At 45.6% G+C, this 144,179-nt stretch overlaps 1 protein-coding gene across 1 annotated transcript; it reads left to right on the top strand.

Moving 5' to 3' along the window:
* The first annotated feature begins 27,982 nt into the window (after nt 1–27,982).
* GAP43 (growth associated protein 43) lies at nt 27,983–116,044 on the top strand. Its single transcript, XM_075263302.1, has 3 exons — nt 27,983–28,271; nt 81,327–81,861; nt 115,129–116,044. Exons 1-3 carry the CDS (start codon nt 28,242–28,244, stop codon nt 115,215–115,217), a joined length of 654 nt encoding a protein of 217 aa, XP_075119403.1. The 5' UTR covers nt 27,983–28,241; the 3' UTR covers nt 115,218–116,044.
* The last annotated feature ends 28,135 nt before the right edge of the window (nt 116,045–144,179 follow it).

Raw genomic sequence — 144,179 nt, 5'->3', positions numbered from 1 at the left:
TGTAGAGAGGGCGACACACCTGAGCCATCTGTCCATGGGATTTAGGAAGGAGGCAATTGCATGGGGCCACAGAGATCAGGAGGGCCCCTCACTACCCAAATACTGACCATCGGTCGTGCTAATGCTGCGCAGTATAGTGTGGGGTCAATAAGAGCTAGTGTACTGGAGACACTAAGGGTGCAGACACAACCTTGCTTGGAACCCCAAAAATTCCAAATCTGCCCCTGAGGAAAGATTCACCTGGTGACTCAAAATTTGTACCAGCGCCCCTCCACCAACAAGTACCATTAGGGCCCTGGTGTGGCTGGTACTACTGTACCCTCTATAGCTTTAAATGGACCCATGAGGTGTGACATTTGGCCGCAGCCCCCTGTGTGTCTGAGCCCGGCCGCTCCATCCTGCAGATCCCCGAGGACAGGTGTAAGACAACAAAGGCTTTAACCAGCCACAGTCAGGGTGTGCGGCCATAATCCCCTTACCTTCCACCACACGAGGTTTTCTGAAAGGAAGGGCGTCCGCCTTAATCTTTATTATTGTTGTAGTGAAGCTTCGTCCTGCAGAGGCGACATAATAAGGGGATAGGAGCTCCCAAATATGAGAAGATTTAAAGGTGAAGATCTGGAAAATCTATTCAGGGGAAAATCTGATAGAAATGAATGTTCTGTCCTCTTATGTATACAGAGAAGGAAGATATACAATGCACTGACTAGAGCCCCTTGTAAAAGTACTCACCCCCTGTAAGACAGACACATAGGTATCCTGTACTGTGACATCACTGTGTGTATTATCTCTGTACTGTGACATCACTGTGTGTATTATCTCTGTACTGTGACATCACTGTGTGTATTATCCCTATACTGTGACATCACTGTGTGTATTATCCTGTACTGTGACATCACTGTGTGTATTATCTCTGTACTGTGACATCACTGTGTGTATTATCTCTGTACTGTGACATCACTGTGTGTATTATCCCTGTACTGTGACATCACTGTGTGTATTATCTCTGTACTGTGACATCACTGTGTGTATTATCTCTGTACTGTGACATCACTGTGTGTATTATCCCTGTACTGTGACATCACTGTGTGTATTATCTCTGTACTGTGACATCACTGTGTGTATTATTCTGTACTGTGACATCACTGTGTGTATTATCTCTGTACTGTGACATCACTGTGTGTATTATCCCTGTACTGTGACATCACTGTGTGTATTATCTCTGTACTGTGACATCACTGTGTGTATTATCCTGTACTGTGACATCACTGTGTGTATTATCTCTGTACTGTGACATCACTGTGTGTATTATCCTGTACTGTGACATCACTGTGTGTATTATCTCTGTACTGTGACATCACTGTGTGTATTATCTCTGTACTGTGACATCACTGTGTGTATTATCTCTGTACTGTGACATCACTGTGTGTATTATCCCTGTACTGTGACATCACTGTGTGTATTATCCCTGTACTGTGACATCACTGTGTGTATTATCCCTGTACTGTGACATCACTGTGTGTATTATCCCTGTACTGTGACATCACTGTGTGTATTATCCCTGTACTGTGACATCACTGTGTGTATTATCTCTGTACTGTGACATCACTGTGTGTATTATCTCTGTACTGTGACATCACTGTGTGTATTATCCTGTACTGTGACATCACTGTGTGTATTATCCTGTACTGTGACATCACTGTGTGTATTATCTCTGTACTGTGACATCACTGTGTGTATTATCTCTGTACTGTGACGTCACTGTGTGTATTATCCCTGTACTGTGACATCACTGTGTGTATTATCTCTGTACTGTGACATCACTGTGTGTATTATCCCTGTACTGTGACATCACTGTGTGTATTATCTCTGTACTGTGACATCACTGTGTGTATTATCTCTGTACTGTGACATCACTGTGTGTATTATCCCTGTACTGTGACATCACTGTGTGTATTATCTCTGTACTGTGACATCACTGTGTGTATTATCTCTGTACTGTGACATCACTGTGTGTATTATCTCTGTACTGTGACATCACTGTGTGTATTATCTCTGTACTGTGACATCACTGTGTGTATTATCCCTGTACTGTGACATCACTGTGTGTATTATCTCTGTACTGTGACATCACTGTGTGTATTATCCCTGTACTGTGACATCACTGTGTGTATTATCTCTGTACTGTGACATCACTGTGTGTATTATCTCTGTACTGTGACATCACTGTGTGTATTATCTCTGTACTGTGACATCACTGTGTGTATTATCTCTGTACTGTGACATCACTGTGTGTATTATCCCTGTACTGTGACATCACTGTGTGTATTATCCCTGTACTGTGACATCACTGTGTGTATTATCCCTGTACTGTGACATCACTGTGTGTATTATCCCTGTACTGTGACATCACTGTGTGTATTATCCCTGTACTGTGACATCACTGTGTGTATTATCTCTGTACTGTGACATCACTGTGTGTATTATCTCTGTACTGTGACATCACTGTGTGTATTATCCCTGTACTGTGACATCACTGTGTGTATTATCTCTGTACTGTGACATCACTGTGTGTATTATCTCTGTACTGTGACATCACTGTGTGTATTATCCTGTACTGTGACATCACTTTGTGTATTATCTCTGTACTGTGACATCACTGTGTGTATTATCTCTGTACTGTGACATCACTGTGTGTATTATCCTGTACTGTGACATCACTGTGTGTATTATCCCTGTACTGTGACATCACTGTGTGTATTATCCTGTACTGTGACATCACTGTGTGTATTATCCCTGTACTGTGACATCACTGTGTGTATTATCCCTGTACTGTGACATCACTGTGTGTATTATCCCTGTACTGTGACATCACTGTGTGTATTATCTCTGTACTGTGACATCACTGTGTGTATTATCCCTGTACTGTGACATCACTGTGTGTATTATCTCTGTACTGTGACATCACTGTGTGTATTATCTCTGTACTGTGACATCACTGTGTGTATTATCCTGTACTGTGACATCACTTTGTGTATTATCTCTGTACTGTGACATCACTGTGTGTATTATCTCTGTACTGTGACATCACTGTGTGTATTATCTCTGTACTGTGACATCACTGTGTGTATTATCCCTGTACTGTGACATCACTGTGTTTATTATCTCTGTACTGTGACATCACTGTGTGTATTATCCCTGTACTGTGGCATCACTGTGTGTATTATCCTGTACTGTGACATCACTGTGTGTATTATCTCTGTACTGTGACATCACTGTGTGTATTATCCTGTACTGTGACATCACTTTGTGTATTATCTCTGTACTGTGACATCACTGTGTGTATTATCTATGTACTGTGACATCACTGTGTGTATTATCCCTGTACTGTGACATCACTGTGTGTATTATCTCTGTACTGTGACATCACTGTGTGTATTATCCTGTACTGTGACATCACTTTGTGTATTATCTCTGTACTGTGACATCACTGTGTGTATTATCTATGTACTGTGACATCACTGTGTGTATTATCCTGTACTGTGACATCACTGTGTGTATTATCTCTGTACTGTGACATCACTGTGTGTATTATCTCTGTACTGTGACATCACTGTGTATTACCCCTGTACTGTGACATCACTGTGTGTATTATCTCTGTACTGTGACATCACTGTGTGTATTATCTCTGTACTGTGACATCACTGTGTGTATTATCTCTGTACTGTGACATCACTGTGTGTATTATCTCTGTACTGTGACATCACTGTGTGTATTATCCTGTACTGTGACATCATTGTGTGTATTATCCTGTACTGTGACATCACTGTGTGTATTATCCTGTACTGTGACATCACTGTGTGTATTATCTCTGTACTGTGACATCACTGTGTGTATTATCTCTGTACTGTGGCATCACTGTGTGTATTATCTCTGTATGGTGACATCACTGTGTGTATTATCCCTGTACTGTGACATCACTGTGTGTATTATCTCTGTACTGTGACATCACTGTGTGTATTATCTCTGTACTGTGACATCACTGTGTGTATTATCTCTGTACTGTGACATCACTGTGTGTATTATCCTGTACTGTGACATCACTGTGTGTATTATCTCTGTACTGTGACATCACTGTGTGTATTATCATTGTACTGTGACATCACTGTGTGTATTATCATTGTACTGTGACATCACTGTGTGTATTATCTCTGTACTGTGACATCACTGTGTGTATTATCTCTGTACTGTGACATCACTGTGTGTATTATCATTGTACTGTGACATCACTGTGTGTATTATCTCTGTACTGTGACATCACTGTGTGTATTATCTCTGTACTGTGACATCACTGTGTGTATTATCATTGTACTGTGACATCACTGTGTGTATTATCATTGTACTGTGACATCACTGTGTGTATTATCTCTGTACTGTGACATCACTGTGTGTATTATCATTGTACTGTGACATCACTGTGTGAATTATCCTGTACTGTGAGATCATCTCTTTATATCCATCATATATTACAGTGACTACAGACAGTTGATTTAGTAAAGACTTTACGCACAGGGCAGGCGATTGTGTATATATATATATATATATACACTCACCGGCCACTTTATTAGGTACACCATGCTAGTAACGGGTTGGACCCCCTTTTGCCTTCAGAACTGCCTCAATTCTTCGTGGCATAGATTCAACAAGGTGCTGGAAGCATTCCTCAGAGATTTTGGTCCATATTGACATGATGGCATCACACAGTTGCCGCAGATTTGTCGGCTGCACATCCATGATGCGAATCTCCCGTTCCACCACATCCCAAAGATGCTCCTCTATTGGATTGAGATCTGGTGACTGTGGAGGCCATTGGAGTACAGTGAACTCATTGTCATGTTCAAGAAACCAGTCTGAGATGATTCCAGCTTTATGACATGGCATTGCATTATCCTGCTGAAAGTAGCCATCAGATGTTGGGTACATTGTGGTCATAAAGGGATGGACATGGTCAGCAACAATACTCAGGTAGGCTTTGGCGTTGCAACGATGCTCAATTGGTACCAAGGGGCCCAAAGAGTGCCAAGAAAATATTCCCCACACCATGACACCACCACCACCAGCCTGAACCGTTGATACAAGGCAGGATGGATCCATGCTTTCATGTTGTTGACGCCAAATTCTGACCCTACCATCCGAATGTCGCAGCAGAAATCGAGACTCATCAGACCAGGCAACGTTTTTCGAATCTTCAATTGTCCAATTTCGATGAGCTTGTGCAAATTGTAGCCTCAGTTTCCTGTTCTTAGCTGAAAGGAGTGGCACCCGGTGTGGTCTTCTGCTGCTGTAGCCCATCTGTAGCCTCAAAGTTGGACGTACTGTGCGGCGTTCAGAGATGCTCTTCTGGCTACCTTGGTTGTAACGGGTGGCTATTTGAGTCACTGTTGCCTTTCTATCAGCTGGAACCAGTCTGGCCATTCTCCTCTGACCTCTGGCATCAACAACGCATTTCCGCCCCCCACAGAACTGCCGCTCACTGGATGTTTTTTCTTTTTCGGACCATTCTCTGTAAACCCTAGAGATGGTTGTGCGTGAAAATCCCAGTAGATCAGCAGTTTCTGAAATACTCAGACCAGCCCTTCTGGCACCAACAACCATGCCACGTTCAAAGGCACTCAAATCACCTTTCTTCCCCATACTGATGCTCGGTTTGAACTGCAGGAGATTGTCTTGACCATGTCTACATGCCTAAATGCACTGAGTTGCAGCCATGTGATTGGCTGATTAGAAATTAAGTGTTAACGAGCAGTTGGACAGGTGTACCTAATAAAGTGGCCGGTGAGTGTATATATATATATATATATATATATATATATATATATATATATATTTTTTTTTTTTTCTCCTATTTTGCAGTAATTTACATTATTCACACGCCCTACTTTCCTTATAGGCGTCTTTATTCCCCCGGCTCCTGGTCACATGTCATCGCGCCCCTCTTCGCTTTCTTCCTCTCCGTTAATCAGTTGTTACATTGTGTCTTCTGCTCGACATGTTTCTCTTAAGCCGCCCCCTGTGGACCACATTGATGTCTGCGCAGCGAGAGGCGGCTCAATATTCTGGGACATAATGAACAGTTTCCTACAGGAGAAGCCCAGTGTGTCCCAGTGTCTGGCAGGTGGTTTGTGCGGCGCAGACGCTGATCTGGATAAGCGGCTGCCTGGCCTGATCTTCTCCTTTCATGTGTAAACCCAGAAAACACATTAATGTGGATTTATATAAGTTTCTGTTTTTCAGAGGTCATGGAATGGATGAGGAATCACAGAGTATATGAGAAAGTTGCAGAAGCCTCAGAAAATGACATTTTTCATGTTTCTACTTTAATCTGAAAACATTGCAGTTCTCACTCCGACCACTAGAGCACACAATAGCCTCATGTTATGTGTCGGTCTTATTCTGGCTTGGCTGTGTAGATTGGGACATGTGAGCAGAGCCATCTCATTATCATATGGGGGGTTAATGACAGGGGGTCCCTCCATATATTCCATAGTAATCCCCCCCCCCTCATTTTATTCTCTTCTACCTACACTATAAGCAATGACTATTATCATCAACCTCAAGTCTTATATTTGATATGGCCCTCCAGCTTTGATATATCATTGCCCTGTATCTGGTCCTGGCATGTGACCCCCTCACTAATACGGTATGTACTCAAGTATAAATACAGTCATACCCATCACAGAGCTTCTTCAGCCATCAAAATTCTCTTCCAACTATCATAGGGACCCTCTAACTATCACAGGAGCCATAGAAACTGGCATTGGGCCCCTTCCACAATCACTGAGCTCCTCCAGGTATTGGTAGACCCTTATCACTGTCAGAGGGTCCTACCAGCTATCATAAACTCCTCCAAGTACCATCAAACCCCTACAAGTATCATAGATCACTTCTAACTACCATAGGGCCCCACCAATTGTCCTAGATCCCCTCCAGCTATCACAGGGCCCCTCCAACTAGCTTCTGTAATAAAGCCTCACTGACTATCACCAGTGCTCTCCAATGATCACAGATTTGTTCCAACTATCAAAGGAGCCCTTGAAACTAACATTGTGCCCTTCCAATGATTCCAGAGTTCCCCCAGCTATCATTAGACCCCTCCAACTATTGTAGGACCACTCCATCTATCATAGATTTCCTCTCGTGATGACAAGACCCTTCCAACTATCATAAAGCCCCCAACTATCCTAAGGAAAATCCCACTGTCACTGAGCCTCCCACTATCACAGTGCACCTCCAATATCACAGGACCCCTGATTATCCTAAGGACCATCTAACTACATTGAAAAAAAGGAAATTGGCTTTAGCTCACCATACTTGGTTGAGGATTAGGAATCCTCAGGGTGCACAACTGAGCCTCTGGTAGGAATCTTCAGTGTGCACGACTGAGCCTCCGGAGGAATCTTCAGGGTGCAAGACTGAGCCTCAGGAGGAATCTTCAGGGTGCACGACTGAGCCTCCGAAGGAATCTTCAGGGTGCATGACTGAGTCTCTGGTAGGAATCTTCAGGGTGCATGACTGAGCCTCCAGAGGAATCTTCAGGGTGCACGACTGAACCTCCAGAGGAATCTTCAGGGTGCACGACTGAGCCTCTGGTAGGAATATTCAGGGTGCACAACTGAGCCTCCGGAGGAATCTTCAGGGTGCATGACTGAGCCTTCAGAGGAATCTTCACGGTACACGACTGAGCCTCCGGAGGAATCTTTAGAGTACACGACTGAGCCTCCGCAGGAATCTTCAGGGTGTACGACTGAGCCTCCAGAGGAATCTTCAGGGTGCAAGACTGAGCCTCTGGTAGGAATCTTCAGGGTGCATGACTGAGTCTCTGGTAGGAATCTTCAGGGTGCATGACTGAGCCTCCAGAGGAATCTTCAGGGTGCACGACTGAGCCGCCAGAGGAATCTTCAGGGTGCACGACTGAGCCTCTGGTAGGAATATTCAGGGTGCACAACTGAGCCTCCGGAGGAATCTTCAGGGTGCATGACTGAGCCTTCAGAGGAATCTTCACGGTACACGACTGAGCCTCCGGAGGAATCTTTAGAGTACACGACTGAGCCTCCGGAGGAATCTTCAGGGTGTACGACTGAGCCTCCAGAGGAATCTTCAGGGTGCAAGACTGAGCCTCTGGTAGGAATCTTCACGGTGCACGACTGAGCCTCTGGAGGAATCTTCAGGGTGCATGACTGAGCCTCCGGAGGAATCTTCAGGGTGCATGACTGAGCCTCCAGAGGAATCTTCAGGGTGCACGACTGAGCCTCTGGTAGGAATCTTCAGGGTGCACGGCTGAGCCTCTGGTAGGAATATTCAGTGTGCACGACTGAGCCTCCAGAGGAATCTTCAGGGTTCATGACTGAGCCTTCAGAGGAATCTTCCCTGTGCACGACTGAGCCTCCGGAGGAATCTTCAGGGTGCACGACTGAGCCTCCGGAGGAATCTTCAGGGTGCACGACTGAACCTCCGGAGGAATCTTAAGGGTGCATGACTGAGCCTCCAGAGGAATGTTCAGGGTGCACGACTGAGCCTCCGGAGGAATCTTCAGGGTGCATGACTGAGCCTCTGGAGGAATCTTCAGGGTGCATGACTGAGCCTCCGGAGGAATCTTCAGGGTGCATGGAGGAATTTCAGTGTGATGCGGACTTCTCTTCAGTATTTTGTCCCTCTAACTACCACAGACCCTCCCACAACTACCTTTGTACCCCCAGCTAACCTAGAGCTCCTTAAACTACCAAAGTGCAAGACCGACTATCACCCCCCCCCCCCTTCCTTTATCATAGTAATATATTATTTTGTATTTTAGGGGCACAGGGCCATGTTCGGACTTGATCCTTTTTACTCAGTTATTTCGGTATTATCTTTTTCACTATGATACCCCCCCCCATTGTCCTGTGAATGCTTTATATATCAGTCGGTGTGCAGGTATACACCAGGGAATGGCTGCTGATGCAAGTCCTTGGACGCGGTATAGGTGCCCCATAGGTGCGCCCGCACTTTAATAAGTGGCTCGGTAACCTGAGTCACGCCGGGCGCTGAGACGTGACCGCCATGTGGATAGATTTGTTTTCCTTCGGTAATTGAAACAATTGACAAATCAATAAGATTGAGCGTCCACATCCTCCGAGCGTCTTCTATGTGCAATGTTCTCTCCTCTGATCTATGCCGCGGAATCGCTGTTCACAAACTTGTATCTTATAACTACCGAAAGTTCAAGGAGGTTATGGGATTAGAAGAACATGGCGGCTTCCTTCTAGAGTCCACAGGCCACATCGGGAGGGCGAGGAGTCATCTTGTGTTACAATTGACTTTACTTATGTCCCAACTTCAATAGGAGCAAAGTGTGATACACTTTTAGTGGTCAGGAGACAGTAGAATACCCCCTCAGTGTTTCCAAACAGTATAATGCTCCCCTTGTGGCCCCCACACTTTATAATAACCCACTTGTGGACCCCAACAGTGTAATGTTACCCTGTGACCCCCACACAGTATAATGTCCCCCAAACAGTACATTGTCTCTCCTGTGATGACACATCCGTTTCTGGTCGAACAAGTTTGGTACAGGACCGGAAATGATATTATTACACCGTGGGGTCTCTTCAAAACCCAGAGTCTAATCAGTGAAGGTCCAGGGGAGGTGTAAAAATAAACATTCATAGCCACCTTCATTTTTTGGGCCTCCTCACGGCGTCTCTTTGGGGCCAACACAAACCTCAACTGTGACCCAGGGCGCATGATGTCACCTGGAGAGTGGTGAAGGCTGCAAAGGAGCCCAAAAGAGGTGACGTAAGGTGAGTATGAATGTATTTTAGGCTTTACACCTCCCTTGGACCTCCACCTATTCTATTCTGGGGTCTGAAGAGTGTCATCACTTACAGCAATGTATATCACAACAGCCATTTTGGTTTTTTCGAAATGAATCCCCAATGTTTTGGTTTTGTTAAAAACTCAAAAATTTGGCATCTTCAGGTCAAACTCGCTTGTGATGAATCAGTTCGCTCTTCTTTAGCCTCGTGTACCCCAAGTCATGTACCCAAAATGGATGGTAGATGATAGAAGAAATATCTAAAGATGAGCAAACTGGTTCAGGTCCAAACAGAATGGACCAGAACCCAAAACTTTGGGATGTTCATCACCCGTAAAAGTGTAACTGCTATATATATATATATATATATATATATATATATATATATATATATATATATATATTAGGTGTAGTGCCAGGGGGCTGTTATAATGTTATACTCGCCTCTCCCTCCCAGCCTCAGGGTCCTTATCTGACTTGGGCTATGTAAGCGTCATGGCATTCATGCGCCCCATGTGACCACTGAGGCCCAATCACAGACCTCAGCAGTGACTACAGAGGGCATGACATCACCCAGGAGGCCAGAAGAGGATCCGAGGATGCCCAGGAGAGGTGAGGGAAGGTGAGAATGAACCATTATGTTATTTTTTGTATGTGGTATTGTAGCTAATCCTCTTACTTAATGGACGTTACCTGCAATACCACATACAACCCATTGGAGGATGCTTGGCTAATCTTATACAATGTGGCTCCTTTAAGGAGGAATTTCATTTTAGAACCTTCTTCCAGGATCCTCATCATTTGGACACATCCCTATATAGGCAGCCCCTCCTGTAACGTAAGACGTGGCGCTGATGGCTAGAACGCTCTCTGCCAGCTCTGATGTAGCACGAAGGCCTGAGCCATAAAGATAATTCAGAAATAATATTTATAAGGCGCGCTGCGAATGAGGGGTCACGGCTAATCAATTACCTCCTCATTAGGAAGAGTCTACAGAGGTTTGGTGCCGCGCTGCTCCTCTCGCTGTCGCTCTGTCACTACAAGCCACAGCTGCCTGTCACCTGCACAATGCCCCCGCAATGAATGGGCCGGTAATGCCTCCCCCAATGCTTTATAAATGGATAGAATGGCTACACAGGGAACACATGTTCCATCCAATGTGATGGGTGGCCGCCCATCATGGCCCGGGCATCCCTTGACTGTACGTACTGTCAAATGGCTACACCCGGAATAAGTCACTCCGTAATCCTGCCAAAAATGTGTAACTAAATAATATAAAAAAACCTCCAAAAATATTGAGTTGATATTGGGCACGTGACTCCCATCTTCATATTACCCCATCGCGCCATACAATACATTACCATAATCTAGGATATACTGGCCATGACCCAACCAAACCCAACTGGTCCGATATACCATGTGGGCGATTTAGTATAATTTAAAGAGATTCTACCATTAAAACTAATTTTTTTTCTAGTTCACACGTTAGAATAGCCTTAAGAAAGGATAGTCTTCTCCTAACTTTAGAAGTCATCTCCGGCCCGCCGTTCGGTTAAAAACCCAGTTATTGTCCGTATGCAAATGTGTTCTCTCGCAGCACTGGGGGTGGGCCCCAGCGCTCAAACAGCACTTGGGACGTACCCAATGCTGCGAGAGAACTCTCCAGTGACGCCTCCATCTTCTTCAGCAACCGCCTCATCACTCGTCTTCTTCCAGCTGGGGTCACACTTCGACGCCTGCACAGTCGGCTCTGCCATCAAGCCGCAGGCAGAGCTGAGTGAACAGGCCAGTGGCCATTTTTTGGAGGCCACTTACGCGCGCATGCGCAGTACACTCTGTCCTCCATAGAACTACAGGAGTGTACTGCACATGCACGCGGCCTCCAAAAAATGGCCGCCGGCCTGTGCACTCAGCTCTGCCTGTGGCCTGATGGCAGGGCCGACTGCGCAGACGTAGAAGTGTGACCCAAGGTGGAAGAAGACGATTGAAGAGGCGGTTGCTGAAGAAGATGGAGTCGTTGCTGGAGAGAGTTCTCTTGCAGCATTGAGAACGCCCCCAGTGCTGTTTGAGCGCTGGGGCCCACCCCCAGTGCTGCGAGAGAACACATTTGCATACCGACAAGAACTGGGTTTTTAACCGAACGGCGGGCCGGAGCCGACTTCTAAAGGTAGGAAAAGAATAACCTTTCTTAAGGCTATTCCGCCGTGTGAACTAGAAAAAAAAAATAGCTTTAATGGTAGAATCCCTTTAAGTAATTATGTTAAAGGGGTTGTCTACTTTGGAAGTTGTGTTTTTTACATCTGGCCCCTGAAGATAAGATGGCCACACATGGACCCACAGTGATCAACTGTCTCTGCTGTGGCCATAAATTGTGCCCAACTTTTTGGGGCAGGGGATATTCACAGTTAACCTCCTAGTACTTGATAGCAAAAAACAGTTGAATGGGATCAAAGAGGCCCCTGATAGCCCCATTTAACCACTTAAGTGCTGCAACTAGTAGCAAACTGTCACATTCGTGTCTATGCCTAGACCCAGAATCTGAACTACAGATTGCACCGCTAAGGGAACAGGAGTAGGAGACTTTCCCTGGCACTATGGTGGCTAGCTAGGCCCTGCCTGCGGGTGGTGGTCGGCTGTTCCCAAGCTAGCCTTGGCCCCGACAACTCCTGGCTCTCTAACACGTAGGCCTAGCCGACAGATAGGGCGAGAGCTACAAGAGAGTTAGAGACTGGGGATACTAAAGTAGTCACCCCTACAGAAACCAAGGTGCAGCTGCAGACAAAACAATCAGGATGGGATGTGCTGGACAACAGACACGCAGCACAACACAATACACAACAAGAGAATGAGGAGAGGGACAGGGGAGAGGTGAGGAAAGGGTTAACACAGGACTGGGGCAAAATAAACTGGAACCCAAAACCTCCCAAATAACCAGATAGTGCCAGGCAAACAGGACTGAGGACAGGGAAGAGTGGAAGTGTGGAGGGACAAACCAGACTTACACACAAGGTAACACTCACACCACTTCCTAGTCAGTTGTAATACTTCCAAACCACTCTTCCTCACTGAGCCACAAATTCTAGGTGGTAACAACACAAACCGACAACAAGTGCAGCCAGCCTCCTCCTAATAAAGGCCCCAGAATCATCCCATAGGATAATGGTAACAACCAACACCTGAGGCTCAATCCAAAGAACCTCAAGTATATTCTGAAGGCCAAAGCTAAATGCACAAACAGATGGTCTAATGGTAAGGAAACCACCAGAAGACAACCGGATACCAAACCCCACCAGAAACACACAATTTTTATACAAATCTTCAGGTCGTGACACAAACATAACATGTAAGGAGCTTAACAAATAGAAGAGATCCATCAGGCTCCGTGTGCCCCAGTGTCCTGTGCCTTTTAGGGTATGGGATACTATAGTGTTGCCCCCTAAAGGAAAAAATTAAATTAAATTAAATTCAAATTTAATAAATCCTCAAAAAACTAATTTAAAAAATAACAGATGTAGCAAAGTCTGATAAGAAGAAAAGCCATCAAGACAATCCAATTACAGTTTGTTACAATTGTTTATCAAACTAGCTAAGTGTCAAGTTAAACTCTGCTAGGTCTCTACCCGCGTTGTCATTAGAAAAAATCTTTCCCTTTACTAATAAAACATTTTCAAAAACATTCAATACGTTATTTTTATCCTGAAATGACACCAATTAAAACTATAATCCGTCCGGTAACAATACAGTAACATTAGAAAAGCAACAAAGTTACAGAACTGTAGACTGGTTGTGTTATATTGTTCTGATCCTCCGTCCTGTAGACTGGTTGTGTTATATTGTTCTGATCCTCCGCCCTGTAGATCATTTGTGTTATATTGTTCTGATCCTCCATCCTGTAGACTGGTTGTGTTATATTGTTCTGATCCTCCGCCCTGTAGACTGGTTGTGTTATATTGTTCTGATCCTCCATCCTGTAGATCATTTGTGTTATATTGTTCTGATCCTCCGCCCTGTAGATCATTTGTGTTATATTGTTCTGATCCTCCATCCTGTAGACTGGTTGTGTTATATTGTTCTGATCCTCCGTCCTGTAGACTGGTTGTGTTATATTGTTCTGATCCTCCGCCCTGTAGATCATTTGTGTTATATTGTTCTGATCCTCCATCCTGTAGACTGGTTGTGTTATATTGTTCTGATCCTCCGTCCTGTAGACTGGTTGTGTTATATTGTTCTGATCCTCCATCCTGTAGACTGGTTGTGTTATATTGTTCTGATCCTCCGCCCTGTAGATCATTTGTGTTATATTGTTCTGATCCTCCATCCTGTAGACTGGTTGTGTTATATTGTTCTGATCCTCCGTCCTGTAGACTGGTTGTGTGATATTGTTCTGATCCTCCGCCCTGTAGACTGGTTGTGTGATATTGTTCTGATCCTCCGCCCTGTAGATCAGTTGTGTTATATTGTTCTGATCCTCCATCCTGTAGACTTGTTGTGTTATATTGTTCTGATCCTCCGCTCTGTAGACTGGTTGTGTTATATTGTTCTGATCCTCCACCCTCTAGATCATTTGTGTTATATTGTTCTGATCCTCCATCCTGTAGACTTGTTGTGTCATATTGTTCTGATCCTCCGTCCTGTAGACTGGTTGTGTTATATTGTTCTGATCCTCCGTCCTGTAGACTGGTTGTGTTATATTGTTCTTATCCTCCGCTCTGTAGATCAGTTGTGTTATATTGTAGTGATCCACCAGATTGTTTCAGACAACTTAGTCTAATTTAATAGATCAAGTAATTCTGTATTAAAATATAATGCACTTTATTTAAAAAAATTTACTGAATTCTGCCTGATAAAACTCTCTAATATTCCTGCCACTAGGTGTCTCCCTTCTTGCTCATTTGCTGTTCACACCCTGTTACTAGGGTATGTCCGTCATTAGAAACCCACAGGCTCATTACAGGGTCACAGGAAGTAGATGGGGACGGGCAGGTGTCTCTACATGTCCACATACAGCTTTCCTGCCTGTACACTGCAGAGAGGCATCTGCAGCATCTCGCACTGAGTGTAAGGAGAGTCTATCTACTTCTGACTAACTGCTTGTGTTACTGCTGCTGAGATGTTAGTCATACACAGTAAGCAGCTTTCCTGATTGTACTTACATTTCAATTATCTATTTCAGGGATCTTTTTAGCTGCATCACAACCTGGATTTGCAGTCCAGTGTCTCCTATTTTATTGTCACTTGAGCTTTTCCTGACTATTTGTTTGCAATTTTACGATAGGACACCATGTATGAAGGCTTATACTGCTGGAGAGCAGACACTTTATAAAATAGCGAGCTAGTTATTTATTAAAAAATACAAGTGACTTTTTCTATTAATTATAGGCAATATTAATAATATTAATAATAATATTAATAATAATAATAATTACTATTATCATTATATATTTTATATCACAGTTTTCACTATACAATCATCATATTCCAATATCCTGATATGCCCATCATCCTATCACCACCCCAGTTGTATAACTCCCTGGTGGTGCTGTCATATCCAGTCACTCCATAGAAATGTCCTCGTCATAATAAGTTCTTATGGTAGTTTGAGGTATAAATGTCTCAATATGGCTGCCGGCCAGTCAATCAAAACTGACTGCAATGAGAGAGCTGAATCATTACCCCCGGGGCCATGATTAAATAATACTGCCCTTTAATGAGACTGACAGTGACTGAGACTATCACAGAAACAGAAACAACCACATTCATCATCCATCTTCACTACACAATAACTGAGATATCCTTCATCTATATGTACGACACAGTGAATTGGAGCTTTGGGGATGTGCACAGGGTGTCTGAGGTTTATGCTTCCAGATATAATATAATAGGTATAAGTATAATATCCTGAAAGTTACATCCTGTATTATACTCCAGAGCTGCCCTCACTGTTCTGCTGGTGCAGTCACTGTGTACGTATATTACATTACTTATCCTGTATTATACTCCAGAGCTGCGCTCACTATTCTGCTGGTACAGTCACTGTGTACATACATTACATTACTCATCCTGTATTATACCCCAGAGCTGCGCTCACTATTCTGCTGGTACAGTCACTGTGTACATACATTACATTACTTATCCTGTATTATACTCCAGAGCTGCGCTCACTATTCTGCTGGTGCAGTCACTATGTACATACATTACATTACTTATCCTGTATTATACTCCAGAGCTGCGCTCACTATTCTGCTGGTACAGTCACTGTGTACATACATTACATTACTTATCCTGTATTATACTCCAGAGCTGCGCTCACTATTCTGCTGGTACAGTCACTGTGTACATACATTACATTACTTATCCTGTATTATACTCCAGAGCTGCGCTCACTATTCTGCTGGTACAGTCACTGTGTACATACATTACATTAATTATCCTATATTATACTCCAGAGCTGCGCTCACTATTCTGCTGGTGCAGTCACTGTGTACATACATTACATTACTTATCCTGTATTATACTCCAGAGCTGCGCTCACTATTCTGCTGGTACAGTCACTGTGTACATACATTACATTACTTATCCTGTATTATACTCCAGAGCTGCGCTCACTATTCTGCTGGTGCAGTCACTGTGTACATACATTACATTACTTATCCTGTATTATACTCCAGAGCTGCGCTCACTATTCTGCTGGTACAGTCACTGTGTACATACATTAGATTACTTATCCTGTATTATACTCCAGAGCTGCGCTCACTATTCTGCTGGTACAGTCACTGTGTACATACATTACATTGCTTATCCTGTATTATACTCCAGAGCTGCGCTCACTATTCTGCTGGTACAGTCACTGTGTACATACATTACATTACTTATCCTGTATTATACTCCAGAGCTGCGCTCACTATTCTGCTGGTACAGTCACTGTGTACATACATTACATTACTTATCCTGTATTATACTCCAGAGCTGCGCTCACTATTCTGCTGGTACAGTCACTGTGTACATACATTACATTACTTATCCTGTATTATACCCCAGAGCTGCGCTCACTATTCTGCTGGTACAGTCACTGTGTACATACATTACATTACTTATCCTGTATTATACCCCAGAGCTGCGCTCACTATTCTGCTGGTACAGTCACTGTGTACATACATTACATTACTTATCCTGTATTATACTCCAGAGCTGCGCTCACTATTCTGCTGGTGCAGTCACTGTGTACATACATTACATTACTTATCCTGTATTATACTCCAGAGCTGCGCTCACTATTCTGCTGGTACAGTCACTGTGTACATACATTACATTGCTTATCCTGTATTATACTCCAGAGCTGCGCTCACTATTCTGCTGGTACAGTCACTGTGTACATACATTACATTACTTATCCTGTATTATACTCCAGAGCTGCGCTCACTATTCTGCTGGTACAGTCACTGTGTACATACATTACATTACTTATCCTGTATTATACTCCAGAGCTGCGCTCACTATTCTGCTGGTACAGTCACTGTGTACATACATTACATTACTTATCCTGTATTATACTCCAGAGCTGCGCTCACTATTCTGCTGGTACAGTCACTGTGTACATACATTACATTACTTATCCTGTATTATACCCCAGAGCTGCGCTCACTATTCTGCTGGTACAGTCACTGTGTACATACATTACATTACTTATCCTGTATTATACTCCAGAGCTGCGCTCACTATTCTGCTGGTGCAGTCACTGTGTACATACATTACATTACTTATCCTGTATTATACTCCAGAGCTGCGCTCACTATTCTGCTGGTACAGTCACTGTGTACATACATTACATTGCTTATCCTGTATTATACTCCAGAGCTGCGCTCACTATTCTGCTGGTACAGTCACTGTGTACATACATTACATTACTTATCCTGTATTATACTCCAGAGCTGCGCTCACTATTCTGCTGGTACAGTCACTGTGTACATACATTACATTACTTATCCTGTATTATACTCCAGAGCTGCGCTCACTATTCTGCTGGTACAGTCACTGTGTACATACATTACATTACTTATCCTGTATTATACCCCAGAGCTGCGCTCACTATTCTGCTGGTACAGTCACTGTGTACATACATTACATTACTTATCCTGTATTATACCCCAGAGCTGCGCTCACTATTCTGCTGGTACAGTCACTGTGTACATACATTACATTACTTATCCTGTATTATACTCCAGAGCTGCGCTCACTATTCTGCTGGTGCAGTCACTGTGTACATACATTACATTACTTATCCTGTATTATACTCCAGAGCTGCGCTCACTATTCTGCTGGTACAGTCACTGTGTACATACATTACATTTCTTATCCTGTATTATACTCCAGAGCTGCGCTCACTATTCTGCTGGTGCAGTCACTGTGTACATACATTACATTACTTATCCTGTATTATACTCCAGAGCTGCGCTCACTATTCTGCTGGTACAGTCACTGTGTACATACATTACATTACTTATCCTGTATTATACTCCAGAGCTGCACTCACTATTCTGCTGGTACAGTCACTGTGTACATACATTACATTACTTATCCTGTATTATACTCCAGAGCTGCGCTCACTATTCTGCTGGTACAGTCACTGTGTACATACATTACATTACTTGTCCTGTATTATACTCCAGAGCTGAGGGACAGGATGTTCCTGAAACACGTCACTATATAGACTGGTTAACCTCTAACTGTTACTATGTAACTATGTTAAATGATCGAATAAAAGTTAAATTTTGATCTACCGCGATAATTTGTCTACTATCATCCTGGATGGAGCTGGTTACCACGTTTTATCTGAAGCTTCCCAAGTAGATTCCTATACATTGAGAACAGAAATCTTATATATATCTTATATCTCATTCCCCTATAGCAGTCACATTCCAGCTTCTTCAGGCGATGACACAGATGATGTGATTGGTTTCCATTATTAGTTATCTACACTTTATTTATATGAAATTAGAAAATCCGTGTGACGGCGCCATCTGTAAGAACTGTATGGAAAAGCGCTGAGGGCGGAGCTGTAATTCATAATATAGATATGTACATATGTGGTGTTAATTTCTTTGACTTCCACATCACAGCCAGATAGACCCCAGGAGAGAATCACACATTGTTATTCCAAGGCAAAATATTGTCAACATGAGATACTATCTATCTATCTATCTATCTATCTATCTATCTATCTATCTATCTGTCTGTCTGTCTGTCTGTCTGTCTGTCTATCTATCTCCTATCTATCTATCTATCTATCTATCTGTCTGTCTGTCTGTCTGTCTGTCTGTCTATCTATCTCCTATCTATCTATCTATCTATCTATCTATCTATCTATCTATCTATCTGTCTGTCTGTCTGTCTGTCTGTCTGTCTATCTATCTCCTATCTATCTATCTATCTATCTATCTATCTATCTCCTATCTATCTATCTATCTATCTATCTATCTATCTATCTATCTATCTCCTATCTATCTATCTATCTATCTATCTATCTATCTATCTCCTATCTATCTATCTATCTATCTCCTATCTATCTATCTATCTATCTATCTATCTATCTATCATCTATCTATCTATCTATCTATCTATCTATCTATCTATTTATCTCCTATCTATCTATCTATCTATCTATCTATCTATCTCCTATCTATCTATCTATCTATCTATCTATCTATCTATCTCCTATCTATCTATCTATCTATCTATCTATCTATCTATCATCTATCTATCTATCTATCTATCTATTTATCATCTATCTATCTATCTATCTATCTATCTATCTATCTATCTCCTATCTATCTATCTATCTATCTATCTATCTATCTATCTATCTCCTATCTATCTATCTATCTATCTATCTATCTATCTCCTATCTATCTATCTATCTATCTATCTATCTATCTATCTCCTATCTATCTATCTATCTATCTATCTATCTCCTATCTATCTATCTATCTATCTATCTATCTATCTATCATCTATCTATCTATCTATCTATCTATCTCCTATCTATCTATCTATCTATCTATCTATCTATCTATCTATCTCCTATCTATCTATCTATCTATCTCCTATCTATCTATCTATCTATCTATTTATCTCCTATCTATCTATCTATCTATCTATCTCCTATCTATCTATCTATCTATCTATCTATCTATCTATCTATCTCCTATCTATCTATCTATCTATCTATCTATCTATCTATCTCCTATCTATCTATTTATCTCCTATCTATCTATCTATCTATCTATCTATCTATCTCCTATCTATCTATCTATTTATCTCCTATCTATCTATCTATCTATCTATCTTCTATCTATCAATCATATTGTTTTATTTTTTTATTTTTTATTTTTATTTATGGTAGAGTTGGAAGGGACCTCAAGGGCCATCGGGTCCAACCCCCTGCGAGTGCAGGTTTTCCTAAATCATCCCAGCTATATGTTTCTCCAGATTCCGCTTGCAGATTTCCATTGATGGAGCGCCCACCACCTCCCGTGGCAGCCTATTCCACTCTCTCACTCCCCTCACTGTCAGAAAGTTTTTCCTAATGTCTAATCTGTATCTCTTTCCCTTTAGTTTCATCCCATTGCTTCTTGTCCTTCCTTGTGCTAATGAGAATAGGGGAGATCCCTCTGCACTGTGACTACCTTTCAGATATTTGTAGACTGCTATTAAATCTCCCCTCAGCCTTCTCTTCTGCAAACTAAACAATCCCAGTTCTTTTAGCCGCTCCTCATAGGACATGGTTTGCAGACCTTCCACCATTTTGGTTGCTCTTCTCTGGACTTGCTCCAATATATCGATGTCTTTCTTGAATTGAGGCGCCCAGAACTGTACACAGTATTCCAGGTGTGGTCTGACCAGGGAAGAGTACAGCGGAATAATGACCTCTCTTCATCTAGATTCAATGCTTGTCTTAATACATCCCAGAATTTTATTCGCCTTTTTTGCAGCAGCACCGCACTGTTGGCTCATGTTGAATTTGTGATCTACTATTATGCCCAAGTCCTTTTCCCCTATGCTATCACTTAGTTCTATTCCTCCCATACTATATATGTTTTTTACATTTCTGTTACCCAGATGTAGAACTTTGCATTTCTCCCTGTTAAATCCCATTTTGTTGGCCTCCGCCCATTGTTCCAGTGTGTCTAAGTCCTTTTGAATACACTCTCTCTCCTCTCTAGTGTTGGCTATTCCTCCTATCTTCGTATCATCTGCAAATGTTATGAGTTCCCCAATAATTCCATCGTCCAGATCATTTATAAAGATATTAAAAAGTACTGAGCCCAGAACAGAGCCCTGCGGCACCCCGCTTTTGACTTTCTTCCAGTTGGATGTGTAGCCATTTAGTATTACTCGTTGTGCCCGATCATTAAGCCAGTTGTGAATCCACCTAACTGATTTTTTGTCAAAGCCATACTTAATAGAGATGAGCGAACAGTGTTCTATCGAACACATGTTCGATCGGATATCAGGGTGTTCGCCATGTTCGAATCGAATCGAACACCACGTGGTAAAGTGCGCCAAAATTCGATTCCCCTCCCACCTTCCCTGGCGCCTTTTTTGCACCAATAACAGCGCAGGGGAGGTGGGACAGGAACTACGACACTGGGGGCATTGAAAAAAATTGGAAAAAGTCATTGGCTGCCGAAATCAGGTGACCTCCATTTTAGACGAATAGTGGATTTCAAATCCGGGTCATATGAGAATGTGAACTTTGTGACTATGAGACAGGGATAGCTGTACAGGCAGGGATAGCTAGGGATAACCTTTATTTAGGGGGAATGTTATTAAAAATAACTTTTTGGGGCTCTATCGGGTGTGTAATTGTGATTTTTGTGAGATAAACTTTTTCCCATAGGGATGCATTGGCCAGCGCTGATTGGCCGAATTCCGTACTCTGGCCAATCAGTGCTGGCCAATGCATTCTATTAGCTTGATGAAGCAGAGTGTGCACAAGGGTTCAAGCGCACCCTCGGCTCTGATGTAGCAGAGCCGAGGCTGCACAAGGGTTCAAGCGCACCCTCGGCTCTGATGTAGGAGAGCCGAGGGTGCACTTGAACCCTTGTGCACCCTCAGCTCTGCTACATCAGAGCCGAGGGTGCGCTTGAACCCTTGTGCACACTCTGCTTCATCAAGCTAATAGAATGCATTGGCCAGCGCTGATTGGCCAGAGTACGGAACTCGACCAATCAGCGCTGGCTCTGCTGGAGGAGGCGGAGTCTAAGATCGCTCCACACCAGTCTCCATTCAGGTCCGACCTTAGACTCCGCCTCCTCTGGCAGAGCCAGCGCTGATTGGCCGAAGGCTGGCCAATGCATTCCTATGCGAATGCAGAGACTTAGCAGTGCTGAGTCAGTTTTGCTCAACTACACATCTGATGCACACTCGGCACTGCTACATCAGATGTAGCAATCTGATGTAGCAGAGCCGAGGGTGCACTAGAACCCCTGTGCAAACTCAGTTCACGCTAATAGAATGCATTGGCCAGCGCTGATTGGCCAATGCATTCTATTAGCCCGATGAAGTAGAGCTGAATGTGTGTGCTAAGCACACACATTCAGCACTGCTTCATCACGCCAATACAATGCATTAGCCAGTGCTGATTGGCCAGAGTACGGAATTCGGCCAATCAGCGCTGGCTCTGCTGGAGGAGGCGGAGTCTAAGGTCGGACCTGAATGGAGACTGGTGTGGAGCGATCTTAGACTCCGCCTCCTCCAGCAGAGCCAGCGCTGATTGGTCGAGTTCCGTACTCTGGCCAATCAGCGCTGGCCATTGCATTCTATTAGCCCGATGAAGTAGAGCTGAATGTGTGTGCTTAGCACACACATTCAGCTCTACTTCATCAGGCTAATAGAATACATTGGCCAATCAGCGCTGGCCAATGCATTCTATTAGCTTGATGAAGCAGAGTGTGCACAAGGGTTCAAGCGCACCCTCGGCTCTGATGTAGCAGAGCCGAGGCTGCACAAGGGTTCAAGTGCACCCTCGGCTCTCCTACATCAGAGCCGAGGGTGCGCTTGAACCCTTGTGCAGCCTCGGCTCTGCTACATCAGAGCCGAGGGTGCGCTTGAATCCTTGTGCACACTCTGCTTCATCAAGCTAATAGAATGCATTGGCCAGCACTGATTGGCCAGAGTACGGAATTCGGCCAATCAGCGCTGGCCAATGCATTCTATTAGCCCGATGAAGTAGAGCTGAATGTGTGTGCTAAGCACACACATTCAGCACTGCTTCATCACGCCAATACAATGCATTAGCCAGTGCTGATTGGCCAGAGTACGGAATTCGGCCAATCAGCGCTGGCTCTGCTGGAGGAGGCGGAGTCTAAGATCGCTCCACACCAGTCTCCATTCAGGTCCGACCTTAGACTCCGCCTCCTCCAGCAGAGCCAGCGCTGATTGGCCGAATTCCGTACTCTGGCCAATCAGCACTGGCTAATGCATTGTATTGGCTTGATGAAGCAGTGCTGAATGTGTGTGCTTAGCACACACATTCAGCTCTACTTCATCGGGCTAATAGAATGCATTGGCCAATCAGCGCTGGCCAATGCATTCTATTAGCGTGAACTGAGTTTGCACAGGGGTTCTAGTGCACCCTCGGCTCTGCTACATCAGATTGCTACATCTGATGTAGCAGTGCCGAGTGTGCATCAGATGTGTAGTTGAGCAAAACTGACTCAGCACTGCTAAGTCTGCATTCGCATAGGAATGCATTGGCCAGCCTTCGGCCAATCAGCGCTGGCTCTGCCGGAGGAGGCGGGGTCTAAGGTCGGACCTGAATGGAGACTGGTGTGGAGCGATCTTAGACTCCGCCTCCTCCAGCAGAGCCAGCGCTGATTGGCCGAATTCCGTACTCTGGCCAATCAGCACTGGCTAATGCATTGTATTGGCTTGATGAAGCAGTGCTGAATGTGTGTGCTTAGCACACACATTCAGCTCTACTTCATCGGGCTAATAGAATGCATTGGCCAGCGCTGATTGGCCGAATTCCGTACTCTGGCCAATCAGCACTGGCTAATGCATTGTATTGGCGTGATGAAGCAGTGCTGAATGTGTGTGCTTAGCACACACATTCAGCTCTACTTCATCGGGCTAATAGAATGCATTGGCCAATCAGCGCTGGCCAATGCATTCTATTAGCGTGAACTGAGTTTGCACAGGGGTTCTAGTGCACCCTCGGCTCTGCTACATCAGATTGCTACATCTGATGTAGCAGTGCCGAGTGTGCATCAGATGTGTAGTTGAGCAAAACTGGCTCAGCACTGCTAAGTCTGCATTCGCATAGGAATGCATTGGCCAGCCTTCGGCCAATCAGCGCTGGCTCTGCCGGAGGAGGCGGAGTCTAAGGTCGGACCTGAATGGAGACTGGTGTGGAGCGATCTTAGACTCCGCCTCCTCCAGCAGAGCCAGCGCTGATTGGTCGAGTTCCGTACTCTGGCCAATCAGCGCTGGCCAATGCATTTCTATGGGGAAAAGTTAGCTTGCGAAAATCGCAAACTGACAGGGATTTCCATGAAATAAAGTGACTTTTATGCCCCCAGACATGCTTCCCCTGCTGTCCCAGTGTCATTCCAGGGTGTTGGTATCATTTCCTGGGGTGTCATAGTGGACTTGGTGACCCTCCAGACACGAATTTGGGTTTCCCCCTTAACGAGTTTATGTTCCCCATAGACTATAATGGGGTTCGAAACCCATTCGAACACTCGAACAGTGAGCGGCTGTTCGAATCGAATTTCGAACCTCGAACATTTTAGTGTTCGCTCATCTCTAATACTTAATCATTTTTTCAATAAGAAGGTTATGTGATACTTTATCAAATGCCTTACTGAAGTCAAGATATACTATGTCCACGGCATTCCCTTGGTCCAACCATTCAGTGATTTTGTTGTAGAAGGAAATCAGGTTAGTCTGACAGGATTTATTGTATCTATCTATCTATCTATCTATCTATCTATCTATCTATCTATCTATCTATCTCCTATCTATCTATCTATCTATCTCTTATCTATCTCCTATCTATCTATCTATCTATCTATCTATCTATCTCCTATCTATCTATCTATCTATCTATCAATCAATCAATCATATTGTATCTATCTATCTATCTATCTATCTATCTATCTATCTATCTCCTATCTATCTATCTATCTATCTATCTATCTCCTATCTATCTATCTATCTATCTATCTATCTATCTATCTATCTATCATATTCTATCTATCTATCTATCTATCTATCTATCTATCTATCAATCATATTGTATCTATCTATCTCCTATCTATCTATCTATCTATCTATCTATCTATCTATCTATCTATCATATTCTATCTATCTATCTATCTATCTATCTATCTATCTATCAATCATATTGTATCTATCTATCTCCTATCTATCTATCTATCTATCTATCTATCTATCTATCTATCTATCTATCTACAGGGCCAGAAATATTTGGACAGTGACACAAGTTTTGTTATTTTAGCTGTTTACTAAAACATGTTCAGAAATACAATTATATATATAATATGGGCTGAAAGTGCACACTCCCAGCTGCAATATGAGAGTTTCCACATCCAAATCGGAGAAAGGGTTTAGGAATCATAGCTCTGTAATGCATAGCCTCCTCTTTTTCAAGGGACCAAAAGTAATTGGACAATGGACTCTAAGGGCTGCAATTAACTCTGAAGGCGTCTCCCTCGTAAACCTGTAATCAATGAAGTAGTTAAAAGGTCTGGGGTTGATTCCAGGTGTGTGGTTTTGCATTTGGAAGCTGTTGCTGTGACCAGACAACATGCGGTCAAAAGAACTCTCAAATGAGGTGAAGCAGAACATCCTGAGGCTGAAAAAAAGAAAACATCCATCAGAGAGATAGCAGACATGCTTGCAGTAGCAAAATCAACAGTCGGGTACATTCTAAGAAAAAAGGAATTGACTGGTGAGCTTGGGAACTCAAAAAGGCCTGGGCGTCCACGGATGACAACAGTGGTGGATGATCGCCGCATACTTTCTTTGGTCAAGAAGAACCCGTTCACAACATCAACTGAAGTCCAGAACACTCTCAGTGAAGTAGGTGTATCTGTCTCTAAGTCAACAGTAAAGAGAAGACTCCATGAAAGTAAATACAAAGGGTTCACATCTAGATGCAAACCATTCATCAATTCCAAAAATAGACAGGCCAGAGTTAAATTTGCTGAAAAACACCTCAAGAAGCCAGCTCAGTTCTGGAAAAGTATTCTATGGACAGATGAGACAAAGATCAACCTGTACCAGAGTGATGGGAAGAAAAAAGTTTGAAGAAGAAAGGGAACGGCACATGATCCGAGGCACAGCACATCCTCTGTAAAACATGGTGGAGGCAACGTGATGGCATGGGCATGCATGGCTTTCAATGGCACTGGGTCACTTGTGTTTATTGATGACATAACAGCAGACAAGAGTAGCCGGATGAATTCTGAAGTGTACCGGGATATACTTTCAGCCCAGATTCAGCCAAATGCTGCCAAGTTGATCGGACGGCGCTTCATAGTACAGATGGACAATGACCCCAAGCATCCAGCCAAAGCTACCCAGGAGTTCATGAGTGCAAAAAAGTGGAACATTCTGCAATGGCCAAGTCAATCACCAGATCTTAACCCAATTGAGCATGCATTTCACTTGCTCAAATCCAGACTTAAGGCGGAAAGACCCACAAACAAGCAAGACCTGAAGGCTGCGGCTGTAAAGGCCTGGCAAAGCATTAAGAAGGAGGAAACCCAGCGTTTGGTGATGTCCATGGGTTCCAGACTTAAGGCAGTGATTGCCTCCAAAGGGTTCGCAACAAAATATTGAAAATAAAAATATTTTGTTTGGGTTATGTTTATTTGTCCAATTACTTTTGAGCTCCTAAAATGTGGAGTGTTTGTAAAGAAATGTGTACAATTCCTACATTTACTATCAGATATTTTTGTTCAACCCTTCAAATTAAACGTTACAATCTGCACTGGAATTCTGTTGTAGAGGTTTCATTTCAAAACCAATGTGGTGGCATGCAGAGCCCAACTCGCGAAAATTGTGTCACTGTCCAAATATTTCTGGCCCTAACTGTATCTATCTATCTATCATATTCTATCTATCTATCTATCTATCTATCTATCTATCTATCTATCTCCTATCTATCTATCTATCTATCTATTTATCTCCTATCTATTTATCTATCTATCTCCTATCTATCTATCTATCTATCTCCTATCTATCTATCTATCTATCTATCTATCTATCTATTTATCTCCTATCTATCTATCTATCTCCTATCTATCTATCTATCTCCTATCTATCTATCTATCTCCTATCTATCTATCTATCTATCTATCTATCTATCTATCTATCTATCTATATATCTCTCTCTCTCCTATCTATCTATCTATCTATCACCTATCTATCTATCTATCTATCTATCTATCTATCTATCTATCTATCTCCTATCTATCTATCTCCTATCTATCTATCTATCTATCTATCTATCTCCTATCTATCTATCTATCTATCTCCTATCTATCTATCTATCTATCTAGCTATCTATCTCCTATCTATCTATCTCCTATCTATCTATCTCCTATCTATCTATCTCCTATCTATCTATCTATCTATCTATCTATCTATCTATCTATCTATCTCCTTTCCTCTATGACTGTCTCCATCCCTCTCGCCTCCTATAACCAGTTGATTATGATGTGAGGGGTGAGTCCACATGACACGTATCCCCTTGGGGTGAGTACAGACATATCTTTGCCTCCTGTGATGTCATACTCGATGATCTCACCACTGGTCCTCATCACCTGAACAATGGAAGCTGTGGTCTGGGGTCTGCGTACAGAACACACCCAGCCCTGCTCCCCTCTGCCTGGAGACGTATAGTACTATGGGGGGGGGGGGGGGTAGTATATGACATAAGCACATAAAGAGATGGAGGCTGGAGGTATAAAATGCCCCCTCTGCTGCTCCTGCACAGGGAAAGTCGTGGGTAATTGGGTACAGATTGTAGGTGTTTAAATATTCATGATGGGGGATTGGGAGGAGGCGGCTGACAAGGATGAGGAGGGGTGGGAAAAGGAGAGACGGAGGAGGCGAGCAGTCATTGAGAGCCAGTGAACAAGTCTGCTGAAGATCCAGGGAGAGAGAGACTGGGCGTGCATGCATGTGATGAGAGCAAAGGACCAGACCCTCCAGTCTCTGCGAACCCCCCTACTGCTGTATGTGTGAGAGCGTGTGCCTGTCTATGTGTGTGTGAGCGAGGGGGCCACGAAGGAAAAGAGCCAGAGAGGAAGAAAAGAAGGAGACAGGAAGGAAAGAGGAGAGTAGACCAACAAATTCAACCATGCTGTGCTGTATGAGAAGAACAAAACAGGTAAATCTCCTCAATCTATGCATGGAGGCGAGAAACCAGGGTGGCGGAGGCGCTGGTGGGTCATAGTCCCCCAGCCTCGTATCAGTAGCCAAGCATCTTATTGCCCCAGGTGTGGGCGACACCTTGCCGTACGTGGTTGACCATGATGGAGTCTTCTCTAGGTAGATCCTCCGTCCACACCTGGTATAAGGGGCTGCGGTGTCTATGGGGGGTCTTTTTTTCTATGTGATACATTGTAACGCTGCGTGTCTGATGGAGGGATCATTGTGCAGGGTCTTAGAGGCATGTGGCGGAGGATTAAACCTGTTGTCTTATCTCCGAGAACAATGAGGTTGATGCTCAAACAATTATCTGAGGGGCATTAGCCGGAAAAAAAGAGGATTTTAATGGTTTTACCCTCGAAATCGCAATTCTTGCCTGTGGAAGAGCTGGGAGATGTCGAGGACCCCGCCCCTAGCACATTCCGGGAGACCTGTTAGCAGCCAGGGTGGGGGACGCGCCGTACAGGTGACCGTCTCCCAATACATTGCCAAAAATTCATGACAAGTGTGAAATGTTACATTGTTAACTAGGATTCTGCTGTGATGTGTAACAAGTGGGGTGACTGTGTGATCGGTCTACACCCCAGAAATGAAGCCTTATCTCCACCTCAGAGGGGTGTCACCATATTGACCATGATGATCAATGTTCTACCTAATGGTCAGCGCCGCTGATACAATGTATCGATGTGACATATATTCTTCATAAAGACGTTGATTGTGATTGACAGGTCTGAATTGTGAGCTAGACCGCTCTATGCAACACCACCGATAATTACGACAGGGGTTTTAATGACATGTACATGTGGGATTTAATTCCCCAAATGCTCCGCAGGGTTATATTTGACATTTTCCATGGCTTCCATCCATCCCTGGTGGATACAGAGGGGTTAAAGGTGTGGCAGGCAACGTGTATCACTTGTAGAATAGGGAGTGAAGACCATGGTAGGGTGGGGTTAGCGAGAACCAGGGGGAAGGGGGGCTGTGATAGAGGGGGTGGGGGGGGGTGAAAAACTGAGCCGGCTTTTATGGTGCACGGAATGCTGAAATGTTCCTGTCATTTAATGAGCTGAGCACACATCAAGGCTCAGGTCTATAATTACCGAGACGCTGGAGGTGCTCATTGTGTCTATGGCTTTGGAGATGGGAAGTGCTTTCTATAGGTATCGCAGATAAGACAGACAGGTAAATTGCCGGTTCTTCAGACATAAACACTACAATATACTTCATCTTGTGCTGCTATATGGAGCCGGAGTCTGTATCTTGTAATATTCTAGGGTTTGCATGTGCATTAAGACCTATCAGTCAGTAGCTGGTGGAATTGGGTGGCCCGCCACCATCGATGATCTCCAAGTCTCAGATGATAATTGCTTCTTGTGATCTCAGAAATTAAAATTCAGCGGCTTCAATATCCCACTGGGACTGAAGACGTAAGTTGCCGGCTCCCAGTCCTGCACCTGTAACAGTGTACACCCCTTCCTCGCCTTTATTGACCATACAAATGAATTGTCCATTTGTAATATTGCTCGATACTCAAGTGTGGTCAATAAATTCTCCACCATCCTTTACCAGGATTGGTCGTGGTCAATATATTCTCCGCCATCCTCACTATGATTGGTCTGTAGAAGGTTTTGCAAAGTATAAGGTGTTGGAGGCTCCTGTAGGATGATGCCACACCTATTTCTGCAGCCACAATGGGGTTCTCCTGCTTCTCATCCATGCTGCACTTGTAGGAGGTGCCGGCACGGTGACACTTTATTGTTCCATTTGTGCCGTGTCTATCAACATGTTGCAATGTAAATCCTATTACCCGAAGCGTCATCCCTTCTAAGCTGTAAGCCATTTACAAGTGCAAGGTATTATGGTGACCTGAACGATTAGGAGAGATTTACGCTACAAATGGATGGAGGCCACCTAAGCTGCTCGAATAATTTGGAAGAACCATTGGCAGAGTCAAGAACTGGAAAGACCGATTGGACATTTTGTGCCAGGATGGATGGAATATTCCAAAATCATGCTCATGGGTTTTTGAGTTGACCGAGAGCCTCAAAGTCAATGAATGGATTGGCCCCGGGGGCGGCTTCCAATCCTTGAGTTAAATAAGTGAGGACAGAGCCAGACGGAGGCGAGATGATAGATGAAAGTAGTGGAAATGGCTTCAGACGGTGGAAAAAAAAAATCTTCCTGCTCATTTGGGATTCGGGGAGAACTTGATTACCTCCTCCATGCTCCAGATGAATTCTCCATTACTGGCAACGACGTAGAGGAGAGAAGGATTAAAGGCTTTAAGGGATGGCAGGACGCGGTGAGGATGTTCTACACATCACGATTTGCTGGTGGAGGTCCTCGGAGCAAGACATTTGACTTTTCTTTTCTTCTTGCCTCAGTCATAAACCCTTAACTCAACGTCAGATGAAATGGGTCACCGTCAACTGGTGGTGCCACGTGATGGATGAAGATGCCTTTTAGCTCTTAATATATTCCTACCTCGTGCTCCTGTCTGGTTGAGCTGCCAGGAGACCAGAAGATGCAACGTGACCGTGGGATTTCCGGATATGTCTTTCGGATCTTGGAGACGTGAAGAGTCTGCAGTCAGTCGTGAAATTTTGATGGAAAGGTCAACGGTTAGGAGACGACTGACAGGGCTAATGCTCATCTTTCCAACCTTCCATGTACTTCATAGGCTACTGTATGTTACTAATGAGAACAAGGACCAACGTGGACCACACAGGGAACCCGAGCAAGAACATTGTATGGGCCCATCCTCTCCAATCACCGCCCCGCACCTTCCCTCTTGTTATAATTCATCTCAGCTATGAAAGTCGTTGATTGATTCTGGTGGATGCTTTTGTAATGGTCTTGGATCCCCCATATAATGACATAGAGATGAAGCAGAGCTGACTTGCTCATGTGATAAGATGGTGATGTGCCAATAATTGCTGATATCATCAGATTTTATGCACTAAAGGAATAGTTCAATGATGATACCGTTCTGCTGCCTTGGTGGTCATGTAGTGGTGCGGAACGTTTTCTTACAAGCCCTTATAGTTGGTTGCTTTGCCTCAGAATGGCAGAAGAGTTGCAAGGAGTAACTCGAGTTCCAGATCAAAATTTTAGTATTGCAGTCACAGAGCATGCCCAGCAGTGTGATGACTATGGATCCGAGGTGGTGGTGGGGTCAACAGGACCTCCATTACTAGATGTCCACTGGTCGTTGACTATTACATAGGACTGCAGGGGGCCAATATTTACCTACCACGAGATTTAGATGAGTGTCAGGGTGACAGAGACTCTGCTACATCTCTCCATAGAGTGCTAGCAGTATACAAACATGGCAGAGATGACTTTGACATGAGTTAGCCATTTGACATGATGTGCACCAAGATTGCAGCAATGCAAAAACATGACTTATCCCTTTAAGGATACATGCACTGCTAGATCTACTGATGATATTTGCAGTTTATGTTAGACATAAAGGTGCATTACCATACACAACCTGAGGATAGGGGTGGTGCTGTTTTTGTATAATTGTAGCCATATTGTCTGATCCTAGAAATCCCCTTTTAAAAAAAAAATTATATCTCATTTCAATCTCACCTAACTGGATTTTTAGATGAATTTAAAGCAGTCACAGAGATTATACTTAAAGGGATTGTCCAGGGTAGAAAACCATCATCATCCTAAAAGGGAATTCTGATTTCATAGAGGGGGTTTCTGTATTTAGGATCCACACCTTTGGCCATAGTGAAGGTTATAACTAAGAGGGTCTCTGGAGGATCTGTGCTGTCCTCTACTACACAGACTAACCATGGATGTGAATGGACACTGTGTAGTACCTCATCTGCCCAGTGGTGGCGGTGCAGGAGAATTAATCCCTCACTGCCAGGTTCCCCCACAGATTACAGCCAACCACAGGGGTGCCAGCAGAGGACACTGTAATCTGCTTATTCTCAAGTGACCTTTGTAAAAAGCAGAGAGACCCTTTAGTTAAAAAAATCTTGGGAGTCTCAGCAATCAAGAGCGAGGGTCCCAAGTCCGTCCATGGGAAGGGTCACACACAATCTATAGCAGGGGTAGGGAACGTACGGCTCTCCAGCTGTTGCAAAACTACAACTCCCAGCATGCATACTGGCTCTGCTGTTCTGGGAACTCCCATGGAAGTGAATGGAGCATGCTGGGAGTTGTAGTTTCACAGCAGCTGGAGAGTCGAAGGTTCCCTACCCCTGATCTATAGGATTCTATGAGACGTCAGATGTAGTGCTGCACAGTCTGATAGAGATGAATGGAGCAGGCGTGTGCATGTCTGAACCCCCAGGGGGCGCCGAGGAGTAGGACCCCCACCAGGACCCCTGAGGGCTGTGGATATAGATGACTATTATTCTTCTCCCTTATCATTCCTGCACATTAAAGGTGAATATTTTTGAAAATCCAGGCAAAAATGATCTTCAGATGTTCCATAGACAATCCGCAGATGCAGCTGAGACCACCGCAGCGCTGCAGACGTCTTATATCCCCCTCTCCATAGACCTCCAGGCCCCTCTATAGAGCTCAGAGACTTCACACTCAGAAGATTGATTTTGAGACATTTGCAGATTTGGGTGACTTTTCCTTTACAATGTCATGTTATAGATTATTGGGGCTTATTCTTATAACGGCTGAGGCTCCGAGTGAGAGATATTCCCCTTATGTGTATTGGGCCCTAGAAATGCAGAATAATTCCATGGAAACGTCTATCTATCTATCTATCTATCTATCTATCTATCTCCTATCTATCTATCTATCTATCTATCTATCTATCTATCTCCTATCTATCTATCTATCTATCTATCTATCTATCTATCTATCTATCTCCTATCTATCTATCTATCTATCTATCTATCTCCTATCTATCTATCTATCTATCTATCTATCTATCTATCTATCTATCTCCTATCTATCTATCTATCTATCTATCTATCTATCTATCTATCTATCTCCTATCTATCTATCTATCTATCTCCTATCTATCTATCTATCTATCTATCTATCTATCTATCTATCTATCTATCTATCTATCTATCTATCTATCTCCTATCTATATCTATCTCCTATCTATCTATCTATCTATCTATCTATCTATCTATCTATCTATCTATCTATCTATCTCCTATCTATCTATCTATCTATCTATCTCAGATTTATCTATCTAGTTGTAAGTTAATGTGAACCTCAAATTTTCCAGTGGAGAAAAAGTTCATAAGATTCTGACATGTTCACCCCTAATGGTAACTCAGTGTCTAGTGCTGTATTCTCAGTGGTTAACATACATAGTAGATATATCACTATTTAGCACAGTTGGTGGCTCAGTGGTTATCATGGTTGGCTCAGTGGATAGCACTGTTGATAGGTTAGTGGTTAGCAGGGCTGCCATCAGGAATTTTGGGGCCCCATACAGCCTAAGTGTCTGCCCCCCCCCCCCCCCCCGCTGCCGCCATTTTAAAACTACTTTATTTTGCGACATACCAATTCTGTATTACATTTCCCTTTATTTAGCAGCATTACAAGGCTTAATCAGATTCTATTTGCAGGTACAATCTGCTACGTGTGACAGCGCCTATAGAGACACAACACCATCTATAAGAGCCTCCTAATAAATCCTCACATTGCGTTTTTGGCCTCCCTTGCCGGGATACGTTGGTAACCAGTCAGAATCAGCTGTCAACTTATCCCTGCACGGAGAACTGGCCATTAAAAAAAAAGGGGGGGGCCTGCAGTTCTCCGTGCAGGGATAAGTGGGTAGCTGATTGTGAATGGTTACCAATGTATCCCAGCAAGGGAGGCCAAAAACGCAATGTGAACACTCCTTTAAAGTGAAAGTCCCACCCCCAAACAGGCTGCTATGCTAGTACATCATTATTAATACAAAGCACACATACCTTTGGAGGTCTTGTGTGCTTTGTAGTTCTCCAGCTAAAAACTTATATATTATATATTATTGCCCCAGTTCCCTCTCCGCAGTGCCGCACACCTGATGCCCCAACAATCCCCCTCCTCCCCCCCCCCATCCACCTTCTAACATCTTTTCACTACCCCCTGTACCCATACCTCCCAACTTTTGAAGAACCAAAAGAGAGGCAAATTTAGCCCCACCCACCGTTATGTTGACTCCACCCATTCTCATTAATTTTTCATGTGCCCGCACACAGTATAATCCTCCTACAGTCACCCGTAAATTATATGTCCCCCCCTCTCTCTCTCCCCCAGCTTCATATACACCCTTCATCTGCACCCAGTTTCATGTCTCCCACCCAATCTCTGCCCCAGATTCATGTCTGCCTATCCATTTCTGCCCCCAATTTCATGTTTCCCCCCTCCATCTCTGCCCCCAGTTTCATGTCCCCTCCATCTCTACCCCCAGATTCATGCCCTCCATCTCTGCCCCCATATTCATGTCCCCTCCATCTCTGCCCCCATATTCATGTCCCCTCCATCTCTGCCCCCATATTCATGTCCCCTCCATCTCTGCCCCCATATTCATGTCCCCTCCATCTCTGCCCCCATATTCATGTCCCCTCCATCTCTGCCCCCATATTCATGTCCCTCCATCTCTGCCCCCATTGTCATGCCGTCCTCTCCATCTCTGCCCCCATATTCATGTCCCCTCCATCTCTGCCCCCATATTCATGTCCCCTCCATCTCTGCCCCCATTGTCATGCTGTCCTCTCCATCTCAGCCCCCATATTCATGTACCCCTCCATCTCTGCCCCATATTCATGTCCCTCCATCTCTGCCCCCATTGTCATGTCGTCCTCTCCATCTCTGCCCCCATATTCATGTCCCCTCCATCTCTGCCCCAATTGTCATGACGTCCTCTCCATCTCTGCCCCCATATTCATGTCCCCTCCATCTCTGCCCCAATTGTCATGCCGTCCTCTCCATCTCTGCCCCCATTGTCATGCCGTCCTCTCTCTGCCCCCAGTTTCACGTTCCACATTGCACTGACTGACTTACCTTCTCCTTCGTTCCCTCACAGCTCTCTGCGCGCCTCTCTCTCTCACTGGCGCACAGTTATAGACGCGATGTGACGTCATCACATCGCGTCTACAAGCCAGTAGCGGAGGCGGCGAAGCGAGGAGCTGACACAGGTCAGCTCCTCGCTTCAGCCGCATATGTGACAGCGAGAGAGGTGCGCAGCGGCGAAGCAAGGAGCTGACCTGTGTCAGCTCCTCGCTCCGCCGCCGGCTACTGGCTTTTAGACGCGATGTGATCACCTGTGTCAGCTCCTTGCTTCAGCCGCGTATGTCTTCAACTCAGATCTGCGTCCTCTGGATGCAGATCTGAGTTAAAATAGGACATACACAATGACTGCTATGGGCGCCAGGGGGCCGGCACACGGTGGCGGGCCAAAACCGGGCCCCCCCATTTTTCAATTTGGCCGGGCCCCTGACGCCAGTACCAGTAGTACTGGCCTATCGGCGGCCCTGGTGGTTAGTACAGTTTTAGTGATGACAATCTCTGTACAACGCTGCGGAATTTGTTGGTGATATATAAACAAAAATCATTGATAATCCAGAGATAATAATGAGGGAAGTTTCCTAATAGAGAAGAATCTACTAATAGAAGAAAATCACATTTCACTTCTCATTCTCTAAATCCCTTTGAATACAAATCTGCAGATTTCTTGGTTACTAGAGATGAGCGAGTAATATTCGATCGAGGAGTTATTGGATATAATACTGCGGTATTCAAAATACTCGTACTCGTTCGAATACTACTCGCTATTCGCAGTAAAGATTTGATTCAGAACCAGCATTGATTGGCCGAATGCTGTACAGTGTACAGCCAATCAACGCTGGTTCTGCTGGAGGCTGGTCTGTGACAATGGAGACTGCTGTGGTCTGATCTTAGACTCCGCCTCCTCACAGACGAGCCTCCGGCAGAACCAGCGTTGATTGGCCGAATGTTGTACACTGCATAGCATTCAGCCAATCAACGCTGATCAATGCATTCCTATGAGAAAAGGTCAACTCCCACAGAACCGCAAGCTGCCAGCTCTCCCGACTAGCAAGGAAGAGCCTGCTGCAGAACCAGCGTTGATTTGCCGAATGCTATACACTGTACACTGTATACACTGTATAGCCAATCAATGCTGGTTCTGCAGGACGAGTAAGTTCACATTAGCGGAAGGAGTCCGCAGGAGGACCCCCCGAATGGAATATCAGCGCAACTACAAGCACTGTGCAGTTAAAGTCCTTTCTTTCTTTCTTACTTTCTTATGGTAGAGTTGGAAGGGACCTCAAGGGCCATCGGGTCCAACCCCCTGCGAGTGCAGGTCTTCCTAAATCATCCCAGCTATATGTTTATCCAGATTCCGCTTGAAGATTTCCATTGATGGAGCGCATGAACGTGCATGAAACCCCAAAAGTGCATGAACCCGTTATAGTCTATGGGGTCTGTGTGCTTTACCTGCACAGCGCTCCTCCTAAACACTCTCCTCCTGCTACTCGCAGACTTGGTGACTCTCCATTAGTTGAATAGTGGTTTCCCGTGAAACGAGCATTTTTTTTTTTTTTTTTTAATGTAGATTGTGAGCCCCACATACTGTAGGGCCCACAAGGTACATTTTCCCCTATCAGTATGTCTTTGGAATATGGGATGGAAATCCATGCAAACACGGGGAGAACATACAAACTCCTTGCAGATGGTTTTTTGCCCTTGGTGGGATTTGAACACCAGGACTCCAGCACTGCAAGACAGCAGTGCTAACCACTGAGCCACCGTGTGGCCCCTGTTGAAATGAGCATTTTTTCCATAGACTATAATGGGATTTGATATTCGATCGAGTAGTCCAGTATTGAGGCTCTACTCGAAACGAATATTTCACTACCCGCTCATCTCTACTAGAGAGCGATCCTCTAGTTCTCATAAATCCACAGGTTAAGTAACAGCTTTGAATGTGACTGGAGGATAAAGATCTAAATCCTCATTGGTTAGTATTAACAGATCACCCGGTTACCTGATCCTGTGATCTGCTGTAATCTGACAGTAAGTGTTAAATTTCCCTGCAGCGCCACCACAGGTGAAGTGAAGTATTACACAGCGTCCATTGAAATCAATCTGCTGTCCATGTAATGTATGGACGTGCTGGGTCCTCCAGAGGGGGAGACGCTCTCTATATCTCTATAGCTAGACCCTTGGGGGCCACCAGATTAACCCTTGATGTTCACTAACTAGTGCCCTTCTATAGGACGCCCCCGGTAGGTGTTGCCGAGTGCAGAGTCTAGGACTGAAGCTTTCCCATGACATAGAGCTGATCTGACACATGTTCTGCCAGCGCCGAGGCCGCGAGTCAGGACGTAGAGCGGCATCATTAGCGACAAAGGCTTTTAACGCTTCTTCCTTTCGGCTGACTCCGGCGCTAATTGTGGACGTTAATTGCTGTGTTTTGTGGAAAACATCAATAACCTGAAACACAAGCATAATACCACACAACACACTCCGAGCAGTGATGTAGCAGAGCTGAACTGGTTAACTCTACACATCCTGCATTTCAGGTAATAGCCCATCGTCTACCCACCATATAAGAAAGATGGACGTTTGATGTCATACTGCACTTGTACATTACACTTAAATGGGGATTCCGGTCACAACAAGTTACCCCCACAAAATGGGGCAACTTTAGTGGGGTCTGACTGCTCCATCACACCAAACACTCCTGTTGCGATCAGACCCCCATCGATCAGCGAGGTAGGGGGTAACTTGTTGTAACCAGAATGCCCCATTAATTTGACACCCTTAATAGATGTGAGTGTATGAGTCCTGTGGTATGGCCTTGTAGGGTACGATTAGGAAATAGAGCGGTAGATCCTCAGGGGAGTAACATGAGGGTCCCAATCCAAAATCTATAACCAGGCCAACCTACCACGTCCCACTTACAATACTAGCTAATGCATGATATTTGGCATAGTAAGAATTCCTACACCCCTAGGCCCTTGGTGGGGACCCAAGAGCTAAACTTACAATCCTGAAGGAGGAGGGAAAAATTGCTACTTTAGTATATCTGATACCTGCCCCTGCATACAGGGGGTGCTGGACCTGAAAGGTGACCTATGTTGCCCCTTACAGCCATTGGTGGTGCACCTTGTTTTTTTATGATGGAAAGAGCCATCCTCACAAAATTGCTGCCTTGGCACCCCCTATACATGTTCCCCAATGTAAAGGATGGCTCTCGACCTGCACAGCAAATTGGGAACCCATTACTTTCCAAGGGTGACCTATGATGCCCCCCATAGATATACACCTGCTGGACGACCTTGCTATTTTTGATGGAAAGAGCCATCGTCACACTCTTGATGGAGGAGGGTAGGATTGCTATCATGGTATCCCTATACCTGTGCCTCTCTTGAATTTTACAACACAGTGGGCACCCGTTGATTTTCAAGGGCAACCTTCGATACCCCCTAAAGATTTGCTATTTTTGCAATCTTACAATTGTGATGGAGGAGGGAAAAATCTCTACCTTGGTACCCCCCATACCCGTGCCCTTGCATGGCGTTTAGCAAATAACCTACACAACACAATGGACACTCATTGATTTTCCAGGGGGACCTATGATGCCCCCTAGAGGTAGGCACTTGGTAGTGGACCTTGCTATTTTTTGTGGAAACAGCTAACTTTACACTCTTGGTAGAGTGGGGCAATTTTTCTACCTTTGTACCCCCTATACCTGTGCCCCAACCTGCAATGTGGCTCTTGACCTGCACAACACAATGAGCAGCCATTGATTTCCAGGGGTGACCCAGGATGCTTTGCTTTCTAGAAGCAATTGGCACAATCTTTGCAATATAAGACTAGGGCATCTGCCACCCAACGTTGCAGCCAAGACTCTGTGCCCTGTGTTGAGTCAAACACTATAAAACCCCCTTTTCTCTGCAGCAGCCAATATGTCCCATTTACAATCAGTGATGCAGTACCAGATGCAGCCATGGAGTAGAGTGGCGCTGTTCTAATCCTGGTCAATACCATCTCTTTGCATCATTTGTGTGCCCTTTGTTGCTTTATATATAGGGCTATGAATCAGGTGCACCAGATCAATTACCCAAAAGGGAAGCGCCGGTGACAGCTGGATGTTTTGGAAATATCTATCACCTCTTTTCCATGGAGGCTTTCAGAACATTCCTCTAGAGGATTCTCTGCGGCTCTTGTGTTGGAGATTAAAGGAACATTAGATGGCGGGGACGAGAGGCGCTCCATTCCTCCTTCTCTTTTTGTATGTGATGAATAAATATGAGCGTGGGACATGGTCCTTTGATGCTTTCTTCCGCTCCTGGCATTAACATTTCAGTAGAAGTCAGCAGAAAATCTGGAGCAAGTTTGCATATAACACGCGATAATCCCCCAACAGCTGACGTGGGATGTGTTACCCGCCGTCCGTGCAGAGTCCACGCCGAGATCTGGGACGCTTAACTTACTCTTGTGTATGAAGATGGTATAAAGGAAAGTGGCAGCAAATAGTTAATATTTATATAGAGATCAGGCTTAAAGGGATTGTCCATGACTACCAAAAATGGTCTGCTTTTTGCAACAACAAAATCTCTCTCATGTGAATAGTATGGCTGTGTAGTCTGGAGCGCCCCCTATAGCAGTAGTATGGCTGTGTAGTCTGGAGCGCCCCCTATAGCAGTAGTATGGCTGTGTAGTCTGGAGCGCCCCCTATAGCAGTAGTATGGCTGTGTAGTCTGGAGCGCCCCCTATAGCAGTAGTATGGCTGTGTAGTCTGGAGCGCCCCCTATAGCAGTAGTATGGCTGTGTAGTCTGGAGCGCCCCCTATAGCAGTAGTATGGCTGTGTAGTCTGGAGCGCCCCCTATAGCAGTAGTATGGCTGTGTAGTCTGGAGCCCCCTATAGCAGTAGTATGGCTGTGTAGTCTGGAGCGCCCCCTATAACAGTAGTATGGCTGTGTAGTCTGGAGCACCCCCTATAGCAGTAGTATGGCTGTGTAGTCTGGAGCGCCCCCTATAGCAGTAGTATGGCTGTGTAGTCTGGAGCGCCCCCTATAACAGTAGCATGGCTGTGTAGTCTGGAGCGCCCCCTATAGCAGTAGTATGGCTGTGTAGTCTGGAGCGCCCCCTATAGCAGTATTATGGCTGTGTAGTCTGGAGCCCCCTATAGCAGTAGTATTGCTGTGTAGTCTGGAGCGCCCCCTATAACAGCATACCTTCCAACTTTTGAAGAACCGAAAGAGGGACAAAATGTGCGGCGCGCGTTTAGCCCCACCCACTTTTGTGTTGACTCCGCCCACTCGTTAATTTTTCATGTGCCCGCACACAGTATAATCCTCCTACAGTCACCCGTAAATTATATGTCCCCCCTCTATCTCTCCCCCAGTTTCATATACACCCTTCATCTGCCCCCAGTTTCATGTCCCTCTTCCATCTCTGCCCCCAGATTCATGTCCCTCCATCTCTGCCACCAGATTCATGTCCCTCCATCTCTGCCCCCAGATTCATGTCCCTCCATCTCTGCCCCCAGATTCATGTCCCTCCATCTCTGCCCCCAGATTCATGTCCCTCCATCTCTGCCCCCAGATTCATGTCCTCTCCATCTCTGCCCCCAGATTCATGTCCCTCCATCTCTGCCCCCAGATTCATGTCCCTCCATCTCTGCCCCCAGATTCATGTCCTCTCCATCTCTGCCCCCAGATTCATGTCCCCACATCTCTGCCCCCAGATTCATGTCCCACATCTCTGCCCCCAGATTCCTGTCCCTCCATCTCTGCCCCCAGATTCATGTCCCTCCATCTCTGCCCCAGATTCATGTCCCTCCATCTCTGCCCTCAGATTCATGTCCCTCCATCTCTACCCCCAGATTCATGTCCTCTCCATCTCTGCCCCCAGATTCATGTCCCCACATCTCTGCCCCCAGATTCATGTCCCACATCTCTGCCCCCAGATTCATGTCCCACATCTCTGCCCCCAGATTCATGTCCCTCCATCTCTGCCCCCAGATTCATGTCCCTCCATCTCTGCCCCCAGATTCATGTCCCTTCCATCTCTGCCCCCAGATTCATGTCCCTCCATCTCTGCCCTCAGATTCATGTCCCACATCTCTGCCCCCAGATTCATGTCCCTCCATCTCTGCCCCAGATTCATGTCCCCTCCATCTCTGCCCCCAGATTCATGTCCCACATCTCTGCCCCCAGATTCATGTCCCCCATCTCTGCCCCCAGATTCATGTCCCTCCATCTCTGCCCCCAGATTCATGTCCCTTCCATCTCTGCCCCCAGATTCATGTCCCTCCATCTCTGCCCTCAGATTCATGTCCCACATCTCTGCCCCCAGATTCATGTCCCTCCATCTCTGCCCCAGATTCATGTCCCCTCCATCTCTGCCCCCAGATTCATGTCCCACATCTCTGCCCCCAGATTCATGTCCCACATCTCTGCCCCCAGATTCATGTCCCCCATCTCTGCCCCCAGATTCATGTCCCCCATCTCTGCCCTCAGATTCATGTCCTCTCCATCTCTGCCCCCAGATTCATGTCCCCCATCTCTGCCCCAATGTCATGCCGTCCTCTCCTTCATCTGCCCCCAGATTCACGTTCCACCTCCACATTAAACTTACCTTCTCCTCCGCTCCCTCGCCGCCTCTCTCGCTGACACATGCAGCTGAAGCAAGGAGCTGACACAGGTCAGCTCCTCGCTTCGCCGCTGCCCGCCTCTCTCCCTGACACACGCGGCTGAAGCTGCTCGCATGCTCGCTTCGCCGCTGCGTCTCTCTCTCTCGCTGACACATGCGGCTGAAGCGAGGAGCTGACCTGTGTCAGCTCCTCGCTTCGCTGCTGCCGCCGGCTCCTAGCGTGTACATCGCGTCTACAAGCCAGGAGCCGGCGGCAGCAGCGAAGCGAGGAGCTGACACAGGTCAGCTCCTCGCTTCAGCCGCATGTGTCAGCGAGAGAGAGACGCAGCGGCGAAGCGAGCATGCGAGCAGCTTCAGCCGCATGTGTCAGGGAGAGAGGCGGGCAGCGGCGAAGCGAGGAGCTGACCTGTGTCAGCTCCTTCCTTCAGCCGCATGTGTGTTCAACTCAGATCTGCGTCCTCTGGACGCAGATCTGAGTTGAAATCGGGACATACCTCCCTCCAACCGGGACCGCGGGACATGTCACCCAAATCGTGACTGTCCCGCGGAAATCGGGACGGTTGGGAGGTATGTAACAGTAGTATGGCTGTGTAGTCTGGAGGGCCCCCTATAACAGTAGTCTGGCTGTGTAGTCTGGAGCGCCCCCTATAACAGTAGTATGGCTGTGTAGTCTGGAGCGCCCCCTATAACAGTAGTATGGCTGTGTAGTCTGGAGGGCCCCCTATAACAGTAGTCTGGCTGTGTAGTCTGGAGCGCCCCCTATAACAGTAGTATGGCTGTGTAGTCTGTAGCGCCCCCTATAGCAGTAGTATGGCTGTGTAGTCTGGAGCCCCCTATAGCAGTAGTATGGCTGTGTAGTCTGGAGCGCCCCCTATAACAGTAGCATGGCTGTGTAGTCTGGAGCGCCCCCTATAGCAGTAGTATGGCTGTGTAGTCTGGAGCGCCCCCTATAGCAGTAGTATGGCTGTGTAGTCTGTAGCGCCCCCTATAGCAGTAGTATAGCTGTGTAGTCTGGAGCGTCCCCTATAGCAGTAGTATGGCTGTGTAGTCTGGAGCCCCCTATAGCAGTAGTATGGCTGTGTAGTCTGGAGCGCCCCCTATAGCAGTAGTATGGCTGTGTACTCTGGAGCGCCCCCTATAACAGTAGCATGGCTGTGTAGTCTGGAGCGCCCCCTATAGCAGTAGTATGGCTGTGTAGTCTGGAGCGCCCCCTATAACAGTAGCATGGCTGTGTAGTCTGGAGCACCCCCTATAGCAGTAGTATGGCTGTGTAGTCTGGAGCCCCCTATAGCAGTAGTATGGCTGTGTAGTCTGGAGCCCCCTATAGCAGTAGTATGGCTGTGTAGTCTGGAGTCCCCTATAGCAGTAGTATGGCTGTGTAGTCTGGAGCGCCCCCTATAGCAGTAGTATGGCTGTGTAGTCTGGAGCGCCCCCTATAACAGTAGCATGGCTGTGTAGTCTGGAGCGCCCCCTATAGCAGTAGTATGGCTGTGTAGTCTGGAGCCCCCTATAGCAGTAGTATGGCTGTGTAGTCTGGAGCGCCCCCTATAACAGTAGCATGGCTGTGTAGTCTGGAGCGCCCCCTATAGCAGTAGTATGGCTGTGTAGTCTGGAGCCCCCTATAGCAGTAGTATGGCTGTGTAGTCTGGAGCGCCCCCTATAGCAGTAGTATGGCTGTGTAGTCTGGAGCCCCCTATAGCAGTAGTATGGCTGTGTAGTCTGGAGCGCCCCCTATAGCAGTAGTATGGCTGTGTAGTCTGGAGCCTCCTATAGCAGTAGTATAGCTGTGTAGTCTGGAGCCCCCTATAGCAGTAGTATGGCTGTGTAGTCTGGAGCACCCCCTATAGCAGTAGAATGGCTGTGTAGTCTGGAGCCCCCTATAGCAGTAGTATGGCTGTGTAGTCTGGAGCCCCCTATAGCAGTAGTATGGCTGTGTAGTCTGAAGCGCCCCCTATAGCAGTAGTATGGCTGTGTAGTCTGTAGCGCCCCCTATAGCAGTAGTATGGCTGTGTAGTCTGGAGCGCCCCCTATAGCAGTAGTATGGCTGTGTAGTCTGTAGCGCCCCCTATAGCAGTAGTATGGCTGTGTAGTCTGGAGCGCCCCCTATAGCAGTAGTATGGCTGTGTAGTCTGTAGCGCCCCCTATAGCAGTAGTATGGCTGTGTAGTCTGGAGCGCCCCCTATAGCAGTAGTATAGCTGTGTAGTCTGGAGCCCCCTATAGCAGTAGTATGGCTGTGTAGTCTGGAGCGCCCCCTATAGCAGTAGTATGGCTGTGTAGTCTGGAGCGCCCCCTATAGCAGTAGTATAGCTGTGTAGTCTGGAGCCCCCTATAGCAGTAGTATAGCTGTGTAGTCTGAAGCGCCCCCTATAGCAGTAGTATGGCTGTGTAGTCTGTAGCGCCCCCTATAGCAGTAGTATGGCTGTGTAGTCTGGAGCGCCCCCTATAGCAGTAGTATGGCTGTGTAGTCTGTAGCGCCCCCTATAGCAGTAGTATGGCTGTGTAGTCTGGAGCGCCCCCTATAGCAGTAGTATGGCTGTGTAGTCCGGAGCCCCCTATAGCAGTAGTATGGCTGTGTAGTCTGGAGCCCCCTATAGCAGTAGTATGGCCGTGTAGTCTGGAGCGCCCCCTATAGCAGTAGTATGGCTGTGTAGTCTGGAGCACCCCCTATAGCAGTAGTATGGCTGTGTAGTCTGGAGCCCCCTATAGCAGTAGTATGGCTGTGTAGTCTGGAGCGCCTCCTATAGCAGTAGTATGGCTGTGTAGTCTGGAGCGCCCCCTATAGCAGTAGTCTGGCTGTGTAGTCTGGAGCGCCCCCTATAGCAGTAGTATGGATGTGTAGTCTGGAGCGCCCCTATAGCAGTAGTATGGCTGTGTAGTCTGGAGCGCCCCCTATAGCAGTAGTATGGCTGTGTAGTCTGGAGCGCCCCCTATAACAGTAGCATGGCTGTGTAGTCTGGAGCGCCCCCTATAGCAGTAGTATGGCTGTGTAGTCTGGAGCGCCCCCTATAACAGTAGCATGGCTGTGTAGTCTGGAGCACCCCCTATAGCAGTAGTATGGCTGTGTAGTCTGGAACCCCCTATAGCAGTAGTATGGCTGTGTAGTCTGGAGCCCCCTATAGCAGTAGTATGGCTGTGTAGTCTGGAGCGCCCCCTATAGCAGTAGTATGGCTGTGTAGTCTGGAGCGCCCCCTATAACAGTAGCATGGCTGTGTAGTCTGGAGCGCCCCCTATAGCAGTAGTATGGCTGTGTAGTCTGGAGCCCCCTATAGCAGTAGTATGGCTGTGTAGTCTGGAGCGCCCCCTATAGCAGTAGTATAGCTGTGTAGTCTGGAGCCCCCTATAGCAGTAGTATGGCTGTGTAGTCTGGAGCACCCCCTATAGCAGTAGTATGGCTGTGTAGTCTGGAGCCCCTTATAGCAGTAGTATGGCTGTGTAGTCTGGAGCCCCCTATAGCAGTAGTATGGCTGTGTAGTCTGAAGCGCCCCCTATAGCAGTAGTATGGCTGTGTAGTCTGTAGCGCCCCCTATAGCAGTAGTATGGCTGTGTAGTCTGGAGCGCCCCCTATAGCAGTAGTATGGCTGTGTAGTCTGTAGCGCCCCCTATAGCAGTAGTATGGCTGTGTAGTCTGGAGCGCCCCCTATAGCAGTAGTATGGCTGTGTAGTCTGGAGCGCCCCCTATAGCAGTAGTATGGCTGTGTAGTCTGTAGCGCCCCCTATAGCAGTAGTATGGCTGTGTAGTCTGGAGCGCCCCCTATAGCAGTAGTATAGCTGTGTAGTCTGGAGCCCCCTATAGCAGTAGTATAGCTGTGTAGTCTGAAGCGCCCCCTATAGCAGTAGTATGGCTGTGTAGTCTGAAGCGCCCCCTATAGCAGTAGTATGGCTGTGTAGTCTGTAGCGCCCCCTATAGCAGTAGTATGGCTGTGTAGTCTGGAGCGCCCCCTATAGCAGTAGTATGGCTGTGTAGTCTGTAGCGCCCCCTATAGCAGTAGTATGGCTGTGTAGTCTGGAGCGCCCCCTATAGCAGTAGTCTGGCTGTGTAGTCTGGAGGGCCCCCTATAGCAGTAGTATGGCTGTGTAGTCCGGAGCCCCCTATAGCAGTAGTATGGCTGTGTAGTCTGGAGCCCCCTATAGCAGTAGTATGGCCGTGTAGTCTGGAGCGCCCCCTATAGCAGTAGTATGGCTGTGTAGTCTGGAGCACCCCCTATAGCAGTAGTATGGCTGTGTAGTCTGGAGCCCCCTATAGCAGTAGTATGGCTGTGTAGTCTGGAGCGCCTCCTATAGCAGTAGTATGGCTGTGTAGTCTGGAGCGCCCCCTATAGCAGTAGTCTGGCTGTGTAGTCTGGAGCGCCCCCTATAGCAGTAGTATGGATGTGTAGTCTGGAGCGCCCCCTATAGCAGTAGTATGGCTGTGTAGTCTGGAGCGCCCCCTATAGCAGTAGTATGGCTGTGTAGTCTGGAGCCCCCTATAGCAGTAGTATGGCTGTGTAGTCTGGAGCGCCCCCTATAGCAGTAGTATAGCTGTGTAGTCTGGAGCCCCCTATAGCAGGAGTATGGCTGTGTAGTCTGGAGCCCCCTATAGCAGTAGTATGGCTGTGTAGTCTGGAGCCCCCTATAGCAGTAGTATGGCTGTGTAGTCTGGAGCGCCCCCTATAACAGTAGCATGGCTGTGTAGTCTGGAGCGCCCCCTATAGCAGTAGTATGGCTGTGTAGTCTGGAGCCCCCTATAGCAGTAGTATGGCTGTGTAGTCTGGAGCGCCCCCTATAGCAGTAGTATGGCTGTGTAGTCTGGAGCCCCCTATAGCAGTAGTATGGCTGTGTAGTCTGGAGCGCCCCCTATAGCAGTAGTATGGCTGTGTAGTCTGGAGCCTCCTATAGCAGTAGTATAGCTGTGTAGTCTGGAGCCCCCTATAGCAGTAGTATGGCTGTGTAGTCTGGAGCACCCCCTATAGCAGTAGAATGGCTGTGTAGTCTGGAGCCCCCTATAGCAGTAGTATGGCTGTGTAGTCTGGAGCCCCCTATAGCAGTAGTATGGCTGTGTAGTCTGAAGCGCCCCCTATAGCAGTAGTATGGCTGTGTAGTCTGTAGCGCCCCCTATAGCAGTAGTATGGCTGTGTAGTCTGGAGCGCCCCCTATAGCAGTAGTATGGCTGTGTAGTCTGTAGCGCCCCCTATAGCAGTAGTATGGCTGTGTAGTCTGGAGCGCCCCCTATAGCAGTAGTATGGCTGTGTAGTCTGTAGCGCCCCCTATAGCAGTAGTATGGCTGTGTAGTCTGGAGCGCCCCCTATAGCAGTAGTATAGCTGTGTAGTCTGGAGCCCCCTATAGCAGTAGTATAGCTGTGTAGTCTGAAGCGCCCCCTATAGCAGTAGTATGGCTGTGTAGTCTGAAGCGCCCCCTATAGCAGTAGTATGGCTGTGTAGTCTGTAGCGCCCCCTATAGCAGTAGTATGGCTGTGTAGTCTGGAGCGCCCCCTATAGCAGTAGTATGGCTGTGTAGTCTGTAGCGCCCCCTATAGCAGTAGTATGGCTGTGTAGTCTGGAGCGCCCCCTATAGCAGTAGTATGGCTGTGTAGTCCGGAGCCCCCTATAGCAGTAGTATGGCTGTGTAGTCTGGAGCCCCCTATAGCAGTAGTATGGCCGTGTAGTCTGGAGCGCCCCCTATAGCAGTAGTATGGCTGTGTAGTCTGGAGCACCCCCTATAGCAGTAGTATGGCTGTGTAGTCTGGAGCCCCCTATAGCAGTAGTATGGCTGTGTAGTCTGGAGCGCCTCCTATAGCAGTAGTATGGCTGTGTAGTCTGGAGCGCCCCCTATAGCAGTAGTCTGGCTGTGTAGTCTGGAGCGCCCCCTATAGCAGTAGTATGGATGTGTAGTCTGGAGCGCCCCCTATAGCAGTAGTATGGCTGTGTAGTCTGGAGCGCCCCCTATAGCAGTAGTATGGCTGTGTAGTCTGGAGCGCCCCCTATAACAGTAGCATGGCTGTGTAGTCTGGAGCGCCCCCTATAGCAGTAGTATGGCTGTGTAGTCTGGAGCGCCCCCTATAACAGTAGCATGGCTGTGTAGTCTGGAGCACCCCCTATAGCAGTAGTATGGCTGTGTAGTCTGGAGCCCCCTATAGCAGTAGTATGGCTGTGTAGTCTGGAGCCCCCTATAGCAGTAGTATGGCTGTGTAGTCTGGAGCGCCCCCTATAGCAGTAGTATGGCTGTGTAGTCTGGAGCGCCCCCTATAACAGTAGCATGGCTGTGTAGTCTGGAGCGCCCCCTATAGCAGTAGTATGGCTGTGTAGTCTGGAGCCCCCTATAGCAGTAGTATGGCTGTGTAGTCTGGAGCGCCCCCTATAGCAGTAGTATAGCTGTGTAGTCTGGAGCCCCCTATAGCAGTAGTATGGCTGTGTAGTCTGGAGCACCCCCTATAGCAGTAGTATGGCTGTGTAGTCTGGAGCCCCTTATAGCAGTAGTATGGCTGTGTAGTCTGGAGCCCCCTATAGCAGTAGTATGGCTGTGTAGTCTGAAGCGCCCCCTATAGCAGTAGTATGGCTGTGTAGTCTGTAGCGCCCCCTATAGCAGTAGTATGGCTGTGTAGTCTGGAGCGCCCCCTATAGCAGTAGTATGCCTGTGTAGTCTGTAGCGCCCCCTATAGCAGTAGTATGGCTGTGTAGTCTGGAGCGCCCCCTATAGCAGTAGTATGGCTGTGTAGTCTGGAGCGCCCCCTATAGCAGTAGTATGGCTGTGTAGTCTGTAGCGCCCCCTATAGCAGTAGTATGGCTGTGTAGTCTGGAGCGCCCCCTATAGCAGTAGTATAGCTGTGTAGTCTGGAGCCCCCTATAGCAGTAGTATAGCTGTGTAGTCTGAAGCGCCCCCTATAGCAGTAGTATGGCTGTGTTTTCTGAAGCGCCCCCTATAGCAGTAGTATGGCTGTGTAGTCTGTAGCGCCCCCTATAGCAGTAGTATGGCTGTGTAGTCTGGAGCGCCCCCTATAGCAGTAGTATGGCTGTGTAGTCTGTAGCGCCCCCTATAGCAGTAGTATGGCTGTGTAGTCTGGAGCGCCCCCTATAGCAGTAGTCTGGCTGTGTAGTCTGGAGGGCCCCCTATAGCAGTAGTATGGCTGTGTAGTCCGGAGCCCCCTATAGCAGTAGTATGGCTGTGTAGTCTGGAGCCCCCTATAGCAGTAGTATGGCCGTGTAGTCTGGAGCGCCCCCTATAGCAGTAGTATGGCTGTGTAGTCTGGAGCACCCCCTATAGCAGTAGTATGGCTGTGTAGTCTGGAGCCCCCTATAGCAGTAGTATGGCTGTGTAGTCTGGAGCGCCTCCTATAGCAGTAGTATGGCTGTGTAGTCTGGAGCGCCCCCTATAGCAGTAGTCTGGCTGTGTAGTCTGGAGCGCCCCCTATAGCAGTAGTATGGATGTGTAGTCTGGAGCGCCCCCTATAGCAGTAGTATGGCTGTGTAGTCTGGAGCGCCCCCTATAGCAGTAGTATGGCTGTGTAGTCTGGAGCCCCCTATAGCAGTAGTATGGCTGTGTAGTCTGGAGCGCCCCCTATAGCAGTAGTATAGCTGTGTAGTCTGGAGCCCCCTATAGCAGGAGTATGGCTGTGTAGTCTGGAGCCCCCTATAGCAGTAGTATGGCTGTGTAGTCTGGAGCACCCCCTATAGCAGTACTATGGCTGTGTAGTCTGGAGCGCCTCCTATAGCAGTAGTATGGCTGTGTAGTCTGGAGCACCCCCTATAGCAGTAGTATGGCTGTGTAGTCTGGAGCCCCCTATAGCAGTAGTATTGCTGTGTAGTCTGGAGCGCCCCCTATAACAGTAGTATGGCTGTGTAGTCTGGAGGGCCCCCTATAACAGTAGTATGGCTGTGTAGTCTGGAGCGCCCCCTATAGCAGTAGTATAGCTGTGTAGTCTGGAGTGTCCCCTATAGCAGTAGTATGGCTGTGTAGTCTGGAGCGCCCCCTATAGCAGTAGTATGGCTGTGTAGTCTGGAGTCTCCTATAGCAGTAGTATGGCTGTGTAGTCTGGAGCGCCCCCTATAGCAGTAGTATGGCTGTGTAGTCTGGAGCGCCCCTATAGCAGTAGTATGGCTGTGTTGTCTGGAGCGCCCCCTATAGCAGTAGTATGGCTGTGTAGTCTGCAGCGCCCCCTATAGCAGTAGTATGGCTGTGTAGTCTGGAGCGCCCCCTATAGCAGTAGTATGGCTGTGTAGTCTGGAGCGCCCCCTATAGCAGTAGTATGGCTGTGTAGTCTGGAGCGCCCCTTATAGCAGTAGTATAGCTGTGTAGTCTGGAGCCTCCTATAGCAGTAGTATGGCTGTGTAGTCTGGAGAGCCCCCTATAGCAGTAGTATAGCTGTGTAGTCTGCAGCGCCCCCTATAGCAGTAGTATGGCTGTGTAGTCTGGAGCGCCCCCTATAGCAGTAGTATAGCTGTGTAGTCTGAAGCGCCCCCTATAGCAGTAGTATTGCTGTGTAGTCTGGAGCGCCCCCTATAACAGCATACCTTCCAACTTTTGAAGAACCGAAAGAGGGACAAAATGTGCGGCGCGCGTTTAGCCCCACCCACTTTTGTGTTGACTCCGCCCACTCGTTAATTTTTCATGTGCCCGCACACAGTATAATCCTCCTACAGTCACCCGTAAATTATATGTCCCCCCTCTATCTCTCCCCCAGTTTCATATACACCCTTCATCTGCCCCCAGTTTCATGTCCCTCTTCCATCTCTGCCCCCAGATTCATGTCCCTCCATCTCTGCCCCCAGATTCATGTCCCTCCATCTCTGCCCCCAGATTCATGTCCCTCCATCTCTGCCCCCAGATTCATGTCCTCTCCATCTCTGCCCCCAGATTCATGTCCCCACATCTCTGCCCCCAGATTCATGTCCCACATCTCTGCCCCCAGATTCCTGTCCCTCCATCTCTGCCCCCAGATTCATGTCCCTCCATCTCTGCCCCCAGATTCATGTCCCTCCATCTCTGCCCTCAGATTCATGTCCCTCCATCTCTACCCCCAGATTCATGTCCTCTCCATCTCTGCCCCCAGATTCATGTCCCCACATCTCTGCCCCCAGATTCATGTCCCACATCTCTGCCCCCAGATTCATGTCCCACATCTCTGCCCCCAGATTCATGTCCCTCCATCTCTGCCCCCAGATTCATGTCCCTCCATCTCTGCCCCCAGATTCATGTCCCCTCCATCTCTGCCCCCAGATTCATGTCCCTCCATCTCTGCCCTCAGATTCATGTCCCACATCTCTGCCCCCAGATTCATGTCCCTCCATCTCTGCCCCAGATTCATGTCCCCTCCATCTCTGCCCCCAGATTCATGTCCCACATCTCTGCCCCCAGATTCATGTCCCCCATCTCTGCCCCCAGATTCATGTCCCCCATCTCTGCCCTCAGATTCATGTCCTCTCCATCTCTGCCCCCAGATTCATGTCCCCCATCTCTGCCCCAATGTCATGCCGTCCTCTCCTTCATCTGCCCCCAGATTCACGTTCCACCTCCACATTAAACTTACCTTCTCCTCCGCTCCCTCGCCGCCTCTCTCGCTGACACATGCAGCTGAAGCAAGGAGCTGACACAGGTCAGCTCCTCGCTTCGCCGCTGCCCGCCTCTCTCCCTGACACACGCGGCTGAAGCTGCTCGCATGCTCGCTTCGCCGCTGCGTCTCTCTCTCTCGCTGACACATGCGGCTGAAGCGAGGAGCTGACCTGTGTCAGCTCCTCGCTTCGCTGCTGCCGCCGGCTCCTGGCGTGTACATCGCGTCTACAAGCCAGGAGCCGGCGGCAGCAGCGAAGCGAGGAGCTGACACAGGTCAGCTCCTCGCTTCAGCCGCATGTGTCAGCGAGAGAGAGACGCAGCGGCGAAGCGAGCATGCGAGCAGCTTCAGCCGCATGTGTCAGGGAGAGAGGCGGGCAGCGGCGAAGCGAGGAGCTGACCTGTGTCAGCTCCTTCCTTCAGCCGCATGTGTGTTCAACTCAGATCTGCGTCCTCTGGACGCAGATCTGAGTTGAAATCGGGACATACCTCCCTCCAACCGGGACCGCGGGACATGTCACCCAAATCGTGACTGTCCCGCGGAAATCGGGACGGTTGGGAGGTATGTAACAGTAGTATGGCTGTGTAGTCTGGAGGGCCCCCTATAACAGTAGTCTGGCTGTGTAGTCTGGAGCGCCCCCTATAACAGTAGTATGGCTGTGTAGTCTGGAGCGCCCCCTATAACAGTAGTATGGCTGTGTAGTCTGGAGGGCCCCCTATAACAGTAGTCTGGCTGTGTAGTCTGGAGCGCCCCCTATAACAGTAGTCTGGCTGTGTAGTCTGGAGCGCCCCCTATAACAGTAGTATGGCTGTGTAGTCTGGAGCGCCCCCTATAACAGTAGCATGGCTGTGTAGTCTGGAGCGCCCCCTATAGCAGTAGTATGGCTGTTTAGTCTGGAGCGCCCCCTATAGCAGTAATATGGCTGTGTAGTCTGGAGCCCCCTATAGCAGTAGTATGGCTGTGTAGTCTGGAGCGCCCCCTATAACAGTAGCATGGCTGTGTAGTCTGGAGCGCCCCCTATAGCAGTAGTATGGCTGTGTAGTCTGGAGCGCCCCCTATAGCAGTAGTATGGCTGTGTAGTCTGTAGCGCCCCCTATAGCAGTAGTATAGCTGTGTAGTCTGGAGCGTCCCCTATAGCAGTAGTATGGCTGTGTAGTCTGGAGCGCCCCCTATAGTAGTAGTATGGCTGTGTACTCTGGAGCGCCCCCTATAACAGTAGCATGGCTGTGTAGTCTGGAGCGCCCCCTATAGCAGTAGTATGGCTGTGTAGTCTGGAGCGCCCCCTATAACAGTAGCATGGCTGTGTAGTCTGGAGCACCCCCTATAGCAGTAGTATGGCTGTGTAGTCTGGAGCGCCCCCTATAGCAGTAGTATGGCTGTGTAGTCTGGAGCGCCCCCTATAGCAGTAGTATGGCTGTGTAGTCTGGAGCCCCCTATAGCAGTAGTATGGCTGTGTAGTCTGGAGCCCCCTATAGCAGTAGTATGGCTGTGTAGTCTGGAGTCCCCTATAGCAGTAGTATGGCTGTGTAGTCTGGAGCGCCCCCTATAGCAGTAGTATGGCTGTGTAGTCTGGAGCGCCCCCTATAACAGTAGCATGGCTGTGTAGTCTGGAGCGCCCCCTATAGCAGTAGTATGGCTGTGTAGTCTGGAGCCCCCTATAGCAGTAGTATGGCTGTGTAGTCTGGAGCGCCCCCTATAGCAGTAGTATAGCTGTGTAGTCTGGAGCCCCCTATAGCAGTAGTATGGCTGTGTAGTCTGGAGCCCCCTATAGCAGTAGTATGGCTGTGTAGTCTGGAGCACCCCCTATAGCAGTAGAATGGCTGTGTAGTCTGGAGCCCCCTATAGCAGTAGTATGGCTGTGTAGTCTGGAGCCCCCTATAGCAGTAGTATGGCTGTGTAGTCTGAAGCGCCCCCTATAGCAGTAGTATGGCTGTGTAGTCTGTAGCGCCCCCTATAGCAGTAGTATGGCTGTGTAGTCTGGAGCGCCCCCTATAGCAGTAGTATGGCTGTGTAGTCTGGAGCGCCCCCTATAGCAGTAGTATAGCTGTGTAGTCTGGAGCCCCCTATAGCAGTAGTATAGCTGTGTAGTCTGAAGCGCCCCCTATAGCAGTAGTATGGCTGTGTAGTCTGAAGCGCCCCCTATAGCAGTAGTATGGCTGTGTAGTCTGTAGCGCCCCCTATAGCAGTAGTATGGCTGTGTAGTCTGGAGCGCCCCCTATAGCAGTAGTATGGCTGTGTAGTCTGTAGCGCCCCCTATAGCAGTAGTATGGCTGTGTAGTCTGGAGCGCCCCCTATAGCAGTCGTATGGCTGTGTAGTCTGGAGCCCCCTATAGCAGTAGTATGGCTGTGTAGTCTGGAGCCCCCTATAGCAGTAGTATGGCCGTGTAGTCTGGAGCGCCCCCTATAGCAGTAGTATGGCTGTGTAGTCTGGAGCACCCCCTATAGCAGTAGTATGGCTGTGTAGTCTGGAGCCCCCTATAGCAGTAGTATGGCTGTGTAGTCTGGAGCGCCTCCTATAGCAGTAGTATGGCTGTGTAGTCTGGAGCGCCCCCTATAGCAGTAGTATGGATGTGTAGTCTGGAGCGCCCCCTATAGCAGTAGTATGGCTGTGTAGTCTGGAGCGCCCCCTATAGCAGTAGTATGGCTGTGTAGTCTGGAGCGCCCCCTATAACAGTAGCATGGCTGTGTAGTCTGGAGCGCCCCCTATAGCAGTAGTATGGCTGTGTAGTCTGGAGCGCCCCCTATAACAGTAGCATGGCTGTGTAGTCTGGAGCACCCCCTATAGCAGTAGTATGGCTGTGTAGTCTGGAGCCCCCTATAGCAGTAGTATGGCTGTGTAGTCTGGAGCCCCCTATAGCAGTAGTATGGCTGTGTAGTCTGGAGTCCCCTATAGCAGTAGTATGGCTGTGTAGTCTGGAGCGCCCCCTATAGCAGTAGTATGGCTGTGTAGTCTGGAGCGCCCCCTATAACAGTAGCATGGCTGTGTAGTCTGGAGCGCCCCCTATAGCAGTAGTATGGCTGTGTAGTCTGGAGCCCCCTATAGCAGTAGTATGGCTGTGTAGTCTGGAGCGCCCCCTATAGCAGTAGTATAGCTGTGTAGTCTGGAGCCCCCTATAGCAGTAGTATGGCTGTGTAGTCTGGAGCACCCCCTATAGCAGTAGTATGGCTGTGTAGTCTGGAGCCCCCTATAGCAGTAGTATGGCTGTGTAGTCTGGAGCCCCCTATAGCAGTAGTATGGCTGTGTAGTCTGAAGCGCCCCCTATAGCAGTAGTATGGCTGTGTAGTCTGTAGCGCCCCCTATAGCAGTAGTATGGCTGTGTAGTCTGGAGCGCCCCCTATAGCAGTAGTATGGCTGTGTAGTCTGTAGCGCCCCCTATAGCAGTAGTATGGCTGTGTAGTCTGTAGCGCCCCCTATAGCAGTAGTATGGCTGTGTAGTCTGTAGCGCCCCCTATAGCAGTAGTATGGCTGTGTAGTCTGGAGCGCCCCCTATAGCAGTAGTATAGCTGTGTAGTCTGGAGCCCCCTATAGCAGTAGTATAGCTGTGTAGTCTGAAGCGCCCCCTATAGCAGTAGTATGGCTGTGTAGTCTGAAGCGCCCCCTATAGCAGTAGTATGGCTGTGTAGTCTGTAGCGCCCCCTATAGCAGTAGTATGGCTGTGTAGTCTGGAGCGCCCCCTATAGCAGTAGTATGGCTGTGTAGTCTGTAGCGCCCCCTATAGCAGTAGTATGGCTGTGTAGTCTGGAGCGCCCCCTATAGCAGTAGTCTGGCTGTGTAGTCTGGAGGGCCCCCTATAGCAGTAGTATGGCTGTGTAGTCCGGAGCCCCCTATAGCAGTAGTATGGCTGTGTAGTCTGGAGCCCCCTATAGCAGTAGTATGGCCGTGTAGTCTGGAGCGCCCCCTATAGCAGTAGTATGGCTGTGTAGTCTGGAGCACCCCCTATAGCAGTAGTATGGCTGTGTAGTCTGGAGCCCCCTATAGCAGTAGTATGGCTGTGTAGTCTGGAGCGCCTCCTATAGCAGTAGTATGGCTGTGTAGTCTGGAGCGCCCCCTATAGCAGTAGTCTGGCTGTGTAGTCTGGAGCGCCCCCTATAGCAGTAGTATGGATGTGTAGTCTGGAGCGCCCCCTATAGCAGTAGTATGGCTGTGTAGTCTGGAGCGCCCCCTATAGCAGTAGTATGGCTGTGTAGTCTGGAGCCCCCTATAGCAGTAGTATGGCTGTGTAGTCTGGAGCGCCCCCTATAGCAGTAGTATAGCTGTGTAGTCTGGAGCCCCCTATAGCAGGAGTATGGCTGTGTAGTCTGGAGCCCCCTATAGCAGTAGTATGGCTGTGTAGTCTGGAGCACCCCCTATAGCAGTACTATGGCTGTGTAGTCTGGAGCGCCCCCTATAGCAGTAGTATGGCTGTGTAGTCTGGAGCACCCCCTATAGCAGTAGTATGGCTGTGTAGTCTGGAGCGCCCCCTATAGCAGTAGTATGACTGTGTAGTCTGGAGCACCCCCTATAGCAGTAGTATGGCTGTGTAGTCTGGAGCCCCCTATAGCAGTAGTATTGCTGTGTAGTCTGGAGCGCCCCCTATAACAGTAGTATGGCTGTGTAGTCTGGAGGGCCCCCTATAACAGTAGTATGGCTGTGTAGTCTGGAGCGCCCCCTATAGCAGTAGTATAGCTGTGTAGTCTGGAGTGTCCCCTATAGCAGTAGTATGGCTGTGTAGTCTGGAGCGCCCCCTATAGCAGTAGTATGGCTGTGTAGTCTGGAGTCTCCTATAGCAGTAGTATGGCTGTGTAGTCTGGAGTGTCCCCTATAGCAGTAGTATGGCTGTGTACTCTGGAGCGCCCCCTATAGCAGTAGTATGGCTGTGTACTCTGGAGCGCCCCCTATAGCAGTAGTCTAGCTGTGTAGTCTGGAGTCTCCTATAGCAGTAGTATGGCTGTGTAGTCTGGAGGGCCCCCTATAGCAGTAGTATGGCTGTGTACTCTGGAGCGCCCCCTATAGCAGTAGTATGGCTGTGTACTCTGGAGCGCCCCCTATAGCAGTAGTCTAGCTGTGTAGTCTGGAGTCTCCTATAGCAGTAGTATGGCTGTGTAGTCTGGAGCGCCCCCTATAGCAGTAGTATGGCTGTGTAGTCTGGAGCGCCCCTATAGCAGTAGTATGGCTGTGTTGTCTGGAGCGCCCCCTATAGCAGTAGTATGGCTGTGTAGTCTGCAGCGCCCCCTATAGCAGTAGTATGGCTGTGTAGTCTGGAGCGCCCCCTATAGCAGTAGTATGGCTGTGTAGTCTGGAGCGCCCCCTATAGCAGTAGTATGGCTGTGTAGTCTGGAGCGCCCCTTATAGCAGTAGTATAGCTGTGTAGTCTGGAGCCTCCTATAGCAGTAGTATGGCTGTGTAGTCTGGAGAGCCCCCTATAGCAGTAGTATAGCTGTGTAGTCTGCAGCGCCCCCTATAGCAGTAGTATGGCTGTGTAGTCTGGAGCGCCCCCTATAGCAGTAGTATGGCTGTGTAGTCTGGAGCGCCCCCTATAGCAGTAGTATAGCTGTGTAGTCTGGAGCGCCCCTTATAGCAGTAGTATGGCTGTGTAGTCTGGAGCGCCCCCTATAGCAGTAGTATGGCTGTGTAGTCTGGAGCGCCCCCTATAGCAGTAGTATGGCTGTGTAGTCTGGAGCGCCCCCTATAGCAGTAGTATAGCTGTGTAGTCTGGAGCGCCCCTTATAGCAGTAGTATAGCTGTGTAGTCTGGAGCCCCCTATAGCAGTAGTATGGCTGTGTAGTCTGGCGCCCACTATAGTAGTAGTAAGGCTGTGTAGTCTGGAGCCCCCTATAGCAGTAGCATGGCTGTGTAGTCTGGAGCGCCCCCTATAGCAGTAGTATGGCTGTGTAGTCTGGAGCGCCCCCTATAGCAGTAGTATGGCTGTGTAGTCTGGCGCCCACTATAGCAGTAGTATAGCTGTGTAGTCTGGAGCCCCCTATAGCAGTAGTATGGCTGTGTAGTCTGGAGCGCCCCCTATAGCAGTAGTGTGGCTGTGTAGTCTGGAGCCCCCTATAGCAGTAGTATGGCTGTGTAGTCTGGAGACTCCCTATAGCAGTAGTATGGCTGTGTAGTCTGGAGCGCCCCCTATAGCAGTAGTATGGCTGTGTAGTCTGGATTGTCCCCTATAGCAGTAGTATGGCTGTGTAGTCTTGAGCGCCCCCTATAGCAGTAGTATGGCTGTGTAGTCTGGAGCCCCCTATAGCAGTAGTATGGCTGTGTAGTCTGGAGCGCCCCCTATAGCAGTATTATGGCTGTGTAGTCTGGAGTCTCCTATAGCAGTAGTATGGCTGTGTAGTCTGGAGCGCCCCCTATAGCAGTAGTCTAGCTGTGTAGTCTGGAGTCTCCTATAGCAGTAGTATGGCTGTGTAGTCTGGAGGGCCCCCTATAGCAGTAGTATGGCTGTGTACTCTGGAGCGCCCCCTATAGCAGTAGTATGGCTGTGTACTCTGGAGCGCCCCCTATAGCAGTAGTCTAGCTGTGTAGTCTGGAGTCTCCTATAGCAGTAGTATGGCTGTGTAGTCTGGAGCGCCCCCTATAGCAGTAGTATGGCTGTGTAGTCTGGAGCGCCCCTATAGCAGTAGTATGGCTGTGTTGTCTGGAGCGCCCCCTATAGCAGTAGTATGGCTGTGTAGTCTGCAGCGCCCCCTATAGCAGTAGTATGGCTGTGTAGTCTGGAGCGCCCCCTATAGCAGTAGTATGGCTGTGTAGTCTGGAGCGCCCCCTATAGCAGTAGTATGGCTGTGTAGTCTGGAGCGCCCCTTATAGCAGTAGTATAGCTGTGTAGTCTGGAGCCTCCTATAGCAGTAGTATGGCTGTGTAGTCTGGAGAGCCCCCTATAGCAGTAGTATAGCTGTGTAGTCTGCAGCGCCCCCTATAGCAGTAGTATGGCTGTGTAGTCTGGAGCGCCCCCTATAGCAGTAGTATGGCTGTGTAGTCTGGAGCGCCCCCTATAGCAGTAGTATAGCTGTGTAGTCTGGAGCGCCCCTTATAGCAGTAGTATGGCTGTGTAGTCTGGAGCGCCCCCTATAGCAGTAGTATGGCTGTGTAGTCTGGAGCGCCCCCTATAGCAGTAGTATGGCTGTGTAGTCTGGAGCGCCCCCTATAGCAGTAGTATAGCTGTGTAGTCTGGAGCGCCCCTTATAGCAGTAGTATAGCTGTGTAGTCTGGAGCCCCCTATAGCAGTAGTATGGCTGTGTAGTCTGGCGCCCACTATAGTAGTAGTAAGGCTGTGTAGTCTGGAGCCCCCTATAGCAGTAGTATGGCTGTGTAGTCTGGAGCGCCCCCTATAGCAGTAGTATGGCTGTGTAGTCTGGAGCGCCCCCTATAGCAGTAGTATGGCTGTGTAGTCTGGAGCGCCCCTTATAGCAGTAGTATGGCTGTGTAGTCTGGCGCCCACTATAGCAGTAGTATAGCTGTGTAGTCTGGAGCCCCCTATAGCAGTAGTATGGCTGTGTAGTCTGGAGCGCCCCCTATAGCAGTAGTGTGGCTGTGTAGTCTGGAGCCCCCTATAGCAGTAGTATGGCTGTGTAGTCTGGAGACTCCCTATAGCAGTAGTATGGCTGTGTAGTCTGGAGCGCCCCCTATAGCAGTAGTATGGCTGTGTAGTCTGGATTGTCCCCTATAGCAGTAGTATGGCTGTGTAGTCTTGAGCGCCCCCTATAGCAGTAGTATGGCTGTGTAGTCTGGAGCCCCCTATAGCAGTAGTATGGCTGTGTAGTCTGGAGCGCCCCCTATAGCAGTATTATGGCTGCATACCTCCCAACCGTCCCGATTTCCGCGGGACAGTCACGATTTGGGTGACATGTTCCGCGGTCCCGGTTGGAGGGAGGTATGTCCCGATTTCAACTCAGATCTGCGTCCAGAGGACGCAGATCTGAGTTGAACACACATGCGGCTGAAGGAAGGAGCTGACACAGGTCAGCTCCTCGCTTCGCCGCTGCCCGCCTCTCACCCTGACACATGCGGCTGAAGCTGCTCGCGTGCTCGCTTCGCCGCTGCGTCTCTCTCTCGCTGACACATGCGGCTGAAGCGAGGAGCTGACCTGTGTCAGCTCCTCGCTTCGCTGCTGCCGCCGGCTCCTGGCTTGTAGACGCGATATACAAGCCAGGAGCCGGCGGCAGCAGCGAAGCGAGGAGCTGACACAGGTCAGCTCCTCGCTTCAGCCGCATGTGTCAGCGAGAGAGAGACGCAGCGGCGAAGCGAGCACGCAAGCAGCTTCAGCCGCATGTGTCAGGGAGAGAGGCGGGCAGCGGCGAAGCGAGGAGCTGACCTGTGTCAGCTCCTTCCTTCAGCCGCATGTGTCAGCGAGAGAGGCGGGCAGAGAGTGGCGAGGGAGCGGAGGAGAAGGTAAGTTTAATGTGGAGGTGGAACGTGAATCTGGGGGCAGATGGAGAGGACGGCATGACACTGGGGGCAGAGATGGAGAGGACGGCATGACACTGGGGGCAGAGATGGAGAGGACATGAATCTGGGGGCAGAGATGGGGGACATGAATCTGGGGGCAGAGATGGAGGGACAGGAATCTGGGGCAGAGATGTGGGACATGAATCTGGGGGCAGAAATGTGGGGACATGGATCTGGGGGCAGAGATGGAGGGACATGAATCTGGGGGCAGAGATGTGGGACATGAATCTGGGGGCAGAGATTGGGGGACATGAATCGGGGGCAGAGATCGAGGGACAAGAATCTGGGGGCAGAGATGTGGGACATGAATCTGGGGGCAGAGATGTGGGGACATGAATCTGGGGGCAGAGATGTGGGGACATGAATCTGGGGGCAGATATGGAGGGACATGAATCTGGGGGAAGATATGGAGGGACATGAATCTGGGGGCAGAGATGGAGTGGACATGAAACTGGGGGCAGAGATGTGGGGACATGAATCTGGGGGCAGAGATTGGGGGACATGAATCTGGGGGCAGGGATGGAGGCACATTAATCTGGGGGCAGAGATTGGGGGACATGAATCTGGGGGCAGAGACGGGGGACATGAATCTGGGGGCAGAGATGGAGGGACATGAATCTGGGGGCAGAGATGTGGGACACGAATCTGGGGGCAGAGATGGGGGACATGAATCTGGGGGCAGAGATGGGGGACATGAATCTGGGGGCAGAGATGGAGGGACATGAATCTGGGGGCAGAGATGTGGGACATGAATCTGGGGGCAGAGATGTGGGGACATGAATCTGGGGGCAGATATGGAGGGACATGAATCTGGGGGCAGAGATGGAGTGGACATGAAACTGGGGGCAGAGATGTGGGGACATGAATCTGGGGGCAGAGATGGAGGGACATGAATCTGGGGGCAGAGATGGAGTGGACATGAAACTGGGGGCAGAGATGGGGGACATGAATCTGGGGGCAGAGATGGAGAGGACATGAATCTGAGGGCAGAGATGGGGGACATGAAACTGGGGGCAGAGATGGGGGACATGAATCTGGGGGCAGAGATGGAGAGGACATGAATCTGGGGGCAGAGATGGAGGGACATGAATCTGGGGGCAGAGATTGGGGGACATGAATCTGGGGGCAGAGATGGAGGGACAGGAATCTGGATGCAGAGATGTGGGACATGAATCTGGGGGCAGAGATGTGGGGACATGAATCTGGGGGCAGAGATGTGGGGACATGAATCTGGGGGCAGATATGGAGGGACATGAATCTGGGGGCAGAGATGGAGTGGACATGAAACTGGGGGCAGAGATGTGGGGACATGAATCTGGGGCAGAGATGGAGGGACATGAATCTGGGGGCAGAGATGGATTGGACATGAATCTGGTGGCAGAGATGGAGTGGACATGAATCTGGGGGCAGAGATGGAGGGACATGAATCTGGGGGCAGAGATGGAGTGGACATGAATCTGGGGGCAGAGATGGAGGGACATGAATCTGGGGGCAGAGATGGAGGGACATGAATCTGGGGGCAGAGATGGAGTGGACATGAATCTGGGGGCAGAGATGGAGGGACATGAATCTGGGGGCAGAGATTGGGTGGACATGAAACTGGGGGCAGAGATGTGGGGACATGAATTTGGGGGCAGAGATGGAGAGGACATGAATCTGAGGGCAGAGATGGGGGACATGAATCTGGGGGCAGAGATGGGGGACATGAATCTGGGGGCAGAGATGTGGGACATGAATCTGGGGGCAGAGATGTGGGGACATGAATCTGGGGGCAGAGATGGAGAGGACATGAAACTGGGGGCAGATGAAGGGTGTATATGAAACTGGGGGAGAGATAGAGGGGGGACATATAATTTACGGGTGACTGTAGGAGGATTATACTGTGTGCGGGCACATGAAAAATTAACGAGTGGGTGGAGTCAACACAAAAGTGGGCGGGGCTAAATTTGTCCCTCTTTCGGTTCTTCAAAAGTTGGGAGGTATGTGGCTGTGTAGTCTCAAGCGCCCCCTATAGCAGTAGTATGGCTGTGTAGTCTGTAGCGCCCCCTATAGCAGTAGTATGGCTGTGTAGTCTGGATTGTCCCCTATAGCAGTAGTATGGCTGTGTAGTCTTGAGCGCCCCCTATAGCAGTAGTATGGCTGTGTAGTCTGGAGCCCCCTATAGCAGTAGTATGGCTGTGTAGTCTGGAGCGCCCCCTATAGCAGTAGTATGGCTGTGTAGTCTGGAGCGCCCCCTATAGCAGTAGTATGGCTGTGTAGTCTGGAGCGCCCACTATAGCAGTAGTATGGCTGTGTAGTCTGGAGCGCCCCCTATAGCAGTAGTATAGCTGTGTAGTCTGGAGCGCCCCCTATAGCAGTAGTATGGCTGTGTAGTCTGGAGCGCCCCCTATAGCAGTAGTATGGCTGTGTAGTCTGGAGCCCCCTATAGCAGTAGTATGGCTGTGTAGTCTGGAGCCCCCTATAGCAGTAGTATGGCTGTGTAGTCTGGAGCGCCCCCTATAGCAGTAGTTTGGCTGTGTAGTCTGGAGCGCCCCCTATAGCAGTTGTATGGCTGTGTAGTCTGGAGCGCCCCCTATAGCAGTAGTATGGCTGTGTAGTCTGGAGCCCCCTATAGCAGTAGTATGGCTGCGTAGTCTGGAGCCCCCTATAGCAGTAGTATGGCTGTGTAGTCTGGAGCCCCCTATAGCAGTAGTATAGCTGTGTAGTCTGGAGCCCACTATAGCAGGAGTATGGCTGTGTAGTCTGGAGCGCCCCCTATAGCAGTAGTTTGGCTGTGTAGTCTGGAGCGCCCCCTATAGCAGTAGTATGGCTGTGTAGTCTGGAGCGCCCCCTATAGCAGTAGTATAGCTGTGTAGTCTGGAGCACCCTCTATAGCAGTAGTTTGGCTGTGTAGTCTGGAGCGCCCCCTATTGCAGTAGTATGGCTGTGTAGTCTGGAGCGCCCCCTATAGCAGTAGTATGGCTGTGTAGTCTGGAGCGCCCCCTATAGCAGTAGTCTGGCTGTGTAGTCTGGAGGGCCCCCTATAGCAGTAGTATGGCTGTGTAGTCTGGAGCGCCCCCTATAGCAGTAGTCTGGCTGTGTAGTCTGGAGGGCCCCCTATAGCAGTAGTATGGCTGTGTAGTCTGGAGCCCCCTATAGCAGTAGTATGGCTGTGTAGTCTGGAGCGCCCCCTATAGCAGTAATATGGCTGTGTAGTCTGGAGCCCCCTATAGCAGTAGTATGGCTGTATAGTCTGGAGCGCCCCCTATAGCAGTAGTATGGCTGTGTAGTCTGGAGCGCCCCCTATAGCAGTAGTATGGCTGTGTAGTCTGGAGCCCCCTATAGCAGTAGTATGGCTGTGTAGTCTGGAGCACCCTCTATAGCAGTAGTTTGGCTGTGTAGTCTGGAGCGCCCCCTATAGCAGTAGTATGGCTGTGTAGTCTGGAGCGCCCCCTATAGCAGTAATATGGCTGTGTAGTCTGGAGCCCCCTATAGCAGTAGTATGGCTGTGTAGTCTGGAGCGCCCCCTATAGCAGTAGTATGGCTGTGTAGTCTGGAGCCCCCTATAGCAGTAGTATGGCTGTGTAGTCTGGAGCGCCCCCTATAGCAGTAGTATGGCTGTGTAGTCTGGAGCACCCCCTATAGCAGTAGTATGGCTGTGTAGTCTGGAGCACCCCCTATAGCAGTAGTATGGCTGTGTAGTCTGGAGCGCCCCCTATAGCAGTAGTATGGCTGTGTAGTCTGGAGTGCCCCCTATAGCAGTAGTATAGCTGTGTAGTCTGGAGCACCCCCTATAGCAGTAGTGTGGCTGTGTAGTCTGGAGCGCCCCCTATAGCAGTAGTATGGCTGTGTAGTCTGGAGCGCCCCCTATAGCAGTAGTATGGCTGTGTAGTCTGGAGCCCCCTATAGCAGTAGTATGGCTGTGTAGTCTGGAGCCCCCTATAGCAGTAGTATGGCTGTGTAGTCTGGAGAGCCCCCTATAGCAGTAGTTTGGCTGTGTAGTCTGGAGGGCCCCCTATAGCAGTAGTCTGGCTGTGTAGTCTGGAGGGCCCCCTATAGCAGTAGTCTGGCTGTGTAGTCTGGAGCCCCCTATAGCAGTAGTATGGCTGTGTAGTCCGGAGCCCCCTATAGCAGTAGTATGGCTGTGTAGTCTGGAGAGCCCCCTATAGCAGTAGTTTGGCTGTGTAGTCTGGAGGGCCCCCTATAGCAGTAGTATGGCTGTGTAGTCTGGAGCGCCCCCTATAGCAGTAGTATGGCTGTGTAGTCTGGAGCGCCCCCTATAGCAGTAGTTTGGCTGTGTAGTCTGGAGCGCCCCCTATAGCAGTAGTATAGCTGTGTAGTCTGGAGCGCCCCCTATAGCAGTAGTATGGCTGTGTAGTCTGGAGGGCCCCCTATAGCAGTAGTATGGCTGTGTAGTCTGGAGCGCCCCCTATAGCAGTAGTATGGCTGTGTAGTCTGGAGTCTCCCTATAGCAGTAGTATGGCTGTGTAGTCTGGAGCCCCCTATAGCAGTAGTATGGCTGTGTAGTCTGGAGCCCCCTATAGCAGTAGTATGGCTGTATAGTCTGGAGCGCCCCCTATAGCAGTAGTTTGACTGTGTAGTCTGGAGCGCCCCCTATAGCAGTAGTATGGGTGTGTAGTCTGGAGCGCCCCCTATAGCAGTAGTATGGCTGTGTAGTCTGGAGCGCCCCCTATAGCAGTAGTATGGCTGTGTAGTCTGGAGCCCCCTATAGCAGTAGTATGGCTGTGTAGTCTGGAGCGCCCCCTATAGCAGTAGTATGGCTGTGTAGTCTGGAGCCCCCTATAGCAGTAGTATGGCTGTGTAGTCTGGAGCGCCCCCTATAGCAGTAGTATGGCTGTGTAGTCTGGAGCGCCCCCTATAGCAATAGTATGGCTGTGTAGTCTGGAGCGCCCCCTATAGCAGTAGTATGGCTGTGTAGTCTGTAGCGCCCCCTATAGCAGTAGTATGGCTGTGTAGTCTGTAGCGCCCCCTATAGCAGTAGTATGGCTGTGTAGTCTGTAGCGCCCCCTATAGCAGTAGTATGGCTGTGTAGTCTGTAGCGCCCTCTATAGCAATAGTATGGCTGTGTAGTCTGGAGCGCCCCCTATAGCAGTAGTATAGCTGTGTAGTCTGGAGCGCCCCCTATAACAGTAGCATGGCTGTGTAGTCTGGAGCGCCCCCTATAGCAGTAGTATGGCTGTGTAGTCTGGAGCCCCCTATAGCAGTAGTATAGCTGTGTAGTCTGGAGCGCCCCCTATAGCAGTAGTATGGCTGTGTAGTCTGGAGCGCCCCCTATAGCAATAGTATGGCTGTGTAGTCTGGAGCGCCCCCTATAGCAATAGTATGGCTGTGTAGTCTGGAGCGCCCCCTATAGCAGTAGTATGGATGTGTAGTCTGGAGCGCCCCCTATAGCAGTAGTATGGCTGTGTAGTCTGGAGCCCCCTATAGCAGTAGTATGGCTGTGTAGTCTGGAGCGCCCCCTATAGCAGTAGTATGGCTGTGTAGTCTGGAGCGCCCCCTATAGCAGTAGTATGGCTGTGTAGTCTGGAGCGCCCCCTATAGCAGTAGTATGGCTGTGTAGTCTGGAGCGCCCCCTATAGCAGTAGTATGGCTGTGTAGTCTGGAGCGCCCCCTATAGCAATAGTATGGCTGTGTAGTCTGGAGCGCCCCCTATAGCAGTAGTATGGATGTGTAGTCTGGAGCGCCCCCTATAGCAGTAGTATGGCTGTGTAGTCTGGAGCGCCCCCTATAGCAGTAGTATGGCTGTGTAGTCTGGAGCGCCCCCTATAGCAGTAGTATGGCTGTGTAGTCTGGAGCGCCCCCTATAGCAGTAGTATGGCTGTGTAGTCTGGAGCGCCCCCTATAGCAGTAGTATGGCTGTGTAGTCTGGAGCGCCCCCTATAGCAGTAGTATGGCTGTGTAGTCTGGAGCGCCCCCTATAGCAATAGTATGGCTGTGTAGTCTGGAGCGCCCCCTATAGCAGTAGTATGGATGTGTAGTCTGGAGCGCCCCCTATAGCAGTAGTATGGCTGTGTAGTCTGGAGCGCCCCCTATAGCAGTAGTATGGCTGTGTAGCTCTTCATATATAAGTCCTCATACATAGCTCTTCATAGGAGCTGAGTACACAAAATAAACCCCCCGCACAGTTTAGCAGTAGTAGAGCGATAGAATATGGCCACGGTCGTCTGCGATCTCTACTAAGTCCTCCGATTCGCTGGGAAGACAATTCTGTAATTTGTGGATTTTCACAAGTCCACACCTGCCGCTGCCATTGTCCTAACACTGAATAGCAAACCCAGGAGAGTGTCCAGCAAATTACCTAGTGCCATAATAGTCGTCCCCCCCCCCCCCGCCCGCCCGACTGTCCCAGGTGACTGCCGACAATAGAGCCATTGATTTCTCCACTTTATCTGCTGATGGCAGCTGCTGAAGATGTGGAGCTGGATCGGTATACCGCCATCCAGGGCGACTAAGGAAACCTGAAGAGAAGTATACAGTACAGAGGCGACAAAATGAAGAGGGAGGACCGGAAACAATGGACGACGCACAAAGGAACATACATCCAGAAACATGACTGAGCCGGGGAAGGGGGGGGGGGGCGGGGGGACATTATAGAGAGGGGTCCTGATGTCATGTAAAACAATTCAGTGTAGAAAGCAAAAGCTCTGCAAATTCTGTATGTCATTTGTACTTTTCTATCCTTCACCATATCCAAGAGCTCTGCTTGCTGTAAGTGACTGAGAACATTCTAGTAACCCTGTATACAGGTGGTCCTGCTCTCAGCTGAGAAGTGGAGACTATTGTGGGTTGTGACGACAGGCGAGTTAGGGGACTTTGAGAAGGGAGAGGGGTGGGGTGTTGGGAGTGAGGAGGTTGCCGGTCCAGTGGAGGGGCCTGGGCAGGTAAACCCGGGAGCCCCTGGAAGGGGGACAGGGCCACCACAACACCCACAGATGGAATGGGGGCACATGGCTTGCCGCAGGAGGGGGGCCCTCATAGGCACCCCTGTAATATTGGTGCACGGGGAGACCGGGGTTTGGTGAGGCCGTGGGCACAGATTGGTGGGGGGAAAGGTGACACAGGGTCTAGGGGGGGGAAAGGGGTCACTGGGTAGGTAAGACAGGGAAGGGGGCATGGGGTGGTGGGAAAAAGGGGGCATGGGGTAGGTAACATGGAGGAAGGGGGGCATTGGGTTGGGGGGGAAGGGGACACAGGGCTAGGGGGGAAAAGGGGCACGGGGTAGGAGAAAGAAGCGAGCACATGAGGGAGTGGGTAGGAAAAAGGGGGTTGGCGGGCGTCAGGTGGGAGATAAGGAAAAGGGAGCTGCTGTGGACACAAGGCAAAGGAAGAAGCCTGCGCGGCGCTACAGGTGGGTTGCACAGGGGGTCAGGTTTCCGCGGACGAAGTCGCGGGTACTGCTAGTAAATAACATAAATTATGATACATTCCTTTAACTAGAAAATAACAATATACAGTCCTTTACATCTTTGGTTGTTTGGTTTCGTCTCTGCATTCATGGAGGAACAGTATCCCGCTTGCTCTGGGATTGCCATGGTAGTAGTTACAGCTAGTCTTACTCCTCTGTGCATGAACTTCCTGTCATGTGGCCTTCACTCATAAGAACATGAAAGCCACATGACAGGAAGTCTATGATAAGTTGGTACCATGGCAACCCCAGAGCAAGCAACATATTCAGTGCATTGATTATAGAGGAGCACAGAAAAGCAAGACACGGTGTATATTAGAAATATCCAATAAATGGGCTATAGTATCACAGAAAGCCCCCTAGTAGGGGAGTCACCCCAGCACCCAAGACCTGCGGCAAATACCCCCGAAGCCCCAATCCCCTATTCATGCCCTTGTACCCTTACCTTCATGTAGTGTATGACATATGGAGATTACACCATGATGGGGTGCTTATATCTTCTGTACCGGGCTGCAGTATTTGTTGGTGATATATAACTCATCAATACAGTGAGAGCTATCATGTCGGCCATTTTAAGTCTTACCCAGCTTTTCTAGCAGAGGATATAACTATGAAACAGGCCTGAAAGGAGACGACAGCTCGCGGGATTTACCGTAAGTAGAAGATAATTACAGTTAACCACTTCCCAACCAGCCCCTGTAGATCAACGTCTGCGCGGCTTGGGCTCTGTCCCGCGCCGACGTTAATTAACGGCCCCTTCTAAAATGGAGATGGGGTCTCCCCGAGGGTCCGGAGCTCCGTGGACCCAGCGCTAATAGCTGCTGGGGTCCTCGGAGACATGATCAGGACCTAATAGATTCAGGTCAGGATCATGTAGCGGCCATGTCAGGGGAAGTTTGTTGGAGTAAAGTTTTAACCCCTTAGATGCCGGTGGTGAAATATCACCACCGCATCCAAGGGGCTTAGCGATGTTTAAAGGTGACCCCAGGCTACTAAGAGCACCCAGTACCTGGTTGATCCTGCCGGGTATTGAGGAAGCAAGCTGATGCGTCTGTATCGGCTGACTTCCTCCATAGACTGCAATACACTGTATTGCAAGTCTATAGTATAGAGCCAGTGATCCTCTCTGATTGCTAGTTCTAGTGTTCACTTGTTGGGGAATTCCAAATTACTGTCACCTCCAGGGCTCTGCAAAAACATCATGGCGTCAGGACACCCCTCCAAATCTGTACACCAAAAGCTAAAAAGCGCAGTGCTCCTTCCCTTCAGAGCCCTGTTGTGTGCCCAAGCAGCAGTGTACACCCACATATATAACTTCTTTCTACCCACGACGGCCCCTTAATAGTTTTAGGAGTGCAGGTCTCTGATGACACAAAGTGGGTGCAACGTATTGGGCACCGAAATGGCAGATTTCTTTCAAAATTCAAATTTTCACATTGTACATTAATTTTTGGGAAGGCTCAAAATGATAATACCCCTTGATAAATTACTTAAAGGGTGTAGTTTTTAAAATGGAGTCACTTTTGGGGGGGTTTCCATTGTATTGTTTCTTTAGGGGGCTCTGCAAATGCGACATGGAACCTGAGAACTATTCCTGCAAAATCTGCCATCCAAAAGCCAAAATGCACTCTTCCCATTTTGAGCCCCGCCATGTTCCCATACAGCAGAGTATGGCCACATATGGGGTATTGCCGTGTTCAGGAGAAATTGTGTAACAAACTTTGGGGGGCTTTTTCTCATTTATCCTCTTGTTAAAATAAAAAAAATTGGACTAAATTGATGGTTTATTGAAAAAAAAAACAAATTTTTCATTTTCACGTCCCAATGTTAAGAAAATCTGTGAAAAAGCTGTAAAGTCAATTACTCATTACATCCCTTGATATGTTTTGTGAGGGGTGTAGTTTCCAAAATGGGGCTACTTTTGAAGGTTTCCCTTGTATTGGTGCTCTAGGGGCTCTGCTAATGCGACATGGCCCCAAAATCTAATCCAGTGAAATCCGCCCTCCAAAAGCCAAATAGCGCTCTTTCCATTCCAAGCCCCACCATGTACCCATAGAGTACATTATAATCACATATAGGGTATTGCCACGTTCATGAGCAATTGTTTAACAAAATGTGGGGTGCATTCTCTCCTTTAACCCCTTGTGAAAAGGAAAAATTTGGTGAAAAAGTGCCATTCTATTAATTTTTCATTTACACATCCCAATGTTAATAAAACCTGTGAAATGGCTGCTGGGTGAAAATGCTCATGATATCTCTTGATGAATTCTGTGAGGGGTGTAGTTTCCAAAATGGGGTCACTTCTGGGGGGGTTTCTATTGTTTTGGTACTTTAGTGGCTCTGCAAATGAGACATGGTGCAAGAAAACTATTCCTGCAAAATCTGCTGTTGAAACCCTCAGTGTCGCTCCTTCCCTTCCGTGCGCTGCCGTCTGCCCCAAAATCAGTTTACACCCACATGTGGGGTATTTATGTGCTCGGGAGAAATTGCACAACAAACGGTCAGATGCATTTTCTCCTTTAACCCTTTGTGAATGTGTTTATTTTAGGGCTAAATGAATGTTTGATTGAAAAAAATGGGATGTTTAAATTTCACCTCCATATTGTTTTAACTTCTGTGACATGCTTAAAGGGTTAACAAACGTCCCGAATGCTGTTTTGCATTATTTGAATGGGGTGATTTATGGGGGTTTCTATTATATAGGCCTTTATAATCTCTGTCAGAACTGAAGGGGTCCCTGAAAAATGAGTATGGGAAATTTTCTTAGAAATCTGGAAAATCGTTGTTGCACTTGTGAGCCTTGTAACATCCAAAATACATTAAAGGACAATTAAAAGATGACGCTGATATAAAGCAGAGATATGGGAGATAATATTTATTCATGTATTTGGGTGGTATGACTATCTCTTTGAAAAGCAGAGCATTTCACATTTTGAAAATTGCAATTTTTTCCAAATTTCCATCAAATTTCCTATTTTTTTTTAGAAATAAATATAAAAATGTTGATCAATATTTACCACTAGCATGAAGTACAATGTGTCACGAGAAAACAATCTCAAAATCACTTGTATAGGTTAAAGCGTCTCAAAGTTATTACCGCGTAAAGTGACACATGTCAGATTTGAAATCTAGGTACTTTTAGGCTCGGTCTTGAAGGGGTTAATATACAGTATAAAGTGATATGAATCTGATTGGCTGCCTTTCCCCTAAACTGCAGTCATAGTGATATAGTATCCCGCTTGCTCTGCGGATGCTATGGGTGACTATTCACTGGCAGTGCATGGACTTCCTGTCATGTGACCTTTACTTTTATTAATGTCAATGCCACATGACAGGAAGTCTATGAAAAAGTTGATGCCATGGCAACCCCAGAGCAAGCAGAATATTTGGTGTATGGATTGTAGCTGTTAGGAGATGAGTACAGATAAGCAGGACACGGAACATATTAGGAATTCCCTAAACCTCCAGATTTTTGCAGCTGGATCAGAACCTGCCAAGTCCTCTCATTGGCAGCTGTTGTGAGGGCAGATGTGCGGAGCAGACAGGAGGACGATGATTTACAGCCTGCTCTCCGCTGGGACGCTCGCTCATACCTCACAGAGCCAGCACAGGAAGATCATTCACCGCAACCGGAAACCTTGTATTTAATGTCCCAAATAAAACGTAACATAAAGAAGTCTGGGCGGCCGCGGCCGGAATCGCCTCCGTCCCGAGCGACCCACAGAGATAATGATATAACCAGTAATGATAGAAGCAGATGTCTGTGCGATACATAAAACCTGCAAACCTGGAGTTACAGGGCCCCTCCGGCTGGGATAGACTCCTATACTATGCTGTACTATACTATACCGTACTATACTATGCCATACTACACTATACTATACCGTACTATACTATGCCATACTACACTATACTATACCGTACTATACTATGCCATACTACACTATACTATACCGTACTATACTATGCCATACTACACTATACTATACCGTACTATACTATGCCATACTACACTATACTATACCGTACTATACTATGCCATACTACACTATACTATACCGTACTATACTATGCCATACTACACTATACTATACCGTACTATACTATGCCATACTACACTATACTATACCGTACTATACTATGCCATACTACACTATACTATACCGTACTATACTATGCTGTACTATACTATACCGTACTATACTATGCCATACTACACTATACTATACCGTACTATACTATGCCATACTACACTATACTATACCGTACTATACTATGCCATACTACACTATACTATACCGTACTATACTATGCCATACTACACTATACTATACCGTACTATACTATGCCATACTACACTATACTATACCGTACTATACTATGCCATACTACACTATACTATACCGTACTATACTATGCCATACTACACTATACTATACCGTACTATACTATGCCATACTACACTATACTATACCGTACTATACTATGCCATACTACACTATACTATACCGTACTATACTATGCCATACTACACTATACTATACCGTACTATACTATGCCATACTACACTATACTATACCGTACTATACTATGCCATACTACACTATACTATACCGTACTATACTATGCCATACTACACTATACTATACCGTACTATACTATGCCATACTACACTATACTATACCGTACTATACTATGCCATACTACACTATACTATACCGTACTATACTATGCCATACTACACTATACTATACCGTACTATACTATGCCATACTACACTATACTATACCGTACTATACTATGCCATACTACACTATACTATACCGTACTATACTATGCCATACTACACTATACTATACCGTACTATACTATGCCATACTACACTATACCATACTATACTGTACCATACTATGCTGTGCTATACCATACCATACTATACTATGCCATACTATACTATACCGTACTATACTGCACCATACTATATTATACTGTAGTATACTATACTATGCCGTACTATACTATACTATGCCATATTATACTGTGTCGTATACTATACTATACTATACTAGGCCGTACTATACTGTGCCGTACTTTACTATACCGTACTATACTATGCCGTACAATACTATACCGTACTATACTGTGCCGTACTATACTATACCATACTATACTATGCCATATTATACTGTGCCATACTAAACTATGCCGTACTATACTAAGCCGTACTATACTAGGCCGTACTATACCGTACTATACTATGTCGTACTATACTGTGCCGTACTATACTATACTGTACTAAACTATGCCGTACTATACTGTGTTGTACTATACTATACCGTACTAAACTATGCCGTACTATACTATATCGTACTATACTGTACCGTACTATACTATATCGTACTATACTGTGCCGTACTATACTATACCGTACTATACTATATCATACTATACTATATTGTACTATACTGTGTCGTACTATACTATTCCATACTGTACTGTGCTGTACTATACTATACCGTACTATACTAGGCCATACTACTTAGAAGATTATTGCTTGCTGGCAGTGAATGGAATCTTTCTTGTATACATTCACAGCTGCTAGGCTTGCTACAATGTATCAGTGCGGTGTAGATCCCATCCTGGGTTCCGGGAGAGAGTTTGCTGTTGCTTGCTTACCTTGCACAGCGTTGTCTATGTTCGTGGTCTCCAACTAAGTTAAGGCATGCTGGGAGTTGTAGTTCTCCAACAACTGGAGCGTCACATATTGAGGCTACTGGGATTACTTGGTACTGGTCAGTGGATCCTAGAAGAAGCGAGTGCTGCCTTTTACACCGGCCTATCCAAAGATCCAGGGGAAGGAAGAAAGGAGTATAATATGTTTCCCCAATAATAGATGGCTGCTTATTCCATAAACAGCACCACCCTCGTCCACAGGTTGTATCTGGTATTGCAGCTCAGCTCCATTCAAATGGATGAGGCTAATGTGCAATACCACATGCAACCTGTGGATGGTGGAGGCGCTGTTTTTCTACTGAATAAGTGTTCTGTGGACGTGGGAACATTTTGGGGGTCCCTTAGAATATGGGTACTCCAAGGATATTGGATAATTTGCTTATCATTGGATGACTGGGACTCCCACAGATGAGCACTGGGGTGTTGTCCCTGTAAATTCAGGATAGTAGACAAGGGCTAGTCCCGACTGATACATTGTAATCCTCCAGCAGCTGTGTGAGCAGGACTAGGGCAGGTCAGAAATGAGAAGGTTCCTTTACTTGCAGCAAACTTGACAGCTGTAACAAAACCTGCAGCAAAACCTGCAACTGGGACCTGCACTGCGGAGATTGAGGCTGAGGCTCCACATTGCTGAAACGCGGCTTCTTTTGTTGCAGATTTTGCTGTGTTTTTTTAAGCCAAAGCCAGGAGTGGCCTGAGCAGAAGGCAGAAGTGTAAGAACTTCCTATAGATTTCTCATTCCCTTTGTAGCCACTCTTGGCCTTGGCTCAAAAAACCTCAGCAAAATCTGCAACAAAAGAAGCTGCGTTTTTGCAACATGGGGCCTCGGCCTGAAGAGGGTTTTTTTTAGTTTTTGGTAGGTGTTGCTGGTGCGGTTCAGCTCCTCCGTGCTACGGCTGGTGATACGTTGCGCACATGGCTAATATTCCTACAGATTTATGGAGAGCGAGCAGCGGCAGAGTCTGCACAATAGCTGACAGGCGACATCTCCAGCAACGGCTGCCAGGTTACGATGAGACAGGAATTCCAGGGCTACAGATGGCGCCATGTCACCCCGGACCGGCTCAGCCAACTTTTATAATTAGCAGTTATAGGATTGCCAGGACCCAAAGCATTTGTATCGTAAGGAGTAATAGGGCGAGGAACGCGCGAGAGACCGGGCCAGGACTAGCAGTGTGTACAAGGCTCAAAGGCTACATCTGTAACAGGGCTCCGACCTAGTGCACCAAATAGCGGCAGCATCCTGCAAACCAGCCTTGTGTGAACTGTAATCTAAGACTGTACAGTATTTGGAAGAGACTTTGACTGAGACATTCCCAGAAGAGCTGTCAGGTCTCCAAGGTGCTGCAGTCCTACTAAATAGTCATGTCTACTTATTCCTAGAGTCTCCTCCGCTAAAAGGTGTCACCATGGGGAGTCTGGTTCGGGCTTATAAAGAGCCAAGTCTGTGTCTGTATTAGATAGGAGTCTGTATTAGTATAGGGGTCTGTGGTCTGTATTAGTTTAGGGGTCTGGGGTCTGTATTAGTTTAGGGTCTGGTCTGGGGTCTGTATTAGTTTAGGGTCTGGTCTGGGGTCTGTATTAGTTTAGGGTCTGGTCTGGGGTCTGTATTAGTTTAGGGTCTGGTCTGGGGTCTGTATTAGTTTAGGGGTCTGGTCTGGGGTCTGTATTAGTTTAGGGGTCTGGTCTGGGGTCTGTATTAATTTAGGGGTCTGGTCTGGGGTCTGTATTAGTTTAGGGGTCTGGTTTGGGGTCTGTATTATTTTAGGGGTCTGGTCTGGGGTCTGTATTAGTTTAGGGCTCTGGTCTGGGGTCTGTATTAGTTTAGGGGTCCGGTCTGGGGTCTGTATTAGTTTAGGGGTCTGGTCTGGGGTCTGTATTAATTTAGGGGTCTGGTCTGGGGTCTGTATTAGTTCAGGGGTCTGGTCTGGGCTCTGTATTAGTTTAGGGGTCTGGTCTTGGCTCTGTATTAGTTTAGGGGTCTGGTCTGGGCTCTGTATTAGTTTAGGGGTCTGGTCTGGGGTCTGTATTAGTTTAGGGGTCTGGGGTCTGTATTAGTTTAGAGGTCTGGTTTGGGGTCTGTATTAGTTTAGGGGTCAGGTCTGGGGTTTGTATTAATTTAGGGGTCTGGTCTGGGGTCTGTATTAGTTTAGGGGTCTGGTCTGGGGTCTGTATTAGTTTAGGGGTCTGTATTAGTTTAGGGGTCTGGTCTGGGGTCTGTATTAGTTTAGGGGGTCTGGTCTGGGGTCTGTATTAGTTTAGGGGTCTGGTCTGGGCTCTGTATTAGTTTAGGGGTCTAGTCTGGGGTCTGTATTAGTTTAGGGCTCTGGTCTGGGGTCTGTATTAGTTTAGGGGTCTGGTCTGGGGTCTGTATTAGTTTAGAGGTCTGGTCTGGGGTCTGTATTAGTTTAAGGGTCTGGTCTGGGGTCTGTATTAGTTTAGGGGTCTGGTCTGGGGTCTGTATTAGTTTAGGGGTCTGGTCTGGGGTCTGTATTAGTTTAGAGGTCTGGTCTGGGGTCTGTATTAGTTTAAGGGTCTGGTCTGGGGTCTGTATTAGTTTAGGGGTCTGGTCTGGGGTCTGTATTAGTTTAGAGGTCTTGTCTGGGGTCTGTATTAGTTTAGAGGTCTGGTCTGGGGTCTGTATTAGTTTAGGGGTCTGGTCTGGGGTCTGTATTAGTTTAGGGGTCTGGTCTGGGGTCTGTATTAGTTTAGAGGTCTGGTCTGGGGTCTGTATTAGCTTAGGGGTCTGGTCTGGGGTCTGTATTAGTTTAGGGGTCTGGTCTGGGGTCTGTATTAGTTTAGAGGTCTGGTCTGGGGTCTGTATTAGTTTAGGGGTCTGGTCTGGGGTCTGTATTAGTTTAGAGGTCTGGTCTGGGGTCTGTATTAGCTTAGGGGTCTGGTCTGGGGTCTGTATTAGTTTAGGGGTCTGGTCTGGGGTCTGTATTAGTTTAGAGGTCTGGTCTGGGGTCTGTATTAGTTTAGGGGTCTGGTCTGGGGTCTGTATTAGTTTAGAAGTCTGGTCTGGGGTCTGTATTAGTTTAGGGGTCTGGTCTGGGCTCTGTATTAGTTTAGGGGTCTGGTCTGGGGTCTGTATTAGTTTAGGGGTCTGGTCTGGGGTCTGTATTAGTTTAGAGGTCTGGTCTGGGGTCTGTATTAGTTTAGGGGTCTGGTCTGGGGTCTGTATTAGTTTAGGGGTCTGGTCTGGGGTCTGTATTAGTTTAGGGGTCTGGTCTGCGGTCTGTATTACTTTAGGGGTCTGGTCTGGGGTCTGTATTAGTTTAGAGGTCTGGTCTGGGGTCTGTATTAGTTTAGGGGTCTAGTCTGGGGTCTGTATTAGTTTAGGGGTCTGGTCTGGGTCTGTATTAGTTTAGGGGTCTGGTCTGGGGTCTGTATTAGTTTAGGGGTCTGGTCTGGGGTCTGTATTAGTTTAGGGGTCTGGTCTGGGGTCTGTATTAGTTTAGGGGTCTGGTCTGGGGTCTGTATTAATTTAGGGGTCTGGTCTGGGGTCTGTATTAGTTTAGGGGTCTGGTCTGAGGTCTGTATTAGTTTAGGGGTCTGGTCTGGGCTCTGTATTAGTTTAGGGGTCTGGTCTGGGGTCTGTATTAGTTTAGGGGTCTGGTCTGGGGTCTGTATTAGTTTAGAGGTCTGGTCTGGGGTCTGTATTAGTTTAGGGGTCTGGTCTGCGGTCTGTATTACTTTAGGGGTCTGGTCTGGGGTCTGTATTAGTTTAGAGGTCTGGTCTGGGGTCTGTATTAGTTTAGGGGTCTAGTCTGGGGTCTGTATTAGTTTAGGGGTCTGGTCTGGGTCTGTATTAGTTTAGGGGTCTGGTCTGGGGTCTGTATTAGTTTAGGGGTCTGGTCTGGGGTCTGTATTAGTTTAGGGGTCTGGTCTGGGGTCTGTATTAGTTTAGGGGTCTGGTCTGGGGTCTGTATTAATTTAGGGGTCTGGTCTGGGGTCTGTATTAGTTTAGGGGTCTGGTCTGAGGTCTGTATTAGTTTAGGGGTCTGGTCTGGGCTCTGTATTAGTTTAGGGGTCTGGTCTGGGGTCTGTATTAGTTTAGGGGTCTGGTCTGGGGTCTGTATTAGTTTAGGGGTCTGGTCTGGGGTCTGTATTAGTTTAGGGGTCTGGTCTGGGGTCTGTATTAGTTTAGAGGTCTGGTCTGGGGTCTGTATTAGTTTAGGGGTCTGGTCTGGGGTCTGTATTAGTTTAGGAGTCTGGTCTGGGGTCTGTATTAGTTTAGAGGTCTGGGGTCTGTATTAGATTAGGGGTCCGGTCTGGGGTCTGTATTAGTTTAGGGGTCTGGTCTGGGGTCTGTATTAGTTTAGAGGTCTGGTCTGGGGTCTGTATTAGTTTAGGGGTCTGGTCTGGGGTCTGTATTAGTTTAGGGGTCTGGTCTGGGGTCTGTATTAGTTTAGGGGTCAGGTTTGGGGTCCGTATTGCTTTTGCCGTGTGATGCAGGAGGTCCTATTTACCGCTTGTGACTCATATACCCCGGTTTGGGGCATTCTCTTACTCAGTCTGGCCGGAGGGCACATTTGGGTGTTTCGCCTTCTGTAGATCACTTCTTCTACTGTCCCTTTTGTCACTTCTCATACATTGGTGGCATCTTTCTACATTATCTCTATAATCTCCAGCTTGTCTATTATTAGCCGCCTGCACTTACGGCGCTGATTGCAATTAACACAATTGGCGAGCACCGTCACCGTGAATCAGACTCAATACTCGCTGCTACATGGTTTTATTTCTCACCTTCAGACTGACTAATAAGGCTGCTAATATGATGGGCCGAATAGCTAGACTTCCTAGTTGACTTCCTAGACTTCTATATTGACTTGGGCCCTCCGCCCACCGACCGTCGCTGAAGACCTTGACCAATTGACCTCTACCGCGGCCCCCTCCCCACGCGCATTTCTGCGAACACTATAATACCCCATAATGGCCCCAGTACACAGTATTATGTCTTTTCAGACCCCAGAGTATAATAATCGGAGACCCAGAGGGATACAAACTACAAATTACTGTTACTTACCTATCTCCCGACTCCCCTGCATTCTCCACATCTTCTGGGATGTCATGTGACCGGGGCCCTGCCAGGATTGGTAAGTATATAGGGCCCGTTACCGGCTGAAGTTATTCCAGCCAGTGACGACCTATTAAAAAATATATATATATTAAATTATTAAATATTTACTGTGCCTATGGACGCATCTTGGCCATAGGTTCTAGAAGAAAAATGCTTCCTTAATTCCGCTCTTGTCTGGACATGTTCAGATATGGGAATCTCCAGATGAGCAGCTTTTCAAAACAACACAATTTTGCAATACTCTGTCAGGAGATGTCTATCCTATATTTGTCTATATGTGGCCACCTAGTGGATGTGTTGTGAATTGCAGCCTGGGCTGTTTTGCATTGCAGGGAGTGCTGTGTTTCGGATTTCTCTGGCAGTCTCACTCTATTCAAAATCGGGGTGCAAAACATCCCATTTCTCCTGATCGCGGGGGTTCCAGTAATATGTCCCCCACCAATCAGCAGAGGCCTTTGGTGTGATCAGAATACCCCTCGAAGACTTGAAAGTTAGAAGACTCCCCAGATCAGATGTCTAAAGTGGATTTGTGTCGTCTTGAAGCCGTCTTGTCAGTAAAAGCATCACTATCTTATATAAAAACTGTCTTAACCAGCTCGGCATCGCCATGATGGCGGGTAGATGCAATGGAAGTGGGCGATGCAGGATAGTCAAATTCCGTGGGTCGCTTTGTGTCTGGCCATGGGGGGTGCATTGATTGTATTGAGCTGTGCCGCTTGTGTGGCAGTTGCATAAGGAGCCGCTTTTGTTGGGTTTCTCGGCTCCGGCGCGGCAGGTACAATACAATTTTCTCTTTGTTGCTGGCGTACGGAGACTTAATATTTCCTTTGTGAATAGACTCTCTTTGTGAAGTGTCTGACGCTTCCTCTCACTGAGCTGCTTTTGGCGTTCTCGGTCATTATCCATAGTAAAATATTTCACTCTGCACAATGTACGAGGAGTTTGTGGCCGGGTCCCTGTGGCTTTAACGCTGTGTCTGCTTCTAGATCTGCAGTCTAGATCCTTCCCATCCTCCCTATTGCTAGAAGTGAATAGACGCCAGCCATGAAAGAGGTTGGGCAGGATTACAAAAACATGGCTTCTATCTTCTTGGCCTCATTCACTTCCACAGAGCTGAGCTGCAATACCAGACAAGGACAGGTGTGGTGCTGTCTCAGGAAGCAGCCATGTATGTCTAATCCTATGGACTTATCTTTATTAGGATACCAATGATGGTAGGGATCTAAGTGGATTTGTCAATTGATACAAGTCATGGAGAAACATTGTATCAATAGCAGAACTTTGTAATATATCTAATTGTCAGTTATCTTCTTCACCTTTCAGAAACCTGTGGGTTCCCCTTTCTCAGTAACCAAGGACAGAGCAGAGAACAGGGGGGGGGGAATCTGCAGTTTTCTATTTTACTGGATTGCTGTGAGAGGGGAGATGAAGCACCAGAAAGAATGCAGTAAATAATCTATGAAAAACAATAAGTAAAGATAGAGGTAAAGACATAGAGGATGGGAGAAGGGGGATGCAACTGCAGTCTCCTTGTCTTCTGTGAGATGGGAGAAGGGGCAGAATAGAGAAGGCAGCAGAGAATCTTTGTAACACAGTAGCTAAAGATGGAGATAAAGAGGGAAAGAGGATGGGGTGCAGCTAGAGTCTGTCTGCTGTGAGAGGGAAGAGGGAGCATCAGTGAGAAGACAGTAAAGAATCTCCATATGTACACCTACATTCTCTCTGTCTCATATGAGAAGGAAGAGAGATCAGCAGAGATAAGGCAGCAGAGAATCTCCATAATACAGTATCTAAAGACAGAGAAGAGGACAAGGAGAGAGGGGGGATGCAGCTGGAGTCTCCTGTTGCAGTGTCTGCTGTGAGAGGGGAGATGGAGCAGCAGAGGGAAGGCAGCAGAGAATAATACAGTAGCTAAAGACAGAGAAAAGGACAAGAAAGGAGGGGAGAGGGGGATGCAGCCGAAGTCTCCCAACACAGTGTCTGCTGTGAGAGGGGAGATGGAGCAGAGAAGGTATCAATACACAGTACACTCCTCCAGCTTCACAGTTCACCTAAGTATAGTTATGTGTAAGAAGAAAGAAAATGTAAAAATATTGGAAGTCACTTGACGCATTTCAACAAAAACATTCCTAAAGAGTTTGTGGAACGTAAAATGTCTTTATTAAACACAAAGAGAACAAACTCATCTACATGATATCTGGATTCTCACCATGCCCGTGGCCCAGTTCTTCTTGATCGACCCTCTACTCTTTGTTGCCAGTGTTGGCCATGGCTATGGTGTCACGCCCTATGGCAGTCAGGAGTATTCTGGACTAGTTATCTATCTGCTTGATAGGGATTAGCTGTTAGATCTTTGTGGTCTGACCATTGGGACCACCATTGATCGTGAGAGCAGGGGTATCTCATCTTCTGTTTGACTGGACCAGTGGTCAAGTACTGTGTATGGGACTGATGGAGACACAGCAGTATGTGTGTAATTTTGGAAGCCCCATAGACTAAGGCAACCACCATTCCATCCAAATGGTTAATTTGGGATCCCGGTTCTTGTAATTGTGTTGGTGTTAGTGGTGGCGTTGGTTGGAACACAAGTGATCCAGTGGATAGGGAATAACTTGTCATTACCGAAATATTCTCAGTTGTCTCCTGTATGGAAAGAAACTTGTCATTAGGCCACAATGCAAAATCTGTAAGTGGGGCCACCGTGTACCATGTGCAATTATATTACTGGGGTCGTCTTATGGGTCAGGGTGTCTCTCTTGCCCCAGGACTTGGATGTGATTGTTACCACCACTTCTTGTATAGATAACCCCCCTGTTTATGGTATATTATAGGCCTACTGTATCTATCAAGCACTTGTCACCCCTCTCAGTGGTAGGCTCCAGTTACGGGGATCCCCTCTGTGTTCTTTTTGATTTTTTGCCTCTCTTTTAGGCGTACATGACATGTATATGAATGGTTTGTAATCGTTACATTGAAACATCATTACTCTTGTGGCGTTTAGTAAACCACTCGAGAGCACAAGGATGTGAAGCTCGGGGAGCTCATGAATGATTCATTCCACTTTGTACCGAAATGTCATTTATTTTAATTTAATAGACAAAAAAAAAATTCCCAGAGGCTCAAAAATATTAAATTTCTCGACTGTTTTTAGAAAAATGACACTTGTGACTGGAGTCTGATGTCTCGGCTATAAGGCAGATTGATGGAATATTCTTCTTTCTTCTCCCATAGGTGGAAAAAAATGAGGAGGGCGACCAAAAAATTGAACAAGATGCAAACAAGCCAGAGGACAAAGCTCATAAAGCAGCGACCAAAATCCAGGCTAGCTTCCGCGGACATATAATCCGGAAAAAACTGAAGGGCGACAAGAAAGGAGATGAGACTACCGGAGAACCTGTGGAGAACCACAAAGAAGATGCGAAGGAGGGAGTCGAAAAGACAGAAAACGAGGCCCCCAAAAAAGAGGAACCCACCAGTGATGGACCTTTGTCTGAAGATGATAAGAAGAAGGTGGATAGTTCTTCAGAAGATAAAAAGCAAGTGGAGGAAGAGGCCAAAAACACAGAAAAATCCCCTTCCGAGGAGAAGCAAACGGAGTCAGAGGCAAAGGGCACAAGTGAAAACTCCTCGGGTCAAGACGCCAACCAAGCAAAGGATGAGTCCAAACAAGCCGATGTGCCTGCTGCTAGTCCAGAAGCCGCCCCGGCAAAAGAGCAACCCAAACAAGACACAGCGGACAGCAGTCAAGATGACGACAAGAAAGGAGGTAAGGACAGAGGTTGTAACACCTTGTATCAATACTAGGCCAAGAGTTACTTTATATCTCTTCTGAGTCTCGTAGTAAATCACATGATGCCTTTCAGCCAATCAGCAGCTCTGACCAGGATCATGTGACATAGGCGCCAGGACTCCTGAAATAATAAGGAGTCAGAGACCAAATCACTAACACAACTATCCAATACTTGTTTGTGCATCAAGTCCCAGCAGTGATCATCCACAAAACATCCCCAAAATACCCAACTAAGTCCTGCAACAAGTCCGATCCATCGTATTACAAAGTCTCATGAAACATGGGAAAACTAAATCTATTAAATAAAATGTGATTTCACTGAGATAGAGGGAGCTAGATAGGAGATAGATAGATATGAGATAGATAGATAGATAGATAGATAGATGATAGATAGATAGATAGATAGATAGATAGATAGATAGATAGGAGATAGATAGATAGATAGATAGATAGATAGATAGATAGCAGATAGATAGATAGATAGATAGATAGATAGATAGGAGATAGATAGATAGATAGATAGATAGATAGGAGATAGATAGATAGATAGATAGATAGATAGATAGGAGATAGATAGATAGATAGATAGATAGATAGATAGATAGATAGATAGATAGGAGATAGATAGATAGATAGATAGATAGATAGATAGATAGATAGGAGATAGATAGATAGGAGATAGATAGATAGATAGGAGATAGATAGATAGATAGATAGATAGATAGATAGATAGATAGATAGGAGATAGATAGATAGGAGATAGATAGATAGATAGATAGATAGATAGATAGATAGATAGATAGATAGATAGGAGATAGATAGATAGGAGATAGATAGGAGATAGATAGATAGATAGATAGGAGATAGATAGATAGATAGATAGATAGATAGATAGATAGATAGATAGGAGATAGATAGATAGATAGATAGATAGATAGATAGATAGATAGATAGACCTGTTGTGATGTAGCAGAGTCCGGTGTGTACCTCTCTTGCAGGTCGCCATCCTCACCGTGTATGTCTCGCTCTCACCAGCTTTGGCACTCTCCAGACTCTCCCACCTTGTAATTAATAGTACATTGGCTCCTCCATCATCCCTGCCAAATCAGAATTTTATTGGCCGTTCCCCAGTGTCCTCCTTTTTGGCACGGTGCTTTGATGTCAGCAGTAGAATGGGCATCAGCCGTGGATATTGTGGAATTACCTTATGTCTCTGACTATAAATAATAAGAAAATGGTCTTATCCACATTATTAAGTCCCAAAATAGTCATTCAAGTAAATCATTCATTACACTTGTTGTAATAGAGATCTCCTACAATGTATCTTGTGTTCAGAAGGTTCAGGAATGGAAAGTGAGAACGACAGCGAAGACTCCAATCCAATAGTTGTGGCGAACAAAAGCTTGTGTGTCTTAGGCAATATTTAGGATATTTGTGATATTCACCACAACTATTGGATAAATACTTATACTGCATATGGTCTATCTAATTATCTATCTATCTATCTATCTATCTATCTATCTATCTTCTATCTATCTATCTATCTATCTATCTATCTATCTATCTATCATCTATCTATCTATCTATCTATCTTCTATCTATCTATCTATCTATCTATCTATCTATCTATCTATCTACTTATCATCTCCTATCTATCTATCTATCTATCTATCTATCTATCTATCTATGTCCTATCTATCTATCTATCTATCTATCTATCTATCTATCTATCTACTTATCATCTCATATCTATTTATCTATCTATCTATCTATCTATCTATCTATCTCCTATCTATCTACTTATCATCTCATCTCATATCTATCTATCTATCTATCTATCTATCTATCTATCTATCTATCTACCATCTAGCTTTCTCTTTCTCTCTCTATATTAGATAGATAGATAGATAGATAGATAGATAGATAGATAGATGCAGAAAGATGCCCAGATAGATAACAGATATGAGACATACAGTTACATATAGTTACAGATAGATAGAATTTTCTCAGTTTTCTCCCATTTCTAATGATTTCCTTTGTAGATCTTTCCATGTGTCATGTAGATGGGGTCTGATAATTTTCAGAGCTCACATCTGAGTTCGTGGCTTGAGGAGTACAGTGACCTGATTCTCTGTGCGCACCAGACCAGGCCGCAACTTAGTGAACGTCAGCTCTGCTCAGCAGATAGAGAGATCATCTCAATATGCTGAGGGGGAAGTTTATCTATTTGATAGGAATATCTGGTATATTTCCATAAAAACATTGATTGTCACTGTCTGTTGGGAATTGTAGTGCCACAAAAACAGCCTTCCTTCGTTTCCCAGTTCTTAGTCCTTCTTCTTTTATTCCTCCCTCCCCCCTTTTTTTTCCTTCCATCTATTTTCCTTCCTTCCTTCCTTCCTTCCTTTCCCAATTCCTAACCCTTTCTCCCTCCCTTCCTTCCTTCCTTCCTTCTTTCCTTCCCCAATTCCTAGTCCGTCCTTCCCTTCCTTCCTTCCTTCCTTCCTTCCTTCCTTCCTTCCTTCCTTCCTTCCTTCCTTCCTTCCTTCCTCCCTCCCTCCCTCCCTCCCTCCCTTCCTTCCTTCCTTCCTTCCTTCCTTCCTTCCTTCCTTCCTTCCCTCCTTCCTTCCTCCTTTCTTTTATTCCTTCTTTACTTCCTTTAACTCTTTCCAAAATTTACTTCCTTAATATGAAGAACAAATTGAATGATGTAAATTTCTGACACGGGGATGTTTTATTGCGGCATTGTTCCTGCCCCCTAGTGTTCCCGTGCACACACTTGTGATATTATCTGCCACACACACTGATCCTTCACAGAACTTACTTTCCTTTCCACTATTTATTGTTCGTATCTTTATGTATGGAGGTGTCACAGAGATTCCCCTCTCCTAATATACCCCATGGTGGGTTCTAAATAGATGTGATTACTTATGAGGAGGAGGGGGATGTTATAGCAGACAAAGGGGACCCTGCATCAACCAAGTGTATCATAGACAATTCTGTTTATGGCTCCAGTAAAAGGTAACGAGTCGGAACTGGGTTATTGTCAGACAGATATAGAATCTATAGAATCCAGGAACAGATCTGATACATTGTATGGAAGAAAAAAATTATACGTAGAATCCAGGAAAATAAATGATACATTGTATGGAGGAAGAGACCTGATATATAGAATCCAGGAACAGATCTGATACTTTGTATGGAGCTGTATGGAGCTGGGACGTTTTAACACATTAGTGGGCCCAGTGCCAAGAGTTCATAAGTGGGCCCCCCCCCCCCATCACCACCACTTAGACATACCTGACCTGAACAAATTATAACACCCCGGGGGGGGGCACACGGTGGCTCAGTGGTTAGCACTGCAGCCTTGCAGCGCTGGGCCCTGGTGTTCAAATCCCGCCAAGGGCAAAAAAACCATCTGCAAGGAGTTTGTATGTTCTCCCCGTGTTTGCATGGATTTCCATCCCGTATTCCAAAAAGACATACTGATAGGGAAAAATGTACATTGTGAGCCCCATGTGGGGCTCACAATCTACATATAAAAAAAAAAAATTATAACACCCCCTCTGTGGCCCTCACACAGTATAATGTCCCCCAGTGGCCCCTCACACAGTATAATGCAGTGCAGTGGTATCACACAGTAACCTGTCCCAACCCAGTGGCCCCTTTAGACATTATATTATAATGTCCCCCTCCAGTTGCCTCCACAGTATAAAGTCCCCCTCCTTTTTGCTCCCATTGTTTTATGATCCCTTCCAGGTTGTCCTCTTAATTTCATGTCCCCCTCATGGTTGCACCCATTGTTTTATGTCTATGTCCAGGTTACTCTCATAGATTCATGTGCCCCTCCAGTTGCCCCCACAGTATCTGTAAGTGATATGACATGTAGGGGCTGAATGGGAAAGCAGTGAATGGATGCTTCCTGCTTCACTGTTGTATTCAACTCATCCAAGTTGGAATCTGGACATATCAGAACAGCGAGACTGCATTCTAAATGGTGGCTGTTCCTAAGGGGCCCTCCCCTAGCATAGGGTCCGGTGAAAATGGACCAATTGACCCATGGTTAAGGCAGATCTTTTATGCAGTAACAGATCTGATACATTGTATGGAGGAACAGATCTGATATATTGTATGGAGGAACAGATCTGATACATTGTATGGAGGAACAGATCTGATACATTGTATGGAGGAACAGATCTGATACAGTATTGGCCAAAAGTCTTGTCCCCCCTGCAGTTCTGTCAGATAATCCTCGGTGCCCCCCAGATAATGATTACAAGCACAAACTCTTTGGTAATATCTTCATTTATTTTGCTTGCAATGAAAAAACACAAAAGAGAATGAAAAAAAAGTCACATCATTGATCATTTTACACAAAACTCCAGAAGTGGTGCGGACAGAAGTATTGGCGCCCTCAGCCTAATACTTGGCAGCACAACCTTTAGACACAATAACTGCGCACAACCGCTTCCGCTAACCAGCAATGAGTTTCTTACAAGGCTCTGCTGGAATCTTAGACCCTTCTTCTTTGGCAAACTGCTCGCGGTCCCCCCTGAGATGTGAAGGGGGCCTTCTCCAAACTGCCCCCAAGAGATCTCTCCCCCTCCCCCACAGGTGTTCTATGGGATTCAGGGCTGGACTCATTGCTGCCACTTTACAAGTCTCCAGGGCTTTCTCTCACCACCATTTTCTAGTGCTGACCTGAAGTGTGTTTTGGGTCCTTGTCCTGCTGGAAGAGCCCTGACCTCTGAGGGAGACCCCGCTTTCTCACACTGGGCCCTACATGATGCTGCACAATGTGTTGGTCGTCTTCAGACTTCATAATGCCATGCACACGGTCAAGCAGTCCAGTGCCAGAGGCAGCAAAGCAACCCCAAACCATCAGGGACCCTCCGCCATGTCTGACTGTAGGGGGCATCTTCTTCTCTTTTTTTTCCTGTAATCTCTATGTTGAGGCCTTTTCCTACTTTTGTCTCCTCTGACCAGAGAACATTCTTCCAGAATGGTTTTGGCTTTCTCAGGTAAGTTTTGGCAAACTCCGGCCTGGCTTATGTCTGTGGGTAAGAAGTGGGGTCTTCCTGGGTCTCCTACCATACAGTCCCTTCTCATTCAGACGCTGACGCTGGATAGTACGGGGTGACACTGTTGTACCCTCGCACTGCAGGGCAGCTTGGACTTGTTTGGATATTAGTTGAGGTTCTTTATCCGCCATCCGCACAATCTTGCGGTGAAATCTCTGGTCAATGTTTCTTTTGCGTCCACATCTAGGGAGGTTAGCCACAGGGCCATGGGCTTTACACTTCTTGATGACACTGCGCACGGTAGACACAGGAACATTCAGGTCTTTGGAGATGGACTTGTAGCCTTGAGATTGCTCAGGCTTCCTCACAATTTTGCTTCTCAAGTCCTCAGACAGTTCTTTGGTCTTCTTTCTTTTCTCCATGCTCAATATGGTCACACAAGGACAAAGGACAGAGGTGGAGTCAACTTTAATCCATTTCAACTGGCTGCAAGTGTGATTTAGTTATTGCCACCACCTGTTAGGTGCCTCAGGTAAGTAACAGGTGCTGTTAATTACACAAATTAGAGAAGCATCACATGATTTTTCAAACAGTGCCAATACTTTTGTCCACCCCCTTTTTTATGTTTGCTGTGGAATTATATCCAATTTGGCTTTTTAACAATTCTTTTTGTGGTTTTCCATTGAAGACTAATTAAATGAAGATAATAATACCAAAGAATTTGTGATTGCAATCATTTTCTGGAAGAACACAAGTATTATCTGACAGAATTGCAGGGGGGCCAATACTTTTAGCCAACACTGTTCATTTTTATGCAGGAACAGACCTGATACATTGTATGGAGGAACAGATCTGATACAATGTACGTGTCCATCGTTAGGATTGTTACATTGCCTTCTTTATATTATAATTAATAAATGTGAATAAATTATTAATTTACTGCCTGTGAGCCGGATGGTAATTTTTAGTTAATTACAAATAGTAAATGAAACGCCGCCCCGGAGATCCCGTCATTGTCGCGGCTTCTTCTGCCACTTTTTTTTTAACGTTTTTATTTTTGTTTTTACCCCTCGTCTTACAATCCTATAACTTTTGTTATTTCATTCACAGAGCTGTGGGGGCTTATTTTTTGTGAGACAAATTGAACTTACCAATGGCGCCTTTTAACATTCCATACAATGTACTGGGAAGCGGGAAATAAAAAATAGTATGGGGGGAAAATTAGAAAAAATTTACAGATGTGCCATTCCCCATCCCCCACAGTCTGCAGGGTGGCACAGTCTTGGCGATTGCAATTTTCTATATTATATTTATTATGTTTTAATTCCGTTGTGGAAATCCAAATCTTCGATAACTACAAAAAGTCGCCATATTCTAGCACTCTTAACGCTTTTATATTTCTGTGTATAGAACTGTCTAAGGCGCATTTTGGGCATTTTGATCACTTTTGGCCAATTTTTGGGGAGTTGAAATTGGAAAAAACAATGTTTTGTCTCTTTTGACAGTTTATCCCACTACAGGGTTCACCCTATGGGATAAATATTATGTTTCAGACTGTGTGCAACAGGGTCTCCAGCAGCACAGAGTATTTCAGGAGAGGAGTCCACTCTTATTGTGGGAGGGACACAGACTGTGTGCAACATAGTGGAAAAGGCAGGGTCTCAAGCAGCACAGAGTATTTCAGGAGAGGAATCCACTGTTATTATGGGAGAGACACAGACTGTGCGCAACATAGTGGAAAAAGCAGGGTTTCAAGCAGCACAGAGTATTTCAGGAGAGGAGTCCACTCTTATTGTGGGAGAAACACATACTGTGTGCAACATAGTGGAAGAAACAGGGTCTCCAGCAGCACAGAGTATTTCAGGAGAGGGGTCCACTGTTATTGTGGGAGGGACACAGACTGTGCGCAACATAGTAGAAGAAACAGGGTCTCCAGCAGCACAGAGTATTTTCTATCCCTGCAGCCTAATAGTTTTGTTTATGGCTACCCAGTGACTTTTTGGGGTGCCCTCTGACCTCACTTGCTTTTGGGCTTCTATATCGTCTGTCTTTCACTAAAGGGGAGCCCTCCATTCGCAGATCACCCTGCAGGCGTCATATTTAGGAACACTCAGTTCAGATCTCTCTCAGCCTATTTGCTTTCTCATGTAAAATTAATGTCATTTATTTTTAATTGGCTGAAAATAATTTCGGTCTAAAGGCGGCATTTACAGCAGTTCCCCCGTGCCGCCGCCGCACTATTCTCGTCAATGGTAAAATATGGAAGTAAATGTCGTCAGGCTGAGCTGATAACAGAGAGAGGAGCCATTAATCAGTGTCAGCACGAGTAATTAGAGTTATTTTTACTGGGGAACGTTCACGCGCTCTAGGAGGCGCCGACAGTGGCGACCGAATATTGTTTCATTAGAACAATGGAGAAGAAGCCAAAGGGAGTCAATGCACATCAGAATCAGGAATAAGAATGGTAGAGTCCAGATCTGTGACTTAGCACTACCCTACATTGGACAACAGGGGGCGCTCCACAGCTAGACCTGATTAATTAAGAACCTAGGGTCTGGCCACATAGCTCCTATTATGGGAAAGGCAACTTCAAACCATCAGGATTGGATACAAGGCACCCTGTGACCCAGCACTTGGCAAGGTTGGGCAAATGATGGGGCTCAGTAGGGAAGTAGAGCACTGCAACCGGCATTCAGTCGCAGCTACCGTTTTTTTGGTCCGGAATCTGAGGCGGCCTCCGCCTCAAGTTCCAGACCAAAAAACCCCGTGTGAATCCGGCCTAACAGTGATCACAGGCTACACTACTGTCTATGAGAGACATACAGTGTTGGCCAAAAGTATTGCCCCCCCTGCTATTCTGTCAGATAATACTCGTGTTCTTCCAGATAATGATTGCAGTCACAAATTGTTTGGTATTTTCTTCATTTAATTTGTCTTCAATGGAAAACCACAAAAAGAATTGCCAAAAAGCCAAATTGGATATAATTCCACACCAAACATAAAAAAGGGGGTGGACAAAAGTATTGGCACTGTTTGAAAAATCATGTGATGCTTCTCTAATTTGTGTATTTAACAGCACCTGTTACTTACCTGAGGCACCTAACAGGTGGTGGCAATAACTAAATCACACTTGCAGCCAGTTGAAATGGATTAAAGTTGACTCCACCTCTGTCCTGTGTCCTTGTGTGACCACATTGAGCATGGAGAAAAGAAAGAAGACCAAAGAACTGTCTGAGGACTTGAGAAGCAAAATTGTGAGGAAGCCTGAGCAATCTCAAGGCTACAAGTCCATCTCCAAAGCCCTGAATGTTCCTGTGTCTACCGTGCGCAGTGTCATCAAGAAGTGTAAAGCCCATGGCCCTGTGGCTAACCTCCCTAGATGTGGACGGAGAAGAAACATTGACGAGAGATTTCACAGCAAGATTGTGCGGATGGCGGATAAAGAACCGCGACTAACATCCAAACAAGTCCAAGCTGCCCTGCAGTCCGAGGGTACAACAGTGTCACCCCCGTACTATCCAGTGTCAGCGTCTGAATGAGAAGGGACTGTATGGGAGGAGACCCAGGAAGACCCCACTTCTTACCCACAGACAGAAGCCAGGCCGGAGTTTGCCAAAACTTACCTGAGAAAGCCAAAACCGTTCTGGAAGAATGTTCTCTGGTCAGAGGAGACAAAAGTAGGAAAAGGCCTCAACATAGAGATTACAGGAAAAAAAAGCAAAATAAATGAAGATATTACCAAAGAGTTTGTGCTTGTAATCATTACATCATACACGTTGTAGCGGAGCCAGAAGAGCAAATAACAGATGTGTTTGGTATCACAATAACCGCAATAAGTTGTCCAATGCAGATTGTGGAGTGCGGGGGGGGGGGGGCACCGGGGGTCTCTGCATTTTCAGGTTTTTCGGTATTTGCGATTTGGAAGGCTAGAACGTTTTGTCTTTACTTAGTATTAGATACATGGTAATGGCGAACGCTCTTTTTTAAGTTCATTTTCATTTTTTTTTTCTTAATATTTTGTATTTTTTCACATTGTGCCTCACACACTAGACCTTTCAGGGACATTTTAATGACTATTATTATTTTTTCTGATTTCCCCCCCTGGGGCTGATACATTATCCCCAGTTACAGTAATAATACCGCCTCCTGGTACACAATACAGATCTGACCTGGGTCGTATCACAAATCACTGCCAGGCTGGAGGGGAGCGGCATCATGGTGGCCGCCATAGCTGTATATGCAGGGGTGATCAGGGCGCTCATGGGGGTAAGAAACCATTCCTGACTAGCACTCGGTCTCCATTGGGGGTTTCCATCCCCCATTCCACTTACAAAGAGCAGGTGGACCTGAAGAACAGAAAGCTGAGCGCTAGCGTGAGCCTTGTGTAACTCTGCAAGGACACGCAGGTAAATCTTTGCAGATTTCATCACCTGGAGTTATAATATCAATGGGCGGTTGTCAGGTTGTTACAGTCCCGTTTCGTGCCCTCCCATCCCCCTCCGTTCCTGCACTCGGTGTTATATCTGAGTAATGGTTCTGCCCGTAGCGTTCCTTTATTGGCGGTAAGACAAGCGCACGGCGATATCATCGCCCGGATTGACTGCTGAGCTTGCTCTTGTGTCCAGTCCATTCTGCGCTATCTGTGATTCGCACGTAGCGGCTATCGACAACATTTCATCAATCCTCGGACGTGGCGGCATCTTCCGCGTCTTCCGCTAATCACGTCTGGTCATTATCTGGTTGCTAATTACCAGGATCTCCAGTAAATCAACCACCAGGACTGGATCATCGACAAGTCTGCAGCGAATATTCTTCTACCGAGCGAATCGTTTAACTTAGCAATTACCTGAAAATCATTATTAACCCCTTACAGACGCGCCTCGCTCAGTGCTCAGTGATGCGGCAATTTTTTTTGCCATCTCATTGCTTTTCAAAGGCCATAACGTATTAATAAGTTTGTGTCACTTTCTGAGGCTTATTATGGCTGGGCTTGTGTTTTGCAGGATTAGTTGTAGTTTTCATTGGAACCATATTGGGGGTGGGGGCAGTAGGACCAAATAGGCCTCATTTATTGTGTGCGTCTTAATTATAGGTTTAAAAGTTTGTTTTAATGTAATATTCTTATTCTATAAACTTTTGATCTTTTTGTAGCCCCACTCGGCGAACAAGCAATTGTCTGATCACTTCTATAATATACATGCTATATACAGTGCTATATACAGTATACAGTGCTATATACAGTGCTATATACAGTATACAGTGCTATATACAGTGCTATATACAGTGCTATATACAGTATACAGTGCTATATACAGTGCTATATACAGTGCTATATACATGCTATATACAGTGCTATATACAGTGCTATATACAGTAGGTGACACATATAAGGGACTATGACATCAGACTATAAAGGGATTGTTTGTTGTCTGTTACCATAAAGATGTGGAATCTGTGAAGGCTCACGTAGCGATAAGATGATATTGCGGATAGATAAACTTATAATAATGATTTGTCATAAACTATCCAGTGAATAGAATGTTTCCTGGTAGGACGAGTCCAATAATTCCCTAATATATGACATTGGGTTTTACATGATGGGTGATATAGTTAAGTAGCTGGACCTGTGATTTTTGGGTTGGCTCCTTCCTTGAAATAGAATGGCCTTGTTGAGACATTAACTTTATGTGGGTTGTCCAGGACTATAACCCACAGTCCTAGATGACCCACCAGTCCTAGATGACCCACCAGTCCTAGATGACCCACAGTCCTAGATGACCCACCAGTCCTAGATGACCCACCAGTCCTAGATGACCCACCAGTCCTTGACCACCACCTCAGTCCAGGCCCCTACACTGTGATGCTGCAGAATATCATCCCTTTGTCTATTACTTGCTCAGTTATACCCAGAGAGGAAGACCTTTCAGCCCTAGATATAATGTATCACTGAGAAGGAACAGGCGCCACATCAGAGTCTGGAGCTTATCACCAAGCCATAAAGCTTCCCTGTCTGATAACACTTTATCTTCTGACACAACAGGCGAGATTTGGTCTTGAGAGGAATGAAACAAAGACCACCGAGTATACAGCAACGTATCCATATGTGTCAGAAGTAACAGGCCTGGGGTCTGCTGTGATATTTCTGTCTTTACATATATAGAAAGCCCTGTATAGAAAGCCCAATAGAGGGTTCTTGTGACCTCAGTATGTCTTTGGCACAGGCGTGCGCTGTATCTGTCTGCACTCTGCTTACCTGTCAGAGGACAAGATGGTTTCTATATAGGGTGGACCCTCCTTATATAATGCAGATTGAATATAGAGAGGTGTCAGCTCTAAATGAAATATTGTGGGATTGATATGTATTGCAGGGTTTGGTTGGTTATGTCAATGTTATGTCAGTGCCCGGTAGTAGCATTCACCGCCCCTGTATATATTACCTGTATTCTTGCCTGGACTTCCCTGCTTTACATAATATATCACATATTGCAAAGTGTTGTCAGATAGTACAAAGTGCACCGCTACATGGTGCAAACCAGGGGTCACTGGGTGCCATACTGTACCCGCCTAGTGCCATGCTTCGCCTTCCAGTTATATGCCTGCTCTCCATCTGCTTATGGCATCCTACAGCATACAGTGTGCGCCCCCTAGTGGCCACAATCTCATCAGTTCCTTGTTATCATTTGTTTGCATCTTGCACGGTCTGGCACGCTCAGATCATTTTTTTATTTCCTTATAGTCTTTACTATCTTTCCGCCTCCTGTATTGTATTTGCTGACAGCCGGGTATGATATGTTGACAAGTTTATTTAGAAATACGTCCCATCTGTAAAAGCAATTTATCCGCAGCACTGACAGAGTGAGAGTAAATACAAGGTTTCAGATCGGAGCCGTATACAACAGTCTATTTCATCTGGAGATGTGCAAAATACAAGATGTAAAAGCCTAATCTTACAGGATGGAGGGACGAGGGCCTGGGATGGGGAGGGGGCTATAGGGGCTGTAGAAGAAGCGGAGGGGGTCTATAGATGACAAGAAGGAGGAGATTCTGGCATTTTGGGATATTTAATGGGCAGGAGGTTTCACATTCAGGACCCTCAATTATTCATGAAAGTGGCTACAATAAGACTCAGAATATATAAGTTCACTATATCTCCTTATCCCTCTGGCAGCTATATGTATATAGTACCTCAGTCAGTCTTCTGCCCCCTCTGGCAGCCATACAATCCCTTATAAGTGTTAGTGCAGTTAGTTAGATAATAAGTGTACCTTAGAGTCTGGGCATTACTCGCAAGTCAGCCCTCAGAGACCTTCATCTTACACATTTGCTGCTACGCACGGCCCCGCTCCTTCCCTACCAAGCAGTGTAAGAGCAGTTTGTATAGGCTGCTGTCCAATGGCCAGAGGATAGGAATGAGGATGGGGCTCTTGGGCGTGTAACTGAGCATGTGTGTCCATCAGAGGTCAATTACATGTCCACAGCTGTAGTTATGGCTGCCAGAGGGGGAAGGAGAGTGACCAGGGAACCTACTGGATGTTATATACACCCAGCTATTAGATACTGACTGGTGGTGATATGGAGATGTGGTGGGGGGGAGGGTTGGTGAGGGTTGCAACTCAACTCTCTGGGGCTCCTCCGATATTAGTGGCCTCAGCAATCACATAGGGTGTGTCAACGTGGCCATTTGGGAGCCTAGGCACTAAATGATGGAGATTCTGCCTCAAAATCAGCTTCAAATTCTGCCTGAAACCTGTCTCCATTCATTTCAATAAGAGGCAGAAAATTTTTTGCCTGGCTGGGGCGAAATTTGCAAATTCTGCTGTGAAATTTGGTCAAGAGGAAAAATTCCTGAATCAGAATTTTTCATCTAGAAATTTCCTTTGTGTGAAGATATTCTTATTGTCTATTATGTTCCAGTGCCCCCTTGGCATTCTCCCAAAATTTAGTCATAGAAACTCTGGTGTGTCCTGAACAAGTTCAGTTTGAAGTGAAACTTGTGGATAAACTTTATGAATATTGATGAGACAAATCCCCCAAGGGTCACCCATCACGAGGGTAGAACTTTTTTGGGAATTTAGATGAACTTATTTCTTAGGATGCCCCCTTTTTTAAGGCTGGGGGTCTGTTTAGGCGTTTCCTCTCCTGGTCAGAGTGCACAGTGGTTATAAAGAGCATCTCTGGAGGACCCGACCCGTCCTGCATTACACTGATACATTGGACATTGTGTAATGCTTCGGTTTACCTGCGGGGGCACTGCTGTTTTCCTTTAAGTGCACATACGGCCCATGGAACGCTTTTATACATTGTGTCCGTTCACCAGCTTTGTTTTTTTCAAATAAATATTTTTGAAATGTTTTAAAATTCTTAGACCGAGCGCCCAAGAAGGAGCAGATCTTATTTTCTTCCTTCCTGGTGCTCCTAGGAAATTTTTTTTAATCGGGTCCACCAGCCAAATGTGGTAGGTTTCCACAGCAACCATGCAGCTGTTGTCTAGACACGGCGCTTTGTGGGTCCCTGTTGGCGTCATGCCCTTTCTAGTCTGAGCCCTGGGTCCTGCATATACACTGTAGTCATCTGCGTGTCCCAGGGTGATCGCCTCTGACGAACAAGGGGGGGGGGGGGGGAGTATATATAACTCGTCAACTGGAAAAATAGAGAACAATTACATTAGGCAGAAATGTCCGTCTAATGATATTACGTTATCTTACATAAGCTGCAGCAATCCCTGCCCAACGACGAACGCCTGCGCTGGGACACGGGGGATTTTTACATTTATTTTTATTTATTTATTTTTTGCTATTGATTTTTCCAGAGAATTTATTTGTGAAATAAAAAAAAATAAAATAAATAAAAACAAGAAAAAACCCATCACACAGTATTTTTTTTGGGGGGGAGTAAACCACGCTATTTCCACATGACACATTAGTAGGTGCTGGTAGGTGGGGCTGTATTTTAGTAGGTGCTGGTATGTGGTGCTGTATTTTAGTAGGTGCTGGTAGGTGGCGCTGTATTTTAGTAGATGCTGGTAGGTGGGGCTGTATTTTAGTAGGTGCTGGTAGGTGGCGCTGTATTTTAGTAGGTGCTGGTAGGTGGCGCTGTATTTTAGTAGGTGCTGGTAGGTGGCGCTGTATTTTAGTAGATGCTGGTAGGTGGGGCTGTATTTTAGTAGGTGCTGGTATGTGGTGCTGTATTTTAGTAGGTGCTGGTAGGTGGCGCTGTATTTTAGTAGGTGCTGGTAGGTGGTGCTGTATTTTAGTAGGTGCTGGTAGGTGGCGCTGTATTTTAGTAGGTGCTGGTAGGTGGCGCTGTATTTTAGTAGATGCTGGTAGGTGGCGCTGTACTTTAGTAGGTGCTGATAGGTGGCGCTGTATTTTAGTAGGTGCTGATAGGTGGCGCTGTATTTTAGTAGGTGCTGGTAGGTGGCGCTGTACTTTAGTAGGTGCTGATAGGTGGCGCTGTATTTTAGTAGGTGCTGGTAGGTGGCGCTGTATTTTAGTAGGTGCTGGTAGGTGGCGCTGTATTTTAGTAGGTGATGGTAGGTGGCGCTGTATTTTAGTAGGTGCTGGTAGGTGGCGCTGTATTGCACAATCAATGTCAGAATTTGTAGGTTTTTGTTTGTCCACCCGTCTCTTGATGATTGACCACAAGTTCTCAATGGAATTAAGATCTGGGGAGTTTCCAGGCCATGGACCCAAAATCTCTCTGTTTTGTTCCCTGAGCCGTTTAGTTCTCCCCTTTGCTTTATGGCAAGGTGCTCCATCATGCTGGAAAAGGCATTGTTGATGGCCAAACTGCTCTTGGACGGTTGGGAGAAGTTGATCTTGGAGGACATTCTGGTCCCATTCTTTATTCATGGCTGTGTTTTTAGGCAAGACTGTGAGAGAGCCGATTCCCTTGGCTGAGAAGCCACCCCACACATGAATGGTTTCAGGATGCTTTACAGCTGGCATGAGACAAGACTGGTGGTAGCGCTCACCTCGTCTTCTCCCAATAAGCTGTTTTCCAGATGTCCCAAACAATCGAAAAGGGGATTCATCAGAGAAAATTACTTTACCCCAGTCCTCAGCAGTCCACTCCCTGTACCTTTTGCAGAATATCAGTCTGTCCCTGATTTTTTCTGGAGAGAAGTGGCTTCTTTGCTGCCCTCCTTGAGACCAGGCCTTGCTCCAAGAGTCTCCGCCTCACAGTGCGTGCAGATACACTCACACCTGCCTGCTGCCATTCCTGAGCAAGCTCTGCACTGCTGGTAGCCCGATCCCACAGCTGAAACACTTTTAAGAGACTGTCCTGGCGCTTGCTGGTCTTTCTTGGGCACCCTGGAGCCTTTTTGCCAACAATGGAACCTCTCTCCTTGAAGTTCTTGATGATGTGATAGATTGGTGACTGAGGTGCAATCTTTCTAGCTGCGATACTCTTCCCTGTTAGGCCATTTTTGTGCAGTGCAATGATGACTGCACGTGTTTCTTTAGACATAACCATGGTTAACAGAAGAGAAACAATGATGCCAAGCACCAGCCTCCTTTTAAAGTGTCCAGTGGTGTCATTCTTACTTAATCAAGACAGATTGATCTCCAGCCCTGTCCTCATCAACACCCACACCTGTGTTAATGGAGAAATCACTGAAACGATGTTAGCTGGTCCTTTTAAGGCAGGGCTGCAATGATGTTGAAATGTGTTTTGGGGGATAAAGTTCATTTTCTAGGCAAATATTGACTTTGCAAGTAATTGCTGTTAAGCTGATCAATCTTTATAACATTCTGGAGTATATGCAAATTGCCATTAGGAAAACTGAAGCAGTAGACTTTGTAACAATTAATATTTGTATCATTCTCAAAACTTTTGGCCATGACTATATTTTAGTAGGTGCTGGTAGGTGGCGCTGTATTTTACTGATGTTGCGCTCAAACGTTGTGTCTCTTCCAGTAGGATGTAGTCAGGTATTATACGGGACATATTTTTAGATGGCGGTATATAAGGAACAGTATGACATGAATAGCCGCCTCACACCACTAATTATCCTCTCCGGGCTGTAATTTTATTCTCGCACTGATCCCGATATAATAGATCCTGTGATATTTATTCTGCACCTCCAGGACGGCTCATTGTCTCACCTAGAAATTACTGAGCCAACTAAATACAGACTAGGAGATGAGATGTGTCATACGGTATATAGGGCAGGGGTATCTAAGTCTGTTATGTGTCATACTGTATATAGAGCAACATCTATTTATCATCTCATATCTATCTATCTATCTATCTATCTATCTATCTATCTATCTATCTATCGTGTTGGCTAAAAGTATTGGCCCCCCTGCAATTCTGTCAGATAATACTCGTGTTCTTCCAGATAATGATTGCAATCACAAATTCTTTGGTATTTTCTTCATTTAATTTGTCTTCAATGGAAAACCACAAAAAGAATTGTCAAAAAGCCAAATTGGATATAATTCCACAGCAAACATAAAAAAGGGGGTGGACAAAAGTATTGGCACTGTTTGAGAAATCATGTGATGCTTCTGTAATTTGTGTAATTACCAGCACCTGTTACTTACCTGAGGCACCTAACAGGTGGTGGCAATAACTAAATCACACTTGCAGCCAGTTGAAATGGATTAAAGTTGACTCCACCTCTGTCCTGTGTCCTTGTGTGACCACATTGAGCATGGAGAAAAGAAAGAAGACCAAAGAACTGTCTGAGGACTTGAGAAGCAAATTTGTGAGGAAGCCTGAGCAATCTCAAGGCTACAAGTCCATCTCCAAAGACCTGAATGTTCCTGTGTCTACCGTGCGCAGTGTCATCAAGAAGTGTAAAGCCCATGGCCCTGTGGCTAACCTCCCGAGATGTGGCCGCAAAAGAAACACTGACGAGAGATTTCACCGCAAGATTGTGCGGATGTCGAATAAAGAACCTCGACTAACATCCAAACAAGTCCAAGCTACCCTGCAGTCCGAGGGTACAACAGTGTCACCCCGTACTATCCAGTGTCGGCGTCTGAATGAGAAGGGACTGTATGGTAGGAGACCCAGGAAGACCCCACTTCTTACCCACAGACAGAAGCCAGGCTGGAGTTTGCCAAAACTTACCTGAGAAAGCCAAAACCGTTCTGGAAGAATGTTCTCTGGTCAGAGGAGACAAAAGTAGGAAAAGGCCTCAACATAGAGATTACAGGGAAAAAGAGAAGAAGACGCCCCCTACAGTCAGACATGGCGGAGGTCCCTGATGGTTTGGGGTGGCTTTGCTGCCTCTGGCACTGGACTGCTTGACCGTGTGCATGGCATTATGAAGTCTGAAGACGACCAACACATTGTGCAGCATCATGTAGGGCCCAGTGTGAGAAAGCGGGGTCTCCCTCAGAGGTCAGGGCTCTTCCAGCAGGACAAGGACCCAAAACACACTTCAGGTCAGCACTAGAAAATGGTGGTGAGAGAAAGCCCTGGAGACTTGTAAAGTGGCAGCAATGAGTCCAGCCCTGAATCCCATAGAACACCTGTGGGGGAGGGGGAGAGATCTCTTGGGGGCAGTTTGGAGAAGGCCCCCTTCACATCTCAGGGGGGACCTGGAGCAGTTTGCCAAAGAAGAAGGGTCTAAGATTCCAGCAGAGCCTTGTAAGAAACTCATTGCTGGTTAGCGGAAGCGGTTGTGCGCAGTTATTGTGTCTAAAGATTGTGCTACCAAGTATTAGGCTGAGGGCGCCAATACTTCTGTCCGCACCAGTTCTGGAGTTTTGTGTAAAATGATCAATGATGTGACTTTTTTTTCATTCTCTTTTGTGTTTTTTCATTGCAAGCAAAATAAATGAAGATATTACCAAAGAGTTTGTGCTTGTAATCACAAACTGGGTGGCAGATAGATGTATTTCTATCTAGATTTCAGTAGGAGGAGAAGTTAGCTACTTCCCACCTCACTGACACTATCACTGAGATTCTCTTCATTCCTGGCCTTATAATTTGTCTGAAGGTTTCTTCCTCCCACGGCTGACAATATGGCTGATCATGGGGGGGAGGGGTAAGAAGTTACTTCCTGTTCCAGAATATGAAGTCAGGAGAGAACTGTGACCTACACAAGTGACTGAGCTTAGAACAGACAGCAGTGACGGGACGTCCAGACTGCAGCTCGCCTGAGGTCTACTGACATTGGAGGAGAAGTCAGCTACTTCCCCTGTCGCCAGTTTTACCATTGGGCCCCACATCTGAGCTCTCTGGGCTTACAATCTATCACTTTATAAAGCTGATAGACATGGAGGGATTGGTCACTGTATGAGACTGCTGGGAGACCCGAGAGAGAGGAGTCAGTGACCCGATGACAATAACATCACCCATAGGGAGCTCCTATAAGTGATTGTGGTGACCCAGACATAGCACGAGGTTCGTGAGCACAGACGTTTCTATGCAGTGAGTTACAGTATCCAGTATATACAGTGCGGTATCTATCCTGTATCCCGGCCATGTACGGACAGATCCATATTCATAGTAGTAAATCCTAATCTGTTCTGCTTATTGTATTCGTTTCTTCCTGCACAGTGTTGTGAAATTACAGCAGGATTATATGAGATTAATGTAATCCTTTCCCCGGAGAAGCTGTAATCTTATTTGTGGATTGTCGGGGTGGGCAGGACGCCTTGTATGATACAAGTGTCAGTCATTGCCCTACTCTGCGCCCTGAAATCTAAAGCAGGGCATTACCTGGGGTTATAGAGGGGCAGCTCATCTATAGTCATGGATATATGTAGTGCCATCCCATTGGTCAGACTCATTCCTGTACTGATACATTGTTATATAATATATATTGTAGATCACACTGAAGGCATCAAAACTCAGAAGTAACACGTGGGATTATAGACTTATCTTATCTTATGGTAGAGTTGGAAGGGACCTCAAGGGCCATCGGGTCCAACCCCCTGCGAGTGCAGGTTTTCCTAAATCATCCCAGCTATATGTTTATCCAGATTCCGCTTGAAGATTTCCATTGATGGAGCGCCCACCACCTCCCGTGGCAGCCTATTCCACTCTCTCACTCCCCTCACTGTCAGAAAGTTTTTCCTAATGTCTAATCTGTATCTCTTTCCCTTTAGTTTCATCCCATTACTTCTTGTACTTACCAAACAGTGTGACACAACTGACAATCTGTTTTATATTCTCGCTTTCTTTTGCTTTGATTCCTGCTTTGCACACTCTTGGCATTCTCTTGATGAGCTTCATGAGGTAGTCACCTGAAATGGTCTTCCAATAGTCTTGAAGGAGTTCCCAGAGATGCTTAGCACTTGTTGGCCCTTTTGCCTTCACTCTGCGGTCCAGCTCACCCCAAACCATCTGGATTGGGTTCAGGTCTGGTGACTGTGGAGGCCGGGTCATCTGGCGTAGCCCCCCATCACTCTCCTTCTTGGTCAGATAGCCCTTACACAGCCTGGAGGTGTTTGGGGTCATTGTCCTGTTGAAAAGTAAATGATGGTCCAGCTAAACACAAACTGGATGGAATAGCATGCCGCTGCAAGATGCTGTGGTAGCCATGCTGGTTCAGTATAAATCCCCAACAGTGTCACCAGCTTCGCCCCCCCCCCCCCACACACACCATCACACCTCCTCCATGCTTCACGGTGGGAACCAGGCATGTAGAGACCATCCATTCACCTTTTCTGCGTCGCACAAAGACACGGTGGTTGGAACCAAAGATCTCAAATTTGGACTCATCAGATCAAAGCACAGATGTCCACTGGTCTAATGTCCATTCCTTGTGGTCTCTTCTGCTTGTTGCCACTCCTTAGCAGTGGTTTTCTAGCAGCTATTTTACCATGAAGGCCGGCTGCTGCACAAAGTCTCCTCTTACCAGTTGTTGTAGAGATGTGTCTCTTCTAGAACTCCGTGTGGCATTGACTTGGTCTCTAATCTGAGCTGCTGGTAAACTGCAATGCTTGAGGCTGGTGACTCGGATGAACTTATCCTCCGCAGCAGAGGTGACTCTTGGTCTTCCTTTCCTGGGGCGGTCCTTATCCTCCGCAGCAGAGGTGACTCTTGGTCTTCCTTTCCTGGGGAACTCGTCATGTCAGCCAGTTTCTTTGTAGCGCTTGATGGTTTTTGCAACTGCACTTGGGGACACTTTTAAAGTTTTCCCAATTTTTCGGACTGACTGACCTTCATTTCATAAAGTAGTGATGGCCACTCGTTTTTTCTTTACTTAGCTGCTTTTTTCTTGCCATAATACAAATTCTAAGAGTCTATTCAGTAGGACTATCAGCTGTGTATCCACCTGACTGCTGCACAACACAACTGATGGTCCCAACCCCATATATAGGGCAAAAAATCCCACTTATTAACCCTGACAGGGCACACCTGGGAAGTGAAAACCATTTCAGGTGACTACCTCATGAAGCTCATCAAGAGAATGCCAAGAGTGTGCAAAGCAGGAATCAAAGCAAAAGGTGGCGAGAATATAAAACAGATTGTCAGCTGTGTCACACTTTTTGTTAAATCTATAATCCCACACGTGTTACTTCTGAGTTTTGATGCCTTCAGTGTGATCTACAATTGTCATAGTCATGAAAATACAGAAAACTCTGCAAATGAGAAGGTGTGGCCAAACTTTTGGTCTGTACTGTATATCTCACAGCAGCCCCTGCAGCCTATATTACGCCCCATAGTGGTACAATAGACTGTGGGGCATAATAGAGGTTACAGGGGCCACAGTGGGGCATAATAGAGGTTACAGGGGCCACAGTGGACCCTTCAAGCTCTATTATTATACTCAGGGATCTTTTCAGATCCCCCGAGTATAATAATCGGAGCCCAAGGGAAGATGAGGGAACATAATAAACAGTGTTACTCACCTCTCTGGGATCCGATGTTAATCCTAGCAGGCTTTGGGCCTGTGTGGTAATGTGTCAGACGTCATGTGGTCTGGGATATTACCATACAGGCCCAAATTCTGTGCTATCAGTAACAGGCTATTACTACTAGCACAGGCTTCGGGCCTATATGGTACTGCTAGCACAGGCTTCGGGCCTATATGGTACTGCTAGCACAGGCTTTGGGACTAAATGGTAATATCCCAGACCATGTGACGTCTGAGCATTACCATATAGGCCTGAAGCCTGCTAGGATTAACATCGGATCTAAGTAAGGTAAGTAACACTGTTTATTATGTTCTCTCACCTCCCCTGGGGCTCCGACTATTATACTCAGGGGTCTGAAAAGACCCCCGAGTATAATAATAGCAGTAGTGGGATTGCGGCCTGGGCTCGGGCCTTCTCACTGTCGGCCTCTGCGACCTATAGTACAAGGGGAAGCAGGAGGGCGGTAGTGAGCAGGCTCGGGGAGGTTGGGAAATAGGCCGCTACGTACTGGGAATACTCCGGCAGGTAGCGGCCTATTATAATTATAAAACGAAACAGTTATTTTACTTACCGATCACACTGCTGCTCCCGCTGCCGCCTCCTCTTCTCCTGGCGGTAAGACGTTTGCGTATCAGCGTAGGCGGCATGATGATGCCACCTGTGCTGAAATGCGGATGTCTGAACCAGCGCAGTAGAGCGGCAGCTCTCCTGCGTTAGTTCAGGGGGAAAAAAAAGTAAAAAAAAAAATCGCCAGTACTGCCGCCCCCTCCGGAGCGCCGTTCGAAGCGGTCACCTCACCTCGCCTCATTAGAGGTGCGGTGCTGTTCTCAGTGATATCACCCCTCTCTAGTATATGGAGAACCATACCTCCTAACTTTTGAAGAACAGAAAGAGGGACAAAATGTGCGGCGCATATAGCACGTCACGGCAAATTTAGCTCCGCCCACTTATATGTTGACTCTGCCTGTTCTTATTCATTTTTCTGGTGCCCCCACAGCATATAATTCTCTGGGGCCACAGGGTGGCTCAGTGGTTAGCACTGCAGCCTTGCAGTGCTGGAGTCCTGGTGTTCAAATCCCACCAAGGGCAAAATACCATCTGCAAGGAATTTGTATGTTCTCCTCATGTTTGCATGGATTTCCATCCCATATTCCAAAAAGACATACTGATAGGGGAAAAAATGTACATTGTGAGCTCTATGTGGGATGTTCCCTTCCAACTGCCCCACAGAATTAAGTCCCTCTCCTGGTGCCCCAGTTTAAACTGAGGGAAACTAGAGGGGACATGAAGCTGGGGCAACTGTAGGGGGACATTAACAGTGGGGGTAGTTGGAGGGGGGGCAATAAATTAATGGAAGCTGAAGTGGGAAATTAAACTTGACAGCTAGAAGCAGACATTAGGTGTAGGTGGAGGGGGCATTAAAGTGGGGGTAACTAGAGGCAGACAGGTTCCCCTTCAGCTACTCCCATGATTTCATGCCCCCCTCCAGTTGTCCCCAGTTTAATGTCCCCTCATTGAAGTGCTCCCCTTCATCTACCCCCAGTTTCATGCCCCCCTTCATCTCTGCTCCCAGTTTCATGTCCTCTCCTCCAGTATAATGTTCCCCTTCCATCTCTGCACCCAGTATAATGATACTCACCCTTCCTTGATCCCTTGACATTCAGTCTGCAGTCTCACAAACACACACATACAATCTCTCTCTCTCTCTCTCCACCCTGCATATCACATCCCCCTCCCCTCTCAATACCTTAGACCACACATCTCTCTATCTTTTGACTGCACGGGCCAATGACATGCCCATCTAGGCACGTGACCGTGTGATGTCACACAGGTCCTAGTACAGTAGTGAAGCTTTTCCCTGATTACCTCCTGCTCTTATCCCGGTTATAGCCTTTTATCTGTTATAAGAATGGAGGGTGATTGGGGGAAAGATTGCTAATAAGTAAAACACCTTAGGGACAGAGCAGGACACGCAGTAAGCTGCTCGGGACCACGGGACTGGAGCGTAAAATCAGGACTGTCCCGCTAAACGCAGGACAGTTGGGAGTTATTGGATAGGCTGTATTCTCAGTGATGTCACCGCTCTCTAGTATACGGATAGGCTGTATTCTCAGTGATGTCACTGCTCTCTAGTATACGGATAGGCTGTATTCTCAGTGATGTCACCGCTCTCTAGTATATGGATAGGCTGTATTCTCAGTGATGTCACTGCTCTCTAGTATACGGATAGGCTGTATTCTCAGTGATGTCACCGCTCTCTAGTATATGGATAGGCTGTATTCTCAGTGATGTCACCGCTCTCTAGTATACGGATAGGCTGTATTCTCAGTGATGTCACCGCTCTCTAGTATATGGATAGGCTGTATACTCAGTGATGTCACCGCTCTCTAGTATACGGATAGGCTGTATTCTCAGTGATGTCACCGCTCTCTAGTATACGGATAGGCTGTATTCTCAGTGATGTCACCGCTCTCTAGTATATGGATAGGCTGTATTCTCAGTGATGTCACCGCTCTCTAGTATATGGATAGGCTGTATTCTCAGTGATGTCACCGCTCTCTAGTATATGGATAGGCTGTATTCTCAGTGATGTCACCGCTGATCTCTAGTATACGGATAGGCTGTATTCTCAGTGATGTCACCGCTCTCTAGTATACGGATAGGCTGTATTCTCAGTGATGTCACCGCTCTCTAGTATATGGATAGGCTGTATTCTCAGTGATGTCACCGCTCTCTAGTATATGGATAGGCTGTATTCTCAGTAATGTCACCGCTCTCTAGTATACGGATAGGCTGTATTCTCAGTGATGTCACCGCTCTCTAGTATATGGATAGGCTGTATTCTCAGTGATGTCACCGCTCTCTAGTATACGGATAGGCTGTATTCTCAGTGATATCACTGCTCTCTAGTATACGGATAGGCTGTATTCTCAGTGATGTCACCGCTCTCTAGTATATGGATAGGCTGTATTCTCAGTGATGTCACCGCTCTCTAGTATACGGATAGGCTGTATTCTCAGTGATGTCACCGCTCTCTAGTATATGGATAGGCTGTATTCTCAGTGATGTCACCGCTGCTCTCTAGTATATGGATAGGCTGTATTCTCAGTGATGTCACCGCTCTCTAGTATATGGATAGGCTGTATTCTCAGTGATGTCATTGCTCTCTAGTATACGGATAGGCTGTATTCTCAGTGATGTCACTGCTCTCTAGTATATGGATAGGCTGTATTCTCAGTGATGTCACTGCTCTCTAGTATACGGATAGGCTGTATTCTCAGTGATGTCACCGCTCTCTAGTATACGGATAGGCTGTATTCTCAGTGATGTCACCGCTCTCTAGTATACGGATAGGCTGTATTCTCAGTGATGTCACCGCTCTCTAGTATACGGATAGGCTGTATTCTCAGTGATGTCACCGCTCTCTAGTATACGGATAGGCTGTATTCTCAGTGATGTCACCGCTCTCTAGTATACGGATAGGCTGTATTCTCAGTGATGTCACCGCTCTCTAGTATACGGATAGGCTGTATTCTCAGTGATGTCACCGCTCTCTAGTATATGGATAGGCTGTATTCTCAGTGATGTCACCGCTGATCTCTAGTATACGGATAGGCTGTATTCTCAGTGATGTCACCGCTCTCTAGTATACGGATAGGCTGTATTCTCAGTGATGTCACCGCTCTCTAGTATATGGATAGGCTGTATTCTCAGTGATGTCACCGCTCTCTAGTATATGGATAGGCTGTATTCTCAGTAATGTCACCGCTCTCTAGTATACGGATAGGCTGTATTCTCAGTGATGTCACCGCTCTCTAGTATATGGATAGGCTGTATTCTCAGTGATATCACTGCTCTCTAGTATATGGATAGGCTGTATTCTCAGTGATGTCACCGCTCTCTAGTATACGGATAGGCTGTATTCTCAGTGATATCACTGCTCTCTAGTATACGGATAGGCTGTATTCTCAGTGATGTCACCGCTCTCTAGTATATGGATAGGCTGTATTCTCAGTGATGTCACCGCTCTCTAGTATATGGATAGGCTGTATTCTCAGTGATGTCACCGCTCTCTAGTATATGGATAGGCTGTATTCTCAGTGATGTCACTGCTCTCTAGTATACGGATAGGCTGTATTCTCAGTGATGTCACTGCTCTCTAGTATATGGATAGGCTGTATTCTCAGTGATGTCATTGCTCTCTAGTATACGGATAGGCTGTATTCTCAGTGATGTCACTGCTCTCTAGTATATGGATAGGCTGTATTCTCAGTGATGTCACTGCTCTCTAGTATATGGATAGGCTGTATTCTCAGTGATGTCACCGCTCTCTAGTATACGGATAGGCTGTATTCTCAGTGATGTCACCGCTCTCTAGTATATGGATAGGCTGTATTCTCAGTGATGTCACCGCTGATCTCTAGTATATGGATAGGCTGTATTCTCAGTGATGTCACCGCTCTCTAGTATATGGATAGGCTGTATTCTCAGTGATGTCACCGCTCTCTAGTATATGGATAGGCTGTATTCTCAGTGATGTCACCGCTCTCTAGTATACGGATAGGCTGTATTCTCAGTGATGTCACCGCTCTCTAGTATATGGATAGGCTGTATTCTCAGTGATGTCACCGCTCTCTAGTATATGGATAGGCTGTATTCTCAGTAATGTCACCGCTCTCTAGTATACGGATAGGCTGTATTCTCAGTGATGTCACCGCTCTCTAGTATATGGATAGGCTGTATTCTCAGTGATGTCACCGCTCTCTAGTATACGGATAGGCTGTATTCTCAGTGATATCACTGCTCTCTAGTATACGGATAGGCTGTATTCTCAGTGATGTCACCGCTCTCTAGTATATGGATAGGCTGTATTCTCAGTGATGTCACTGCTCTCTAGTATATGGATAGGCTGTATACTCAGTGATGTCACCGCTCTCTAGTATACGGATAGGCTGTATTCTCAGTGATGTCACCGCTCTCTAGTATACGAATAGGCTGTATTCTCAGTGATGTCACCGCTCTCTAGTATATGGATAGGCTGTATTCTCAGTGATGTCACCGCTCTCTAGTATATGGATAGGCTGTATTCTCAGTGATGTCACCGCTGATCTCTAGTATACGGATAGGCTGTATTCTCAGTGATGTCACCGCTCTCTAGTATACGGATAGGCTGTATTCTCAGTGATGTCACCGCTCTCTAGTATATGGATAGGCTGTATTCTCAGTGATGTCACCGCTCTCTAGTATACGGATAGGCTGTATTCTCAGTGATATCACTGCTCTCTAGTATACGGATAGGCTGTATTCTCAGTGATGTCACCGCTCTCTAGTATATGGATAGGCTGTATTCTCAGTGATGTCACCGCTCTCTAGTATATGGATAGGCTGTATTCTCAGTGATGTCACCGCTCTCTAGTATATGGATAGGCTGTATTCTCAGTGATGTCACTGCTCTCTAGTATATGGATAGGCTGTATTCTCAGTGATGTCACTGCTCTCTAGTATATGGATAGGCTGTATTCTCAGTGATGTCACCGCTCTCTAGTATACGGATAGGCTGTATTATCAGTGATGTCACCGCTCTCTAGTATACGGATAGGCTGTATTCTCAGTGATGTCACCGCTCTCTAGTATACGGATAGGCTGTATTCTCAGTGATGTCACCGCTCTCTAGTATATGGATAGGCTGTATTCTCAGTGATGTCACCGCTCTCTAGTATACGGATAGGCTGTATTCTCAGTGATGTCACCGCTCTCTAGTATACGAATAGGCTGTATTCTCAGTGATGTCACTGCTCTCTAGTATATGGATAGGCTGTATTCTCAGTGATGTCACCGCTCTCTAGTATATGGATAGGCTGTATTCTCAGTGATGTCACCGCTCTCTAGTATATGGATAGGCTGTATTCTCAGTGATGTCACCGCTCTCTAGTATATGGATAGGCTGTATTCTCAGTGATGTCACCGCTGATCTCTAGTATACGGATAGGCTGTATACTCAGTGATGTCACCGCTCTCTAGTATATGGATAGGCTGTATTCTCAGTGATGTCACCGCTCTCTAGTATATGGATAGGCTGTATTCTCAGTGATGTCACCGCTCTCTAGTATATTGATAGGCTGTATACTCAGTGATGTCACCGCTCTCTAGTATACGGATAGGCTGTATTCTCAGTGATGTCACCGCTCTCTAGTATACGGATAGGCTGTATTCTCAGTGATGTCACCGCTCTCTAGTATATGGATAGGCTGTATTCTCAGTGATGTCACCGCTCTCTAGTATACGGATAGGCTGTATTCTCAGTGATGTCACCGCTCTCTAGTATACGGATAGGCTGTATTCTCAGTGATGTCACCGCTCTCTAGTATATGGATAGGCTGTATTCTCAGTGATGTCACCGCTCTCTAGTATACGGATAGGCTGTATTCTCAGTGATGTCACTGCTCTCTAGTATACGGATAGGCTGTATTCTCAGTGATGTCACCGCTCTCTAGTATATGGATAGGCTGTATTCTCAGTGATGTCACCGCTCTCTAGTATATGGATAGGCTGTATTCTCAGTGATGTCACCGCTCTCTAGTATACGGATAGGCTGTATTCTCAGTGATGTCACCGCTCTCTAGTATATGGATAGGCTGTATTCTCAGTGATGTCACCGCTCTCTAGTATATGGATAGGCTGTATTCTCAGTGATGTCACCGCTGATCTCTAGTATACGGATAGGCTGTATTCTCAGTGATGTCACCGCTCTCTAGTATATGGATAGGCTGTATTCTCAGTGATGTCACCGCTCTCTAGTATACGGATAGGCTGTATTCTCAGTGATGTCACCGCTCTCTAGTATACGAATAGGCTGTATTCTCAGTGATTTCACCGCTCTCTAGTATATGGATAGGCTGTATTCTCAGTGATGTCACCGCTCTCTAGTATACGGATAGGCTGTATTCTCAGTGATGTCACCGCTCTCTAGTATATGGATAGGCTGTATTCTCAGTGATGTCACCGCTCTCTAGTATACGGATAGGCTGTATTCTCAGTGATGTCACCGCTCTCTAGTATATGGATAGGCTGTATTCTCAGTGATGTCACCGCTCTCTAGTATACAGATAGGCTGTATTTTCAGTGATGTCACCGCTCTCTAGTATACGGATAGGCTGTATTCTCAGTGATGTCACCGCTCTCTAGTATACGGATAGGCTGTATTCTCAGTGATGTCACTGCTCTCTAGTATACGGATAGGCTGTATTCTCAGTGATGTCACCGCTCTCTAGTATATGGATAGGCTGTATTCTCAGTGATGTCACCGCTCTCTAGTATATGGATAGGCTGTATTCTCAGTGATGTCACCGCTCTCTAGTATATGGATAGGCTGTATTCTCAGTGATGTCACCGCTCTCTAGTATATGGATAGGCTGTATTCTCAGTGATGTCACCGCTCTCTAGTATATGGATAGGCTGTATTCTCAGTGATGTCACCGCTCTCTAGTATATGGATAGGCTGTATTCTCAGTGATGTCACCGCTCTCTAGTATACGGATAGGCTGTATTCTCAGTGATGTCACCGCTCTCTAGTATATGGATAGGCTGTATTCTCAGTGATGTCACCGCTCTCTAGTATATGGATAGGCTGTATTCTCAGTGATGTCACCGCTGATCTCTAGTATACGGATAGGCTGTATTCTCAGTGATGTCACCGCTCTCTAGTATATGGATAGGCTGTATTCTCAGTGATGTCACCGCTCTCTAGTATACGGATAGGCTGTATTCTCAGTGATGTCACCGCTCTCTAGTATACGAATAGGCTGTATTCTCAGTGATTTCACCGCTCTCTAGTATATGGATAGGCTGTATTCTCAGTGATGTCACCGCTCTCTAGTATACGGATAGGCTGTATTCTCAGTGATGTCACCGCTCTCTAGTATATGGATAGGCTGTATTCTCAGTGATGTCACCGCTCTCTAGTATACGGATAGGCTGTATTCTCAGTGATGTCACCGCTCTCTAGTATATGGATAGGCTGTATTCTCAGTGATGTCACCGCTCTCTAGTATACAGATAGGCTGTATTTTCAGTGATGTCACCGCTCTCTAGTATACGGATAGGCTGTATTCTCAGTGATGTCACCGCTCTCTAGTATACGGATAGGCTGTATTCTCAGTGATGTCACTGCTCTCTAGTATACGGATAGGCTGTATTCTCAGTGATGTCACTGCTCTCTAGTATACGGATAGGCTGTATTCTCAGTGATGTCACCGCTCTCTAGTATACGGATAGGCTGTATTCTCAGTGATGTCACCGCTCTCTAGTATACGGATAGGCTATATTCTCAGTGATGTCACCGCTCTCTAGTATATGGATAGGCTGTATTCTCAGTGATGTCACCGCTCTCTAGTATATGGATAGGCTGTATTCTCAGTGATGTCACCGCTCTCTAGTATACGGATAGGCTGTATTCTCAGTGATGTCACTGCTCTCTAGTATACGGATAGGCTGTATTCTCAGTGATGTCACCGCTGCTCTCTAGTATATGGATAGGCTGTATTCTCAGTGATGTCACCGCTCTCTAGTATATGGATAGGCTGTATTCTCAGTGATGTCACTGCTCTCTAGTATACGGATAGGCTGTATTCTCAGTGATGTCACCGCTCTCTAGTATACGGATAGGCTGTATTCTCAGTGATGTCACCGCTCTCTAGTATATGGATAGGCTGTATTCTCAGTGATTTCACCGCTCTCTAGTATACGGATAGGCTGTATTCTCAGTGATGTCACCGCTCTCTAGTATATGGATAGGCTGTATTCTCAGTGATGTCACCGCTAATCTCTAGTATACGGATAGGCTGTATTCTCAGTGATGTCACCGCTCTCTAGTATACGGATAGGCTGTATTCTCAGTGATGTCACCGCTCTCTAGTATACGGATAGGCTGTATTCTCAGTGATGTCACCGCTCTCTAGTATACGAATAGGCTGTATTATCAGTGATGTCACCGCTCTCTAGTATATGGATAGGCTGTATTCTCAGTGATGTCACCGCTCTCTAGTATACGAATAGGCTGTATTCTCAGTGATGTCACCGCTCTCTAGTATATGGATAGGCTGTATTCTCAGTGATGTCACCGCTCTCTAGTATATGGATAGGCTGTATTCTCAGTGATGTCATCGCTCTCTAGTATATAGATAGGCTGTATTCTCAGTGATGTCACCGCTCTCTAGTATATAGATAGGCTGTATTCTCAGTGATGTCACCGCTCTCTAGTATACGGATAGGCTGTATTCTCAGTGATGTCACCGCTCTCTAGTATACGAATAGGCTGTATTCTCAGTGATGTCACTGCTCTCTAGTATACGGATAGGCTGTATTCTCAGTGATGTCACCGCTCTCTAGTATACGGATAGGCTGTATTCTCAGTGATGTCACCGCTCTCTAGTATACGGATAGGCTGTATTCTCAGTGATGCCACCGCTCTCTAGTTTACGGATAGGCTGTATTCTCAGTGATGTCACCGCTCTCTAGTATACGAATAGGTTGCATTCTCAGTGATGTCACCGCTCTCTAGTATACGGATAGGCTGTATTCTCAGTGATGTCACCGCTGATCTCTAGTATACGGATAGGCTGTATTCTCAGTGGTGTCACCGCTGATCTCTAGTATACGGATAGGCTGTATTCTCAGTGATGTCACCGCTCTCTAGTATACGGATAGGCTGTATTCTCAGTGATGTCACCGCTCTCTAGTATACGGATAGGCTGTATTCTCAGTGATGTCACCGCTCTCTAGTATACGGATAGGCTGTATTCTCAGTGATGTCACCGCTCTCTAGTATACGGATAGGCTGTATTCTCAGTGATGTCACCGCTCTCTAGTATACGGATAGGCTGTATTCTCAGTGATGTCACTGCTCTCTAGTATACGGATAGGCTGTATTCTCAGTGATGTCACCGCTCTCTAGTATACGGATAGGCTGTATTCTCAGTGATGTCACCGCTCTCTAGTATACGGATAGGCTGTATTCTCAGTGATGTCACCGCTCTCTAGTATACGGATAGGCTGTATTCTCAGTGATGTCACTGCTCTCTAGTATACGAATAGGCTGTATTCTCAGTGATGTCACCGCTCTCTAGTATACGGATAGGCTGTATTCTCAGTGATGTCACCGCTCTCTAGTATACGGATAGGCTGTATTCTCAGTGATGTCACCGCTCTCTAGTATACGGATAGGCTGTATTCTCAGTGATGTCACCGCTCTCTAGTATACGGATAGGCTGTATTCACAGTGATGTCACCGCTCTCTAGTATACGGATAGGCTGTATTCTCAGTGATGTCACCGCTCTCTAGTATATGGATAGGCTGTATTCTCAGTGATGTCACCGCTCTCTAGTATATGGATAGGCTGTATTCTCAGTGATGTCACTGCTCTCTAGTATATGGAGAGACTGTATTCTCAGTGATCTCACCGCTGATCTCTAGTATACGGATAGGCTGTATTCTCAGTGATGTCACAGTCTCTGGTATATGGATAGGCTGTATTCTCAGTGATGTCACCGCTCTCTAGTATACGGATAGGCTGTATTCTCAGTGATGTCTCCGCTCTCTAGTATACGGATAGGCTGTATTCTCAGTGATGTTACCGCTCTCTAGTATACGGATAGGCTGTATTCTCAGTGATGTCACTGCTCTCTAGTATATGGATAGGCTGTATTCTCAGTGATGTCACCGCTCTCTAGTATATGGATAGGCTGTATTCTCAGTGATGTCACCGCTCTCTAGTATACGGATAGGCTGTATTCTCAGTGATGTCACCGCTCTCTAGTATACGGATAGGCTGTATTCTCAGTGATGTCACCGCTCTCTAGTATACGGATAGGCTGTATTCTCAGTGATGTCACCGCTCTCTAGTATACGGATAGGCTGTATTCTCAGTGATGTCACCGCTCTCTAGTATACGGATAGGCTGTATTCTCAGTGATGTCACCGCTCTCTAGTATACGGATAGGCTGTATTCTCAGTGATGTCACCGCTCTCTAGTATACGGATAGGCTGTATTCACAGTGATGTCACCGCTCTCTAGTATACGGATAGGCTGTATTCTCATTGATGTCACCGCTCTCTAGTATACGGATAGGCTGTATTCTCAGTGATGTCACCGCTATCTAGTATATGGATAGGCTGTATTCTCAGTGATGTCACCGCTCTCTATTATATGGATAGGCTGTATTCTCAGTGATGTCACCGCTCTCTAGTATATGGAGAGGCTGTATTCTCAGTGATCTCACCGCTGATCTCTAGTATACGGATAGGCTGTATTCTCAGTGATGTCACCGCTCTCTAGTATATGGATAGGCTGTATTCTCAGTGATGTCACTGCTCTCTAGTATACGGATAGGCTGTATTCTCAGTGATGTCACCGCTCTCTAGTATACGGATAGGCTGTATTCTCAGTGATGTCACCACTGCTCTCTAGTATACGGATAGGCTGTATTCTCAGTGATGTCACCGCTGATCTCTAGTATACGGATAGGCTGTATTCTCAGTGATGTCACCGCTCTCTAGTATACGGATAGGCTGTATTCTCAGTGATGTCACCGCTCTCTAGTATATGGATAGGCTGTATTCTCAGTGATGTCACCGCTCTCTAGTATACGGATAGGCTGTATTCTCAGTGATGTCACCGCTGATCTCTAGTATACGGATAGGCTGTATTCTCAGTGATGTCACCGCTCTCTAGTATACGGATAGGCTGTATTCTCAGTGATGTCACCGCTGATCTCTAGTATACGGATAGGCTGTATTCTCAGTGATGTCACAGTCTCTGGTATATGGATAGGCTGTATTCTCAGTGATGTCACAGTCTCTGGTATATGGATAGGCTGTATTCTCAGTGATGTCACCGTTCTATAGTATACGGATAGGCTGTATTCTCAGTGATGTCACAGTCTCTGGTATATGGATAGGCTGTATTCTCAGTGATGTCACCGTTCTCTAGTATACGGATAGGCTGTATTCTCAGTGATGTCACAGTCTCTGGTATACGGATAGGCTGTATTCTCAGTGATGTCACAGTCTCTGGTATATGGATAGGCTGTATCACCAGTAGCAGGAGCTGGGCTATCCTTTATAGAAATATCTAGTGAGTATCAGGCTGTGAGGGATTGATGTCCATCCTGGTAACCACTTGATTATTAAGGTTTAGGGCAGAATAGATTACATTTACATGTCCAGCCCTAAAGGGGTCGTACAGAAGCCCCTAATCCATGGTGTTGAGGGATTATAATGACATCGCACTTAAACTGCTCATGAATACTTTGTATCAGTCTCTCCATTCCTCTTATACAGACTCTATTTCCATTCCGCATTGTGTTCCCCCCTCACATTTTTTTCATCTTCTATTTTCCAGATGACGTAGAAGGAACCAAACCTAGTGAAAGTGCCCAACAAGAAGAGGCTGCCAGTGAAGAGCCCAAGGCGGACCAAGAAAATGCCTGAACACATTGACCCCCCTCCACCCCCCACCCGTTACTCTCCTCTTGGACTCCATCGTTCTACCCTTCCAGCTCCTCCTCGACCTTCCGACCCTCTTCCTCACGTGGGTTCCTCCACCTCCACTCCCTATTCTTCTTTCTCTGTGTGGCAGACCATGTAAAAAAAATTAAAAAAAACAAAAAAAAAAAACAGGAAAGTTTCAGTCAAACAGTGTGGCTTAAACATTTAAGTGTTTCTTGGTGTTGTTATGGCGAGTTTTCCAGTACGGTCCAATCCGATTCATTTTGGACATTTCTTTCGCACTGTATCCGAGTTTCCTTCCAGCTCCCTCGCTCTTCTCTCTTTCTCTCTGTTACACTGTGTGCGATGTTCCGTTACTCTTCTTTGGGTTATAGATCAATCCGGTGAATTTCAGAAAGCGTCTCCAAGTTTTGTCTTTTGTTTCCTTTCTTCTTTTTATTTTTGGATACATTTATTTCTATTATTTCTATTATTATTATTATTATTTTTTATTTCTTGTTCCTCTTCAATGTGATGGAATGAACTTCTCAAAATGAATTCGCCCTCCCTACGGTTTGTTTTCCAAAATAAAGCGATGTGCCAATTAGCGTATATATCCGGCAGTCACCCGTGTGTTTTTCTTGTCCCGCTCACTGTCTTGACTTTGACTCCTCGGACAAATCTTGAGATGTCTGCCTATGTTTTCTATCGTACTTCAGCTGTTAGTCCTATGTGTTGTGAATGAGGAACACCGTCACTTGCAAGGCAATTGAGAATGTATGGTCTGATTTTGGCAAAACACAGAGGTAATAAATAGTTCTTCAGTTCTTGGCCGTGTCCTGTGCAATGTCTTTCCGATGCATTTCGTGTCAAGCCGATGCCATGTTGTCTTTACAGTATTCGGAGATCTCTGACCACCCTTAGGGTACATTGGGTAACCCACATGGCATGGTTTGGGTGCAATGTCCGCCATATTGATTACACCGAGGGGCTACCAAAATGGAGCAAACAGAATAATTGCTATAAATGACTTGTATAAACCCAATTATTAGAGTCATAACTAGGGTTGAGCCGATTTTGGGATTTCCGGATCAATTTTAAAATCCGATTTCCATGAAATTTGCTCGATCACCAATCGGGATCCAATCTTTCCCGATCCCGATCACTCAACCCTACTCAATGCTTCTCTATGGGAAAAGAGAAAACCCTCACTTTTAGGGTTGAGTTGATCTTGAGATTTCAAAATCTGATTTCCGATCATCTTCCAGCCGATCCCAATTGTGAAATTTGCTCGGTCACCGATCAGGATCGCTCAACCCTAATCATAACTTATATTACTCAGGAGATACAGACGTGATACCCGGTGCAGGGTCTTAGGGGCGGCCCATGACTTCAGAACAACTTCCATTTTTGGTTTTCATTGAATTCCTGACCAGTGTTGATCAATTAAAGTGAATTGCTAATAACAAGAAAAACTTTTCATAAATGAATAGCGCACTTATATATAAGAAACATTGTAGAATATCTTGTTAAAGAATAATGCTCCCTTCTCCATTTTTCAGCCTGTTTCTTCCTCCTTCCTTCACTCAGACTATTATTTGTGATAGCACCCTATGTGTCCTGCTTCACACAGAAGTCTACAGAGAGGGGAAGGGGAGGAGTAGTCTACTGCTGACTAGTATTTGATTTATTGCCTCTTTCTATGCTATAATAGAACATTATCTTACTAGATATAGGAGAGTCAAAACTGTTATCATGTTACTGAGTGTAGCAGAGCTTAGCACTATCTGCAGTACGTGCGTCTTATCAGCAGCCACTTCCCCCCCCCCTCCCCCAAGATTATGATAATTGAAGTAACTTGGCCTGATAATAATGGAGAGAGAAGTATTTTTCTTTAAAAAGATGCATTAAAGGGGTATTCCCATGACGCTTGTTCACCAACCTGCAGGCTGTTGTGCTCTATTCACTTCCTGCTTTTCTCGGCACATTGGTGGGCGGGGTTTCACTTGCACGGGATTGGTTATAAATGAATTACCACAGTGTAAAGCTGATGTAGCAGAGCTAGATTTGAGTCAGTTTGCATTACATACAGAGGTACCGGACTCCCTATCTCAGCCCTTATCAGACAAATTCAATTAAACCGACTGATAAGAGCTCAGAAATCCCGGAGCTCTCACCTCCCCTATCTGAGAAGCTCTGCTACTTATCAGACACAAACAGCACAGAGCTGCTCCCAGCCCCTCCCCCTCTGAGAGCAGGCAGCTACATCACTTGACAAATGAGCAGATAATTCCAAGGCCATAGAAACGCAGTGTAAACAATGAAGTGAATAAATTAAGATAGCGGCCAAACAAAGCAGTTTTGATAAAGCAATGCATTTAGGAAAAGTCTTAAATCCACATAAATTAGCAGTATAGATCTTTGTGATGGGACAACCCCTTTAAGTTTCTTATACTATTTCTTATACTATTTGCTTATTGCGTATAATTGGAGGCGGTGCTATAGACATACAGTAACTTAGGGATGGGATTCACTAATCCTGGCTAATATTTAGACGCTTGTTTTGCTCACTTTGCACCACAATTTTCAGCAATTTAGATACATAGTGAATAGGGTTGAGCGATCATGTTCGGAAAAGATCGGATTCCGATCGGTGATCGAGAAAATTTCACGATCGCGATCGGAATTCCGACCATGATCTTTTTAAGTGGGATCGAGATCGGTGATTATTTCCCACAATGCTTTGCTACTGGCCAAGCATTGTAGGAAAAGCTAACGATGTTAGCCTTCACACTGAGTATTGTATACTCAGTATGAAGGCTCCGCTGCGGTTCTATAGGAATGAATGGAAGCAGCCGGCACACAGCCTTAACCCCCTGCGCGCCGGCTGCATCCATTCATTCTAATGGGAGACTAGCTAACATCTCTAGTAGCTACTTACCTGCAGAGATGGCTGGTCCAGTGCCCGGTGTTCTCGTTCTTCTTCTCCTCGCTGGCCCTGCCTCCCAGGTTAGTGTTAAAGAGCTAGGAAGAAGGCGGGGCTTGTGGCTTAGGAGAGTGTGGGCGAGTACAGGGCAGGGAGGCGTGACGTCTCCCCTCCTAGTACCCGCCCACACTCTCCTAACCTGCGAGGCAGGGGGCAGCGAGGCGAAGAAGAACGAAAACACCGGCCAGTGGATCAACCATCTCTGCAGGTAAGTGGACACCAGGGGGGACTAAGTAGCCAGAGGATTAAAAAAAAATCACTACACAGTGTGAATTCTAACAAGTAAAGTGTTCAATTGTTAGATTCCATGCTGTATAGTGAATAGGATTGTTTTTAAAATCACTTTGTTTTGGACAAAGACTGAGCCAGAATTCTCATTGTATTTTGGCTAGAGTGCTCCTTAAAGATAACCCACCACCTCCCCAAGCATATTTAGCGGTCACCACCACGTTACAGAGAACACCACACAGATAAACACCAGTCCTCAATGATGTCACTTTAGTAGATTTGGCGAAAAACAAGTCTTGAAGTCTTTTCCTAATGAGGCAGTTGGTGCACTGGGGGCGGAGCTTCACCTTGTTGGAGCTGCCCTATGAAGTCTGAGTGGATCCTCTCGCTGCTATGACATGGCTTATCCTATATGAGCAGCAAGAGCAGTGCTCCAGAAGAGGAGGACCCGCCCCCAGTGCACCAACTGCCTCATTTGCATAATACTTCAACATTGAAACAATTTTAGTGCAAAAATTCTCACTTTTGCAAAAAACTAGCAGATTTTTTATTAAAGGCTTTTCCACCAGTTTTCTTCTAGACCCTGAGACCATCCCTTATATTTCCCTCTTGAATCCAGTCCTGGCTTTGTCTCCTGAAAACATCTGCAACAGTAACAGCATCGGAGGTCTCTAGAACTAATGCTGTGTGTGAATTCACCCCAACTCTCAGATTCCATTGAACCATAATAAATGTCATTACCTTCAATGGGGCAAATAACTGCAAAGCCTCAGCAACAGCCTCAAGGTACAAGAAAGCCGGTGAGAAGATCCCGCAAACGGCAGCAGATCCAGCCTGAGCAAATACCATTAAGAATGACGTCATGGTAAGCCAAGACTGGGTAAGAACAGGACTCAAGGTGGAAGAGGAACGAGGAGGGGACTGCAAGACCGAGAGGAACACCGACCATCCCCAGAAGATTCTCATCCATAAGGAATCAATTTTGTTGATCTGATACCAGTGTCCATGGACAACACTAAAACTTATAGCCCGCTGTAAGTACAGTCTGATACAGGTAGTGCGGGTAGTATATAACTTTTGGGGTTCCTCAACCCCCAAGTATAATAAGTGGAGCTCCAGGTAAGGTGAGGGAAAATAACAAACCCTAATATTCACCTTGCCTCACCTCCTGGGTGTCTGGCAATTCCCAGGCCTCATGGGCCAGACAAAAGTGGACTGAAGAAGACACTGGGGCCATTAGACGATGCAAAGATGCCCAGGAGAGGTGAGACAAGGTGAGTATAAGTGTTTGTTATTTCCCCCACCTCCACTGGATCTCCACTTATTATAGCATGGGGTCTGAGGAGACCCTGGAGTATAATAATAACAATTCTAGGTCTATCAAGTTCGGCATGAAATGAATCACAGAGGCAAATTTCATGAATATTTGTAAAACAAATGTTGTGCCCATTTCTCGTCACCCTATAACCCGCAGCAGTCTCATCGCAGACGGGATCTTTGTGGGTCTGGTTCTGGATTCTCTAACTCCCAATAAAAGCTGTATTTGGTTGAGGAAGTTGTGTCTGCAGTGGCCACTAAAGGGCAAATGTGGTATTACATGTTGTCCATTCAAATGAATGTACCTAATATATCATCATATGGACAAAGGTTGCTGAGGGGACTGAAGTGCTCGAGTACATGCAGTACTATGCCGGGATCTGTCTCCAGTGTCTTATAGGAGGAAAATACTGCTCCATAATAGGAAACTCACACTACAGCGAAGCATCGGCATCAAGAGGTGTCCCCAAAGAGAAACACATCAGGAAAACTCACCAAGAAAAATAAGACACTAATAAAGATACTCGGGGTACAGGCAGTGCCGCACCTCCCATGAGGCGACCTGAAGCGAGCACTTCAGGCAGCGCTATGTCAGGGCCCCAGGGAGAATGGCATTTTTGATTACCTAAGCCAGTCCAGGACAAGCTGTCCTGGACTGGCTTAGCACCGAGCGGTGGTTTGGGGAGGCCACTGGAGCAGCGCTGCCCCAGCAGCCTCCCCTCATGCTCAGGCAGAGAGCAGGTCCTCTCCGTGCCTGCTCTCTGCCTGAGAACGGCGCTAAGCCCCGCCCCTTCGCTCCACCATGCCCTCCCTCGGCCACGCCCCTTCGCTCTGCCCCCTCCTCCGGGGGGGGGGTGGCTTTCTGTAGTTCGCCTCAGGCGGCAAAAGGGGCAGGTTCACCCCTGGGTACAGGAGAATGATAGGCTGATACTTGGGGTACAGGAGAATGACAGGCTGATACTTGGGGTACAGGAGAATGACAGGCTGATACTTGGGGTACAGGATAATGACAGGCTGATACTTGGGGTACAGGAGAATGATAGGCTGATACTTGGGGTACAGGAGAATGATAGGCTGATATTTGGGGTACAGGATAATGACAGGCTGATACTTGGGGTACAGGATAGTGACAGGCTGATACTCGGGGTACAGGATAATGACAGGCTGATACTTGGGGTACAGGATAATGACAGGCTGATACTCGGGGTACAGGATAATGACAGGCTGATACTTGGGGTACAGGATAATGACAGGCTGATACTTGGGGTACAGGGTAATGACAGGCTGATACTTGGGGTACAGGATAATGACAGGCTGATACTTGGGGTACAGGGTAATGACAGGCTGATACTTGGGGAACAGGATAATGACAGGCTGATACTTGGGGTACAGGATAATGACAGGCTGATACTTGGGGTACAGGATAATGGCAGGCTGACACTCAGGGTACAGGATAATGACAGGCTGACACTCGGGGTACAGGATAATGACAGGCTGACACTGGGGGTACAGGATAATGACAGGCTGACACTTGGGGTACAGGATAATGACAGGCAGATACTTGGGGTACAGGATAATGACAGGCTGATACTTGGGGTACAGGATAATGACAGGCTGATACTTGGGGTACAGGGTAATGACAGGCTGATACTTGGGGTACAGGATAATGACAGGCAGATACTTGGGGTACAGGATAATGACAGGCTGATACTTGGGGTACAGGATAATGACAGGCTGATACTTGGGGTACAGGATAATGACAGGCTGATACTTGGGGTACAGGATAATGACAGGCTGATACTCGGGGTACAGGATAATGACAGGCTGATACTTGGGGTACAGGGTAATGACAGGCTGATACTTGGGGTACAGGATAATGACAGGCAGATACTTGGGGTACAGGATAATGACAGGCTGATACTTGGGGTACAGGATAATGACAGGCTGATACTTGGGGTACAGGATAATGACAGGCTGATACTTGGGGTACAGGATAATGACAGGCTGATACTCGGGGTACAGGATAATGACAGGCTGATACTTGGGGTACAGGGTAATGACAGGCTGATACTTGGGGTACAGGATAATGACAGGCTGATACTCGGGGTACAGGATAGTGACAGGCTGATACTCGGGGTACAGGATAATGACAGGCTGACACTCGGGGTACAGGATAATGACAGGCTGACACTTGGGGTACAGGATAATGACAGGCTGATACTTGGGGTACAGGGTAATGACAGGCTGATACTTGGGGTACAGGATAATGACAGGCTGATACTTGGGGTACAGGGTAATGACAGGCTGATACTTGGGGTACAGGATAATGACAGGCTGATACTTGGGGTACAGGATAATGACAGGCTGATACTTGGGGTACAGGATAATGACAGGCTGATACTTGGGGTACAGGATAATGACAGGCTGATACTTGGGGTACAGGGTAATGACAGGCTGATACTTGGGGTACAGGATAATGACAGGCTGATACTTGGGGTACAGGATAGTGACAGGCTGATACTTGGGGTACAGGATAATGACAGGCTGATACTTGGGGTACAGGATAATGACAGGCTGACACTTGGGGTACAGGATAGTGACAGGCTGATACTTGGGGTACAGGATAATGACAGGCTGATACTTGGGGTACAGGATAATGACAGGCTGATACTTGGGGTACAGGATAATGACAGGCTGATACTTGGGGTACAGGGTAATGACAGGCTGATACTTGGGGTACAGGATAATGACAGGCTGATACTTGGGGTACAGGATAATGACAGGCTGACACTTGGGGTACAGGATAATGACAGGAGGACACTTTAGGTCCCAGGACCCTCTGTTATATATGAGTCGCAGCAGTCTTTGGTTGCTCCTCTGGCAGTGAGAGGGTTACACGAGTGCACTACTTGGACATCTCCTCTCACATTTTGTACAGTATTGGGGGTGCTGCTTCCAGGACTCCGCATGGCTGCCTTCATTCATTAGGAAGATGCTGACGGTGGAGTTGGAGCCCCGGAGTTTATTTTATGGATTTGTTTGATGCTGAGCAGAAAATTAAAGAAAAAAAATCTCATGAATTTTTAATTTAGAGGAAGTGTAGGAACTATGATCTAGAACCGCAGCGTAAATCTCTGGATATGAGACATCGAAGGTCGATATTACCTGTACCCTGAGCATATTGAATATAGCCGGGCTCCCCAATCTGTGACTCTACGACTGCCAACTACAACTCCCAACATGCCCTGACAGAAGGAAATGCTCCAGGGGATTAGTAATGGAGGTCCTTGGGGCAAAATATTTGGTGTGAGAATAATGCCCCACTGGGAGCAATAAAAATGGGAGAGACTGTGTAACGGAGCGTCTAAAATGGATCTGCACCTTTAATGGAACAAACCTTTAAGGCTGTGAACTGAACATGTGTAACCGAAGAGTTAGGATCCGCCGGCTGGGGCAGTAGATCGGCGAGGAGTCAGAGCTGGAGTCTCAGCTGGATACAGTCAGGAGATGGGAGGAATCCCTGCTCATTTTTGCGGAAGTTCAAGATTGTGAGGGTAATGTTATAGGGACTTCATATGTAAGATCCTATTTGTTAGATTCAGGGCTGGCCAGGCACCCTTTTTGGATTTGCACCCCACAGCCAGGGCAGTAAAGACACCTTTATGTATTAAGAAGGTCACAGCACAACGTGTGAGAGAAGACTGCTGATACGGGATCATAAGGTGATGCAAGGTCTACAAATAAGGAGTAAATAAACCCCCAATAATCCAACACTTTACGAGTGTCACCCCGAGAAGGTCACCCTGAGATATGCACCAGTGCCCGCCACAAGGTAAGGTGGACTTGACTGCTCAGGGTCCAGGTCGCAAATCCAAAAAGGTTCACTTGCAGACTAAGGACCAAACCAGAAACTCTATAGAGGGGAGAGAAGATCCTGAAATTTCCTCGATCGCTGATCGGGATCCGATCATTTTCGATCCTGATCGCTCAACCGGAGTCAAGATCAATCCAGGAATGTACAACAATAGGCAGAAGTAAGTGAGAGGAGTCCAAGCCTTTGTCAGGTCCAGGATCCCAGATACAGCCAAAGCAGTAACAAGACAGAAATCCAGAAGAGCAAACCAAGGTCCAAAAACCAGAAGTTTGGCAAATAGAATAAAGTACAAAGAATAAATTCTAAGAACACAAAGCCAAGAAGATCACAAGGACCTCAGTAAGAAAAATGTCAGATTAAAATACTCGGCCTTAGCCCGTGATTCGGATGCTAAAGTACAACCATTATTGGCTCTACATGTGAAACCTCCAACTGGCTGTACAGACCCCGCCAAGGCTTGGCATGTTGGGATAGCAACCTTAAAGCAACAGCCATGTGGTAACTATAGATGCTGTAAAGAATATACACCAGAAGTGCTGCAAAGAATAGAATGACAACTGCAGGTGCAGAAATAGACTCCTGACAACTGCCCGAGCAATGGAGACACAGACTGATACTAAGAAGTGCTATCTTAAAGGGGCTTTATCTATGGAAGTGATAATCAGGCTCAGGCAGTGACACCACCAGGATGTGCCCGGGGGAACCCTACTACCACCATCCTACACTCTTCAGGCCCCCGAGGCTGCTAGAGCAGATGACCTGTGCAGGGTTCCAGGTGTTGATTAGATTTTGGTTGGAGCCAAAACACCTTTAAGCTTTAAGTATTACCTCTGGGACCCCCTGAAACCATCAGGGACCACCCATATCTAGGATCTGTTTTTAAAATCTTCAACATTTTAAATTGAAACAATGCAAATTTACCAGGATGGCTGCAGAGATTTTGGGACTCTGCTGGTTAAAATTGGGACATTTGGCACGGACATTGCTCTTGCCCCATAGTTGCCGATGTCCTACAGGTGGCCGTGACCTTCAGGGTCTTCTGGCTATGAGTTCACAGACGGAGGGCTCTGGTGTTAGTGTGGCCAATTGCAGGACTACATGAGAGACTATTAGGAGGACATAGGAGGTGGAGGAAGCAAGAAACAGTGTGGTAGTGACCAGGAGTAGTGTCAGAGGGACCTGATGCAACTACTACCCCTAACATTTACCCCTAACATTGGGCGCTCAGGGAATGGTAGTTGTAAGATGGCTGGAGTATGACAGGTAAGAGACCGCTGCTCTGGAGCTGACTGACACTAACTGACCGCTTGCCAGCACTGATATAATAATGGCTGCATCCAATCTTCATTGCGCGTTTCGAGCCCTGGGAGACTTTCTACCTGGTTATCACCTCGCGACATCTTCTGAAGCTTCTGAGTAGACGTTTAACACAAATCCCACAGTGAGAAACAGCGACAAATCTGACAATGTGAGGACCGTGTGACGAGAAAAGAACAGGTGTCAGCAGGTGCCAAGTGAGTGCGAAACTTCCACCTGTCATTGTCAGCAGCGTCCAAGCAGAATCTCAAACCGCTCCACTAAAGCCGTCCCTCTGTTACTCCGATGGGCCACTATGACCGCGGGGGCATCGAGTGTCCTCTAATAGAAGAACCCCGACCCTGCACCGTCCATTAGATACATGTGTCACTAATAGTCCTGTTTACAGAGCAGAGTGTGAATTAGTTCCAGGGTCGGCGCTGAATAGTCGCTGCGCTGCCATTAGTCACACGGCTCCCAGCGAAATCCCTGAATGTATTCACAGAGCAAAGAACATTCCCCCGCCCTGCGAGGAGCCGGAGCACAAGAAATATCTCACAGCCCGCCATTAATGTGTGTGAACTCGGCCTTTATATAGATAAGTGGATAATAGATTCTTCTTCTCAGGGACGATGTAAATAGATGAAGTGTGAAGAGTTTACTGGATCCACTGTTCATAGAGAGCACAGCATGGCGGTATACAGTGTATATACAGTATATATATACTACCCCACTACTACTCCAAATATACATAAAGCTAAGAAATATAGCAGCAGTATTACAGTAGTTATATTCTTGTACATAGGAGTAGTATTATAGTAGTTATATTCTTGTACATAGGAGCAGTATTATAGTAGTTATATTCTTGTACATAGGAGGTAGTATTATAGTAGTTATATTCTTGTACATAGGAGCAGTATTATAGTAGTTATATTCTTGTACATAGGAGCAGTATTATAGTAGTTATATTCTTGTACATAGGAGCAGTATAATAGTAGTTATATTCTTGTACATAGGAGCAGTATTATAGTAGTTATATTCTTGTACATAGGAGTAGTATTATAGTAGTTATATTCTTGTACATAGGAGCAGTATTATAGTAGTTATATTCTTGTACATAGGAGCAGTATTATAGTAGTTATATTCTTGTACATAGGAGCAGTATTATAGTAGTTATATTCTTGTACATAGGAGTAGTATTATAGTAGTTATATTCTTGTACATAGGAGGTAGTATTATAGTAGTTATATTCTTGTACATAGGAGTAGTATTATAGTAGTTATATTCTTGTATATAGGAGTAGTATTATAGTAGTTATATTCTTGTACATAGGAGCAGTATTATAGTAGTTATATTCTTGTACATAGGAGGCAGTATTATAGTAGTTATATTCTTGTACATAGGAGTAGTATTATAGTAGTTATATTCTTGTACATAGGAGCAGTATTATAGTAGTTATATTCTTGTACATAGGAGGTAGTATTATAGTAGTTATATTCTTGTACATAGGAGTAGTATTATAGTAGTTATATTCTTGTACATAGGAGTAGTATTATAGCTTTTATAGTTACACTAGTTATATGTACAGATATAAAGACAAGTATTTGCAGCATTTATATGATATGTAGTGGGATACCTATAGGCAGTATATAGGAGTAGAGTGGGCTCTCATACATGTGTTTGTCTCCATTCGCTGTGTTATACAGGTCAGGACAGTACAGGCCACTCTTGGAGAATATTAACCTGCTAGAACCATATGTTGCAGCTGAATAGAGTCTCCTCTTAATGGACCCAGGAGAATGGGGGTTATAAAGCATTCATCCATGAAAACACCAGCTGCATAAAATATTTATTACCGACGTCGTCATATTAGAGGGGGGGACACAGAATAGTGACGGGGTCTGGCCAGGCAGACATTTCTCTCTCCAGGAGGCTGCATGGGAGTTATAGGAGGACACAGAACACATGGACGTCCTGGTGCCACCACAAGCTGCCGCTGGGCTTCGCCTCCTTCCTTCTCTCCTCTCAGGTTCTCGGCAGCCTTTTTTCTGGAGGGCTGTGTGAAAAAGGCAAAAATATTGCAGATTCGTTTTTCCATATCTGCCAGACCATATGACTGCTGTCTCAACAAATGGCCAAGAACGCCATATGGAGTTTACTGTGAGTGTTATAGCTCAGCTCAGGGGGAGGCAGAATTAATATAATTCTATATTAGGGATGGCTGTTCAGTCTCAGGCTCTAGAATAAGGTTCCAGAATGTATGTAATATGCAAAAAGAGGGACGGCAGTGCAGATGTAGCAGTGCCGGATGTGTCCGGAATAGCAGAAGTTATCACAAGTAGACGTCATGTATTGAGGTTCAGCTAAGAATGATGTTGTGGTCTGTATTGTTGTGTAGTCTATAAGTAACTGGACCACGATGTCTGCTGGGGTGAAGTCTATGGAAGGTCTCACGTAGAAAACTGAAGTTACCACCAAACCTGCTGTACACAAGATGTGTCCCATCCAAAAGTAAAAAAATTCTGTAACAATTGTCTATTCCAAAAAATACAATGAAAATCATCCAAGAAGTTATTGTTCTTTCCTGAGTCTTCAGCGGTGCGACATGATGATGATCTAAGGAAGTGATGACGGTATTACAGCCAAAGAGAAGACCACTGAGGGTAGTGGACAATTGGGCGGAGGCGCTAGGACCTTGTTGGCACCTCTAGCTTAGATACAGGATGAGATACAGCAGGATATGGAGGTATATACAGGCTGTGTATGGTATATAGCAGTACATTTACCACAGATATTACACCTGTAGTCTGGATACAAGATGAGATACGGCAGGACATGGAGGTATATACAGGCTCTGTATGGTATATAGCAGTACATTTACCACAGATGTTACCCCTGTAGTCTGGATACAAGATGAGATACAGCAGGACATGGAGGTATATACAGGCTGTGTATGGTATATAGCAGTACATTTACCACAGATGTTACCCCTGTAGTCTGGATACAAGATGAGATACGGCAGGACATGGAGGTATATACAGGCTCTGTATGGTATATAGCAGTACATTTACCACAGATGTTACACCTGTAGTCTGGATACAAGATGAGATACGGCAGGACATGGAGGTATATACAGGATCTGTATGGTATATAGCAGTACATTTACCACAGATGTTACACCTGTAGTCTGGATACAAGATGAGATACAGCAGGACATGGAGGTATATACAGGCTGTGTATGGTATATAGCAGTACATTTACCACAGATATTACACCTGTAGTCTGGATAGAAGATGAGATACGGCAGGACATGGAGGTATATACAGGCTCTGTATGGTATATAGCAGTACATTTACCACAGATGTTACACCTGTAGTCTGGATACAAGATGAGATACGGCAGGACATGGAGGTATATACAGGATCTGTATGGTATATAGCAGTACATTTACCACAGATATTACACCTGTAGCCTGGATACAAGATGAGATACAGCAGGACATGGAGGTATATACAGGCTGTGTATGGCATATAGCAGTACATTTACCGCAGATGTTACACCTGTAGTCTGGATACAAGATGAGATACGGCAGGACATGGAGGTATATACAGGCTGTGTATGGTATATAGCAGTACATTTACCACAGATATTACACCTGTAGTCTGGATACAAGATGAGATACAGCAGGACATGGAGGTATATACAGGCTGTGTATGGTATATAGCAGTACATTTACCACAGATATTACACCTGTAGTCTGGATACAAGATGAGATACAGCAGGACATGGAGGTATATACAGGCTGTGTATGGTATATAGCAGTACATTTACCACAGATATTACACCTGTAGTCTGGATACAAGATGAGATACGGCAGGACATGGAGGTATATACAGGATCTGTATGGTATATAGCAGTACATTTACCACAGATGTTACACCTGTAGCCTGGATACAAGATGAGATACGGCAGGACATGGAGGTATATACAGGCTGTGTATGGTATATAGCAGTACATTTACCACAGATGTTACACCTGTAGTCTGGATACAAGATGAGATACGGCAGGACATGGAGGTATATACAGGCTCTGTATGGTATATAGCAGTACATTTACCACAGATGTTACCCCTGTAGTCTGGATACAAGATGAGATACGGCAGGACATGGAGGTATATACAGTCTGTGTATGGTATATAGCAGTACATTTACCACAGATGTTACACCTGTAGTCTGGATACAAGATGAGATACGGCAGGACATGGAGGTATATACAGTCTGTGTATGGTATATAGCAGTACATTTACCACAGATGTTACACCTGTAGTCTGGATACAAGATGAGATACGGCAGGACATAGAGGTATATACAGGTTCTGTATGGTATATAGCAGTACATTTACCACAGATGTTACATTTGTAGTCTGGATACAAGATGAGATACGGCAGGACATGGAGGTATATACAGGCTGTGTATGGTATATAGCAGTACATTTACCACAGATGTTACCCCTGTAGTCTGGATACAAGATGAGATACGGCAGGACATGGAGGTATATACAGGCTGTGTATGGTATATAGCAGGACATGGAGGTATATACAGCCTGTGTATGGTATATAGCAGTACATTTACCACAGATATTACACCTGTAGTCTGGATAGAAGATGAGATACGGCAGGACATGGAGGTATATACAGGCTCTGTATGGTATATAGCAGTACATTTACCACAGATGTTACACCTGTAGTCTGGATACAAGATGAGATACGGCAGGACATGGAGGTATATACAGGATCTGTATGGTATATAGCAGTACATTTACCACAGATATTACACCTGTAGCCTGGATACAAGATGAGATACAGCAGGACATGGAGGTATATACAGGCTGTGTATGGCATATAGCAGTACATTTACCGCAGATGTTACACCTGTAGTCTGGATACAAGATGAGATACGGCAGGACATGGAGGTATATACAGGCTGTGTATGGTATATAGCAGTACATTTACCACAGATATTACACCTGTAGTCTGGATACAAGATGAGATACAGCAGGACATGGAGGTATATACAGGCTGTGTATGGTATATAGCAGTACATTTACCACAGATATTACACCTGTAGTCTGGATACAAGATGAGATACAGCAGGACATGGAGGTATATACAGGCTGTGTATGGTATATAGCAGTACATTTACCACAGATATTACACCTGTAGTCTGGATACAAGATGAGATACGGCAGGACATGGAGGTATATACAGGATCTGTATGGTATATAGCAGTACATTTACCACAGATGTTACACCTGTAGCCTGGATACAAGATGAGATACGGCAGGACATGGAGGTATATACAGGCTGTGTATGGTATATAGCAGTACATTTACCACAGATGTTACACCTGTAGTCTGGATACAAGATGAGATACGGCAGGACATGGAGGTATATACAGGCTCTGTATGGTATATAGCAGTACATTTACCACAGATGTTACCCCTGTAGTCTGGATACAAGATGAGATACGGCAGGACATGGAGGTATATACAGTCTGTGTATGGTATATAGCAGTACATTTACCACAGATGTTACACCTGTAGTCTGGATACAAGATGAGATACGGCAGGACATGGAGGTATATACAGTCTGTGTATGGTATATAGCAGTACATTTACCACAGATGTTACACCTGTAGTCTGGATACAAGATGAGATACGGCAGGACATAGAGGTATATACAGGTTCTGTATGGTATATAGCAGTACATTTACCACAGATGTTACATTTGTAGTCTGGATACAAGATGAGATACGGCAGGACATGGAGGTATATACAGGCTGTGTATGGTATATAGCAGTACATTTACCACAGATGTTACACCTGTAGTCTGGATACAAGATGAGATACGGCAGGACATGGAGGTATATACAGGCTCTGTATGGTATATAGCAGTACATTTACCACAGATTTTACACCTGTAGTCTGGATACAAGATGAGATACGGCAGGACATGGAGGTATATACAGGTCTGTATGGTATATAGCAGTATATTTACCACAGATGTTACACCTGTAGTCTGGATACAAGATGAGATACGGCAGGACATGGAGGTATATACAGGATCTGTATGGTATATAGCAGTACATTTACCACAGATATTACACCTGTAGTCTGGATACAAGATGAGATACGGCAGGACATGGAGGTATATACAGGTCTGTATGGTATATAGCAGTATATTTACCACAGATATTACCCCTGTAGTCTGGATACAAGATGAGATACGGCAGGACATGGAGGTATATACAGGCTGTGTATGGTATATAGCAGTACATTTACCACAGATATTACACCTGTAGTCTGGATACAAGATGAGATACGGCAGGACATGGAGGTATATACAGGCTGTGTATGGTATATAGCAGTACATTTACCACAGATGTTACCCCTGTAGTCTGGATACAAGATGAGATACGGCAGGACATAGAGGTATATACAGGCTGTGTATGGTATATAGCAGTACATTTACCACAGATGTTACACCTGTAGTCTGGATACAAGATGAGATACGGCAGGACATGGAGGTATATACAGGCTGTGTATGGTATATAGCAGTACATTTACCACAGATGTTACACCTGTAGCCTGGATACAAGATGAGATACGGCAGGACATGGAGGTATATACAGGCTCTGTATGGTATATAGCAGTACATTTACCACAGATGTTACAGCTGTAGTCTGGATACAAGATGATATACGGCAGGACATGGAGGTATATACAGGATCTGTATGGTATATAGCAGTACATTTACCACACATGTTACACCTGTAGTCTGGATACAAGATGATATACGGCAGGACATGGAGGTATATACATAATCTGTATGGTATATAGCAGTACATTTACCACAGATATTACACCTGTAGTCTGGATAGAAGATGAGATACGGCAGGACATGGAGGTATATACAGGCTCTGTATGGTATATAGCAGTACATTTACCACAGATGTTACACCTGTAGTCTGGATACAAGATGAGATACGGCAGGACATGGAGGTATATACAGGCTGTGTATGGTATATAGCAGTACATTTACCGCAGATGTTACACCTGTAGTCTGGATACAAGATGAGATATGGCAGGACATGGAGGTATATACAGGCTCTGTATGGTATATAGCAGCACATTTACCACAGATGTTACACCTGTAGCCTGGATACAAGATGAGGTACGGCAGGACATAGAGGTATATACAGGTTCTGTATGGTATATAGCAGTACATTTACCACAGATGTTACATTTGTAGTCTGGATACAAGATGAGATACGGCAGGACATGGAGGTATATACAGGCTGTGTATGGTATATAGCAGTACATTTACCACAGATGTTACACCTGTAGTCTGGATACAAGATGAGATACGGCAGGACATGGAGGTATATACAGGCTGTGTATGGTATATAGCAGTACATTTACCACAGATATTACACCTGTAGTCTGGATACAAGATGAGATACGGCAGGACATGGAGGTATATACAGGCTGTGTATGGTATATAGCAGTACATTTACCACAGATGTTACATTTGTAGTCTGGATACAAGATGAGATACGGCAGGACATGGAGGTATATACAGGCTGTGTATGGTATATAGCAGTACATTTACCACAGATATTACACCTGTAGTCTGGATACAAGATGAGATACGGCAGGACATGGAGGTATATACAGGCTGTGTATGGTATATAGCAGTACATTTACCACAGATATTACACCTGTAGTCTGGATACAAGATGAGATACGGCAGGACATGGAGGTATATACAGGCTCTGTATGGTATATAGCAGTACATTTACCACAGATATTACACCTGTAGTCTGGATACAAGATGAGATACGGCAGGACATGGAGGTATATACAGGCTCTGTATGGTATATAGCAGTACATTTACCACAGATGTTACACCTGTAGTCTGGATACAAGATGAGATACGGCAGGACATGGAGGTATATACAGGTCTGTATGGTATATAGCAGTATATTTACCACAGATGTTACACCTGTAGTCTGGATACAAGATGAGATACATCAGGACATGGAGGTATACAGGATCTGCAGTACATTTACCAGATGTCGCCTCTCAAAGTCTGTCAACAAGAGGTACACTACCCAAAAGTTGCCTTTCGGAGCTATTTTACATGTTTGTAGCAGAATCCCTTTCATGCGCTCTAGTGGTAAGATCCGGTGTCTGATGTGACCAGACCTGTAATCACTTCCATATCTGCCTGAGACAGAACTGCAGGGCCAGTTTTTCAGCCATTTGACATTTCTGTCTGAGGGCGGTATTTTTTATTTTCAATGAGTATATTTATGGAGCAGAACTTTTGGTTCAGCCTTGTGCGCAGGTGGAGCAGAACTATATCCTGTACTTCCAGCATCTTAATATTTTATTATTCATTTATTAGAAAAACACACCACTGACAAATGACCCTGCGCCAGGAAGATACAAATTGGACAAGATTGAGGCTGAGCCGCCGGAACTGTCAGAGAATCTTCTCTTTACAGGTTTTGCATTTCAAATCTTCCAGTGTTCTCTCCGTTCAGCTCCATTACAGCTGCAGATTCTGTCTCCAGGCCAAGATTACAGAGTATCACTCCGGAGGAGCCGGGGATAGAAGATTCCAAGCACTTCCCTCTGGGGGTGAAGGAACGCGGACGTGTCTGTGTGTCATTAAAATCTACTTGAATCCTTCCTATTACAGAGGGGAGGCCTTTATATCACTGTCCAAGGGAGGAATTCTAAGGGAATCTCTTAATTTCCACCAAAAAAAAAATTAAAACAATTTGAAATTCGAAAAAGTTACAAATTCTGATACAAAAATAGATAAAAATAAAGCTGTGTCGCCCCGTCTCCATCTCCAGGTTGTGGGCGCTCAGTCTGTACCGGCTCAGGGTCTGTCTGTGCTTGGGGTGGCGTATTGTCTCCAGGTAGGTGGCCATGGTGTAGTCTCTTTGCAGTGACTGGTACACGGTGAGTTTCTTGGAGTTATTTATTGCGCTTCTCCATTCCTCAATGTACCGCTCTCTGTCTCTCTCAATGACTCCTTTTATTTGAGCCTTGTTCAGGGCATGTTGGGGGTTTTGGCTTGGCAGATGGCTGATGCTTGATTGGGGGGTGTCAGTTTTTCTCGGTGCTCTGTGGCTCAGCCAGGCTTGGTGGTGGTAAGAGCCAGGACTGCTGCCCTGCATGTGAGTCCAGAATGATAGCGCCCTCTTCTGTATGGTGAGCCATAGGGGGAGTCTGCCTAGCTCTGTCCTGCAGGCCATGTTGGAGGTGCTGCAATGCACATGGAGGAGGTACTTGCAGAACTATATCTCCTATCTATCTATCTATCTATCTATCTATCTATCTATCTATCTATCTATTTATCTATCTATCTATCTCCTATCTATCTATCTATCTATCTATCTATCTATCTATCTCCTATCTATCTATCTATCTATCTATCTATCTCCTATCTATCTATCTATCTATCTATCTATCTATCTATCTATCTCCTATCTATCTATCTATCTATCTATCTCCTATCTATCTATCTATCTATCTATCTATCTATCTATCTATCTATCTCCTATCTATCTATCTATCTATCTATCTATCTATCTATCTATCTATCTCCTATCTATCTATCTATCTATCTATTTATCTATCTATCTATCTATCTCCTATCTGTCTATCTATCTATCTCCTATCTATCTATCTATCTATCTATCTATCTATCTATCTATCTATCTATCTCCTATCTATCTATCTATCTATCTATCTATCTCCTATCTATCTATCTATCTATCTATCTATCTATCTCCTATCTATCTATCTATCTATCTATCTATCTATCTATCTATCTATCGCCTATCTATCTCCTATCTATCTATCTATCTATCTATCTATCTATCTCCTATCTATCTATCTATCTATCTATCTATCTACCTCCTATCTATCTATCTATCTATCTATCTATCTATCTATCTATCTAGCAGAGACATCTCATTGTCATTAGAGGTCAGGTCCAGGAGAGTCATCTCAGCAGAAATATCATATTATTAGTTGGTAAAATGAACAAACTCTTCTTACTATTACTAAAGGAAGGGGCATCATACATATTATTATTAGTTGAGGGTCAGCAGAGTCATCTCATTTTATTTAGAGAGTGGGGTCAGCAGAGTTATTGTATTTCATTAGAGGGTATGGTCAGCAGAGTCACCTCAATATCAATAGAGGGAAGAGTCAGCACAGTCATCTCATTATTATTAAAAGGAAGGGTAAAAAACAATCTCATTATTAGAGTGTGGGGTCAGCAGAGTCATCTGATGATTGATGGATAAAGGATTTCTTTCTACCTGTCTATCTATCTACTTTTTCCTCTCTACAGTAGAAGAAAGTTTCTCTTATAAATAACACATTTGTTCCCAAAATGCTGAGACCTGTTCATCAAAGACAGAACAGGAACGTGCTTCTGCCTCCAACCAGAGAATGAGACACTTCCCTCTGTGTCTGGCTGATCCCCTGGGTGCCGCTCGCTGATTCATCCACTTTTATTTCCTCCCTCGTCTCCTGGATAAAGCTTCTACTTTTATGCATCTTTCTATCTTTCCCACTAGGAAAACCACAAACTCCTTCCTCGTACCTGAAGAACCATTAACTCTTTCCTGTTCTGCACTCATTTATTATAATAGAAGGGTCACATGGCAAACCATTAGTCCCATTACCCTCATTAACCTGATTAGTCCTCATTACTGCCATCAGTCTACACTCCTCCCCCTCCCCCTCTCTCTCAAGACATTCCCTATTCCTAGTTATATATCCAAACACTGATAAACACAAACAGTCCCAAAATAATTCACTACCCGCACACATTAATTTAAGGACTCCCAGGAGGGGGATCTGCCCAATCTATGCAATACCTCTGTAATCCTGTAGGCGTGTATCTGGATTGGGTTCACGTCACCTAAATATGTGCAGGAAATCCAAATAAACCAACAGAAGAAAGAGAAACAAATCACCAAAATAACCCGAAGTGTGAAAATACCAGAAATATAAGATAAGACCCGAAAATACTTATTACATGTAGAGATGAATATTATAATCTATAATTCTTATCTGAGATGGAAGAATAATAGCAGTTATATATACTTGTACATAGGAGTAGTATTATAGTAGTTATATTCTTGTATATAGGAGGTAGTATTATAGTAGTTATATTCTTGTACATAGGAGGTAGTATTATAGTAGTTATATTCTTATACATAGGAGTAGTATTATAGTAGTTATATTCTTGTATATAGGAGGTAGTATTATAGTAGTTATATTCTTGTACATAGGAGTAGTATTATAGTAGTTATATTCTTATACATAGGAGTAGTATTATAGTAGTTATATTCTTGTACATAGGAGGTAGTATTATAGTAGTTATATTCTTGTACATAGGAGTAGTATTATAGTAGTTATATTCTTGTATATAGGAGTAGTATTATAGTAGTTATATTCTTGTACATAGGAGGTAGTATTATAGTAGTTATATTCTTGTATATAGGAGGTAGTATTATAGTAGTTATATTCTTGTACATAGGAGTAGTATTATAGTAGTTATATTCTTGTATATAGGAGCAGTATTATAGTAGTTATATTCTTGTATATAGGAGGTAGTATTATAGTAGTTATATTCTTGTAAATAGGAGTAGTATTATAGTAGTTATATTCTTGTACATAGGAGTAGTATTATAGTAGTTATATTCTTGTACATAGGAGGTAGTATTATAGTAGTTATATTCTTGTACATAGGAGTAGTATTATAGTAGTTATATTCTTGTACATAGGAGCAGTATTATAGTAGTTATATTCTTGTACATAGGAGTAGTATTATAGTAGTTATATTCTTGTACATAGGGGGTAGTATTATAGTAGTTATATTCTTGTACATAGGAGCAGTATTATAGTAGTTATATTCTTGTACATAGGAGGTAGTATTATAGTAGTTATATTCCTGTACATAGGAGTAGTATTATATTAGTTATATTCTTGTACATAGGAGTAGTATTATATTAGTTATATTAGTACATAGGAGCAGTATTATAGTAGTTATATTCTTGTATATAGGAGGTAGTATTATAGTAGTTATATTCTTGTACATAGGAGGCAGTATTATAGTAGTTATATTCTTGTACATAGAAGCAGTATTATAGTAGTTATATCCTTGTACATAGGAGGTAGTATTATAGTAGTTATATTCTTGTACATAGGAGGTAGTATTATATTAGTTATATTAGTACATAGGAGCAGTATTATAGTAGTTATATTCTTGTATATAGGAGGTAGTATTATAGTAGTTATATTCTTGTACATAGAAGCAGTATTATAGTAGTTATATCCTTGTACATAGGAGGTAGTATTATAGTAGTTATATTCTTGTACATAGGAGGTAGTATTATAGTAGTTATATTCTTATACATAGGAGCAGTATTATAGTAGTTATATTCTTGTATATAGGAGTAGTATTATAGTAGTTATATTCTTGTACATAGGAGCAGTATTATAGTAGTTATATTCTTGTACATAGGAGTAGTATTATAGTAGTTATATTCTTGTACATAGGAGGTAGTATTATAGTAGTTATATTCTTATACATAGGAGTAGTATTATAGTAGTTATATTCTTGTATATAGGAGTAGTATTATAGTAGTTATATTCTTGTACATAGGAGCAGTATTATAGTAGTTATATTCTTGTACATAGGAGCAGTATTATAGTAGTTATATTCTTGTACATAGGGCAGTATTATAGTAGTTATATTCTTGTATATAGGAGTAGTATTATAGTAGTTATATTCTTGTACATAGGAGCAGTATTATAGTAGTTATATTCTTGTACATAGGAGCAGTATTATAGTAGTTATATTCTTGTACATAGGAGCAGTATTATAGTAGTTATATTCTTGTACATAGGAGTAGTATTATAGTAGTTATATTCTTGTACATAGGAGCAGTATTATAGTAGTTATATTCTTGTACATAGGAGTAGTATTATAGTAGTTATATTCTTGTATATAGGAGCAGTATTATAGTAGTTATATTCTTGTACATAGGAGCAGTATTATAGTAGTTATATTCTTGTACATAGGAGTAGTATTATAGTAGTTATATTCTTGTACATAGGAGCAGTATTATAGTAGTTATATTCTTGTACATAGGAGTAGTATTATAGTAGTTATATTCTTATACATAGGAGTAGTATTATAGTAGTTATATTCTTGTATATAGGAGTAGTATTATAGTAGTTATATTCTTGTACATAGGAGCAGTATTATAGTAGTTATATTCTTGTACATAGGAGCAGTATTATAGTAGTTATATTCTTGTACATAGGGCAGTATTATAGTAGTTATATTCTTGTATATAGGAGTAGTATTATAGTAGTTATATTCTTGTACATAGGAGCAGTATTATAGTAGTTATATTCTTGTACATAGGAGCAGTATTATAGTAGTTATATTCTTGTACATAGGAGCAGTATTATAGTAGTTATATTCTTGTACATAGGAGCAGTATTATAGTAGCTATATTCTTGTACATAGGAGTAGTATTATAGTAGTTATATTCTTGTACATAGGAGCAGTATTATAGTAGTTATATTCCTGTAGATAGGTGCAGTATTATGGTCTATTCCTGTAAGTAGGGAGCAATATTACATTAGTTATATTTTGAGCCTGCAGTTCCTCTACTCTTCACCACTTTGTTAATATAAGATCTCTCTATATTTTGTGGTTACTTATATGTTACATTCCTTCTGTGTTGTTTAGCTGATACTTCGATAATGAGGTTCTATGAGCTGATATATATCTTTATTCCATCAGTATATAATTCTCTGATCACCTTCCTTGACCTTGGAATTTTGTAAATTGATTGTCAGAATGTCATAAGCATTTATAGTGAGTCCTACGCACAAGATTTCTTTATTTCCTCGCTTTGAAGATATGTCAAGACACCGCAGCAGGGAGTCTGAGGCTTTGCTGAAGTCTTAGCAGACATTTACTGCAGCTCTGGATTTTCTGCTGTACGTTTTAAAGCTTTGGAAGAAAGGTTGAAATAAATATGTAAATGGAGGATTAAACCGCGGTTTGTAGGGAGGTTTACGATTTAGTTCTGCAGGACCACGGACAGCTCCGCAGGTGCCAATAGAGTCTTCTACCTAATGGCTCCACATTCTGTACTATTTAGCCTTACGGACGAGCCTATTCCTTTGTCTATTTTTATGGTGATAATATTGGTGACCATTATTCATTAAGCCGGGTGCTCAGTAGACACCCAGGACCTGTGTGATCACATAAGAGGTCAGAAGATGATGACCATAGAGGACTGTGAGGAAGCCCGGGAGAGGCGAGGATTGGCGATTGTCAGGGTTTGTTATGTTTCCGTATCTCCATGGGCTCTGAAGCAAATCCAGAATATAATAATGATTTGTGAGAACCCCTAAGGTTTCATTCTCAATGAAGCCAAAACGTTTGGAAAATGAAAGTTATAATCTGGTTTGCTCTTCTCGATTCCTAGTACAGGTGTCAGTAGGTGTCAGACGGTCACTAATCAGATTACAATGACTTATCCTAGATGTCTGGAGAACATATGAGAAATAATATTAGATATGAATTCCATTTCACAATGCAGATCATGTGACCTCATGATGCCAAGAAGAGTTGAGATCTGAAATATAAATATCTTGTTTGAAAAAAATGATTTTAATACTTCTTATCCGCAATATGATTTACCAAGCTGTTGTGTAATTCTACTTTATGGCCTGTAGATGCTGCTATTGAGTTTACCCTTATGAGAGGGAGTCACACAGCTCTCAGCATCAGTGTCTGTCAGTACAAGGTTCAAGAGATGAACAGATGGACTGTAGAAGAAGATATCAGGAATGAAGCAGTGCCCATATGTGAGGGCAGGAGCAACCTGGACACATGGAGCTCACTTCCAGCATGTATTACTAATAAGGACATGTTCACATGAGAAATGTTCGTGACTAGGAGCAGGTTGTAAATTACATATCTGGAGATCTGAAAATGAAGGAAGAAAAGACAGACTGTGCCCTGAAATGAAGTGTAATTTTACAGCAAAGTGTCTATAGTCTTTAAAGGAACCGTGTCACCAGAACCCAGCATGTGAACCCGAGCCCCGCAGATAGATAGGTTACATTCATCTGAATCATTTCCACATTGAGAATCAGTGTATCCATTTTTGTCAATGTGCAAATGAGCTATTTGGAGCAAAAAAGGCATTTATACCTACCTCTTTGGAACAACAACAATGCCTTCATTGCTCCAAAGAGCTAATCTGCATATATACAAAAACAGCGATATCTCAGCAATGGAGGCAGTGATTCACAAGGGAAGAACACAGTTTGATTCAGATGACAGTAACCTATCTATCTGCAGGGCTGGGGTGATATGCTGGTTCTGGTGACAGTAACCTATCTATCTGCAGGGCTGGGGTGATATGCTGGTTCTGGTGACAGTAACCTATCTATCTGCAGGGCTGGGGTGATATGCTGGGTCCTGGTGACAGTAACCTATCTATCTGCAGGACTGCGGTGATATGCTGGTTCTGGTGACAGTAACCTATCTATCTGCAGGGCTGGGGTGATATACTGGTTCTGGTGACAGTAACCTATCTATCTGCAGGGCTGGGGTGATATGCTGGGTCTGGTGACACTAACCTATCTATCTGCAGGGCTGGGGTGATATGCTGGGTCTGGTGACAGTAACCTATCTATCTGCAGGGCTGGGGTGATATGCTGGGTCTGATGACAGTAACCTATCTATCTGCAGGGCTGGGGTGATATGCTGGTTCTGGTGACAGTAACCTATCTATCTGCAGGGCTGGGGTGATATGCTGGGTCTGGTGACAGTAACCTATCTATCTGCAGGGCTGGGGTGATATGCTGGTTCTGGTGATACTAACCTATCTATCTGCAGGGCTGGGGTGATATGCTGGTTCTGGTGACAGTAACCTATTTATCTGCAGGACTGGGGTGATATGCTGGTTCTGGTGACACTAACTTATCTATCTGGAGGGCTGGGGTGATATGCTGGTTCTGGTGACAGTAACCTATCTATCTGCAGGGCTGAGGTGATATGCTGGTTCTGGTGACAGTAACCTATCTATCTGCAGGGCTGTGGTGATATGCTGGGTCTGGTGATAGTAACCTATCTATCTGCATGGCTGGGGTGATATGCTGGTTCTGGTGACAGTAACCTATCTATCTGCAGGACTGGGGTGATATGCTGGTCCTGGTGACAGTAACCTATCTATCTGCAGTGCTGGGGTGATATACTGGTTCTGGTGACAGTAACCTATCTATCTGCAGGGCTGGGGTGATATGCTGGTTCTGGTGACAGTAACCTATCTATCTGCGGGGCTGGGGTGATATGCTTGTTCTGGTGACAGTAACCTATCTATCTGCTGGGCTGGAGTGATATGCTGGTTCTGGTGACAGTAACCTATCTATCTGCGGGAATGGGGTGATATGCTGGTTCTGGTGACAGTAACCTATCTATCTGCAGGGCTGGGGTGATATGCTGGGTCTGGTGACAGTAACCTATCTATCTGCAGGGCTGGGGTGATATGCTGGTTCTGGTGACAGTAACCTATCTATCTGCAGGGCTGAGGTGATATGCTGGGTCTGGTGACAGTAACCTATCTATCTGCAGGGCTGGGGTGATATGCTGGGTCTGGTGACAGTAACCTATCTATCTGCAGGACTGGGGTGATATGCTGGTTCTGGTGACAGTAACCTATCTATCTGCAGGGCTGGGGTGATATGCTGGGTCTGGTGACAGTAACCTATCTATCTGCAGGGCTGGGGTGATATGCTGGTTCTGGTGACAGTAACCTATCTATCTGCAGGGCTGGGGTGATATGCTGGGTCTGGTGACAGGAACCTATCTATCTGCAGGGCTGGGGTGATATGCTGGGTCTGGTGACAGTAACCTATCTATCTGCAGGGCTGGGGTGATATGCTGGGTCTGGTGACAGTAACCTATCTATCTGCAGGACTGGGGTGATATGCTGGGTCTGGTGACACTAACCTATCTATCTGCAGGGCTGGGGTGATATGCTGGGTCTGGTGACACTAACCTATCTATCTGCAGGACTGGGGTGATATGTTGGGTTCTGATGGCACACTCCCTTTAAGTCCACAAAATTATTCAGTTACGACACAATCCCCATAAGCTTTTGTACAAACACAGAGCCATTGTAGTCATTGTTGGGAGTAGAGTAGTGGAAGGTTTTTATTATTTGTACATTAAATGATTTTTTTTTTTAGTTTTTTTTTCAGTTAACAAAACACACTGATTCATCTGGTGCCCCGGGTTATTTTTCTGAAGCCCTCATAATTTTTATTTTTTTTTTGTATTTTTTTCATTTAAAGGTGGGTCAATATATGAAAGAGAATAAGCAGAGAAAAGTGCAGCATGAGATAACTTATCACCAAACAGTCAAATACCAGAATCGATCCACAAGCTACTGTGCTGTGCACGAGATCTGTCCACTTCTATCCACCAACAAAAACCTCATCTACATTTGTTTTCTATATGCAAAAATATTTTTCTATATTTTCTGGACCGGTGCAAAAAATGCTAATTCTGTCAGTGCCAAGCAATAACAATTTATATCAATGTGCAACATGCGATCACAGGCGAAGTGGTATTAAAAAAATACTAAAAAAAAAAAATCACATAAAATAAATGTTATTGAATATTTAGCACCATAAATGTGTCAAGCCATTTCTGATAATTGTATATTTTGATGGTTATTTATATATGATGGTAGCTGCCTGTATTGTCCAACGACAGATGAGACGCTTATCAAAGTGGGAAGTAGCAACATTGCACCCAAAATAAATATATTTGAGGCAATTGTTGACCAGGCCCAATTTTTGCCCATTACTGAATACTGTGCCACAGTTTTTTCAATGACGTGAGCCATCTCTTGGGTGCATCTTGAGCAAATTTTTGATAAATGTGCCCAATCAATTAAAAAAGCCCAATTTTATTTAAAAAAAATTATACTAAATATGGGGTATAATCAAGCAATTGGGCATTTATTGAACACTCCCATCTTCTGTACAATTTTTTTTGTGGCTGTCACTGAATACTATACAAATGTTTTTTTAAAATTTTGGTAATTTTTGGTATTTTGTTAAATAAACCCAATGGATTCATGAACCCAAATTCATTGACAATAGCACAAAATGTTGCAAAAAAACATTAGAAATTTCAGGCCGGTGTTGAACACACTCTACATACCCATTTTGTGCTCGATTTTATAGAATACAAGTCATCACTGAGTGGTTTTTAAATTTGGCAGGGTTCCTTGGTGTCCTTTATCACACTTTTTAATAAAAGGGCCCAATAAACTTAACTTTTACAAAGTCTTGGAAAGAATCAGAAAATTTGCAATTTGTAAGTTTTTTGTTTTCTTGTAATATTAGTATTTGGGTAGTGTGTCAGGTTTTTTTAGGGTTTTACCAGGAATCTTTTTGCCATTAGTTACTATCCATCAAATCACTATTTTTGTCAGGTGAATGAGTTGCAACATCATCCACTGTTACAGTGTAACAAACACAAATTTCAAATTTAGTCTCCATTTTTAATTTGCATGACATTACTTAGGGAACAAAAACATCAACCTATGAACAGGAGAAGGTAGAAATTTTTGATGTTTTTGTAATTGACAACAAAAGTTTAATTTTTGATAGTGGGTGTTATCTGATTTAATATTTTTCCATCCATATTAAGTTGGTTTTCCATGGATGTATTCGATCCATTATTTTATATTTCCTGGAATCGAGTATCGTAATCATCCGGCCCCCCCTAGGACTACTGTCCTATACTAAAAACATACACTATGCGGAAGAATATGATGCTTTAGTCCGTATTTAGTCTGGGAAATACAGCCAGCACAGTCCATATGTCATAGACCAAATTATTGTGACGGCCATGTTGCTCATCTCCAGAGATGTGCGAGTAGTATTCGATTGAGTAGGTATTCGAAATACTCGTACTTGGTTGAATACCACGCGGTAAACTTAAAGGCGTTCACTGTGTGGTATTCGACCGAGTACAAGTATTTCGAATACTGCAATATTTGCTCGAAAACTGTAGTATTTGTCTAATACCTACTCAATTGACTGCTACTCGCTCATCTCT

This window comes from Leptodactylus fuscus, chromosome 2 (genome assembly GCF_031893055.1).
Source record: "Leptodactylus fuscus isolate aLepFus1 chromosome 2, aLepFus1.hap2, whole genome shotgun sequence".
Classification (NCBI taxonomy): Eukaryota; Metazoa; Chordata; class Amphibia; order Anura; family Leptodactylidae; genus Leptodactylus; species Leptodactylus fuscus.
The sequence above is the reverse complement of the archived record's forward strand: the minus strand, read 5'-3'. Positions and strand labels throughout refer to the sequence as shown.

Bases quoted from the DNA above. Each gene is read 5' to 3' on its own strand.
- GAP43 (XM_075263302.1), top strand. From the start codon at position 28,242: ATGCTGTGCTGTATGAGAAGAACAAAACAG. The intron at 28,272-81,326 runs GTAAATCTCCTC...CTTCTCCCATAG, and splicing joins GTATGAGAAGAACAAAACAG to GTGGAAAAAAATGAGGAGGG. The intron at 81,862-115,128 runs GTAAGGACAGAG...TCTATTTTCCAG, and splicing joins AGATGACGACAAGAAAGGAG to ATGACGTAGAAGGAACCAAA.